Source organism: Acomys russatus, chromosome 14 (assembly GCF_903995435.1).
Source record: "Acomys russatus chromosome 14, mAcoRus1.1, whole genome shotgun sequence".
NCBI lineage: Eukaryota > Metazoa > Chordata > Mammalia > Rodentia > Muridae > Acomys > Acomys russatus.
Window position 1 is genome coordinate 48928432 of NC_067150.1, and position 119803 is coordinate 49048234.

The following is a 119803-nucleotide window of genomic DNA, read 5'->3' on the forward strand; positions in this document are numbered from 1 at the left end:
CACGGATCCATCTCTCCAGCCCCCAACTTTATTATCTTGTAAGTTGACAAGAGCAGTTCCACTTCTATTCATTCTTTATTTTTATTTATTTATTATTTTTTGAGAGATGGAGTCTCACATAACCTAGGCTGGTCTTGAACTTTGAGTCCTTCTGTCTTTCCCTCCTAACTGCTGGGGTTATAGATGAGTACCACCACAGCAAGATTATGCTGACACTGGGAATAAAACCCAGGGCCCCCGAGCATGCTGAGTAAGCACTTACAAATGAGCCACACACACCCACAACCCTCCACTTTGATTTGGACAACTCTAACAAAATTTCTTAAACAAGGTCTAATGACACTCATCTGTCATTAGCTGCCTGGGCCACAGAATGGGTTCAAAGCCAGCCTGAGTAATGAAACCTTTATTTAAAATAAAATAAAAAAAATCCTAGGCTGGATGTGGTGGCACACACCTTTAATCCCAGCACTTGGGGCGGGGGCAGGCAGATCACTGTGAGTTCAACGCCAGCCTGGTGTACAAAGAGAGTCCAGAACAGCCAAGATAACACAGAGAAACCCTGTCTCAAAAAAAAAAAAAAAAAAAAACAAAACCAAACCAAATATCCTTGAGTTATTGTCCTTTGTGTAAGTTTAAATGAAGGAGGAACTCCTAGTAGTAGAATTGTTGGGTTAAAGTGAATGAACTTTGAAAATGTTCATGCATGAGACCCTAGATTTGATCTTACCAATCTTTTATTGATCTTACCAATAAAATGACCTATTTGACACATACTGTCATAAGCTCTCAAGAGGTTGAGGCAGGAGTGTTATGAGTTCCATGAAAACCTGGGCTACCCTGCCTCAACAACCACCCCCAATTATTTTTTAAAAATATATAGTTTATTTGCTTTTTTAAAAAAGATTTATTTATTATGTGTAGAGATTTCGTTATAGATGGTTGTGAGCCAACATGTGGTTGCTGGGAATTGAACTCATGACCTTTGGAAGAGCAGTCAGTGCTCTTACCCTCTGAGCCATCTCTCCAGCCCCTTACTTATTTTTTTTTTTTTTTTTAAAGCTAGCTGTGTAGTGTATTCCTGTAATTCTAGCACTGGGGAGGCTGAGACAGGAGGATTACTATGAGTTGGAGGCCAGCCTGTTCTGTATAGTCTAGGATTGCCAGGGCTACATAGAAAGACATAGAAAGAGGCAGAGACAGAGAGGGAAGAGGGGGAGGTGACCTTCTCCTGGAATCCTAGCATTTGGAAGACGGAGGCAGGGAGATCAGGAGTTCAAAGTCAGCCTCTTCTACATAATAAGTTCCTGGCTAGCCTGAACCACATGACTACAAAACAAGCAAAAATATAACTAAGCCTTGGAGATGGCTTAGTTGGTAGAGATGCTGGCTGCAGAGCCTGAAGACCTGAGTTCTACTCCTGGGATCAGTGCGGTAGGCGAAAACTGGCGAGTTGTTCTCTGACTTCCACAAGGATGCTATGCCACACCCTCTTGCCCATCATACACACGTGATCATAATAAAGTTTTTTAAAAATCTGGCTGGTAGAAACACTGCCTAGCTTGGGTGAGGCCACAGGCTTAATCCCCAGGAGAGAGAGAGAGGGGAAAAAAAAAGAGGTTCCTAGTTCCTGGGGCCACGTGACAGGTTCTAGCACGGCTCAGTGGGAAGAGGCCACGCACGTCCCACGCTGGTATAGCTCGGGGTGTGTGTGCCTAAGGCTTGAGTTGTACTGGGTCTGCTCTCTGTGGGCATGTGGGCAAGCGCGGCCAGGTGTGTGTCTGTTCGTGAGTGCACCAGGTGTGCATTCAAGTGGGTCAGCATGCCAGACAGGTGTGTCTATGTTTGAGGCTGGGCTTGTGTTTGTAGGTGTGCTTGCTTCCTCAGGCCCCAGGAGCCACTAGTTGGTGAGATCTCAGTGGAGGGTGACCATGGGAGGCAACTAGCCCAGACCTGGGAAGCCTTGGGAAGCATTTTTTGCTGTTTCTGTACCCTGGCAATGGTCACACTTGAAGCTGGGGAGACTTGGAACTGATGACACCAAATCCATGCATCGAGGAGTAGAGTTTCTGCCTGGATTTTTTTTGGGGGGCAGGGGGGTGGAGGGTGGGGTGACAGTGAGAAAATGTATACATGGGCAAGAGCTAGTAAGACTTCCGAATCTGCCTACATACTCTGAGGTTCATATGGCCCAGGTCAGGAGGACCCAGGGCAGGGCTAGTTTCAGCCAGTCCCTAGCCCCTGCCATGTTGTGTCTTTTAGGTGTAGAAATGGAATGGCAGTGACCTTGATCAGTGTGGCCTGCCTGGAGGCCCGATGCGGAGAGGCAGGGTGGGGGAGAGCTGTCCTCCCTCTGTGTTGCTGTCTATAAGGGCCCCCAGTCTCACAGGAGACATGCTTGGAGAGTTGGGAATGAAGGTAAAAGGGCTAGTGCTAATCCATGTGTGAAATGGCGAGCTAGGTGTCGGAAACATTTGAGTGTCCTCACTTCCTATACTCTCTGGAGACATTTTGGGGCAGGAACTTTGGCTTTTTTATGCTTGATCCTTCCCTCATCTCTTCTGGCTCAGCTTCTGGGCCCCAAAGGTCTCCAGACTCGTGGTCAGTGCTCAGCACTCACGGAGGCTGTTCTAGGCCAGGCCACACAAGGGACACAAAGACAGACAAGTGAGAGCAGAGCAGGGCTCTGGGCTCCTCCTGGGAGGCACCCAGCCCAACTGCAGACAGGGCTGACAAGCGGAGACGCTCTTCTCTGAAGAAGACACGGGAAGCCAGTTCAGGTGATGTAGACTACAAATGCCAAGGAGGCGAGGCCTGGAACAGAGAGGGTCCCCCCGAAACTCCCACAGGGTTGGCGACAAGGGGGCGGTGGCCTCTCCCTCTGGGAGATGAGTTTCCTTCCCGAAGCTCCTTCTCACGCGATGGGCCGGAAGGGGTTGTGGGCCTATTGTTCCCTGGCACGCTATATCACCTCCCAAGCTTTGGGGTGGGTAGGAGTGGGAGGAAGTGAGTTGAGCCTGGGCCCTGGCAAGACCCTAGTGAAGAGAGGGTGCACGTCCTGGGGATGCTGGCTCACACGTGTGCCTGAGGTATACACAGCTGCTCGTGGTAAGCTTGTGGGCTTGCCTCTGCTCTGAGAACGCCTTTCCCAGCATTTCTGTTGTGTGTGTACGCTCACCTGAGGCCTGACACTTTATACATACTATCTCACTAACCCTCTTACCAGCCCTGGGAGGTAGACTTTTTTATTCATCACTTGCAAGATGAGCAAATCAAGACTGAGATTACACAACTGGCTAGTGAAGTTGAGCCAACCGCCTTATCACTCCACTTCCGGATCCTGGCTGAGGTGAAACACCTCTCTTAACTGCTGCCCCACCCCCCAGAAGTGCAGACAGAGATGAAGGGAGGGAGAGGCATGAAAAAGCAAATGAATGTCCTTCTAAAGCCATCAGTAGGCAGGTGGGAGAACATAGGTGACCTCAGTCAAGACCAGAGGCTGCCTTCCTCCTCAGAGTGAGGTGAGGCACACCAGCTGTCCCTAATACATAACCCAAGAGCTGTGAGACCAGAAGCATCTTGTGAGCACTGTGTCCTGGTAGACAGATAATCAGAAAACAGGACCTTAGGGAACTAAGTGTGTGGGGGAGTGTCACAGAGTTGGGGGACTCTTTTTTTTTTTTTTTTTTTTGGTTTTTCGAGACAGGGTTTCTCTGTGTAGCCTTGGCCATCCTGGACTCACTTTGTAGACCAGGCTGGCCTCGAACTCACAGCGATCCGCCTGAGTTGGGGGACTCTTAATAAGGTGGAGGGCAGATTGAGGGGCTGACTCTGAACTCCATACACCCTGGTCAAGGAGAAGCAGCATCTATGTTCCCTGGTATAGACGGTGCATTGCTAGCACCCGGTTCTGGACACTTGGCCTCGCCCATATATTCCTTTGCCAACTGGAAAATCTTTGCTGAGAACCACAGTAAGCTTGGTTTTCCCTGTTAGTAGAAGGATCAGAAAGGTGACAGCTGGCAACCTTTGTGCGTCTCTGCTATCTTCTGTGACATTATTTTCTGTGGGCCTGTTGTATCAGCTTCACTTCCCAAGCTAGTCTGGATATTGTGATTAGCACCCCCTCCCCAACCCACCCTCACCTTGCTTAACTACGGAATTGCATGCAATCCCCAGCACTGGGGTCTGGGTAGAGGCAATGTAAAGGAAAGACCTGATTGGTGGGAGATGCCTAAGAGAAAGAGCTCGGGACCTGAGTTGCACAGAAGCTGGGGTCCAATGGAGTCCCACAACCCCGACTGGGAGACCAAGGCAGGAGCCCACCTTAGGGCTTTGTCTACGATCTCATCTCTGCCCAAGCTGTCCATCCCTGATGTGCCCTCCCAGTGTCTCCCCACCTCTTGTGGGGAGAACTGCCTGAAATGATGCATGTCCAGGGCCTGCCCAGGACAGAGCAGAGCAGAACTGGCTCCATCCTGCCTCTTACCTGATGTCAGAAACAGGAGTGGTGAGTGAAGGAGCAAAGTCTCTATGTCCAATTCTTCCTACGTTGGCTCTGGCCAGAGTGGAGCCTGAGGCCAGTGGAGCCTGGTTAAAGATTGGCCAGGTGTGCGTGAGAAGTTCAGGCCAACTCCAGTCCACATGTGCTCAGACTGGGCAGTGACCATTAGATGAAAATCAACAGACCTGTCCTAAAAACTTCCCAGGAAGATGAACCTTGTTGAACTTGGATTGAAGAAGATGTCTGCCTGTTGCCTATTTTTTTTTTTTAATTTTTTATCAATTTATTCTTGTTACATCTCAATGTTTATCCCATCCCTTGTATCCTCCCATTCTTCCCTCCCTCCCATTTTCCCATTATTCCCCTCCCCTATGACTGTTCCTGAGGGGGATTACCTCCCCCTGTATATGCTCATAGGGTATCAAGTCTCTTCTTGGTAACCTGCTGTCCTTCCTCTGAGTGCCACCAGGTCTCCCCCTCCAGGGGACATGGTCAAATGTGAGGCACCAGATTACGTGAGAAAGTCATATCCCACTCTCCACTCAATTGTGGAGAATGTTCTGCCCATTGGCTAGATCTGGGTAAGGTGCCTGTTGCCTCTTAAGGGTTTAGATGTGCCACCGGGGTCCCCCAGTTATATCAGCCAGTGGTCGCCAGAGGAACAGCAGTGCAGGAATGAGTGTATGTTGTGACATATGGTTAGCTTCTACAATAAGGGCCAAGTAGATATTTACCAACAAGAAGCAAAGGTGAAGCTGGGCGGTGGTGGCACACGCCTTTAATCCCAGCCCTCAGGAGGCAGAGGTAGCCAGGTCTCTGTGAGTTCGAGGCCAGCCTCATCTATATAGTGAGTACAAGAACATCCAGAGCTACATAGAGAAACCCTGTTTTGAAAAAACAAAACAGGGCCTGGAGAGATGGCTCAGAGGTTAAGAGCACTGTCTCTTCTTCTGAAGGTCCTGAGTTCAATTCCCAGCAACCACATGGTGGCTTACAACCACCTGTAATGAGATCTGGTGCCTTCTTGTGGTGGGCAGGCACATGTGTGGGCAGAATACTGTATAAATAATAAATAAATCTTTAAAAAACAAAACAAAAACAAAAAAAAGAAGCCAAGGTGAGTCCGTGTGTGGTGGTGGCCTTTAATCCCAGCCCTTGGGAGCTAGAGGCAGGAGGATCTCTGTGAGTTCGAGGCCAGCCTTATGTACATATTGAGACCATGCCTCAAAACAAGCAAACAAACAAATCCTCTAAAACTAAAGACAAACCAAAGAAGTGAAGCTGAGCAGGAAAAGTAGCAGCTTCTTTTACCTGATGTGTCTTTCTCTTCATTCTCAGTCTTTTCTTTTTTAAAAATATATGTATTTTAAGCTTGACTATCTGAACCAAAATGGGAACATTAAATAAACATCACAGCCCTCACTAATAACATTGTGACTTTGCTGTCGAGTGTAGATGTCTGCCCTTCAATCCCCACCCCACCCCACCCCCAAAGACAAAGAAGAAGAAAAAAAGCTTGTGACCATTTTGTATGGCTTGTCTGGAAACTTCTGTAAATCTTATGTTTTAGTAAAATATTTTTTGTTATTCTAAAAAAAAAAAAAAAAAAAAAAAATATATATATATATATATATATATATATATGTATTTTTATTTTGTGGTAGGTGTTTTCCATGTCTGTGCACCGTATGTTTGCCTAGGGCTTGAAGAAGCCAGAGGATCTTTTGGAGCTGGAGTTATAGATAGTTGTTGGATGTGGTTGCTGGGAAGCAAGCCTGGGTCCTCTGGAAGAGCAGTCAGTGTTCTTAACCCCTGAGCCATCTCTCCAGCCCCTCTGGGCTGCTGATAGAGAGTGCTGTCTGCCCACTCTGGGGGTCAATCTTCTCTCCTCAGTTAACCTTTCCTGCAAAGACCCTCACAGGTCCATCCAGAACGTGTTTCTTAGTTGATTCCAGAGCCAATCAAGTTAACAATCCAGATGAACCATCTATATGCCCACTTGTGCAATAGTGGCATGACTGTTAGGACCAATTTCTGACTGATTTTGAAGCCTGCTGTCAATAGTTCATAGCTGGGGAACTCATAGGCCCTAATGGAATACCTATTACTGTGGTTTTGCCGAATGGATGTGCCTTCTTCTTCTTCTTCTTCTTTTTTTTTTTTTTTTTTTTAATTTATTTATTCTGGATACAGTATTCCACTAGATCTCACTATAGATAAGGCACCATGTGGTTGCTGGGAATTGAACTCAGGACCTTTAGAACAACAGCCAGTGCTCTTAATCTCTGAGCCATCTCTCCAGCCCCAGGGTGTGCCTTCTTAATTTTTTGTTTATGTCTACATATTAGTGCTACTCTCAGTTTTGATAAGAGAAGCTTCTTTTACAGCGGGTAACAGTCACTGCAGAGACTCATAACCGGTCACGGTGCTGAGAATGAGTGACTGTTAAACACTCAGCCCCAAAGGGGACATCTGTGACAACCCTTTGAAGGCTTAGGGAAGAAGAGGTGGGAACACAGTGGGAGCTGAGGAAGTGTTGGGTTCTGTGAAGTGCTGTTTTCCAGGCATGACGTGGCTGCTGCACCTGTGAACTCACAGCAGCTGTGATTAACTGAAAGACTGGGCCAGCCAATGGTCAGCCATAAATGGAGGAGGGGATCACAAGGCCCCATTCTTTTCCGGTATTGACAGTTAATGGTTCCTGGAGAAGGCGTAGACATTTTCTTCAGTGGTGTAACCACTGTAAGTTTCCCATGCTCCTGTAAATAACCCCTCACCCATGCTCCTGTAAGAAACCCTAGTTAAACTTATTGGGGTGCACACGCACACACACACACACACACACACAAATACACACACATACACACCACACACACATACACACACATAGACACACATACACACACCACACACACATACACAGCACACACACACATAGACACACCACATATATATATACACACACCACACACAGCATGCACACACACAAACACACACACATACACAGCCATGGAATCAGAAGGAAGACTGGTGGGGAGGAGGAGGGTGAGTCAGTGGGAGTGGAGGGTGACAAGGGACAGTAATGGATACGCATATACTCAAATACATATTTAAAACCTGTTATCATGTATAACTAGTGTATATTATAGAAAGGTTAGCCATCATGCCCAGGGAGCCTTCCACCAGGCTCTGGAGGGAAGTCCATGCCCCTTCACACTGGAGCCATGTCTCTCAACAAGGAGTCCTAGAACAAGGCCACTGCTCCCAGCACTCCAAGGGCTGGCCTCCGTCTTTCTCCTTTACTGTGCTGTGTCTGTGTAGGGGCATTTCCTCGTCAGTGTTCAGCCCTGTCTCCCTTTTCCAGTGTTAGATGCCCAGAACTGCTCTATGGCCTGCTCAGTCTTGACATCCTGGGGCATTGCAGTCTCTCTAGACTGAGGTGGCCTAGGGCAGAGATGAGCCTTTCTGAGCTAGGCATGCCATAGACAGGCAAAGCTCCAGAAAGGGACTCCCTTCCTCCAAAGTTTATCATAGATAGGTTGGGCCTACTGAAGATTATCATTATTTTCTTTCTTTCTTCTTTCCTTCCTTCCTTTCATTCATTCATTCATTTTTAAAGATTTATTTATTATTATGTATACAGTGCTCTGTCTGCATGTACACCTGCAGGCCAGAAAAGGGCATCAGATCACGCTATAGATGGCTGTAAGGCACCATGTGGTTGCTGGGAATTGAACTCAGGACCTCTGGAAGAGCAGTCAGTGCTCTTAACCTCTGAGCCATCTCTCCAGCCCCCCACCCCCCATTTATTTATTTTTGAGATAGGGTTTCTCTGTGTGATTAACTCCATCACTCTCTGCCTTGTTCTTCTGAGACAGGGTTTCTCACTGAGTCAGGAGCTGGCTGTTTGGCTAGGCTGGCCAGTAACCTTCCAGGATCTCCTTGTCTCTGTCCCATAGCTTTGGGGTTACAAGCAAGTATGGCTGTGTCTCCCTGTTTCATGTGAGTGCTTGAAATTCAAACGTAGGTCCTCAAGCTTGTCCAGCAATCGCTTTTACCCACAGAATCATCCCCCCAGGTCCCTATTTCCAGTCAATCCAAATGCATCTGCGGTTGTTATTCTCCCCTGACCATGAGAAATCACACCTTCTGTTTTTTTTTTTGAGGACAGGACAGAGGAGTTACCTATTCGTCACAGGCTGGATTCCTTCCTCTCTGTCCCTTTCAAGTGTTCAGAGACTCAAGTTCTAGAAGAGGAACATGAGGGGAAAGCAGATAAATAAATGCCCACAATCGACTATGAGGAAATAGAATGAGGCCCGTTTTGAGTCCCAGGACTCAAGAAAGCAAGACCTATTAACCTACATGACGACATGAATGAAGTCGGAAAGAACTGTGTTAAATGAAAAAAGCCAGTCACAGACCTTAAGTCATTGGATTTATATGAAAGGGCTGGAGTAGGTAAATCTATTGAGTCAAAAACTGGATTAGCCTGTGGTGGGGCAAGTAAGACTTAGGGGGAACAGTCATAAACCTTAAAGAGTATGGGTTGGGGAGGGCATGATGGACAATATCCTAAAATTGACTGGAGATGAATAATATGGTGAAAGAACCGTACTTCAAAGAAGCTTTTATTTAAAAAGAAAGGAAAAGAAACAAAGGTGCTGGCCCCATGGGTGCCTCCCTCCCTGCCTCGGCCATCTTCACTTGGAAAAGCGTGGCCATGCCTGCATGTGTACTGGGTTCACAGGCTTCATGGTCAGCCCATAGCACGGTGTCAGGTCCACCTTCACGCCTGGTGGCACGCTGAACTCCAGCTGCTGCAGCAGGATGGCTAAGAAGAGGAAGACTTCCCACTTGGCTGGGATCTCCCCAATGCAGCGGCGCTTTCCCAGGCCAAAGAGCATCACCTTCTCACTCAGGGTCTTGTTGATGGCCTCCTCGTTATCAGTAAGAAAGCGCTCCGGGCGGAACTCAAAGGGGTCTTCCCACTGCTTCCTGCAAGAGGAAGAGATGGAGCCTGAGCTGCGTGGGCTCTGGGACGGAAGGGGAATGGAAGCCTTGTGGAGAAGGCACCAAACTTGGTGTTTACTTTCTTTTGTTACTGTTCTTTTTGTGTTTGTCTTGAGCCTGGGTCTCCTGCATCTAAAGTTGGCCTTAAACACCATCTGTAAACCCAGGGTCACCTTGTTTGAACTTCTGACCTTTTTCCATGGTCCAAGATAGTGGTTTTAACTAACATTTGTTTTACTTCCTTTTTTTTTTTTTTTTTTTTTTTGATGTGGTTCTGGGAATTGAACCTCACATATACTGCCAGTGAGCTATAGCTCCAGTTCTGATTTGTAAATTCAAACTTCAAAGATGTAATACTTTCTCGAATGGAAATTGAAAGAAGGGAAATACGTTCCTCTCCTTCCTATTCCCAACAGGCCAGTTGCAAGGGAGATCCCTGGCTTGCTCAGCTTATGCATACTACTCTGGGCTAAAAAGTTGATAATACAGATATGAAGGGTGTTCTCGTCTGCAGTATGTCCTGGTTTGGATGGATCTCCTACCTACACACTAGAGTGGACTTTTCCAAGGAAATCATTAGACCATTCTCACAAGTCATTTGAGGAATCTTTATTATACAGCAGCCTGGAACCTTCGGGAATTGGGAAACTTCCTACTCAATTTTCCCTCCCTCCCTTCCTTCCTTCCTTCCTTCCTTCCTTCCTTCCTTCCCTTCTTTCTTCTTTCTTTCAACAGGTATGGAGCCTAGGCTAGCCTAAAACTTACCAAGAATCCCAGACTGGCCTTGAACTCATTGTAATCCTCCTGCTCCAGCCTCCCAAGTAGGCTGGCTTACTGGCATTTGCCATCCACACCGATATCTAGTAAGTTCTCCGTACACTGGAGTTTGAGAAGCAGGGTCTAAATAGTGTCACTCAGAAAGGGCTACCTAACACTGAGCTGTTCCTTATGTGTGTGTGTTGCCTGGGGGGACAGACAGCCTTCCCGATTGCTGAGCATGCACTTTTCCCCATGAGGAACCTGTACTCACTCATCATGGTTGACCTGCCACTGGTTTATGAAGATACAGCGCTCCTTGGGAATGTGGAAGCCGTTCAGGGAGGTGTCCCTCGTTGTGCTGAGGAAAGAAGAGAGCTCCGTCCAGCTCTGGGCTTGGAAAAGCTGAGACATGGCTTACTCCTCTTTCCTCTCCATCCCAGTGTCTGCCTACCACAGTCTCCACACTTGGTACTGGGAGGTCATGTGAGGGGTAGGCAACCCCGGGCAACTATGTTTCCCTTTTCTGGGATCCAGTTCTTCCACTTCTACACTTGCTTACTAGACTCTCTTTTTGCTCAGAGGTGCACTGGGACAGTCTCTGGAGCTGAGAAACCAGTGGTGGTTGGTGGTTGGGGCTCATGCTGGAGAGTCTGCAGCCTTTGGTACAAGGAACAACTGGGCTAAAGTGTGAGTGGAAGCAAATGCTCGCTCTTACAATCAAGGGACGTGGGCTGGACAGTTTGCAAATCATTGGAGAATGGAGATCTATTTCCTGGAGGAGCCAAAAGGAGCTTCCAGATGGAAGGGCACACACATGTCAGGGTTGACATTGGGCAAGAGTAGAATTTGGGAACCAGATACATGGATAGAAGAAGTCTTTCCAGGCAGAAGGTTCCGCTTAAGCCGAGTTGGCAGGGGGCTCGCTTGGAGGGCCTGGCTGAAGAAGATGCCCATAGGGAGTAAATACGAATGGAAGTGAGTGACCGCTGATGCCACATGGGAATGAGTGGGCTAGACCCAGGGCTGAGGTCAGGAGCTGAAGATGCTTCACAAATGAGGTAGATCCCGAGTTGGGGGCGGAGCTGAGAGGCTGTGTGGAGGAACAGTATGAGAACTTGGGGGCTGGGCAAAGGACAGGGGCATTACCTGTGGGGGATGGTGAAGGGGACAAAGGATGTGTATCGGTAGATCTCCAACATGAAGGCCTCCATATAGGGCAGCTGGGGTCTGTCAGAAAGCCGTGGTTGCCGATCCCTGCCAATCACCGTGTCTGCAAAACACAGGCAGAGCTTATGGGAATTTCTATCTGCTCCATGCATGCGTGTCCCTGTTATACAACTATGGCTCTGTCTATGCTGGACTGTGTTTACTCATGTTTCTGAGATCCCACAATACGGCACCCCTCTAATACCTTATCTGGACAAGTGGAGCGAGCCATATGCCTAGGACTTACACATAGCAGACCAGACACAGAAACATGCATTTGTTGATAAGTGACCCGGAGCCTCGAGGCTTCTCTGACTTTAGGCTTGGGAGCAACACATACCCAGTTCCTTATGGATCTTCCTCTGCACCTTGGGGTGTGTCACAAGTAGCAAAAGGCTCCAGGTGATGGCTGTTGTGACTGTGTCAAATCCTGGGCAGCAGGGCATAGGGTGCAGAAGAAAAGAAAACAGGGAGAAGCCATAAACAGAGCGAGCTTTATTTCTCTCTGCCTGCCACCCCTGTGTATCTTGAGGAAAGGTCCGAGTGCTCAATAGACACTTGGAAGCTGAGTGTGGTGGCTTCTACCTAGAATCCTAACACCACTAGGGAATCTGCAGCAGGAGAATTGCTGTAAGTTTGAGGCCAGCCTGGGATACAGAGGTGACATCTTGCCTCAAACAGAACAAGTCAAAGCCAGCCGAATCCAAAACCAAACCAGTCAAACACACAAAACGCAATAGACACTGGTTTCATAGTCAGCAGCTGGAGTGATGGGAGTGAACTTCCAGGTTGTAGAGTTCTTTTTTTTCTTTTTTTGGTTTTTCGAGACAGGGTTTCTCTGTGTAGCCTTGGCCATCCTGGACTCACTTTGTAGACCAGGCTGGCCTCGAACTCACAGCGATCCGCCTGCCCCTGCCTCCCGAGTGCTGGGATGAAAGGTGTGCGCCACCACGCCCGGCTCTTGTAGAGTTCTTTTCCTTGCCAGGTGGGGAAACCCAAGCCCCAAAAAGAGAGGGCTTGGTTGAGTTTCTCCTAGGAGAAACTTGATGGGTGTAGCGTGTGTGTGTTTGTGTGTCTGTGTGTGTGTGTGTCCCTGTGCCCTACCAGCTCCAAAGATATCATTGACAATGTTGACAATCTTCTCCTGAGGGATGAGGCCACCACGGTCCTTGGAATTCTCACTGTGCTTGAACAGGGCACCTGTGATGTCCTGGATACTGTCCTGGGAAGACACAAATTTAGGGGAACAAGTTAGGGCAATGCCAAGCGTTGCCCATAACTATTTGACATGTCCCCAAGGCCTGGGAGCTGCCTTGAGCTGGGGCTCAGATTTTAAAACTGGTATCAGCCCTAAATAGAGCAAGTGTCCCTGACATTTCTTTCCCAAAGCCTCAGGGGTCGGGTTTCAGAGGAGGAAGAAGTAGGTGTGAACACAGGGAAGAAATGTGACCCAAATCTGGGGCTTAGCCTTTGCTGAGGTTCATTTTCATGCAGAACAATAAAAAGCCTTTAAATTAGTGACACCCCACATTGCAAAGCTGTGCCAGGGCTCCATGCACACACCTGTGCTTTCTGGGGCCCTAGAGGGAAGCTATAAGGAAGAAGAGATGGCATCAGGTCACACAGCTACTGAGTGGCCCGGAACTTTCCTAAGCCTTGGCAGCACATGGCAGTCCAAGTACCTTGGAGTAGGATTTGAGGGGCATTCTCTGGGCCTGTGATGGTGGTTAGGTTTACAGCCATGCCTCCCATCCTCACCTTGTTGAAGTCTTTATAGTGCTCCTGGACTGTTTTCTGCAGAAACAGCACAAAGCTATCATTGAAGTTCTTAAACTTCTTGAGGCCTGGGTTGGGCAGGTAGCGCAGGATGGGGAAGAAGTCCACAGCATTCCCTGAGGTGGCGTTCTCCACAAAGTCACTGCTGTTCTTCACGATGTTCAGCATTTCCTCGCTCTTCTGGGGGAAAGTCTTCCCAAAGCACATGGCTCCGATGACGTTAGCCACCGATTCTACCACCTGGTTGATGGGTTCGAAATGGCCAACTTCTGCCATCAGAGTCTGGAACTTGCTGAGTAGATGGTTAGCCTCCTTGCTCACGTGCTCCTCCAAGTAGCAGGAGGATGCTGATGTCGGGTCTGAGGCTATGGAGAAACTCTTCAGGGCATCCATGGCCAGGCGCCGGCGGGCAGCCCACACCGGTCCAGAGTCTGGGTTGAAAGTCATGCTCTGGCCGTTAGTGATAAGTGTGAAGCTGTAGAGGTCTGGCCGGCCCTTGAAGTCATCCCCCTGCCGCACCAGGGCCTGCCGGATGGTGTCCAGGCCACTCAGCACCACCACAGGTGTGGAGCCAATGCGAATCTGCAGTACATCCCCATACTGTTTGCTCAGCTTTGTCAGCGACAGGTGTGGGTTCTTCCCCAGGGTCAACATGTGCCCAATGAAGGGCCAGCCCCAGGGTCCGGGTGGAGTCTTCAGGCCTTTGGGGACCTGGGTTCTGGAAGCTCTGACCACCCAGAATACTATGCAGAATACGGCTGTGGCCAGGAGCAGCTCCGTGGGTGAGGGGATGTACAATGCCATCTGTACCAGCTGCAGGGGAAATGGGAAGACAGGGTGGTTGAGGATGGCTTCTGGACCTTCCATTTATCCTTTCCTTCACTCATTCAGTAGGCGCTGACAGACATTCTATGCTTGGCTTTCAGCTACACGTCAGAAAAATGAAGACATACCTGTCACATGTCCTGTTCCCTTAGGGATTTGCCCTTACCCCATCACAAAATCCAAGGGCTGGAAAGGAACCTTGCACTCACCACCTTTAGTGTCTGGATTTCCATCCCAGGCTCCCTGTCTACCTCTCTCATTTCCAGTTCTGAGACTGGAGTGGATGCAAGCAACCACTCCAAAACAGTGAAGCTAAAATCACAGAGTGTTTGCTGGGCTTTCTGCCAAAGGGCCCAACACATTGTGGGCTCCCTGTTGGTACCCTCTATGCTCCCAAGGAACAAAAGATGCCCTCTTGCCCAGGCAGCAGAAGGCCAGTGTCCCTGGGATGATATCAGTGACATGTGATATTCCCCCTCTCCCAGTCACTATCAATATCAAGCAGAGGTACCTCCTCCAAAAATGAGTCTTCCTTTACCTCTGGGCTTGGGGGCTAAAGTAGGTGATAGCCAGGTCCAGGGCTACACAATGCCACGTGGGTATTCTCCCCCTAATCTCTTCACTCCAGGCAACTGTTCTTATAAATAGCCTGGTTGTGCTGGGTGTGGTGGCACATGCCTTTAATCCCAGCACTGGGATGCAGAGGCAGGTGGATCACTGTGAGTTCGAGGCTAGCCTGGTCTACAAAGTGAGTCCAGGACAGCTAAGACTACACAGAGAAACTCTGTCTCAAACAAAAAAAAAAAAAAAAAAAAGGAAAAGAATGAAAGAAATAACCTGGGTAAAGCTACTTAATTAAAGATAGAGGGCCAATGAGATGGCTCAGTGGAAAAAAGCACTTTCTGGCAAGCATGACAATCTGAGTTTGATTTCTGGACTCTACATAGCGGAGTGAGAGAATTGACTCCTGAAAATTGTCCTCTGATCACAGACAAGCTGTGGTGTTATGACAGACAGACAGACAGACAGACAGACACACACACACACACACACACACATTCAGGGCTGAAAAGCAAGAAGGAAAACCTCACACCTCCCTCAGTTTCCACAGGATCCCCCCACCCCCAGTTATCCGTCTCTAACAGCGTTTAGGATATAGACGCAGTTCTACCTGACATACCTGAAGGGCAGGGGCTGGAGATTGGTTGAGTTGTGCAAGTCACTCCAGGATTTGTGGGTTCTGATGGAGGAGGGCCTTTTATAATCCCACCTGCTCAAGACTGGCCCAGCTGTCCAGGTCACTTGATATCAAAGCTGGATACTGCACGAAGTTGGAAGGATCAATGCTTGGCTTCAGGCCATGATCCCTCAGCTCCACCTTCTACTCAGGGCTCAGGAACAGCACACAGGGTCAGAAGTGGTTCTGGGTCCCTGAGAATAAATGCCCATGACATTTTAGGGGTTGGGGTCTACTTCTTTGAAAGAATACATTTTCTTTTCAAAGGGCAGAGTTTGGGGTATACAAATTAGGCCGATGGACATCTGTAGCCTCTTTTCCATTGTACCCATGAGAAAGGGACATGCCTAGGCCCTAGTCCGGGCCATCCAGGGGCAGTTCATGCTCGCTGCAAAGGCAGATAGGGAGGTGCATTATACTAGTGACTTTTCTTGATGTAAGAAACTACTTGACAAAAGTAAGATAGGGAAGAAAGGAAGGAGGGAGGGAGGGAGGGGATAAGAAAGGGAAGGAAGGAAAGAAGGGTTATTTTGGCTCACAATTTTGGAGTATGGTCCCTTCTGGCAGGGGAGTTACAACAGCAGGAACGTGAGGCACTGGACATGCTGCATCTGCAGTTGGGAAGCAGAGAGAGAGAGAGAAAGAGGAGTGCTGGTGCTAGGCTCTTGGTTTTGGGTTTTCCCTCCTTAGCCAACCTTTCAGGAAAGGTATGCCCTGGGGGACATCTTCTAGGTCACTGTAAATCCCATCAGGATGGCACTGGATAGATTACCCATTGTAGGTTCTAGCTACCTTAACATGCCCCGTCTGTGTGTGTGTGTGTGTGTGTGTGTGTGTGTGTGTGTGTGTGTGTGTGTGTGTAATTGAACCTACACCCACAAACATACTCTGTGAGGACTCTGCCACTGAACTACATCTCAACTCCTCTCCCAACTTTTATTTCCTTTAGAATTTTTTATTTGAAAGGGAGGCTCTCTTCTCACCCTTCCTCCTGTGGAAGATGGCTGGAATGAAAAGCCAGTAAGGGGGCTAGGCATGGTGGTGCACACCTGTAATCCCAGCACTTGGGAGGCAGAGGCAGGTGGATCACTGTGAGTTCCAGGCCAGCCTGGTCTACAAAGCGAGTCTAGGATAGCCAAGGCTACACAGAGAAACCCTGTCTCACAAAACCAACACAAACAAACAAAAAAGGCCACTGAGAAAAATTCTCTCTCTCTCTCTCTCTCTCTTTTTTTTTTTTTTTTCTGTTTTTTTGAGACAGGATCTCTCTGTGTAGCCTTGACTGCCCTGGACTCATTTTGTGGACCAGCTTGGCCTCGAACTTACAGTGATCTGCCTGCCCCTGCCTCCCTAGTGCTGGGATTAAAGGCATGCGCCACCACGCCCGGCTAGTAAGGAAAATTCATAGCATGGATTACTTGTTATGGCAACTGGCTTGGATTCTCTCAAATCAACATTATTGGAGGGGAAAAAAACCAATAAACCAGATAAGTTCCAGAACCAAGAAATAAAGAATTAAAAGCAAATGCAGGGCTGGGTTTGGTGGCACACACTCTAATCCCAGGAGTTGGGGGGCTAAGGTAGATGGATTTCTATGAGTTCAAGGCAAGCCTGGTCTATATAGTAAGTTCCAGGAGAGCCAGGGTTAAACAGTAAAACCCTTAAAATAATTAAATGTGCCCAGGGCTGTGGTGGCACACACCTTTAATCCCAGCACTTGGGAGGCAGAGGCAGGTGGATCGCTGTGAGTTTGAGGCCAGCCTGCTCTACAAAGTGAGTCCAGGACAGCCAAGTCTACACAGAGAAACCCTGTCTCGAAAAACCAAAAAACAAAAACAAAAAAAATAATAATAAAAATCAAATGTAATATATGAACTTGACTGGATACTATTTTCAATAAAAAGCAAAATCCAAAGCTATAGAAGACTTTTTTGAAGAGATAATTGAGGACTCCTGGACATGGCCTGGTGATTAAATGACATTCTCAAATGAATACTAATTTCCTCAGGTGTGACATACGATCATGGTAACACGATATCTTAGTTACTGTTCTAGTCCTGTGAAGAGACACCATGACCAAAGCAAGTCTTATAAAACATTTTACTGTGGTCTCGCTTACAGTGTTAGAGGATTAGTTCACGACCATAAGGGCAGGAAGCAGACAGAGAGATCAAGCCTGGGCCTGGTGTGGGTTTGAAAACCTCAGAGCCCACCCCCCAGTGACACACCTCCTCCAACAAGGCCACGCCTAATTTTTCTGAGCAGCTCCACTGACTATGGATCAAACATTCAAATGCATGAGCTATGGGAGCCGTTCTCACTCAAACCACACGCGGGCAGACACTCTTGTTCTTAGGAGAATACCGCTGAATGCTATAGGGGTGAAGGCTCACGATTTCTGCCACATCCTTTCGAATGGTTCTGTTAAAAGCAAAGCAAAACAAAACAAAACAAAAAGCCAACAAAACAAAACAAAAATGGCTCAGTGGGTAAAGGTGCTTGCCACCAAGCCTGATGACCTGAGCTGGATCCCCGAACCCCATGTGGTGGGAAGAGTTTGTTCACTGACCTCCATTTGTGTGCCTTGGCACACTCACATCGTGGCAAATGTTTAGGAGTGGGGGTGGGGGTGGGGGAGGGCACGCATGTGTGTGTATACACACACACTAGATAAGCTGGGTAGATTGGGTGGTGCATGCCTTTAATTGCAGCACTCTGGGTCTCTGAGAAAGGCCAACCTAGTTTACAGAGTGAGTTCCAGGACAGCCAGGGCAACACAGAGAAACTCTGTATACACACACACACACACACACACACACACACACACACACACACACACTTTCAGGATCAACTTGTACAAGTGTCTAGTTTGAAGACAGCTGGGAAGGAAGGAACAGTAGTTCCTGAGTCTTCACTGGGTTCAGCTCACTCAATTAAAAGGGTCAACCTAGAAATTAGGTTATGTTTTATCCAAGTTTGTCTTCTCGTTGACGAAAGCCCACAGCTTATTTGATTTAGATGTCCCCTTCCCTCCGTTTTTTTTTTTTTTTTTTTTTTTTTTTTTTAAAGACAGAATCTATGCACCCTTGGCTGCTCTGAGACTGTGTAGACCAGGCTGGCCTTCAACTCAAAGAGATCTCCTGAGTGCTAGGATTAAAGGTGTGTGTCACTATGCCCAGTTACAGATGTGCTTTTAAAGAAAGCAAACAAAGACTATATTTATTTATTTATTTGGGTTTTCAAGACAGGGTTTCTCTGTGTAGCCCTGGATATCCTGGACTCGATGTGTAGGCCAGGCTGGCCTGGAACTCACAGAGATCTGCCTGCCTCTGCCTCTCTGAGTGCTGGGATTACAGGTGTGTGCTACTGTGCCCTGCCTGTTTTAATGTTATTATAGGCATGTGTGTATGTTTTGCCTTTATATATGTTTGTGGATCACATGGGAGCCAGAAGAGGGCATCAAAGTCCCCTGGTACTGGAGTTACAGATGATGATGAGTGGGAGGAGCCAGGGTCCTCTAGAAGAGCAGCCAATGCTCTTAACCACTGTGCCATTTCTCCAGCTCCTAGCTGTCATTAATTTTTACCTAATGTTTTTTATTTGTTTCAGGATCCCCTTTGGGGATACCAGCTGATATTTAGACATTGAAACTCTTGGCTATGTCAGGGTTCTCAGGGAAATCTTGGTTTTGATGACTTTGATAATTCTCAGGAGCCTGGGTCAAGTGTTTGTAGTTCATCTCTCCGTTAGAATTGGCCTGCGTTTTTTTCTTCCAACAAGCCTGAGGCTGGGGGTTGTTGGTGGAAGGATCTCAGAGGTAAAATGACACTAACAAGTCCAACCACTGTGTTTGTAACTTTGATCAGTTTGGCTGAACAGTGACTTCATCCACTTTACGTCATTTTCCCCCTGACTTTCTATTCTGCACCCTTTGGTGCACAGCCTATACCTGAGGAATGGGGAGTAGCTGCATAAACATTTGGGCAGTTATCTATGAGACATAAAAAATTAAACAAAGAAGAGGGCCAAGGGCATGGCTCGGTTGGCTGAAGACTTGCCTACCATGCGTGCATTGGGACCTAGCTTGATCCTTAGCATTTTGTCAACAGATACATGCCTATAAGCCCAGTACTTGGGAGGTGCAGCCAGGAAGATCAGAAATTCAAGATGATCGCTTGATTCTTAGAGAGCTTGAGGCCAGCTTGGACTACACGAGAGTGTGTCTCAAAAACAAAACAATCCAAAAAACAAAACAAAGCAAAACCCTACAATAAAGGGAAGTGCACAAATCATACCTAGCTCAATAGATTTTGTTTGTTTGTTTGTTTTGCTTCTGGTTGAGACAGTCTTACCATATAATGCAGTGTCCATGCACAGCTCCAGGAACATGAACATGACTGGGGTGGCAAGGGAATGAAGACAGACAGACAGACACACACACACACCATATGAGAGCGAGCAAGCACTGGAGAGCTGGGATCAGGCTCTGGGCTCTCAAATAGAGAAAATGTAGTACCTTAGAAGTTCAATGTGTTTATTATATAAAGTTGAATGGAGGAGTGGGGTTATTGCCCATAGCTGAACAAGGAGGTGGGATTATCACACACAGATAAATAAGAAGGCGGGGTTTAAGGTATCCAGCTGGATCAAGGAGACAGCTTTAGCTAAGCTCAGCGGTATCAGTCTCTTTAGGGGAGGGGGTCTTCGTTCTGTAAGCATCCAGAAGGAGAAAGCTGTGGTGGACATTTTCCTGTACATACCATCCACATCTACACACAGAGCAGAAGAAAGGCTTTGCCTCTGAGCCTCACCTCAGGGGAGAAGGCTTTGCCATTTTCTCTGTGGGTTTGAGGCTCTGGGGTCCTTGGCCTGACTGTGCCATGTCAATTAGCACACAGTCCCTCAGGACTTCACTCACTCGGGGCTTTCTTTGCTCTCTACAAGATCATCTAGACTGGCCTAGAATTCAAGAGCCTCCTGCCTGGGCCGATGAGTACTGGAATCATAGGCACGTAGCTCTAATGCTTGACTCCAGCGTGTCTTTACAAATTTGCCAAAGCAGGTCACAAGATGGACCCCAGGGGCCCCTGCATGTGCCCCTCTCAAAGTATGCCTTCTAATTGTATGGTTTAATTTAGTCTGGTTTTTTAAGAAAGCGATTCCTTTATTATTTATTATTTATTTTTTATTTTATTGCTTTCAAGACAGGGTTTCTCTGAGCTCTGGCTGTCCTGGAACTCACTCTGTAGTCCAGTCTGGCCTCAAATTCATGGAGATCCACCTGCCTCTGCCTCCCAAATGCTGGGATTAAAGGCATGCACCACCACTGCCGGGCTATTTATTTTATTTTTGTTATATGCATTTGCTTGCCCAGAAATTGTGTGTGTGTGTGTGTGTGTGTGCCACATCACACTCAGGAGTTCTTGGAGGCTGTATCCTCTGGACCTGGAGCTGCAGATCCCTGTGGGATTCATTCAAGGCCTGGGAACTGAACTTGGGTCTTCGGCAAGAGCAGTAAATAGTCTTTAACTGCTGAGACATCTCTCTAGCCCCAACATCTTTTAAATTTTTATGTATGTTGGTATTTTGACTGCATGTATGTGTAAGAGGGTCAGATCCCCTGGAACAGGAGTTACAGACAGTTGTGAGCTGTCATGTGGGTGCTGGGAATTGAACCCATGTCCTCTGGAAGAACAGTCAGTGCTCTTAACCACTGAGCCATCGCTCCAGCCTAGCCCCAACTTTTACTTGTTAATTTTATTTTGGTTTTGAGACAGAGTCTCACTACATATCTCTGGCTGGCCTGGAAGTTGCCATGTAGTTCAGGCTAGCCTAAGCAAACAGATCTGTCTTCCTCTTTCTCCCAAGTGCTGGAATTGAAGGTTTATGCCATGATGCGTGGCTCCACCTTCATTTTTCAGTTTTATTTTATTGGTTTTGTTGAGACAGGGTCTCTCTACATAGTTCTGGCTGTCCTGGAACTCACTATGTAGACCAGGCCTCAAGCTCACAGAGATACAACTGCCCATATCTCTCAAGTGCTGAGATTAAAGGTGCGAGCCATCATGACCAGCCACCTTTAATCTGGAGACCAGAAAGGATGTCATATGCCCTGGGGCTGGAATTATTGCGGATTCAGAGCCTTCATGTAGGGACTGGGACTTGAACCTGGGTCCTCTGGAAGAATAACCAGTGCTTTTAACTACTGATCAATCTCTCAGCCCTTTAAATTTTATTTTATGTGTACGAATGTTTTGCCTGTATGTATGTTTGTGCACCACATATGTGCCTGGTGTCCATGGAGGCCCGAAGAGGCCATCAGATCCTCTGGTGGTTGTGAGCTGCCATCTTGGTGTTGGGAATCAAACCTGACTCTTCCAGCCAAGGGATAGCTGTTTCTTGTTGTTGTTTCCTGAGAAAGGGTCTCACGATGCAGTCCTGGCTGTCACCGAAGTCATAGAGATCTGGCTGCCTCTGCCTTCTAAGTGCTGAGACTGAAGGGTCTCCACCTGTATTCTTTGGGGGGAGTCTCTCAGTGAACCTGAAGCTCAGTGGTTTGGCTAGCCTGGATGGCAAGTGAGATTCAAGGGTTCCTCTGTCTCCTCACCCTCAGTGCTTGGGTTCCCAGTGTAAGCTACTATTCCCAGCTTTCAAATTTTGTTTTAGAATCTTACTTAGAAGCGTTTTTGTATATATGCTGTGTGAGTATTCGTGTGTATGAGTGTGGGCATGCATTTGCCAGAGGGCAGAGTCCAGCCTCGGGTTTCAGTTGTCAGCCTCCACACCTTTTATGAGACAGGGTCTGTTGTTATTCATCGCAGCGACTCACGGCAGGACTTCTGACCCTGGAGCTTCCAGGGACTTTTTCTGACTCCAGCTCCTGTCTTGCAGTAGGAGCTCAGGAACTAGACACCTGCCGAGTCTAACTTTACGTGGGTTTCTGGGATGTGGACTTAGACCTTCATGCTTGTGTGACAAGCACTTTACCCACTGAGCCATATCCCAGGTCCACACCTGGCTCTTCGCATGGGGTCTTTTCAAGGGATCTGATTCAGCACTGAGCGGCTGCATCCAAGATGATGCTGAGCCCCACATGGCAAGCGACAGGGAACACTTCCACAGCCTTCCTCTGTACATTGAAAACTCCACCCTGCTTTTCTGACCCAACTCCTACTCATTATTTTATACCCTGCTCAGTTATCCCCAACTAGCTGGGACCCTTGGAATTCTTACAGCCCCTTCCATCACCTGCCTTCTTCCAGGATTGTGAGCAACTTGGAGTTTTCTGCGATTTGAGATATTTGAGTGTTCTCCAAAGGCCCGTATGTTCGAGGTTTGGTTCCCAGATCAAAACTATGAGGAAGGGGTGAAAACTTTGAAGTGTGGCCTCGATGGAGGTTTGGGTCACCAAAGGGCTACCTTTGAAGAGGATTGTGAGACCATAGATTTCCTCTCTCTCTTTTTCTTTTTACCTCTTAGCTTTAGGGTGAACAATTTTTCTTTGCCATACTCTTCCCGCCACAGGTGCAAAACAATAGGTCCTTCTGATTATGAACTTAAACCTCTAAAACTGTGAGCCAGTAAATTCTTTCCCTCTTCAAGCTGATAAATTCAAGTATTTGTTTGTAGGAATGGAAAGTTGGCTACCACAGAGGTTGACACAGCCTCAACTTTTTTTCCATACCTATAGCCTCTAGCACTGGGACCAGCACACAGCACACACTCAAGAAAAGGTTTGATAAATTAATTAGTATTCAGCCAAGTGCAGGGGTGCATGCCTGTAATCCCAGCACTCGGGGAGGCAAAGGTAGGTGGATCTCTGTGAGTTGGAGGCCAGCCTGGTCTACAAAGTAAGTCCAGGACAGCCAAGGCTACACAGAGAAACCCTGTCGTGGGGAAAAAAAAAAAAAGTATTCACAAGCAGGGACATGAGCCCAAGCAAGGGCTTGGTGACAGCTTCTTTGTAGGGAATGTCCTGCCTTGGTCTTATAGATGGGTAGGTGAAGGAGAGAAACCTGTTCTTTAGGATCCCAAGTGTGGGATCGAAACAGTCTCATGGGAGAACAGGTGATGTTAATCCACTAGAAGAGCAACCAACTCGTGCAGGAGCTTAATTGCTACCAGATGAAAAAGATCCCATGAACAGACTCTGGGAGGAGATATATAAATGAGCCCAGAACTGGCGGCAGGGCGGATTGGAGACTTGGGATAGACTTGGCTGTTCATCGCTGCCCTTCAAGACGCTCCTAGAGAAAACCGCTTGAGGGAAGGCTTCAGAGCTCTGGCTCCTGCTGAGGCTCTGGGGTCTGGTTACCCCAGGTTCCAGTGGAAGAAATCCCGCGGCTCCCAACCTTGGAACTGATATCCTTAAGGTTTTGTTACTGTGTTCATTAATACTCATTTCCTACTGTTTTGGTTAATCAGGTTATAATTGACATAGGCTCGGTCACTAAATTGTTAATAAAATATTCTGGTTAAGAAAATTGAATCTACAGGTAGGAATTCTCAGTGTTCCCTGAGCATCTATTCAGCCCAGGCTCCTCTACCAGTTAACACAGGCCGTCTCTGCTTTAGCTGCCAGCACTATCAGGGAGATACATTGTAGCCTCATTTCTCACTTGACTCAATGGAGACCTGGAGATGGTAAGTGACCCTGAGCCAGATGCAGGGAAGGGCAACAGTGGGCATGAGCAGAGGAGAGGGCAAAATCAGCGTGTGAGTGAAGAATGGGGTTAGTTCACTCTCCAAAGAGAAGGGTCAGGGTCGGGTTGAGGCTATGGTGAGAGGAAAGACAGTGCTGCGTGGGTCACTTAAAAATATTTTATTCAGTCCCAGCACTTGGGAGGCAGAGGCAGGCAGATCGCTGTGAGTTTGAGTCCAGGACAGCCAAGGCTACACAGATAAACCCTGTTTCAACAAAACAAAAGTAAATAAGGGTTTGGAGAGATGGCTCAGTAGTTAAGAGCACTGACTGCCCTTCCAGAGGTCCTGAGTTCAATTCCCAGCAACCATATGACAGCTCACAACTGTCTGTAATCTATTTCCAAGTGACTTGATACCCTCACACAGGCATGCATACAGGCATGACACCAATGCACATAAAATAAAAACAAATAAGTCATTTTTTAAAAAAAGTAAATAAGCCAGTGTGGTGGCACATGCCTGTAATCCCAGCACTCAAGAGGCAGAGGCAGGTGGATCTCTGAGTTCAAGGCCAACCTGGTCTACAAAGTAAGTCTAGAATACCTAAGGTTACATGGAGAAACCCTGTCTTGAGAAAACAAAACAAAGCAAGTAAATAAAATAATAAAAATCAAACAAAGAAGCTGGGAGTGATAGTGGACATCTGTAATCCCAGCACTTGGAGGACTCAGGCAGGAAGACCTGGAGTTCCAGGCCAGTCCAGGCTATATAGCAAGTTCAAGGTTAGTAGGAAACAAAATACTGTCCAAATTGGGTGGGGGTGGGAGGGAGGAAAGAAAATAGAAAAAACAAGAGAGCAAGCAAACAGCTCAATTGGCCCAGGATGTTAACCATTCTGTGTGCTTTTCCCTGTGTGCACTGTGACCTGACCCTGCAGACTGCCAGCACCTCCCACTCTGCCTTCATTATGTATTCAACCCTTAGAAGGCTCTGGCATGAGATGGGAGGGAAAGAGAAGAGCTAAGCTGGGGTTTTTCCTCCCTCAGATTCCTTTTGTGAAGACATCAGGCTGCTCTCCTCTGAGGATCTGAGTTCTGGAGTAGAGGGAGCTGGGGTGGGGGAGGGAGAAAATGAAATGAGGGTGAGGGAACGGGGAGCGGGGGCAGAGAAGGAATGCCCCCACTCTCTCCCCCCACCGCCCACCCCCATCCCCCAGGAGCTCCTCCCAGGCAACTGCATGGATTTCTCCCAGAACCTCCTTTTAAACATCCTGATAAACTTCAAATTTATCCATCCTGGGAAGACTGGCATTATCCCTGCAACTAGGAACTGAAGGGTTGAGGCAAAGAACCAACAAAACAACAGGAACTTGACTACCACTCCCTGCTTCCTGAGGCATTTATGAGCATCCGGTTATCATGGTGGTGACTTCCGGAAGAACAGAAAGATCCACACAGCAAAGTCTTGGGCAGACTGCTGGTCAGTTCTGCTGTGAGCAGGTGCCCTCTCTCAGACACTCACCAGAGAACAACCCAACAGCATCAAGGGCTTCTGGAAATATGGCTGGCCAACAAGCACTATCCTGTTACCGTGGAGAGCGTTGTAAAGCTGAGAGATGGGGCAACTTCTGAGGATTCTGTCCAGCCTTGGTGGGGTCTTCCTTGAGGTGTGCTGCATGTGGGTTTTGCTGGTGGGAGCGGTTGAGTCAGAACCTCACAATGCCTGGCAGTGGTGGCGCACGCCTTTAATCCCAGCACTCGGGAGGCAGAGGCAGGCGGATCCCTGCGAGTTCGAGGCCAGCCTGGTCTACAGTGCCAGTCCAGGACGGCCAAGGCTACACAGAGAAACTGTCTCGGAAAAACAAAACAACAACAACAACAACAAAAACCAAAAAAACAAAACAAACAAACAAAACCCCCCAAAAAACCAGAACCTCAAAATGTAGCTCTGTACACAGAGACCAAACTGCTTCTGCCTCCTGAGTGCTAGGATTAAAGGCAGGACGTGCTGACATCCATAGTGCTGCTGAGTGAGGCTCGGCTCCCTGGCTGGCCAGCCTGGGTTATGATTCTTGCACAAGTCTCAAAGCACAGCTCACATTATAAAATGGGGAGGGAAAGAAGAAAGGGACAGAGGGAAGGAGAGAAAAACAGCAGTGAAGAAAAAGAAGAAGAAGTGTAGGAGGAGGAGTGGAGTGGAGAAGGCCTCAGTGGTGCTGATTTGATTCAGTGACGAAGGTGCAGGATGGGGAATGGTAGAGTGCTCCCCTACTATTACCAAGGCACTGAGGTCAGGCCCTAGCACTGCAAAAACATCGACAAAACACTCTCACAAAACAACAAAACGTGCGCTGAAAGGGCGGCTCATGGTAAGAGCACTTGCTATGCAAACATGAGGACTTGAGTTCGTACCCCCAGCACCTATATGACGCTGTGTGCCTGTAACCCCAGTGACGGGTGGGGGTGGGGCGGCAGGGACCAGAGGGCCTCCTAACTCTGGGTTCAGTGAGAGACCCTGTTTCAAGGGAGCACAATGAAAAGTAATAGAATAAGACACCCAGTGTGTGCACACATAAGCGACACGTGTGTGTACACACACACACACACACACAACGCGGTGCGCACATAACAAAATCTGCGAACACAAATAGGGATTTTTTGTGTGTGACCTTCACTGGCTTAAGGAAAAATTGATTCTAGGGTTACCACCCTCTCTTCCTCTCTCCTCTCTGTGGTTGGTTTGTTTGCTTGATTTTTGTCATTCCTGCCCCCGTTTCCCTTCCTCCCCCTCCCCCTCCTTTTTTAATATTTATATATCTTGTATGTGTATGAGCCATCTGGCCAGCCCTGTCAATTTGTTTTTGAGATGGGGTTTTCTGTAGACAGAGCTAGCCTGGAACCTTCTCTATGTGGCTGAGCCTGACCTGTTTCCATTTTTAAAGTGCTGGAATTTATAGGCACAGGCCACCACACCCTCCTCCTCCGTGGCTTTCTTTAAGACACAGCCTTGGATAACCAGTATAACAGCCCCTGAAGAGAGAGAACATCTTTTTTTTTTTCTCCTGTTAGTCCCACAGGATTGGCCTAGCCTGGGGTAGGGTGAGCCTCTCCAAAGTTAACAGTTGAGAGTAGGGATCTGCCAGTCCTCCAAGGGCAGTTGGTGTAGAAAGGAAACGAAAGACTGAACTACACAACCCTCACAAGACCATGCAACTCGGGTAGCCCCTGCTCCAACCAGTTTAGAATCTCTTAAGAAGAAAAGAGGGAGCCAGGCGTGGTGGCGCACATCTTTAATCCCAGCACTCGGGAGGCGGAGACAGGTGGATTGTCGTGAGTTCGAGGCCAGCCTGGTCTACAAAGCAAGTCTAGGACAGCCAAGGGTACACAGAGAAACCCTGTCTTGAAAAACAAGAAACAAGCGGGGTGGTGGTGGCACATGCCTTTAATCCAGCACTTGGGAGGCAGAGGCAGGTGGATCACTGTGAGTTCGAGGCCAGCCTGGTCTACAAAGCAAGTCTAGGACAGCCAAGGCTACACAGAGAAACCCTGTCTTGAAAAGTTAAACCCCTTTGGAAATACCTTTGTAGAAACACTCAGAGGCACGTTCCCATGGTGACTCTGCATTCAGTCGAGCTGACAATCAAGACTGTCCTTAGGAGAGTAACATTACTTTAACTGCAGCAGATGAAAGGCAGGGAGTGGAGGGCTGTGCCACCTGAGCCCTGGTCCCTACCAGTTGAATCTTGCTGGCTCTCTGGGCAAAGCTAGGGGAAGATACTCAGGATTCATACCTTGGCTACACTAAAGGACAACTAGTGTAGCCAGTGGGATGAGGACATATTGAAAGACAAGTCCCAGGGCTGGAGAGATGGCTCAGAGGTTAAGAGCACTGACTGCTCTTCCAGAGGTCCTGAGTTCAATTCTCAGCAACCACATGGTAGCTCACAACCATCTATAATGAGATTTGATGCCCTTTTCTGACATGCAGGTGAAACACTGTATACATAACAATAAATCAATAAATCTTTAAAAAAAAGAAAGACAAGTCCCACTTTTCCACATCTGCCATGCTCCTCCCTCCCGCCTTCCACTACCGTGTTTCCCTTATACTGTGTCTCCTGCCCAGGTCAGCAATACCTTTCCTAAATCCCTCGACTTCACTCTAAGCTCCCCAGAGTCCCTGTGTTATCTGCCTCAGGCTCCTTAGGTGTCTCTAACTTCCCTGGGCTCTCTGGGCCCTGTTTAGGCTTTTGGAGGGCAGGGGTGTGTGGCTCCTGTCGTACCTTTGGGGAAAGGGATTTTTGTAGGGTCTTGTTTGTTTCCTGGCTTCCGCTGCCTAGCCTTCAGCCCCAGCTGTTGACTCTGCCGGGTTGCCTGGCAAGCAGTCTGCCTCCCTCCAGTCGAGAGCCCTCTCCCCTCCCAGTGTGCTCCTGGTATCAATCACTCACTCCGGGAAGCCAAAGAGCTTCTCACGCAAAGGCTTATAAACTTTGACCTCGGATTGGGTGTTTAGACCTGTGCCAAGGTCTCCAAACCTTCCGCCTGTCAATTAGTGAAGGATTAGAGGAGTCTTTGATAGTGAGCGTAAGGCCCCTGGGACCCCAGCTGGTGGCCCTGGGGCTTCCCTTAGCAGGAAGAGCCATTACCTGGAAACAAGATACCAGAGTCTTAGGCTCTGATTTCATCTGCCACAGGTCACTGGGCCTTTTCTTTCTGGCAGTCTCTCCAGCTGAGAAAAGAGGAACTGGCTTTATCAAATAATAAAGTTTTTTGAGTTGAGCAGGGCTTGGTGGTGCACACCTGTGATCCCCGTACTGGGGAGGCAGAGGCGGGTGCATCTCTGTGAGTTCGAGGCCAGCCTGGTCTGAAGAGTGAGTCTAGGACAGCCAAGGGTACACAGAGAAACCCTGTCTTGAAAAACAAGAAACAAGCGGGGTGGTGGTGGCACATGCCTTTAATCCAGCACTTGGGAGGCAGAGGCAGGTGGATCGCTGTGAGTTAGAGGCCAGCCTGGTCTACAAAGTGAGTCCAGGACAGCCAAGGCTACACAGAGAAACCCTGTCTTGAAAAACCAAAAAAACAAAACAAAACAAAACACCAAAAAACAAACAAACAAACAAACAAAACCCACCAAAAAAACAAAAATAAAAACAAAAAGCCAAGAAACACAAACAAGAAATGTTTTTGGGGGCTGGAGAGATGGCTCAGAGGTTAAGAGCACTGTCTGCTCCTCCAGAGGTTCTGAGTTCAATTCCCAGCAACCACATGGTGGCTCACAACCATCTGTAATGAGATCTGGTGCCCTCTTCTGGACTGCAGACAGAACACTGTAAACATAATAAATAAATATTTTTTTAAAAAATGTTTTTGGAGTCAAGGTAGAGAACAAGAGCAAAGCAATGGGGCTCCCTGCGTTCCTGACTGTAAGCCCCAGAACTAGGTCAGTCTCTGGAGCTGAGGCATTGATTGGTAGGGACAACGGAAGCAGGAAGAAGAGAGTAGAAGAGAGTGACCATGGAGCAGGCTCCCACTTCCTGGCCAGGATTTATTTCTACACAAGCTCTTTCAATTTTCTGGTTCTTGCTCCAAAGTGGGTACCATGAAGTTTCTTAGGCTGGGTCAGAGATGCAGTGAGTAGGATGATGGCTGTGGAGATGCCAAGCATGCCCACCTCCTCTCCTGTGTGCTCTGCTTGTTCTGTTGCCTAACTTATTTCCCCCTTTCTCTTTCTCCCTCTCCCTTTCCCCCTCCCCCCACCTTTTGTTGCTGCCGGTTCTTGCTATATCTGCTGTGCATCCTGGCTGGTCTAGTTACTATGTAGCCCAGGCTGACCTTGAGCTCATGAAAAACCTCTTACCTCAGCTTCCCAAGTATTAGAATTATAGCTATAGACCACCACACCTAGCACTTGTCGCCTAGGTTTTATCATTACATAGTTGGGCCTCCCTAACGTTGTTGCCACGTACCCCACCTGTAATACAGTTTTGGCAGCCATAGAAATAGCTTGTGCATCCGATTAATTTTCCACACGCAGGTTTTCTGCATTGGGGTGTAGAGGAAGAAGAGGCAGGTGGGACGATGGTCCCAGCCACAGGGTCAGATGTCCTGAGAATGGCTGTGAAGAGGTGCTGGGACCAACCGCAGGTGAAATCTAACTTGCTGTGAGTAGGATCCAGGAAGGGGATATGGGGGGGGGGTGTGTGTGTGTGCGGGGAGCTGTGTTTTACTTAAGACTCAAAACCAGGGCTACTAGAAGCCTAGATGGGCAGACCTGGTAGCTCCTGCAAGAGGATTCTATCTCCAGGTACCAGCATCCATCGCATTGTGGGCACTTGGCAAATATTTGGGCAATGCATGAGAGTGGCATGCGACTAGAGTGGGAAGTAAGGGGGTGGATGAGGCTTTTTTTTTTTTTTTTTTTCCTCCTGGCCTTGGCCACAGAGCAGATGGCAGTGTTATTTCTGGGCTCAGGAGCTCACAGGGGAGGGCAGGTGAAGATGTTAGGGAGAGGTCGAATTGAGTTAGACATGCAAGTTTTAGCTGTTCTCCTTCAACTAATCGTGTTTTGGGAGCACTTTTCGGGGCCAGAGAGCGCCTGAAAAACAGCCAGCTAGGCGGGCCGGGTGGCGCTGCGTGTCCTGCCACTAAAAATGTGTACACACACGCTGTCAAGCCTTTGCGCTCAGGCAGAAGCTGAGCATCGCACGCAAACTCGGCCCTTTGCACCGCAGGCGCGGTCTTGCAAAGCTTACACTACTCTCAAGCCCCACCCCGACGCCCCAGAGAGACTGGCCCTTTAAGAGTCTCACCCATGCCCCCATGCCCCCCTCCCGCTAGCGTGACAGCACTGGGACCCGCGCCCGGGTGTGAGTTGGGTAGCTGGTTGGCTGCGCGGGCCTCCATCCAGGCTCTTCTCACGCAACTCCTGGGCACCTCGCCCCCAGCTAGGTGGGGCGGGGACAGGCAGAGTGACCTCTGGCCCCGAAGGATGGAGCAGGCTCACGCAAGCTAGCCCCAGAAGCCTGAGTGCGTGCCAAGCATCTTCCTTTGTGGCCCCAGACCCCTTCCTGCTGTCTCGCGTGGATCCTCTCTCCGTCCTTTCCTCCACCATCTGCTGCTACCCGCCGCCTGATTTCTCTATGTTGCTTGTTTAGTATGCAAAACAAAATAAAACAAAACAAAAAAACACTAACAAGCCCCGGGAGCCTAGAGGGAGCTGCAAGAGGGGTCCGCTAAGCTAGTAGCTTGCCCAGGGTAACCCTAGAGGTGCTGACTGCAAGGCGGCCATCCATCCCCACCCCTAGACAAAGCAGCGCGAACTTCGGCCGGTACCCAATCTGTGGGAAACAGAGTCAGTCCAATGGCGCCACTGGCCTTCCTGTACGTGACCTCGGGGCTGGGGTCGCTGCGCTTCTTCTCACGCGAGCTTGGACTCCGTAACCCAGGGAAGGAAAGTCACCACCCAGCTGCCCTCCCTCTACCAGCCTTTCCTGGCACCCTTTGGCTTCTAGTTCTCGAAAAAAATCTTACACACCCAATGTTTTGGGGGCACAAAAATAGTGGAGAGAAGCCCTATGGCCAGGGATAGAGCCCCCAATACTTGCTTTTTAGGCTGCCCAGAATTTTTCCTCAAACCTCTCTCTCAGTGGAATTCTATGCTGTCCAAGGAGCACCTTGAAAGTTGGGGTGACCACAGCCTTCACTTTTTTTTTTTTTTTTTTTTTTTTTTTTTTTGTGCCTGCACCTATATCAGGTGTCCACATGGCTTTTTGCCTATCTCATCTCCTTTCTGCTTAGAGCACTCCCTAAGGCTGTCCCTCCCTCTGTCCCACCACTGGGCTCAGGAAAGAGGGCGTGGCCACAGACGCAGAGTCCTATAAAGGTAGTGGTTCCTCCACCCTGACCCTGGAGGTGGTTGTTCCTTGGAGCCTTTCCTGATCTTGGGGGTCCCCAGAGAGCACACTGCTTCAATTCAGCACCTCCTTACAGCCAAAGGTGAGTGCTGGGGGGCTCCTGGCTTGCTCCTTCCCAAGAAAAGGAAAATTTTGGTGAGGAGATACTGGGTAGCTCCTACAAAATAAGAGACTAAGAACACTTTTTTTTTTTTTTTAAGCTAAGTAAATTGTTTAAGGGAGAAACCGAGGCCAGAGGAATAAGAGGATTATAGTAGTTCAGTAGCTAGTATCAGATCTTTAAATAGAAATGAGATACCTTCCCTTTTTCAGGTCAACTCTCACTGCCTCACTGACCACTTGAGGCTTCCTTATTCCTGCCTTTTAGCCCCTTCCTAGGGTCTGCCAACTGGGGAGAAATCTCCTCTCTGATTGGTTAGGGTGGATAGAGGAGGCACACTAAGATTTTCTAGCTGTACTCTGTCTTATTGAAAAACTACCCCTAATAGGCTCTACCCTCGCAAAAGGTAGCATGTCAGAATTGATGGTTTCTGGCCTGGGCAAGAGATGCTTACCTTGGTAGGAGCCTTGCCTCTACCCACTACTCAGGAGTTCCCTAGCCCACTGAGTGCCTCTTCCACCCTTGATGGGGCATGTCAGTTTGACAGACGGCCAGCTGCAGGGAACTAGAAACACCAGTTACATTTCCCTTGGCATTTCCATCTTACAAAGACTAGAGGTCCTTAGGGACACCAGTTATGTTGAAGGAGAAACCATGGCACACATGGGGTGGCATTATCTCCACTTCAAAGAAACTGAATCTCTAGTGTGCTGTGATTCGGCTCCTCCAGAAAGCCTCTCTCATTTCAAATCGGCTGTAGTATTTGAGGGTAGGAATTGTACATGTTCTTGTCTGAATTAGGCAATCTTTTTTTGTTTGCTTGCTTTTGTTTTTCAAGACAGGGTTTCTTGGTGTAGCCCGGGCTGTCCTGGAACTCACTCTGTAGACCAGGCTGCCTTCAAACTCATAGACCCATCTGCCTCTGCCTCCCTCGTACTGGGATTAAAGGTGTGCGCCACCAGCCAAATTGGGCAATGTTGTTTTACCTTCTCTCCTGGTTTTGTAATTGAACCCTCAAAGTTAAAATGACTACTCCAAGACTATCTGGACTGGACTCTCTTGACTGGGCAGAGCCTTAGAACAGTCTGTAAATTTGCATACCTTTTCTAGAACAAGCCTAAACAGAGCGTGTCTTCTTGGTTACGTTCAAATCTGTTCCTTTTTTTTTTTTTTTTTTTTTCTGATTCCAGTCAATGGTTTTCTTATAGCCCTAGCCTGAAGGGAATCTTCCTTTTAATTTTTGCTTTCTCATGACCAGCAAAAGAGGTGGAAGCCCAGACTATTCATTCATGAGAACTGAGCACAACAAAAAGCCTGACCTGGATTACTGTTACTCAGAGCTCTAGCTGGTCTCCCGCTGCTTTTAAAGTGTGGCTCAGTTGAACTCAGGGAGTTAGGGCTGAGAGCAACGTGGCTTGGGGATTAGTTTCCCTGGACCCTCTCCCATTCTTGTCCTCTCCTGGGGTTTTGTGGGATTCTTTAGATCCTGAGATGAACTGTAAAGCACTGAGAATTCAAATTCTTCAGTTTTCAAAGGGAGGCACTTGTGATGGCAGCGTCTATGGAGCTTTCCCTAAGAGTTCTGTGTCTTGGCTCTGTCACTATCGCTGAGTGACTATGGGCAAATCATTGCTTCATTTGGAGGTTGGTTTCCTTGCATGAAATGAGGCCAGAGGAGCAAATGGTCTCTAATTTCTGCATAGGATGGCTTTCCCAAAGGTGGTGGGTAGGACCCAATAAGAACTTTTGGGGTGATATGTGTTAATTGTGCACTTACAGGAATGCATTAGGTGGAAAAATCAAAGCTGTGTTTAGACACAGACATTGTTTAGGATGATGCTACCTGGTGGATGTAAAACTGATTTTTAAGGAGGCTGGAGAGATGGCTCAGAGGTTAAGAGCACCAGCTGTTCTTCCAAAGGTCCAGAGTTCAATTCCCAGCAACCACATGGTGGCTCACAACCACCTATAATGAGACTTGGTGTTTTCTTCCTGGCGTGCAGGTGTACATGTAGGCAGAACACTGTATACATAATAAATAAATAAATATTTAAAAAAAAAACAACCTGATTTTAGGAAATGAAAAGTAAATTATAGCATTGGGACTAGTGGAAACCACGAAGATTGGAGTTGCTGTTTGAAATCACACAGTAGGGGCCAGGCATGGTGGCATACACCTTTAATCTCAGCACTCGGGAGGCAGGTGCATTGGACCTGAGTTCAAGGCCAGCCTGGTCTACGAAGGGAGTTCAGGATAGCCAAGGCTACACAGAGAAACCCTGTCTCAAAAAACAAAAAACAGAAAGAAAGAAAGAAATCACACAGTAGTAGTTATGTAGGTTTCCTAGAAGTGGGCTACTTGGGTTGAAATTATACCCAACATGTCCTAGCTGTGTAACTTTGAGCACTGTTACTTACTCTCTCTGAATCTTACTGGAGCCTTCCTCATAGGCTTATGGCTAAAATTGAATAAAAAACGACTGTGTGTGTATGTGTGTGTGCGTGTGCGTGTAAAGAATATGATCAAAATATAGTGTATGAAAAGCAATGCCAAGCCACATTGAGCTTCCAGGGTACTGAGGCTTCTCCATACGAGGGGCCAGTCTACCTGACCTCGGCCTTTCTATGTGTTGGGGGAAAAAGAACTGTGGAATTTTTGGTACACAGCGGCAGCTTAATAATCTCTGTCCCTCTCTGTGCCCAGTGAAGAGTTCTGGGTGGAAGGCTTCTTCTTTCCTCGACCAGCATGGTGACACTTTATTCGTCCCCTCACCCTCAGTCTGATGGTTTGCCTCTTCTTTCTTCTTGCCTTACCTCTCAGCAGCCACCTACATCATGCCTTCTATGTATGGACTCCCAGCCTTCACATCAGCCACAGAGCTGCTCCTGGCCACCACCATATTCTGCCTCGTATTCTGGGTGGTCAGAGCTTCAAGGACCCGGGTCCCTAAAGGCCTGAAGACTCCACCCGGACCCTGGGGCTGGCCCTTCATTGGGCACATATTGACCCTGGGGAAGAACCCACACCTGTCGCTGACAAAGCTGAGCAAACAGTATGGGGATGTACTGCAGATTCGCATTGGCTCCACACCTGTGGTGGTGCTGAGTGGCCTGGACACCATCCGGCAGGCCCTGGTGCGGCAGGGAGATGACTTCAAGGGCCGGCCAGACCTCTACAGTTTTAATTTCATCAGTAATGGCCAGAGCATGACTTTCAACCCAGACTCTGGACCGGTGTGGGCTGCCCGCCGGCGCCTGGCCCAGAATGCCCTGAAGAGTTTCTCCATAGCCTCAGACCCGACATCAGCATCCTCCTGCTACTTGGAGGAGCACGTGAGCAAGGAGGCTGAATATCTAATCAGCAAGTTCCAGAATCTGATGGCAGAGGTTGGCCACTTTGACCCTTACAGGTATTTGGTAGTGTCAGTGGCCAATGTCATCTGTGCCATGTGCTTTGGCCAACGTTATGACCATGATAACCAAGAGCTGCTGAGCATCATCAATCTGAACAATGAGTTTGGGGAGGTCACTGGCTCTGGATACCCTGCTGACTTCATCCCTGTCCTCCGCTACCTGCCTAACTCCTCCCTGGATGTCTTCAAGGACTTGAATAAGAAGGCCTACAACTTCATGAAGAAGTTGGTCAAGGAGCACTACAGGACATTTGAGAAGGTAGAGAGCTGGGGAGAAGCAGGTGTTGGTGGGAAGCAGGCAGGGTCCAGGGCCAGAACACCACAGGCAAGCTTGAAGCTGGTAGCAGAGCATACTCTGTCCTCAATAGAACTTTTCTTGGCTGGTCCTTCTGTGCATCCATAACACAAGAGCTACCGAAGAGGAGGAGCCCTGGGCCAGTTCTTGCTGGACCAGGAAGAGTTAAAAAATCTAGTGGCACGTGCCTTTAATCCCAGCACTTGGGAGGCAGAGGCAGGTGGATTGCTGTGAGTTCAAGGCCAGGCTGGTCTACAAAGTGAGTCCAGGATAGCCAAGGCTACCCAGAGAAACCCTGTCTCGGAAACAAACAAACGAACAAACCTGTGTCTAGCCTCGCAATAGAAAAAAGTTAAAGAAGGGTCTAATTAACTAACAGTGTCAGTCTCTGTGGCTCCAGGGCCTCTCGTGTTGGGCCATCAGTTCCCTAAGGAAAGAGACTTGGAGAGGTGAAGGAAAACTGGAACGGCAGCCTCAGAAATGTCACCTCTTGAACAAAGGTGTTAATGGCAGTGAGGCCTGGCCAGGTTTGGATGGAGAAGTAGGTCTGGCCTTGGAATATTTCTCACCTTGTGCTCCTTTGTCTCCCAGGGCCACATCCGGGACATCACAGACAGCCTCATTGAGCACTGTCAGGACAAGAAACTGGACGAGAACGCCAATGTCCAGCTGTCGGATGAGAAGATCATTACGATTGTGCTTGACCTTTTTGGAGCTGGTATGTGCACTTCAGGGTATCACTTCTGTGCTCAGGCGCCCCTAGCTGCCACATCCCTAACATCTCCCTCTGTTCCATCCTCTTCAGGGTTTGACACGGTCACAACTGCTATCTCTTGGAGCCTCATGTACCTGGTGACAAACCCTAGGGTACAGAGAAAGATCCAGGAGGAGCTCGGTAGGTGGTGCCTTCTCTCCAAGGACTCTAAGCGGAGAACCCTGATAAATTCTGGGCAACATCTTATTCCTTTTGAACCCCTGTTTTCTGTAGACACAGTGGTTGGCAGGGATCGGCGGCCCCGGCTCTCTGACAGACCTCAGCTGCCCTATTTGGAGGCCTTCATCCTCGAGACCTTCCGACATTCATCCTTCGTCCCCTTCACCATCCCCCACAGGTCAGGCCATAGAGCCACTGATATTTGATACTAGGCCTTAGTTTAGTATACACAGCCCATTAGGATTCATGGGAAGGACTGACGTGGGAGGTGTGTGTGGATTTCCCTGTGGCCCTGGTCCTGACTGAGCTGCCTCTTTCCCCAGCACCACAAGAGATACAAGTCTGTGTGGCTTCTATATTCCCAAGGAGTGTTGTGTCTTTGTGAGCCAGTGGCAGGTTAACCATAACCAGTAAGTTGACAAGGGCGGTAGAAACTCCTGGGTAGGCTGGGCCCATCCTCTCCTGGGCTTCAGACCCTCTTGTCCCTTGGGGATTGGCCTACTTGATGCTTCTAAATCCCTCAACATCTACTTCAGCTGTCTCTCTGTCTGCTTACAGGGAACTGTGGGGTGACCCAAACAAGTTCCGGCCCGAAAGGTTTCTCACCTCCAGTGGCACTCTAGACAAGGTCCTGAGCGAGAAGGTCATGCTGTTTGGTTTGGGCAAGCGGAAGTGCATTGGGGAGACCATTGGCCGTTGGGAGGTCTTTCTCTTCCTCGCCATCTTGCTGCAGCAAATAGAATTCAACGTGTCACCAGGCGAGAAGGTGGATATGACTCCTATCTATGGGCTGACTTTAAAGCATGCCCGCTGTGAACATTTTCAAGTGAGGATGAGGTCTTCTGGGCCTCAGCATTGCTAGGCTTAGACTGCCCTCCATGGTCACCAGACCAGGGGACTGTTTCCAGGGTTTAACTTCAGCCAGAAACACAAAGTCTGGGGAATTGTGCCTGCCTCCTACCTTGGACTTGCTTCTCTATATGCTGAGCGCAGACATTGGGCACTGCAGAGGCCCACAGGAACCTCACAATCTTCCCAAGTTCAGAAACAGCTAGGAGGCCTGAAAGGATTAGGAGGTATGTGGGCCTCAGAAGACCCCCTGAAGGACTTTCTGGATGCTCCAGTGGTTGGCCGGTTTGAGGAATACTTAAAGCAGGTCATGCCAGGATCCATCTGGTTTCTTTGACACCTGGGAGTTGCGGAGAATGGAGGAAGAAGACAACTCAAAATACTGGCACAGAGGTGCTCTTGCCATTGGCTAAGAATAAGCAGCCTGTCTGTGCGGGTTAATGTCCCTGCACATGGGGATCGCCTTTGTTCACCTTACATAGGAGTAAACAGGGTGCCCTGCTCTTGCAAAACTTCTGTCCCTATTCAGGAAGAGCTGGGATTTGTGTCTAGAAAGACCCAAGAACAGAAGGACCGACTCTCTGGGCAGTAGGACCAGGTCTAGAATAAAATGATGACGTTTAAGACAGGGTTTTTCAAGACAGGGTTTCTCTGGGTAGCCTTAGCTGTCCTGGGTTCACTTCTGTAGATCAGGCTGGCCTCGAACTCACAGCAACTGATTTGCCTCTGCCTTCCAAGTGTTGGGATTACAGGCATGAGCCACCACACCTGATTTGAGACATGGTCTTTTGTAATCCAGGCTACCTCCGAACTTGCTATGTAGCAAAGGATGCCTTTGAACTCCTTAATTTTTTCTGCTCTTACCAACCTACCAAGTGCTAGGATATAATTATGGACCACTATTCCAGCTCTTGAAAAACCAAAAAAAAAAAAAAGTTTGTATATAAGACCATTTTATTCTGCCCTGTATTTTGCTTATGCATTTGTATTAGTATTTTTTTTTTTTGTATTAGTCATAGCTTAAGAGCTTTAGATCAATGTGTTTAATGCAACAGAGAAAACTCTAAGTCAATATCCAGAAATATACAGGGAAAACCTACCTGAGCTGAATAAAAATGCTGCCTGCAAGTGCTATGTGTGGAGAGGTTTTAAACCTGCAGTTAAGCCACATTCACACCTTGAGCTTGCCCTTGCCCTGTGTTGTCCTGTGGGGAAGAGAGGAGTGGCAGTGGAGAGGTGAAGTGAGACTGCTCCTAGGCAGGCTGTTGCTGGTGCCTCCCTTTCTAACTCATCCCACACTTTGATAGAGAGCATTCTCTGGAATGCTAAACTTAGGAAAGACTGCGTTCAGGAGCTCCCAGAGCCGGTGGAAGGGTTTGATCCATAAGTATACCATCTAACTCAGGGTAACCAGGCCTTTACCAGCCCCGCATAAAGGAACATGGCCTCTGGAGCTGGGGGCGGGGTGGGGCTAGGTGGGTGGGTGGGGATGCTGGGAGAAGTCCTTAGGTCTTTGGGGGGCATCTGAGCAGAGCCTTCCTTGAAGGATGAAAGTTTTTTTTTTAACTTTTTCTTTGTATAAATTTCATATCATGCACCCCAGTCCTGCCCATCTCCCCATCCCTTTCTATCTGCCCTCACAATCTTCCCCACAAAAGAAAAACAAACAAACAAACAAACAAACAAAAAATATTGTCATGGAAGCTGCTGTGTGTTACACATATATCCTTTTGCCCACACATCTTTCCTTGCAAATGCTCATTGTAATGAGTCATTGGTCTGGTTTCAGGCCTCTGGCTTCTGCTGTACTATCCACACTGGATCCTCACTGGGAGTTTTCTCAGGTGTCCTGTTGTTGCCGTGTATCATGGAGATCCTACAGTTTTGGATCTGCAGGACCGGACCCTTCCTGTGCTCCAGAAGTTCATAAATGGGGTAGCTAGATGTTGGGGTAGGCCAACTTGAAGTCTTGGCTCTCAGCCTGGGTAGAGCTGCCAGCTCTCCCACACCCACCCCTCTAGGGTGAGCTCTCCAGCACTGTCGCAGCCAGCCCACCCAATGCCACAGCTGGCAAGGGGACAGGGGAAGCTTTCCCACTCCTATGTCTGTGGTGCCAGCTCACCCTCACCTTCGCTACCAAAGTCAGCTCTACTGTGCTGCCCAGGCAAGGTACAGGGCTTTCTCTCCCAAGTGCTACAGCCAGTGAGGGGTGGGGCCGGCTCTTCTGCCTGATGGGCCATAGGGCAGACAAATGGTGGGGCCAGCTTTCCTGTGTTCACTCCCTTGGGGCCTTTTCACCTGTGCTCTGCCACCAGGGCCCAGCTCTATGGTGCTGCCTAGGCAATGTGCTGTACCCACTCTTCCAAATGCTGCAGCCAATGAAGGGCAGGGACAGCTTTCCCAGAGAAGCGTTCCCTTGAGTGGCTCACATTTCAGTGTGGAAAGCCTCACCTCCTCAGCAATGTCAGAGTGGCAGTGTCAGGTGGGGGGGTGAAGGCCAGACCCACCCCGCCAGAAGCACCTCTACCATGCTAAGAAGATACGCGTCCTGGGCTGCGACCCTTCCTAGTATCACCCCACTGCGCCTCCTTCTTGAACATCTCATAGTGGACAGTAGTTACCACAGTCATGCTTCCTGGCTGGAGTAGATGGCTTCCATTCACCAAGAGTTTTAGGCCACCATAAGGAGCAAACCAAAGTCAGAGGGAGCAATGGTGCCCAGTTACCATTCTTATGGTTTTTTGTTAAAAATAAAACAAAAACCGTTGGAGCTGGAAATGTAGCTCCGATGATAGTTGTCTAACATGCCCAAAGTTTTGAGTTCCTGTGGCAGCACACACCTGTAATTCTAGCTAGCAGGGGATAAAGACAGGATAGTTAGGGGTTAAAAGCTACTCTTAGCTATAGAAAGTTTGTACCCAATCTGGAATATGAGAGATCCTGTCTTGGAAACAACAACCAAATTTGTGTTATGTACTACAATAAAGAGGAGCCTCTCACCCACCCTCAAATTGTGTGTATACTCCCCCACACACATACAAATACCCACAAAAAGTAAATCTTCATAAAAACCCCTCAATGAATCATACAGGTTAAAATGGTAGGGAAAATATGATTTTAAAGTAAGGAATATGGCGTGGTGGCGCATGCCTTTAATCCCAGCACTCGGGAGGCAGAGGCAGGCGATTGCTGTGAGTTCGAGGCCAGCCTGGTCTAAAAAGCAAGTCCAGGACAGTCAGGGCTGTTAAACAGAGAAATCCTGACTCAAAAAAACTTAAAAAAAAAACAAAAAACAGAAAACAAAAAACAAAAACAAATACAAAACTAAGGGGCTGGAGAGATGACTCAGTGGTTAAGAGAAGTGATTGCTTTTCCAGAGGACCCGAGTTCAATTCCCAGGCACCCACATGGCAGCTCACAACTGTCTCTAACTCTAAGATCTAACACCCTCACACAGACATCCATGCAGACAAAACACCAATGCACATAAAATAATTAAACAAAACAAAAACTAAGGAATATGGACAGCATATGTAAAACAATTTATGAGCCAGGCTGTGGTAGTGCACACGTTTAAACCCAGCACTCGGGAGGCTGAGGCAGGCAGATGCCTGAGTTTGAAGCCAACCTGGTCTACAGAATGAGTTCCATGATAGCCAGCATTATACAGTGAAAACCTGTTTCAAAACAAAACATAACACAACACAAAACAAAAAACCCCAAACAAACAAATAACATACTCACAAACATAATTTAGAATAATTTAAAATTTTTAAATAATTTATGCAATTTTTCTTAGACATTGCCTTGGTGATGGTGACATTACTTTTGCTCTCTTGAGATTATGGTATGGTGAGAATTAAACAAATGAGTAATAATGGTGTTTAAATTCATCGTCCCCTTTATCTTGGGAAGATAGGAGTTTAGCGTATGGAAAAAAGAAGAGACTGTTGTAACACAGAAGCAGAGAAGTTTAACCAATACAATGCATTTCTGTCTACCTGACTATGAAGTTCCTAGATCAGTGTGTTGGTTTTTGGAGTTAAGGTCTCAATCTGTGGTCCAGACTGGCCTCCAACTCTTGATCTTCAAGTCTCAGCCTCCTGAGTTCTGGGATTTGCAGCTGCCATCATGCCTGGCTAAGATCCTAAATCTCAAGAGGCAAGGGCCAACTCACAGAAATGAGCATTCTAACTTTCTAATGGCCAGATTGAGAACCGGGGCTTCTTAGAAAAACAATTGCCCACAAATCTGGGACAGAGGATGTATTAGTAAAAGACAAGCCTGCAACACTTGGTCATGCCAGATGGTAAAGATGCTACAGAGACTCCAGGAATGGATTAAGTCACTCTGGAGAATCTTGAACAGGTTTTAACTCCTGAATATAGGACAGTTTAACTATGGATAATAATTTTTACTTGGGATTGGGGCACATGCTTTTAATCTCAGAACTCAGGCAGGAGGATTGCTTTGAGTTTGAATCTAGCTATGGCTACCATAGTAAGAAAGTGACTCAAAAAATTTTCCCATAAATTAAATTCCTTCAAGTGTGTTTAAAGCCATATGCTCATAAAAATCTCTAATTCTTTTAGATTTATTTTATGTGTATTGAATGATTTGCCTGAATTCATGTATGTGCACCGTAAGCACATCTGGTCCTCTCAGAGGTCAAAAGAAGATGTTAGATTCTTGGAAGTGAATTTATGGATAGTTGTGGAAGAGCAACAAGGAGCTGTAGCTTCTGAGCCATCTCTCCAGCGCCAAAATTGTTTTCTTTTGTTTTTCCTTTCTTTCCTTCTTTCCCTTTTTCTTTGCTTCTTTCTTCTTTCCTTTCTTTGTTCCTCCTTCTTCCTGTCTCTCTCGTTCCCTTTCCTACTCCCTACCCCTCTTTTTTGGTATACTAGCTCTCAGGAAACACTTCCTATAAGAATTCACTACACGGGCTGCAGAGATGGCTCAGAGGTTAAGAGCACCTTCTGTTCTTCCAAAGGTCTTGAGTTCAATTGCCAGCAACCACATGGTGGCTCACAACCATCTACAATGAGATCTGGTGCCCTCTTCTGGCATGTAGGCACACATGTGGGACAAAATACTGTATAATCTTTAAATTTAAAAAAGAATTTCACCACGCTGGGCATTGGTAGCGCACATCTTTAATTCTGAATTTGAAGCCAGGCTAGTTTACAGAGAAAGTTCCAAGGCTATATAGAGAAACTCTGTCTTGAAAAACAAAAAGAAAGGCTGGGCCTTTGGGAGGCAGAGGCAGGTGGATTGCTGTGAGTTCGAGGCCAGCCTGGTCTACAAAGCAAGTGTAGGACAGACATAGAGAAACCCTGTCTCGAAAAACCAAAAAGAAAAGGAAAAAAAAAAAAAAAAAAAAAAAAGAGTGAGAGAGAGAAAAGAAAAACAAACAAAAAGATAGATTTTGCCTCAACAATGCTGTTCTTTTTAATTTTTTTTTTTCGAGACAGGGTTTCTCTGTGTAGCTAGCTGTCCTGGACTCTCTTTGTAGACCAGGCTGGTCTGGAACTCACATTAATCCACCTGCATCTGCCTCCCTGAGGGCTAGAATTAAGGTGTGCGCCAAGGTGCCCAGCTCCTATCTTCCGGCCTCCTACAGGACAGCTCACTGAGCTCTCAACACTGCCTGGCTTTTCTAGCCCAAAGTTCCAGAGTCCTTGCATAATCCTCCCAAAACATGATCAGGTCTGTCACAGTAATACCCCCACTCCTGTTACTAATTTGTCTTAGTTTGGATTTCTATTGCTGCAATGACACACCATGACCAAAAAAACTTGGGGAGGAAAGGGTTTTTTGTTGTTGTTGTTGTTGTTTTTGTTTTGTTTTGTTTTTTTATCTTACACTTCCACATCACTGTTCATCATCAAAGGAAGTAGGGAATGAAATTCAAACAGGGTAGGAACTTGGAGACAGGAGCCAAAATAGAGCGCTGGTTACTGGCTTGCTCCCCAAGCTTGCTCGGGCTACTTTCTTATGGAACCCAGGACCACCAGCCCAGGGATGGCCCCATCTACAATAGCCTGAGCTCTCCCTCATCAGTCATTAATTAAGAGCTTGCTTACAGCCAGATCTTATAAAGGCATTTTCTCAATTGAGAGTCTCTCCTTTCAGATAACTCTAGCTTGTATCAAGTTGAAAAACTAGCCAGTACATTTCCTTCCTTTCTTCCTCTCTCTCTCTCTTTCGTACTCCAGTCAGACTTCACGCTCAGAAATCGTCTCGCTTTACGTGCCAACCTTCCCCCAACTCCCTTCAACACCGACCCTCTCCAATTTCCCGGGGAGCCCCGCCTCGAAGCCCCTCCCTCCAGCCTAATACGCATGTCGACGGAAGTGACGTCACTCCAGGTTGGGGTGGACGCGGGGGCGTTTCCGGCTGCGGTGGGGGCTGCTCTCTGTCTGTGGAGGTGGGCGTGAAGCTCCTCGGTGGTGTTTTGGCGTGTGGGATCGGCTTGGGGTGGTGTGCGGTGCAGGCGGCGGCCGACGGCGGGGAGGTGAGCACGAGGGAGGCCCAGTGTTCGCGGGTGCGCGTTGGCTGGCGCTTCCGGGGTGGGCAGCTCGCTTTGCTGTTTAGGCTGCTGGCTTCCAGGCCTTGTAGACCTTTATATTCGCGGGCAGGAGCTGTGTGTGCGTGTGTGTGTGTGTGTGTGTGTAATGTGTGTGTAGTGGGCCGGAAGTGTAGGTTTGTGTAGGTGTGTGTAGTGGGCCGGAAGTGTGTGTGTGTGTGTGTGTAGTGGGCCGGAACTTGTAGACCTTTATATTCGCTGGCAGGGAGTGTGTGTGTGTGTGTGTGTGTAGGTGTGTAGGTGTGGGGGGGGTGTGCGTGTGCGCGTAGGAGCTACGCACTGGGTTAGGTGTGTTAGCCCAAGGATTTGGGTTGGAGGCGAGAGTCGGGAGGTAGAGAGCTAGGGCGTGCTAGAGGCGCGGGTGTCTCTCAGGCCAGCTTTGGTTGCCAGTGCGACTCGCTCTTTCTCATCCACGGCGCTTTGCCTCCATTTCCTTTTGACCCATGAGGTTAATTAGTCAGGAAGAGTGGCAGTGCCCCGGTGATAACTTGTGACAGACTGGGATGTAGAAATAGAGCTACTCATGTCCTGCCAGTGCACACGGTTAACTGCCCTGGGCGCACTGCTGTAATAGCCGTTCCTGTGATGTGACTGCATTGATTAGTAATTTGCTTGATCTGTGGTTTAAGTGTTGGGGTATGTTGGAGGAATAGTCCTCATCAGCTTCGCTAATTTTCAGTCTCCCAATAGCAGAGGTAAGAGGAGCCTTTCTTTCCACTGTTCCCGAGCTCCTCACCTGGAGCACTCACGAGGAACCCAGTTTTTTTGTTTGTTTGTTTGTTTGTTTTGTTTTGTTTTGTTTTTTGTTTTGGGGCACAAAAATTTCCTGTTGTTGGTTTCTTGGAAATGGTTGCAGAGAAGGACGTTTTTTGGAGACAGGGTCTCACTTTGTAACTCTGGCTGGTTTAGGACTCTCTTTGTAAACCAAATTGGCCTGTAATTCACAGGGATCCTCCTGCCTCTGCCTCCCCAGTGCTGGGATTAAAGGCGTGCGCCACTGCGGGGCTTCGCTGTTTTGACTACCAAGGATTGTTGAGACAGTTCTCAGAGTTACCGAGACAGTCTTCCACTTGGGTCCAGTATTATTCATAGTAATACCGCTGCTCCAGCCTCTGGAGTACTGAGATGCCTGTCTGCTTGGCAATTAGTTTCTAGTAAAGTCAAATACAATTTCGACTCTGATTTTTCTGTGTAATATGAGCGTGAACACGTGTAAAACTGCTAGTTGTTTGTTTGTTTTTTTTTTAAATGGAACTCAACTGGAGTAATTCAACTATTTATATTAGTAAACTGGGTAAATTCATTGAGGTGTGCTTAACTAATACAGTACAGACTTGTTACTTAACTTTTGCCACATGGCAACAGTTGAATTTCACAGATGTACTATTGATGAGAGGAAGCCAGACACGTGCACCTGCATGATTCCTCTTGAAAACAGCATAAACTGACCTTTTATGACGTAAGAACAACAGCACCTTTATGGACAGTTGTAGCTCCATGGGGGATTACTGTGAAAAATTTTGGAGCACCAGCTGTTATGATGCGCACACGTGTATGTAATCACAGTCCTTGGGGCAGAGACAGGGATCTTGAGTTTGAGCCTGTCTGGGCTGCGCGGTGAATCCCTGTCATAGGTGTTTGGTTTTGAAGTGTGGAGTACTACGCTTGTGTAGATTATAACTTGATGGAGAAGTAGAAGATAAAGGGCCTCAAGATTTGCCCTGTGCTAGGGCTGTAACTCAGATGGTGCTAGATCTCCAGCGCATGCGTACGCACGCTCTGCTGGAGCTATAGCAGCACACCCACACACGTAAAAAAAAAAAAAATAGCTCCATCAAGGTGTAGTGATGCTAATCCCAGTGCCTGGGAGGCAGAAGCAGGCAGATCAAAATGTTCACACTTTTAAAATGTGGCTTTCAGAGCCGGGCATGGTGGCGCACGCCTTTAATCCCAGCACTCGGGAGGCAGAGGCAGGCGGATCGCTGTAGGTTCAAGGCCAGCGTGGACTACAAAGTGAGTCCAGGACAGTCAAGGCTACACAGAGAAACCCTGTCTCGAAAAACCAAAAACCAAAACAAACAAAAACAAAAAATGTGGCTTTCAGTTGATAAATGCAGTTTTTAAAATTTTGGTTCTATCTTAATGTGTAACTGTCGATTTTTATTGGAAATTCCTCTGTAAAATACGTTGATATTTTATTGAAAACACATCAAACAGGTTTTTCCTATAAAGAAACTTCCTACTAAGCTGGGGATGGTGGCGAGCGCCTTTAATCCCAGCACTCCGGAAGCAGAGGCAGAGCTAGCCTGGTCTACAAAGAGAGTTCCAAGACAACCACAGCTGTTGCACAGAGAAACCTGTCTGGAAAAAACCAGGTGCATACCAGTAATCCTAGCTCCTGAAAGGCAGAAGCAGAAGGGTTGCAGTAAGTCTGAGTGCAGGCTGGCCCAGAGAGGCCATCCAGGACTACAAAGAGAAACCAGGTCTCAGAAGAAGCAAAGTAAACAAACCAAAAATTTCCTAGCACTGGGAATGCGACTTAGCGGTAGAATGCTTTCTGAGAATGAGTTCACAAAATTCTGAATCTACTCCCCAATACTACCAAAACAAAAAAACAAAACTTCTTCCTGTACAGAGATATTATAAATGAAACAGTGCAACCCACGGGCCTCCTCATTTGATGGCTACTCCAAGGAAATGTGCTTCATTCATTTCAGGTCTAAGGCCTTCGTGTCAAAAAGGAGCTACAGCTTTGCGCAGTGGCAGCATTGTAGCCAATGAGGTTTATCCGAGGCACAATTATTGTAATTGAAAAAAGGAGCTACAGCTGGGGCAGGAGATAGAGCTACAAAAGGGGTGTGTGTGTGTGTGTGTGTGTTTTTGCACTGGCTGTGTGTGTGTGTGTGTGTGTGTGTGTGTGTGTGTGTGTGTGTGTGTGTGTGTGTGTGGTGTGTGTGTGTGTGTGTGTGTGTGTGTGTGTGTGTGTGTGTGTGTGTGTTTTTGCACTGGCTGCCCTGGAACTCTGTATATCAGGCAGGGGTGTGTGTGTGTGTGTGTGTGTGTGTGTGTGTGTGTGTGTGTGTGTTTGCACTGGCTGCCCTGGAACTCTGTATATCAGGCTGGCCTCAAACTCAGAGACCCACTACCTTCCAGGCAATAGGTATCTTTTATATACTATAATTTAAGTCTACACAGAGGAACTCTATCTCAAAAACAAAACAAAAAATTTATTTTATTTTTTATGTTTATGAATGTTTACCTGCATATATTTCCATGCATTATATGTGTGCAGTACCTAAGAAGGGGACTCCTGAGACTAGAATTACTGACAGTTATGAGTCACCATGTATGTGCTGAGAACTGAACCAGGATCCTCTGGAAGAGCAACCAATGTTTTTAACTGCTGAACCATCTCTCCAGCCTTTTTGTTCAGTTATTTATTTATTTATTTATTTTTGGTCTTTTTTTGAGACAGAGTTTCTCTATGTAGCCTTGGCTGTCCTGTACTCACTTTGTAGACCAGGCTGGCCTCAAACTCACAGTGATCCACCTGCCTTTTTCTGCTGAGCGCTGGGATTAAAGGCGTGTGCCACTATGCCCAGCGCTTTTTAATTTTAATTTTAATTTTTTAAAAAGTTTTGATGGTGCTAAAAATTAAACCCAGAACTTTGTGCTTGCTAGGTGAACACTCCTGCATTGCTGAGTCATACCCAGCTTTCTTTAAAACAACTATATGGTATTTGTTTTTTGTTGTTGTTATTGTTTGTTTTTTTGAGACAGGGTTTCTCTCTGTAGCCCTGGCTGCCCTGGAACTCGCTCTGTAGACAAGGCTGGCCTTGAACTCAGATCCTCCTACCTCTGCTTTCCAAGTGCTTAGGTTAAAGGCATGTACAACCACTGCCTGCTGTCTGCATGGCCTTTGCATACATATATCAATATTGCTTATTATTATGCATGCCCCCTACTGAAAAAGCTTTTGTTTTTGGTTCTTGAGACAAATTCTCACTGTGTAGTCCTGGCTGACCTAGAACTTTCTGTGTAGACCAGGCTGGCTTAAACTTAGATCCGCTTGCTCTGCTTTTCCCCCAGTCCCCCAGACACTGGAACTAAAGGCATTTTAACTCCAGCACTAGGAGACAGAGACAGACAGGTTTCTGTGATTTTGAGGTCTACTTAGTGAGTTCCAGACCAGCCAGTTACATGGTGAGGCCCTGCCTCAATAGAGAAAGAAAGAAGAGCTGTGTGCTGTGCTGTTATGCTTCACTTCTTTACCAGGGGTTTGGGTTTTTTTTTTTTTTAAATGCTTTATTAACTCAGTGGCTGAGCATTATCAAACAGTACTAATTATAGGGCCTAACATACTTGATGAGTTTAAATGTTTTTCTTCAAAGTAGGTTGAATGGTCCCTTCTCTTCACAGTGACATCACATCTGAAACATGGCTATGGATTGGCTGGGTAGTATTGTGTCCATCAACTGTGGAGATAGCCTAGGTGTCTATCAGGGAAGAGTGTCAGCAGTGGATCAGATCAGCCAGACCATCTCTCTCACTCGGCCCTTCCACAATGGAGTGAAGTGTCTTGTGCCAGAAGTCACCTTTCGGTAAGTGTCCTGACCATCATTCCTCAGAATCCAGCCTGGTGGTCTGGGTGCTGGAGTTGAGGTCGATTGACATCTTCTTGGGCTTTGTTTTGAGTTGAGGCTTGTCCCTAGGAGGAGAGTTCATAGTCTTACAGGCCTCAGAGTTCGGCTGGCCTAGACTATCTCTTGCCAGCCTTACAGATGACTTAGTTGCCAAATTCAGGAATACTCCCCTTCTTTTGATTTCTTCAGTTTGCCTCTAAGGGTTTTTGTTTTGTTTTGTTTTGTTTTTTCAGGTTCAGAGATTGGTTTATTCTGGGTTCTGTCTTTGTTTGTTTTCTTAATCTTTAGATCATGACTTCTAAACTTTCTCTATTTAAATACCTTTTTTCTCCCCTCTCAGACTCTTGAGATAGGATCTCCGTATACAGCCCAGCAACCTGGAACTCAGAGAGTTCTGCTTGCCTACGCCTCGCCAGCACTGAGATTAAAGTAATGGGCCACCATCTCTGGTTCTTAGATAGTTTAAAGTAACTATTGTATATAGGCAGAGAAAGTAGATATACAAGCCGGGCGTGGTGGCGCACGCTTTTAATCCCAGCACTCGGGAGGCAGAGGCAGGCGGATCGCTGTGAGTTCGAGGCCAGCCTGGTCTATAAAGTGAGTCCGGGACAGTCAAGGCTACACAGAGAAACCCTGTCTCAAAAAAAAAAGAAAGAAAGAAAGAAAGAAGGTAGATATACTAATTTTACCACTTATTAAAAGTGAGGTGTATTTGGATACTAAGTGAGGTGGCTGTGTTTCCTTATTTTTACATAAAGGATTTAAGCTTGAGCCAGACCCCATCGTTATCCCAGAACTTGGGAGGTAGAGGCAGGAGGATCTCTATGAGCTCAAGGACAGCCTGAACTACAGAGCAAGTTCCAAGACAGCCAAGGCTACACAGAGAAACCTTGTCTTAAAAAAGTAAAACTCCCCAAAATTGAAGCTGTGCTGAATAGTTCATACTGTAGTATACAGAGTGTCTTCATGGTGCTTTGATTTCATAATTGTCAGTTCTAGGATTGCTGATTCACATGTAGCATGAAATGGTGGAAGTGTATTTAGGGCCATTTTAGAAATTGTTGAAAGTTCTATCCTAACCCTAAGCCAAAATTCATTTTAACATTCTTTTAAATATTTGTTTATTGTAATATGTATATGTGTGTACTGTGTACATGTAGAAGGTCAGAAAAGACATTTGACCCCCTGGAATTGGAGTGACAGACAGATATGAGCTGCCATGTAGATGCTGGGAATAGAACCCAGGTCGTCTGCAAGAGCCATAGGTGCTATTAACTACTGAGCCATATCTGCAGCCCAAATATATATATATATATATATATATATTATATTTTGGGTGGAGGTGTTTGAGACAGGGTTTCTCTGTGCAGACTTGGTTGTCCTGGAACTCACTCTGTAGACCAGACCCAGATGGCCTCAAAATCACAGAGATCTGGTTGTGTCGTATTCCCCCACCCCGCTCCCACAACTTTTCCATTGAGGATTTAGGAAAGCATGAGTTATACTTGCATAATATATATACTCAAATAGCAGCTTTTAGAGTCAATCTTTAAATACTTTACAATTTGGAGATTAGTTAATTTGCTATTTACACGCTGAGAAGTGACAGCAGGAAAATATTGGAAGTTTTGTTTTCATAGTAAAACTATGTTTCTACAAGAACATAAATCTCTGTATAGAGAGTAGAAACCCTGCAGCTTATAATGTACAGTTGTCTTAAATTTGAGCTGAGGTGTTTGAGGCAGTGATAGTGGGTTGGATGGCACGGCAGCACGTGTGTAGAAGCACATTGGATTAATTACCTTTGATTTTTGAATTCATTTTTGGTCATTACATGTTCAGAAGTCTTTTACTCTTACCAGGGTTTTAAAATTCCCAAGTTCACTTGTGTGACTGTATGGTGCCTCAGCCCACAGTTTAAGCTGGGCTCTAGGTAATCTTATACTATATATATATAGGGACTTTTTTATGTAGTTTAGTAAGAACTCAGATCTTCGTCCTTTGAAACTCATTGCCTGAATTGTAGATACTTTGTCTCCTGGTCCTTCCCAGATAACTATTCTATAAAGATCTTAAACTGAAGACTTATAGCCAAACAACGTTATTTGCAGGTTTTTCCTTTCAGAAATCTAGTCTTATTGTTGATACCTTTCTCCAAAATTAGAGGTGTATGAATTGGGCTGGTGAGACGGTTCAGCAAGTAAAAGTGCTTGCTAACAAGCCTGGTGCCTGAGTTCAGTCCCCGGAACTCAAGTGATAGAAGGAGAAACAGCTCCAGTGTGCTGTCCTTTGACTTCCACGTGCACATGGCGACACCCTGTCCCCTCCATCCTCCACCACCAAAGAATATTTTAAATATTTAAAGTTCATTCATATGAGTATCAGTCTGCATTACATACTGTGTACCACATGTGTGTCTGGTACCTAGGTAGGCCAGAAGAGGGTGTTGGATCACATGGAACTGGAGTTGCAAAGAGTTATGAGTCCTCTAGAGCAGCAGCCAGTCTTCTTTACCTCTGAACCATCATCTCTCCAGCCCAAGGGAAAGTTTTTTGTTTTTTGTTCTTTGTTTTGAGACAGGGTCTCAAAAATGGCTGTTCCGCAACTCACCATGTAGACCAGGCTAGCCTCACAGAGGTCACTTACCATGTGCCACTATGCTTAGACTCCAAGGGAAGAAAAATCATAAAAAGAATATTTAAGAATCTTAATAAACTTTTTTCCCAAGTATGAGCTTGAGAGGACACTTTTATTAGAGTTTAAGGAAAATCCCCATCAGGGGCTGCCCAGTATAGGAAAATGTAAGAGAGAAGGGGAAGAGCTGTGCATTTGAATGGCCGACGTGGAAATCCTCTCCACCTGGCAGCAGATAGCCGAACGCAGGAGAAGGCTTTAGAAGAGTACAGATTGCTTCGACTGTCTTTTAAGACAATGTCTGGGTAGTCCTGGCTGTCTGGTAATGCTATATAAACCAGGCTGGCCTCAAAATTGCCATGGTCCTGCCTCTGTCTCCTAAGTGTAGGGTTCTAGGCAGGAGCCACAGTCCCTGCTGGTTTCTCCCCCGTCCCTGTTGCCATGGAAAGAGCCCGCTGTGCTCATGATGAGGCCCCTGGTTATCACTGTCCTCCTGCTGGCCTTCCACAAGCACTGTGGCCTTATGTGACACCATGGGGACCGTTTGCGGTTCTTCCTGTGGATAGCGTCATTTTCTTCGTCTCTGAACCTTTGGTTGAGATGCCTTTCTCGCTGCTCTTCTCTACGTGATTTGCTTTGACCTTCTCCTGCTACACCCTAGACACAGCTGGATGAGGTGGAGCATGCCTTAATCCCAGCACTCCGGAGACAGAGCAAGTCTACAAAGCAAGTCCAGGACAGCCAAGGCGACACAGAGAAACCCTGTCTCAAAAAACAAACAAATAAAAAAAGTCAATATACTTAAGGATTTTTTTTTCCTGGACTCTCCAGTGCCCTGTGCATATATCTGTCATAGTACTTGCTTCTTGATTATTTACATGTGTCCTTTCCATGCTCAGGCTGAGTTGCTTATAAGTAAGTACTGTGTCTCTGTATACCCTGCTCCTAGCCAGGGCTTACCACATAGTAAGAACGTATATGCCTGTTGAATGAGCAAGTGGGTGAAAGAATTTTTTTAAATTCTGAAAATCTAAGATGGCTACAGAGTTGTTACTAACAGCTGTCTCTAAAGTAGTGTGAGTTAAAAGCTGGCTGAGCACCGCCTTTAAAGGTTCTACTTCCTTTCCTAGCTTTTACTTCTGAGAACTCCCAGTTATGAAGTTTTGCAGAGTAGCTGATTTCTGTTAATCCCATTTTCATCCTCACCACTTTCCTATTGCTAATATGATTTTCAGACTCGGACTTTTGTGTATTTCAGGGCAGGTGATATTACAGAATTAAAAATTCTGGAGATACCAGGTCCTGGAGACAACCAGCAATTTGGAGACCTTCATCAGACAGAATTAGGCCCTTCTGGTGTTGGGTACCAAAATATCAGTCAGAATGGTACAGGCAAGATGGTCAAGAAGCCAGCCTCTTCCAGTAGTGCCCCTCAGAACATCCCTAAGAGGACAGATGTGAAGAGCCAGGATGTTGCCGTTTCTCCTCAGCAGCAGCAGTGCTCAAAGAGTTACGTGGACAGGCACATGGAACCCTTGAGTCAGTCCAAAAGCTTCCGGCGGCGGCACAACTCTTGTAAGTACAGTCAAGTTAACCTAGTGTTTTAGGACTTTAAGCTCTTACCTACTGTTGCTCTTTAAGTGAACCCTTTATTACTCATAGAGAAAGGGGTACCAGCAGTTTCACAGAAACATACTATGCTTTTGGCAGTCTAGAGATAGTCCCTTAAGGACCAAGGAAAAGGAAATGAGCTATTAGAGGTACACCCAAGCTTCTTGCCCACTTTGGTCACTTGTCTTCATTCAGGAAAAGTTGGGGATCTGCACCAGTTCCATGTTTTAAATCTGATAACTGGTGATGGTTGTGATGTCTGAATTGACTACTTGGGCTGTTCCAGGTAATTCTTGAGTAAGACTTTTGTTCTTAGAGAGGAGGGAAGTAGTGTAGGCATCACCGTTACCTTTCATTTTTGACAAACTTTTTGTTGGGGTGCTATGGGTTGAACCCAGAGCTTTGTGCATACCTGGCAAGCATTCTGCCACCAAGCTCCACCCCATCCCAAACTGATTATTTTACTTTTATTTACTTTTTTAAAGGATTTATTTATTTATTATGTATACAATGTTCTGCCCAAATGTGTGCCTGTACACCAGAAGAAGGCACCAGATCTCATTATAGATGGTTGTGAGCCACCATGTGGTTTCTGGGAATTGAACTCAAGACCTTTGGAAGAGCAGCCATTGTTCTTAACCTCTGAGCTATCTCTTCAGTCCCTTACTTTTATTTTTTAAAGCATTTTTATTTATGTTTATATGTGTAGGTATGTGCGTGTGGATGTCAGATCACACACTGTGGGAGTTGGCTCTCTCCTTCCATCATTTGGGTCCTGGGGATTGAACTCAGGTTGTCAGAATTGGTGGCAAGCACCTTACTTCCTGAACAATCTCACCAGCCCCCAGACATTTTCTTGTGTTACCTGTCTCCACTAGAACATTAAGGAGAGTATGTACTGGTATATATTGCTCTCTGTTTTGCCTTGCTAGGAACACGATTGGTGCTGATTATAGAACCATATATGGGTCACTAGAACCTGTAATGCTTTTAAATATGTACTAGAGTAATGTAATTTTGAGATATAACAGATTTGTTCACATCTGTTATGTTCCTTAAATACATATGAATGTTCTTTTAAAAATGACTTCCAGGGAGTCTGGGTAGTCAGCCTGTTGGTTAAGAGCACTTGTTCTTGTAGAGAAGACTGCATTTCAATTCTCAGCATTCAAATCGTGTTTTATAACTTTCTGTAACTCTAGTCCCAGGAGAGTTCGATACCCTTTTCTGATTTCTAGAGGTACCAGGCAAACACGTGGAGCACATACATACATACATGTAGGCAAAACATTCATACATATAAAGTAATAAAATAGACATAATTTTAAAATTTACATCTAGGACTAGAGAGATATCTCAGTAGCTAAGAGCACCTTTTCTGTTTTTACAGAGGGTCTGAGTTCAGTTTTCAGTACCCGAGTCAAGGTGGCTCATAACTGCCTTTAACTCCAGCTCCAAAGAGCCTCATCTGGCTTCTTTAGGTATCTATAGATATGCACATAGATACACAGACACATGCATGTAAATAAAAATGAATATATAAAAATTACTTCTAAATGATAAACTATATTTGGCTTAGTTAGGGTTACTATTATTGCAATGAATCATCATGCCCAAAGCAACTTGGGGAGCAAAGGGTTTATTCAGCGTATACTTCCACATTAGGAAGTCAGGATGGGAGCTCAAGCAGGGCAGGAACCAGGAGCTGATGCGCAGGCCACAAAGGAGTGCTGCTCACTGGCTTGCTCCTCGTGCCTAGCTCAGCCTGCCACCTTGTAGAACCCAGGACCACCAGCCCAGGGATGGCACCACCCACAATGGGCTGATGATTTCCCTCTCCCCATCAATCACTAACTTAAGAAAGTGCCCTATAGGCTTGCCTGCAGTCTGCTCCCATGGAGGTATTTTCCAGTTGAGCTTCCCTTCTCTCAGATGACTCCAGCCTGTGTCAGGTGACCATCCAGCACACTGTTTCACTAACTCACATAAGATCATAAACTAGAGTCATGGCAGACTTTAGAATGAGCTGCTTTCTAGAGTCCACTAGTGGGAGACTTGATACAGAAAGTTCTAGTGCCATTTTCTATCCTTTTAGGTCCTCATATTGGTCCAGTGGCCTTGTAGTAAGGTTTCAGTGTGCTGCTCCAGTTCTAGCTTGTGATGTGACATTTGTGTCAGGGCTAACATTTTAAGTTTTAAAAATGCCTACTTTGGGCTAGAGAAATGGATCAGCAGTTTAGAGCAGTGGCTGCTTTTCCAGAGGACCTGAGTACAATTCTCAGCAAGCACATGGCAGCACACAATAATCTGTAACTCTAGTTCCATGGAATCAACACCCTTACAGAGACATACATGTAAACAAAACACCAAAACACATAAAGTAAAAATAAATAATTTAAAACAAAAAGAACAAACAAAAACAAGAGAAAGAAATGCCTACTTCAAGTAAAAAAAAAAAAAAAAAAAAAAAAACCTATAAAAAAGGCATTTCTAGGAATTTTTTTAAAAGATTGATTTATTATTATGTATACAGTGCTCTGCCTGCATGTACACCTACAGGCCAGAAGAGGGCATCAGATCACATTATAGATGGTTGTGAGCTACTATGTGGTTGCTGGGAATTGAACTCAGGACCTCTGGAAGAGCAGTCAGTGCTCTTATCCTCTGAGCCATCTCTCCAGCCCCTCATTGATTAGTTTTTTGTTTTGTTTTGTTTTGTTTTTCGAAACAAGGTTTCTCTGTGTAGCCTTGGCTGTCCTGGACTCACTTTGTAGACCAGGCTAGCCTCGAACTCACAGAGATCTGCCTTCCTCTGCCTCCCGAGTGCTGGTATTAAAGGTGTGTGCCATCACGCCCGGCATGGATTAATTTTTTTAAGATCTATATATTTTTATTTATGTGAGTGTTTGCCTGCATGAGTTTTTGTGTACCACATGCCACAGAGGTTCAAAGAGGCTTCCACAGGAGGCCTACACGCTGCTGATTGTGCCGCTGCCTGGTCTCTAGTGATCTGAGAAGTTTTAGCACATTTTGTGAGTACTCAACACCAACATTGATGGATGGTGGGAAATAGCCTTTGCCATCACTGCCATTAGTGGTGTGGGGTGGAGATATGCTCTTGTGGAGTTGAGGAAAGCACTTGACCTAACTAAGAAGGCTGGAGAACTGATGGAGGATAAGGTGGAGCCATGGCAGAACAAGATCCCAGACTGGTTCTTGAACAGACAGAAAGATGTGAAGGATGGAAAGTACAGCCAGGTTCTGGCCAATGTTCTAGACAACAAGCTGGAGCAACTGAAGAAGATCAGAGCCCATAGGGGTCTATGCCACTTTTGGGGCCTTTGTGTCTGAGGTCAGCACACCAAGACCACTAGCCACCGGGGCCATACTGTGGGTGTGTCCAAGAAGAAATAAGTCTCTGGGCCTTTGCTGTTAATAAATAGTTTATATACCTGGGGGAAAAAAAGAGGGTGTCAAATCCTTTGGAACTAGAGTTATAGGCAGTTGTGAGCCTCCATATGGGTGTTGGCTTTTTACAGCTGATCCATATCTCCAAATGATCCCTTAGGAATCATTTTTACCTTCTTTCATTTATTATAATTTCTCGTTCCAACAACAGGACACTTGCTCCTACCATCTGTCACCTGTTTATTAATTGGCTCCACTGTTATGTGTAGTGCAAGTTGAGCATCCCTGATCTGAAAATCTAAAATTTAAAATGCCCCAAAAATTGAAACTGGAACACTGACATGATTCCACAATTAGAAAATTTTGTGCCTGTTGACATGTGACCGGTTGCCATAACAATCCAGGTATAATGTGTATAAGGCATCTAGGAATTTTGTGTTCGGTTTTGGGTCCTGTCCCTAGGATAGCTTACGTATATGCAGATATCCTAGAATCCCAAACACTTCTGGTCACAAACATTTCAGATGAAGAATACTCCATCTTTCTGTTTTTTATTTTTGTTACTATTTTTCTGAAACAGGATTTCTCTGTGTAGCCTTGGCTGTCCTGGACTCACTTTGTAGACCAGGCTGGCCTTGAACTCATAGTGATGTACCTGCCTCTGCCTCTCTGCTGGGATTAAAGGCGTGCGCCACCACACCCAGCAAAAGTGCAATCTTTTAAAGCCAGGTGGTCATTTTTCTGTGTTGTAGTTAAAATTGACATAATGGCTGTACTTAATGGCAAAACTGTATATTTGAAAATGTTTAGAGGAGATAAATAAAACACATGCCCAATAGCACAGTGCCTGAGCTTGATCCGCACTACCACCAAGAATAGTTAAGACAGTGTGGGCATGGTGGCACAGATCTACAATCTCAGCATTTTGGAGGCTGAGGCCGGAGGATAACTAGTTGAGAGACAGGCTAGGAGACATAACAAAGCTCTGTCTCCACTAAAGTAAACTGAAGAAGAGTCTAGGGGTACAACTCAGTGATGGAGCACTTGCTTAAAACGTGCAAGGTCTTTAGTTCAATCCTCAGGACTAGCACACACAAAGCAGCAAGAGTAACAAAGTGGTGAGGGGTAAAAAATGCTGAACTCTACATAAAAAGCCATGTGTCCCAAAATGATGTTTTAGTCATCAACTGCTGGCTGTGTGTGCAAGATTTATTGCCTGGTGATGCAGCAGCCTTGTGTGTAGCAGCCTTCCATGCTGCCTAACAGCCAACTGTGGAACGGCACTGCTGTTAGAATATGCCCTCGTCAGCCAAGGGCTCGTGCGTTACAGTTTAAATGTTGACATAGTCAAGTGTGTGCCACGTACATGTAGTCCTCGCTTTCGAGGAGGGTTGTTGCTGGGTTACATAGCAGTTTTTCCAGGGTAAGACTTTGTCTTTTAAAAAATGACGTAAGTCTACTTACATGGACAGGTTTTTTTTTGGGGGGGCGGGGTTTCGAGACCGGGTTTCTCTGTTTAGCCTTGGCCACCCTGGACTCACTTTGTAGACCAGGCTGGCCTCGAACTCACAGCGATCCGCCTGCCTCTGCCTCCCAAGTGCTGGGATTAAAGGCGTGCGCCACCACGCCCGGCTAGGACAGATTTTTTTTTAGGCAAAAACATTGCATTTTTTTCTAGATAACTCAGAAATGATAGTGATTCCCTGACAGGAAACCTCGTAGGGTTACCAGTTTATACAGTATTTTAAATTCATGAAGTGCAGTTTCCTTCTGTTTTTAGTTAAAAGTGGATGTTTTGTATTATTTTCTGCATCTCAGTGGATTATCCTGTTTGGACCTGGGGATGAGCACATCCACGAGAGAGGCAATTGGGTTGCGTGCCTATTTCCTAATAGATAGTTGATTTAGTATTGAGTTAATGCATTGATCATTTGAGAGCTGAACTTTTGTCCTGTTCTTTCTTCCTTTAACTATAAATATTGCTGATGGTGTATTATTTTAACTTTGTATTTTCATACCCCATTCTTTTTTTAAAAGAATTATTAATTTATTTTACCTATATGAGTGCTCTGTTTTCATGCACACCAGTGGAGGCAATCAGATTCCATTACAGATGGTTGTGAGCTGACATGTAGTTCCTGGGATTTGAACTCAGGACCTCTGTAAGAGCAGCCTGTGCTCTTAACCACTGAGCCGTCTCTCCAGCCCTGTTGTCCCATTCTTAATCCATCTCTATGTTCTCATCCATAGTTCTATGGTACTTTATACATTTCTAGGCTGGGGAAATGGCTCTGTGGGTAAGAGCACTTGCTGTGAAAGCATGAGGACCTGAGTTCAAATCTCCAGCACACAAGTAAAATCTGAGCATGGCTGCCTGTGCCTGTGTGGGTCAGAGACAGGAACATCTCTCAGGCTTGCCAGCCTACCTCCAAGATCAGTGAGAGATCCTGTCTCAGGGAATAAGGTAGAGAGTGATAGAACACTTGGCAACCTCTTGTGGACACACATACACCAAAAAACCCTTTTAAGACCTGAATCCACCACATTTTCATTGGTTGTATACTTTATTTCTCCATAGTCGGTATTGATTATATATAATGTGTTGCCAGCTATGCAGTGGGAACTAGTCATGCCACCCAGCATGCTCTCGTGAAGTTTTGACAAACAGATAAAAATGGAATTTAGTCTAAACCACTTCTCATTTCTTAGTGGTTATGATATGAACTGTTAATGGTGTCTCTGCTACTCTTTGCACTTCATCATTTTCATCGTGTTTTCTTTTTTCAGAGACCAAAGTCATATTCCCCACCCCACTCCCACAACTCTTCCATTGAGGATTTAGGAAAACATGAGTTATACTTGCATAATATATATACTCTTCAGAATAATGTTAAAATAGCCTCGCTAATGTGGATTAATTTGTCAGATGTTTATTGACTGCCTAGAAACGGTGCTGTGAACATTTTGCTTGATGGAGTTAGAAGATTATAACTCTTGCTTTTGGATTTTGTATGTAAACCAAGAGCTCTTGTAGCCTAGGCCAGTGGATGACCTTGAGTTTCTGTCCTGCCTCCGCTTCTCAAGTGCTGGGATTATAGATGTGCCCACCATCCCCAGTCTCTGTGCTGCTAGGGATTGAACCCAAGAGTTAGTGCATGCATGGCAAGTACTCTGCCAACTGGATGTCAACCCCATCGCCAAACTAGATAGCTCTGTGTATATACTTTGTGCATGTGTGCATTTCATCCCTTTCCACCTTAGGTTTTGGGGTTGTTGTTTTTTTGTTTTTCTTTTTGGTTTTTTGAGACAGAGTTTCTCTATGGGGCCCTGAACTCACAGAGATCCACCTACCTCTGCCTCCCAAGTGCTGGGATTAAAGGTGAACACCACCACCCCAGTTCCACCTTAGTTTTTAAGACATAATATCTCTCACTGAACCTGAGACTCACTGATTTGGTTAGGCTGGCTGACGAATAAGCTCTCAGGGTCCTCCAGTTACAGAAGTGTCCACTCTTAAACACCCAGCTTTTATATCCATACTAGGGAGCCAGACTCAGCGTCTCATGTTTGCTTAGCACATACCTTAATGATTGCTGTGTTCTCAGCCCCTAGATGACATAATTTGACATCCTCCCCCCAACCAGGGTTTCTCTGTGTAGCCTTGGCTGTCCTGGACTTGCTTTATACAAAATACCAGGCTGGCCTAGAACTTACAGAGATCCACCTGCCTCTGTCTCACTGAGTGCTGGGATTACAGGCATGTGCCACCGAATCCAGCCCTGATTATATGACATTTTGATGACAAAACTAGATTAAAGATCTTCTAACTTGGGCTGGAGAGATGGCTCAGAGGTTAAAAGCACTGTCTGTTCTCCCAAAGGTCCTTTCTTGCTACTTAATGTGATTTAGAAATACTCTGCCTTTCCCTTTGATTCCTGACATTCTCAGGTGACTGGTTCCCATTTGCACTACTCGTGGGCACACTGACTTTGTCCTGTATTTTCCTCCCCAGGGTCATCTAGTAGCAGGCACCCAAACCAGGCTACCCCAAAGAAAAGTGGGTTGAAAAACGGCCAAATGAAGAATAAAGATGACGAGTGCTTTGGAGACGATATCGAGGAGATCCCAGACACAGATTTTGACTTTGAGGGGAACCTGGCCCTCTTTGACAAAGCAGCTGTGTTTGAGGAGATTGACACCTATGAGAGGAGAAGTGGTACCCGTTCTCGTGCTGTCCCAAATGAACGTCCCGCTAGGTACCGCCATGATGAAAACATCCTGGAATCCGAGCCTATTGTCTACCGTAGGATCACAGTACCACACGGTGTGAGCAAGGAATTCTGCACTGGTGAGTTTCATTGAGTTCCACCATGGACTGCTCTTACTGTTGAATTTGCTTAAAACAGAAAAACCAAGTTGTTTGAAAGTCAGCATCTTGCATCAGAAATTAGTGACTAAGTGGTTGGTGCAGGGTTGTCTGTTGGGAACTGTGGCTAACTTAGCACTGAGCTATGATGGAGGGGTAATTTAAATACTTGTCCATTTATGTCCTGTGTCTGGCACTTAAGAGTGTTAATTTGACCTTTTCTTCGTTCTGGTCTCCCTGATAACTGTCTGTATATTTTATCAGAAATATATCTCTGTTTTCTAGCTATTGGCTGATACAAGAAAGAATTGAAGATGGATAAAATCCATGTGCTAAAATTGGAGTTTCAAGAAATTACATTGGTCTGAGTGTGGTGGCACACACCTGTAATCCCAGCATTCAGGGAGGCAGGGGCAGGCAAATCTCTGTGAGTTTGAGGCCTGCCTGGTCTACAAAGGAAGTCCAGGACAGCCAAGGATACACAGGGAAACCCTGTCTTGAAAACCAAAACCAAAAGAGAGAAGAAAGAGGGAGACGAAATTAATTACATTTTTTTTTATCCTACTGCCTTTATCTCCTTGGTTATTGAGGGTTTGGCTGGTTAAGAGTCTCACCTAACAAAATAGTCCCTTTGTAGTTACAAAAGTCACTGTATTATAGTGTAGTGCTTTTGCCTTAGTGGTTTTCTTTTTTTGTTTGTTTGTTTGGTTTTTTTTGTTTTTTGTTTTTTTCGAGACAGGGTTTCTCTGTGTAGCCTTGGCTGTCCTGGACTCGCTTTGTAGACCAGGCTGGCCTTGAACTCACAGCGATCCGCCTGCCTCTGCCTCCCGAGTGTTGGGATTAAAGGCGTGCACCACCACGCCCGGCTCGTGGTTTTCTTTTTTATGTGGTTTAATTTTATGTGTATGGGTGTTTTGCTTGCATGTCAATACATGCCCTTGGAGCCCATAAGAGGGCGTTATATTCCCCTGGACTTGCAGTTATAGTCAGCTTTGAGCAGCCGTGTAGGTGCTGGGAATACAACCCCGGTCTTCTCGAAGAGCAGCCTCTACCTGAGTTAGTTTTAAGGGTTTGTTTTGTTTTAGACAGGGTCTTACTATGTAGCCCTGACTGGCCTGGAACTCCCAAAGATCCACTTGCCTCTGCCTCCCAAGCACTGGGACTGAAGGAGTACGTACCACATTTGGATGGTTTCTTTTTTAATTTTAAAAGATTTATTTTATGTAGATGGATGTTTTATTTGCATGTACATCTATCTGCACACCAGAAGAGTTTATCTGATCACACGAGACCTCAGTTATAGATATCATGTGAGTGCTGGGAACTGAACTCAGGACCTCTGAAAAGCAGCAGTGCTCTTAACTGGGAAGCCATTTTTCCGGTTTCTGACTTTTTTTTAAGTCAGAAACTTTGTTTTAGTCACTCTTTTATTGTTACGAAGAGACACCATGACCAAGGCAACACTTATGAAAGAAAGCATTTAATTGGGGCCTTGTTTATAATTTCAGAGGCTTAATTCATTGTCATTGTGGCAGAGGGCATGGTGGCTGACCTGCGTGGTGCTGGAGAAGTAGCTCAGAGCTACAGCCTGATCCACAAGCAGGAGGGGGTGGGGGTGGGAAGGGAGGAGAGAGAGAACTGAGCACCTGGGCCTGGTCAAAGGCACACCCACTCCATCAAGGCTGCAATTGCTAATCTTTCTAACTCTTTCAAATATAGGAGTCTGTGGGGACCATTCTTATTCAGATCACCACAAACTTGTCTTCACATTTATGGCCTTGAAGCACAGATGAAAGTAGCTGTAGGAGATGTAATCTGCCTCATCAGTGCCCTTCCTTGTCCTCCAAACCACCTAGTAACCAGACTTCTTAGAATACAGTGTACAAATCATTGTAGTTGAGTGATTCTAAGAACCAAAGGGGAAATCACAGTTTTTTTTTCTAAATACAAAGGGAATTGAGCATAATGCTTCCGTCTTGGCTTGAAGAGTATGGAAACTTTACTCGTAGGAAGAAATGTGTAGACAGCTGAATTGCACTTAGGGGGATCGCTGACATGGCTTTTTGATCATATCTTGTGCACCTATGAAGACTAGGCAAACTACCAGGCCAAGACGGATGTCCGTTCAGTTTCTCTCTGCTAGACCTGGTTGGCATGCCTTATTACTGAGCACGCTCCCTTAAGTCATAGTGTGACTGCTGGATCCCTTGGGTTTCTAAACTACTCGTGTAAGGACAGGTTGCCTTGATCAGATTTCAGGCTTTTCTTTTTTTTGTTTTTTTGTTTTGTTTGTTTTGTTTTTTTGGTTGGTTGGTTTAGTTTGGTTTTAGAGACAGGGTTTCTCTGTGTAGCACTGGCTGTCCTAGAACTCACTCTGTAGACCAGGCTGGCTTCCAGCTCTGAGATCCCCTGCCTCTGCCTTCCAGTGCTAGGATTAAAGGTGTACACCACTGACGCCCGGCCTGATTTCAGGCCTTTCAAAGGCTGTTACTCATTAGGCATAGTCCCTGATCTATCAACTGTGGCTTCTGCTGTGCCTCTCTGCAGAGGTGGTTGGATTATGAAGTGTGTGGTTTCCTGGAATTATTTAGACCACAGCGATTCCTAAGCTGGGGAAGATGATGGTCTGCCTTGTAGTTACGTGACTACAAAGGTAAGAGAGTCCACAGTGGGAATGAGGAAAACATTTCAGAGCCCGAAGAACCTGAGAAAACATTTCCTGAAGAGAAATGTCTCATTAGACAGGAATAGAAAGTTCTGTCCTCAACGAAGTTACTTTCCATCAGCAAATATACTACACGCCACACATGCTCTTCTTGAAGCAGGGGACAGCAGCTTGAGCTGTGTGGTGGTAAGTGGCATTCTACTAGTACATGGCGGTCGGGGGGGGGGGGGGGGGGGGGGGGGGGGAGGGGGACAAGAAGCCCAGCAGCCTCTTGCCACCTGGTTTTTCTTGTTTGCCCTGGCAGTGGTTAGTAGGGGGAAAAAAAAATCCCCTTTGTCATGCTAGAAAGAGAGCAACAGTTGTCTCATGGAGCGACTTCTACAGGTGATTTTCATTTCTGTTCCAGCTTCAAAGCACAGTCTTCAAATTTTTACTGAGTACTATTCAAATAGTATTTGGACACTCTTTAGTTCCAAATGTTAGCATCAGAGTAAAGCAATTTGTCCAGGATACTTGGAGAAACAATCTACTTGACAAAACTTTTTTTCTTGTGAATGTAGACAAGTTAAGGGAAGAGTCTAGTATAAGAAGAGAAATCTGATTAGTGGCAAACAGACTGCAGTCTCTAAAAAGTGCTGTCTCTGACGTGGAGCAGTCTAGTCAGTAATTTACAGGAGTGGCCTGGAGAGCTCTCCAGCAAGGCCTTGTTAGGATTCTGCTTCAGTCTGCCTACTTCTGATGTGGCTCTGCCCTGGGCCATATAAAGGATGCCCTCCGTGTGGCGCTCTCTCTCTGCTCTCTTTCTACCTCTCTACTTCCCTCTCCTCACTACCTCTCCTCTCTCTCTGGGGTACCTTCCCCCTTTTCTTCTCCCCCATGCTCATCTAATAAATTCTGTATAACATAACATAATATCTGCCTGGTACCTTATATTCTATCATCCGTCTTAATCTTTAATTTTTATATATAACACTTGTGGCATTCATGTTTTGAATACTAGATGCTTTCTTTTTTGCTAATACCTAGAGTGGAGAAACAAGAGCAGTATGTTCATGACCTGTTTCATGGTAGCTTAGTCTTAGAATTCTCATAGCTTGCTGCTGCTCTCCTGCATATTCATGCTAAATGGTGTCAACAACATATAAGCAGGTGCTTGGTAATTTGACATACTCCCCTTAACAAGATTCTTTGCCAGCCTAGAGAGCAAGTGTGAGCATACCCAAGTGTGTATATCCATGTACACATGCTTATTTCTAGAAAGCTCTTTTTGGTGCTTTGGCATGGCTGCTGTTTCTACCATGACAGGTTGTAAGGCAGTCAACTCAGGCCTGCCCTATAAGATAATAATGTTCGGAAGCTACTCCCGAATGGGTTAGGATATCTCTGGATCCAGACTTACAAGTTGAAAATCTGTGGAAACAAATTGTTTGTATATGTGCATGTGAGTACACAACATACAGTGAAGAGGTCCCCAGAGAGGTGGTAGGTGCCAGGGAGAGTTTGTGCTAAATGTTTATAATATTCTGAAATGCATACTTAGGACCAGTTGGGTCTGGCCAAACTCTGTGCTTGGGCTGGAAAGATTGCTCATCAACGAGGGCTTACTGTGCAAACATGGGAATCTAACCTGAGTTTAGTTATTCTGTACCCACCTAAAAAAAACTCTGTGTAGCAGTACATGCCTGTAATCCCAGTTCTGGGGAGTGAAGACAGGAGGAGGACTGATTCCTAGAGCTTTTTGGCCAGCCAGTGTATTGGGCTCTATTTTAGACCTGGTCTTAAAAAGTAAGATGGTGAAGGCCGGGCGTGGTGGCGCACGCCTTTAATCCCAGCACTCGGGAGGCAGAGGCAGGCAGATCGCTGTGAGTTTGAGGCCAGCCTGGTCTACAAAGTGAGTCCAGAATGGCCAAGGCTACACAGAGAAACCCTGTCTCGAAAAACCAAAAAAAAAAAAAAAAAAAAAAAAAAAATAGTAAGATGGTAGTGGCAGTGGTGAATGCCTTTAATCCTAGCACTTGAGAGGCAAACACATCTCTGAGTTCAAGGCCAGTCTGGTCTACAGAGCAAGTTCCAGGACAACCAAGATTATACAAATAAACCTATCTTGAACTCCCCCCCCCAAAAAAGTAAGATAGTGAATGAGGGTGACACCATATATGACAAGGCATATCTGGCCTTGATAAGCACCCCCAAAAGCACACTGGCACCAGAAGAAACTGCTGCTGTGTGTATTGTTTAACCTGCTCTTACAAATGTACTAGGAGCTGGGCATGGTGGCTCACACTTTTAATCCTAGCACTCAGGAGACAGAGGCAGGCATATCCCTAAATTTGAGTCCAGCCTGGTCTACGGAGCGAGTTCTAGGACAGCCAGGGCTACGTAGAGAAACCTTGTCTTGAAAAAAAAAACCACAAAAGAGATTTCATAGGAAGAGCTGGGAGTCTAGCTTAGCAGTCGGGGGCTTGACTTGCATGCTTAAAGCCCTGGGCTCAGTCTTCAGCATGGGGTATGAGTGGGGAGTAACAGGAGACAGACAGCTGCCCGGTATGCCCAGGGCACAGTCAGAGTGTTGGAAGGCTGCAAGAACTCCCTCTGTAGCTGTTGTGCTCTTGAGGAAACTGCTTCTCTCTTAGAATTGAGTGTCTACTGCAGTGGGCACAGTGCATCTCATGACCTCTTAGACCATGGACCCAGCAACCTTCTAGGTGAATTTTTACCTTAGTCTCCCCATGAGCCTCAAGACTCATCACATTCCCATCACAAGCTAGAACAGGTGCTTTGGAGAACTCATTCCAAGGGACACCCTCCCAGGAGACAACGGGAGTTGAATTCAATGTGTTTTGACTAGAACACGTGACCTGGTCACCCTGTGCTTCTGTACCAAGGTATTTATTCCTTCCCCATAAACAGAAGCAATGAGCCCAGTCTCTGGGTCATGCCTCTGCAAGCAGACTGCCTTGACGGCCAGTTGATTGACTTGGGGAGCTCAGGCTCTAGCAGATCCTCCATTACCAGGGCACAAAAAGCTACTAAACCTGGGAACCTTCAGAGTTTCTAGGCCTGTACAGTAAGGCAGGTGTTGTCAGAGACAGGGATGCCTTAACTACAAGTGTATTGCTCGTTCTGGTCTCTGGAGTTCTGTCTGAGTCCTCTCCGTTTGGAGGCCTTCTCTCTTGAGACTACAGTCCTGCTTGCCTCCAAAGGTATAGTTGACATTGAGTAATGGACACCTTCTGTGTATCTCCTAGTTTGAAATCCATACCTGGCACTGGGCTCAGATGACAGTTTAGGACATTATGTGTTCTCTTTGATTTCTGTATATGTATCTAGTTTTTCCCATTTGAATTCTAAAACACTGGAAATAGAGTCTGATGGTTGTGGCTTTCTTTATACCTGCAAAATCCATGTCATATATAGAAGAGAGCATTTCACAGCACCTTTCTCCATTCTCTGGCTCTTTGTGTTTGGTTGGTTGGGTTTTGGTGTGTGTTTTGTTTGTTTGCTTGTTTGTTTGTTTTTGAGACAGGCTCTCTCTGTGTGGCCTTGGCTGTCCTAGACTTGCTTTGTGGACCAGGCTAGCCTCAAACTCACAGCGATCCGCCTGCCTCTGCCTCCCGAGTGCTGAGATTAAAGGCGTGCACCACCACGCCCGGCCCATCCTCTGCCTCTTATAGTCTCTGTGCCTCTTCTTCCCTGAGCTTTGTGAGTTTGATGCAGGTGTCTCATTTAGGACTCAGCACACAACAGTCACTCACTTATTCTTAGCACTTTGACCAGTTATGAGTCTCTGCATTAACCACTGCCCACTGTAGGGCAGGGAGGTTCTCTGGCCAAGATAGAGAGCAGAACTAATATATGGGAATAAACATAAATATATAGAAGGCAGTTTAACAACATGTCCATTTAGTAAATTATCAGTAGTAGATTCTTGCTAGGGCTTAGGGCCTCTAGAACCCTGGACTTTAAACCGGGTTTACATTACTAGGCATGATTTTCCTCCTGTGGAGCAGGCCTCAGATCCCATCAGAAAGGTTACCTCATAACCTCCATGCAACTATTAAATTAGTGGGTACATCTTGCCTAGCAAGATGGTAATTGTACATTCTGGGTCCAACACTGGGTTTGACTTGATTTAAACATTACACACCCTTCATGGTTGTTGAACATTACATGGTACTACCTTAAGATGTACAACTTTTAATGTTTAGTGTATTAGTTAAAAGGAAAATCTACTGGTCTGAGCTGGGCAGCTGTGGTACCCACCTTAATCCCAAGCCTTGGGAGTCAGAGGCAGATAGATTTCTGTGAGTTTAAGGCCAGTCTGGTCTACAAAGTGTGCTACTGGACAGCCAGGGAAACCCCGTCACAGAAACTAACATTTACTGGTCTGACCAGAACCCACATAATGGTAAGAAAGAACTGACTCCCACAAGTTTTCTTCCGACTTTATATACCATGGCATATGTGCACAAATAAGTAAATAAATAAAATATTTTAAAGTAAAAGTTGAGAAGAAACTCATGCTAGGAGAGGGAAGCCAAAAGTCTAAACTATTTAGGAACTGTTGGAATAGAGCCTAGAAGTAGCCGAAGTATCTGGGCCCTGATAGAAGTGGTAAAGGTAAGGTAAAGGCTGTGAGCCAGATGCAGCCAGGAAAGAAGGCTCTGTGTGCCCGGATAATGCTATGTTCATTTTGTGGTGGCTTTAATATATATGTGTAGGGCCTGCCTATACATTGCTAGTCTGAAGGTATAATTTATAGGTGGTTTTGAATCTTCACTGGTCCAGATGAATCAGCAGAGCCGGGTTCCTTCTTCCTGAGATAGAGGGCACAGAACCTTTCCTACTAAAGAGCCACATTTGTGTGAAGATTGCGTTACATTGAGAGAGACTTTGTTATAAGAGTCTAGGTAGGCAGGAGAAGGGCTAGACCTGAGAAAGCTTGGTGTGGGGCTGCCAAATTGGGGTATGGAGAAGATCAGAACATACATGTCTCTAAGGAGAGAAAGGCCGAAAGTGCTGTAGACTGGAATGGGGAGTACATAAGTGATAGCATGGGAAGAGGCAGACATATGCAATGCTAGGCTGCTGGGCCCCGTGACCCAAGACACAGCCCAGCCCCACGCTGTGGAAATGAGCAATGCAGGGAGGAGTCGCCTTTCCTGGCCCGTGCAATGTGTGCTTGAGTTGTTTTCCTTGATACCTAGAAGTTAATGGGTGCCTTATGAATGCTCTGCTTGTCACGAACTGGATGCAGTTATGTCTCCCTTTCTTTCTTCAGCACAGCTGTAAAATACATACTAATATTTCAGAGAAACCCGGCAACTGATTTGACTGTCTTGATTCTTAAACAATAAAGATCCACCTTCTACCCAAACATACCAGGCTTGGCTTGTGTTCAGACTGCCAGAGTTATTGTTTGCAGTATACACACTATGTTCTTGCTTCCTTTCCTTTGGGACTTATTTTATTCCTCCTGCCTGTTTCTGATAAGCCAGCCCAGCTTCTTGAACTTTATTTGTAAGTGTTTAAAAGGAACATTTTGTGATTCTTGTGTGTTCCTTTTGGAGAAGCAAACAAAGCAGCTCCAGTAAGGCTCTCAGCATGTGACTGCAGGCAGAAGAGTCCAGCCTGTCTTACTCTAGGTTATAGAAATATGCCAGCCCATCAGTGGGTACCGCTTGCCCTCAGCACAGACCAGGGGGAGATGGCAGCAAACCTGGAGTTTCATTCATTTTTTTCAGGGTTGTGAGGAGACAACTAGCTGAAAATGAATCTCCTTATTCACAGAGAGCTTCCTGTCTGTACAGCACAAGAGCTAGGCTTGAAAAGCTTGATTTATAGTGGAGTAGGCCATCCCACTTTAAACCCAACAGTACTGGCTCAGGTAGAGAAGTAAAGGAGTACAGACTGAGTGAACGCTGTCCTCTGCATGATTTTACAGGTAAAGAGGTATTTTTGAGGTAGATAGGTATTTGACCAGTCTCAGACAAGATAGCTTAGGAGAAATTCAGCCAGCCTTTTCACTGCTATCAGGGCCTCCTAGTTAGTTCTGATAATATGTGTCTGTCTATAGTAGGCTGTAAAATAAAAAATGGCTGTTTTAATAAGCTCTTAACATGTAAGGTCAGGCTGCACCTTCAGCCTTGATTTCTGGGACACCAGTGACTTAGTTTTTGAAAAGGGGGGCGACTCTGGTTTTAGTGGCACTGTTTGTCTCCTCTGCCCATAACAGAAATGAGAGTTGGGTAGACAGAAGCACTCAGCTGACATTTATTTTGATGAATATTAGATATTTTTCATTATGTCTTCCTTACATTAAGCTGTATTATTCTGCTCTGAGAAGAGACAGGCCTGAGTACCATAGAATTGGGCTTTCTGCTTGGTTTCTTGGCCTCCTGGTGTCTGATTTGAGTAATCTACACAGCCAGGACTGGATACCTGATAGAAATAAAATACATTTCTTTAGAAATGACCACTGGGGCAGGCAGGTTTTCTAACAGGATGCTGATATGTAGGGTACACCACATAAACTTACCCAAGTGTACTAGGTGCTGGACAGAATTCTTAGAATTTTGTTTAAATACCTTGACAGTGTTTCGATGTATTCCTTCCTGATCGCCAGAAGATTGAGTAATATGCAAATAGGGAGAAAATGACAAATTATTTGAGAAAAGAAGTTGCTAGTTGAATTTTTAAAATTAAAAAAAAATTTTTTTTTTTTGGGTGCATTGATGTTTTGGCTGCATATATGTGTGAGGGTGTCTGATCTTGGAGTTACAGGCAGTTGTGAGCTGCCATGTCAGTGCTGGGGATTGAACCCGGGTCTTTTGAAGAGTACTTTTAATGGCTGAGCCATCTCTCCAGACTTGCTGGCTGAATTTCTTAAGCTAAGAGGAAGAACTAAGTAGAAGAAAGAAGTAAGAGGAAGCGGAGAGCAGATGGGAAGAACTTCGTGCCAAGAAATTGATGAGAATAGCAGTGTTTAGAGAGATCAAAGGGCTAGTTAGTATCTGTTTCAGTTCTTGGGAAAGAAGCGTAGCCTGTTCATGAGGAAACCTCCACAGTCCAGGGGTCTTTTCCCATTTTGGGAAAAGTGCATTGTTTTATTGTGACGGGATGCTATGGCATCTTTGCCCAATAGCCTAAAGCTGAATTGCTAAGGGGGGAGGGCAAGTTTCTCCCTCTTCTGGGCTGCTCTAGAACAAGTTATATAGGTTGTCATTTACTCCTCAAGTATGCCTCAGCCTCAGAGGAGGCCTGAACAGGTTAGGCTTGGTCTTGTTGAGACAGGGTCTCTACCCAGCCCTGGCTGTCCTGGAACTCACTATGTAGGCCAGGCTTTCCTCAGACTCACAGCAATTGGACTCTCTCTGTCTTCAGAATGCTGAGATTCAACGCATACTCCAATATGACTGGCAAAGTTTGATCTTAAAATGTTGGCATTTGGCCTAGAATAAAGCTCATTTGGTAGTTTTTTCCTAACATGCACAAAATTCTGGGTTCAATTCTCAATACTGAATAAACTGGGTGTGGCTGTGCTTACTTGTAATCCCACGGCGAAGAGGTGGAAACAGGAGGATTTGAGTTCAAGGCTATCCTTGACTACATAATCACTTTAAGCCTAGGCTACATGAGAGACCCTGTCTTTTTTTTAGGGTACGGGTGGTTTCAAGACAGGGTTTTTCTGTGTAGCCCTGGCTGTCCTAGAACTCTCTTTGTAGACCAAGCTGGCCTGGAACTCACAGAGATCTGCCTGCCTCTGCCTCCTGAGTGCTGGGATTAAAGACATGTGCCACCATGCCCAGCTGAGAGACCTTGCCTTTAAAAAAAAAAAAAGTTGGCATTTGCAGAATCTGTATAGAATGCCCATATATATATATATATTTTTTTTGAGACAGGGTTTCTCTGTGTAGCCTTGGCCATCCTGGACTCACTTTGTAGACCAGGCTGGCCTCGAACTCACAGCGATCCACCTGCCTCTGCCTCCCGAGTGCTGGGATTAAAGGCGTGCGCCACCACGCCCGGCTTATATATATATTTTTTTTATTTTAAATACCTGATTTCTTATACCAATTTTTCTCACTCCTTACCTTTCTTTTACCACAGACTCTGGCCTGGTGGTCCCAAGTGTTTCCTATGAGCTACATAAAAAGCTCTTGTCTGTGGCTGAGAAGCATGGTCTGACCTTAGAGCGGAGACTTGAGATGACTGGTGTGTGCGCCAGTCAGATGGCACTGACTCTCCTCGGAGGACCTAACAGGTGAGTGGCTCTAGACTGGCAGTGCTGCATGTGGTGGCAATGCCCTGCCTGGTCAGCCCACACACCTCACATGCACATAGGAGCTGCTGCCAGTCAGTCACCATGTCCCATCCGAGCCTCTTTTGCTGCAGGTTTCTTTGTTTGCCGTGTAAGTTCTTATTCTCCTTCTTTGCTGGCAGTTGTGTCTGGTCCTTTGAGATCCCTGCTGCTTGTCAGGCCTGAGTTTGAAGAGTCTTGCAGAGGTCCGGCCTTTGACACTCAGCCTTTCAGTAGCAAGTGCATCAGTCTTTATTGTGAAATTGCTAATATTTAATATAGATTCATATAATTATTACTAAGATGGCAGTTATCCCTTAGCCTTGCTAGTTTAGAAATAAATGGACACAGAAACCAGTTAGATTTCTAATAGGTTTTAATACACCTGGGACTGGCCAGATATTAACCCTCTAAGCTCTCTTGTCTATTTCCCATCCAGAAATCTCATAAAATACTTGCGCATGTTCTACTGGGGCTGTTCTGCTCCATCAGGCCAGTCCTCAGAGTAAACTGCTTTTGGCCATTTGCTCCTGCTTCATGCTAACCCATGACAACCTGCTCCTTCCTCCTCTCTCCCTCTCATGGTCCTTTCTGCAACCCCCAAAGGCCTGTGAGCCTAGGCTCTGCCTACCTCTTGCCTGCTCAGCCCAGGTATAGGCACTTTATTTGCCAATCAGAGACAGTTTGGGAGGCAAAGTTTACACCCATCATTTTGGATACCTGAGGATTCCCGCCTCAGGAACTTGAGGAACAAGCAGTTAACATTTGAATACATAGTAGCTGCTGATCAGCCTTGAGCACTATAGCTGAGAACTTTTAGAGACACCTGGCAGCCTAGTGAACCAGGCGCTTCTGCCTGCCCGAAGGCCACTGTTAGTGACAGAGCTTGGTCTTACCAGTGGGTGTGTCCTAGGCCTTATGCTTGACACTGAGCATACCAGTGATAACAAACCACGCCGCTCATGCCCTCCAGTAATCTGGGGAAGTCTTCAGAAAATACAGTGAGTCTCCATAGTGAAAAGTGCTAGGAACTCTCTGACTGTGTTTTGCTAGAACAGTAGTTCTAAAGCAGTTTTTTTTGTTTGGAGTGTGTGTGTGTGTGTGTGTGTGTGTGTGTTGTTAGTCTTTTTTGTTTGGAATGTGTGTGTGTTGTTGTTGTTGTTGTAGTAGACAGGGTTTCTCTGTGTAGCCTTTGCTGTCCTAAACATGCTTTATAGACCAGGCTGGCTTTGAACTCACAGAGATCCACCTGTCTCTGCCTCCTGAGTGCTGGGATTAAAGGCGTGCGCCACCACTACCCAGCCTTTCCTATTTTTCTTAATCTGAGCTAAGAAGACCCATCTCTGTCCTTTGTAGCAGGTAATAGTATTTAGAGAGCCAGAAACACTGTTTTCTGTCCCTGTTCAGTGTGTTGTGTGTGTGTGTGTGTGTGTGTGTGTGTGTGTGTGTGTGTGGTGTCATTTTTCTTTCAGTTTTTTGAGACACAGTTTCTCTGTGTAGCCGTGTAGCCGCTGTTCTGTACTCACTTTGTAGACCAGGCTGGCCTTGAACTCACATAGATTTGCCTGCCTCTGTCTCCCCAGTGCTGGGATTACAGGTGTGCGCCACCACACTTGGTTTCAAGTGCCATTTTTCACAACAAAATTTTATGTGTTCCTCAGAGCTTCACATTGAAGGGAAATATTACAGCCCCATGATTTCAAAGGAACAAACTATGCCTTAGAGCTTGAAGGAAAAACACTTGGTGTAGTGGAGCTAGATCTCCATGCTGCAGAGGTGCTGTGTGTGCTACCCAATCTGCTTTCATGCTAGTGAGGGCTTGTGATGGGATTAGGAAGGGCCCACTGGGGACTGGGCCCATGAGTCAGGTTCCAGCACTCTGTAGCATATGTCTGAAGTGAGAAGTGTTATGTTTCCTCTAGCTCAGTGGTTCTCAACCTTCCTAATCCTGAAGCCCTTTAATACAGTCCCTCGTGTTGTGGTGACCCCCGCCCATAAATTTTTGTTTTGTTTTTTGAGACAGTGTTTCTCTGTGTAGCCTTGGCTGTCCTGGACTCCTCTTGTAGACCAGGCTGGCCTCGAACTCACAGAGATCCACCTGCCTCTGCCTCTTGAGTGCTAGGATTAAAGGTGTGCACCACCATGCCTGCCTCATAAAATTATTTTCATTGCTACTTCATAACTGTAATTTTGTTATGAATCATAATATAAGCATCTGATATATGACCCCCTATTAAAGGGTTGTTCGACCCCCCCCCCAAGGGGTCATGACCTACAGGTTGAGAACTGCTGCTCTAGAGGCAGGGATAATGGCGTAGTGACTAGTGTGGTGTCTGTGTGGAGGATGGTGCTAAGTTCTACCAAGTAACTTTGAGCAGTGAAGTCTTGGAATTCCTCTTGGTCTTGATGATACTTGTAATCTCCCTCCCTGTGGGTGATGGTGATTGGCGGATACTGTTCCGCTCTAAGTCTTGGAATCCACCTCTTCTCTACCTTGCTGCCTGTGTTGTGGGCCTCCTCCAGGGCTGATCTAAACCTCCATAACATTGGTTCTCGTTTATTTGTTTGTTTGTTTGTTTGTTTGTTTGTTTGTTTATTTATTTTGGTTTTTCAAGGCAGGGTTTCTCTGTGTAGCCTTGGCCATCCTAGACTCACTTTGTAGACCAGGCTGGCCTCGAACTCACAGCGATCCGCCTGCCTCTGCCTCTACCTCCCGATTGCGCCACCACGCCTGGCTCAACATTGGTTCTCATAAAACTTAGGCTTGTCAACTTTGGCTGACAAGTGACTTTTCTCCAAGGTAGGCCCTGCCCTGATAACTAAAATTCTCGTTCATTTGTTCACACAAGTCCCTTCAGAAGTAACTAGGAGTCACTACAGCATTGCTCTCATCAGATTTTTGGTACCTCAGGAACAGACTTGGATTGGCAAATACTCAAGGACAATGGGAGTTGAGAAAAGGAGAAAAATTAGCATGAGTCAGAGGTAAGAGCCTCTATCTGGAGCTCAAAGAAAAGGTAGCTCAGAGTTTGAAAAGTAAAGGGCTTGCATGGGAAGCCCCGTGGGGCTGACCAGCTCTGCCGCTGTCCGGGCCCAGATGCAGCACTTTGGGTCGGTCTACCCCAACCTCTACTGTCTGTGGGCTGCTGGGGGCATGTGGAGGAGCCAGTCCTGCAGACCCAGGTGTCGTTGCCAAGTGGAATTGTCCTGAGTCTGCCAGCTGGCCCCTAGCTTGGAGCCATTGCTTGCCCTGCTCTTAGACAGGAGGTGGGGGCATGGGTGCTGCCTGAGGGATATGAGAGTGAAGGTAGGACCTGGTAAGTTTCTGGGCAGCTAACATGGAGGACAGAGAAGTGTGCAGTAGCCTACAAGTCACACAGAGCCTACCCCTAGGCCTCCTGCCTAGCTACAGGATTACCCTGACTCTGAGCAGCAGCAGGACATTCTAGAATTCAGCATTTATTGTACATTAGAGACAAGAGACCTTGCACCAAACCAATGGCTCATTGCAATAAATATTTGCATGTAAACCTATTTGGGCAAAAACAATAATACTATGTGTGACACACTGCAGTTTTCAGTGCTACTATGACAAACGAACAGGAAATGGAGAGGTAGGAAAGATGGGGGAAGAGAGAGGGGATGAGAGATGGAGAGGGGCTGAGTTAGAGACTCAGCAGCGTGACAGGTATGCGAGAAGGCTGTGTGCTACCACCGAGGGCCATGTGATGTTCATGGCCTGTGCTGCTGCAAAGGGGCATGTTGATCAAGTCTGTGGTCTCTGCTGCCACCAGAGACCACCAGAGGTCCATGTCCGTGCTGTTGCCAGAAACCATGTGGAAGTCCATGATCCATGCTCCCACTGACTGTAAAGGGCAAGGAAGCTACTATTACAGTGGCATTGATGATTGCACACTCATGGTTGAGAAAGAGGGACATGGAAGGCTTCAGTGTCAACTCCTATCCCCACTCCCACCCCACTCCCCAAAAAATAACAGCCTAGACAGGAAACCATCAAAGAGAACTCTTAAACATTGTGACATGAATACTGAAGTGTAGCTCTCCACTATTGAATGCAGGGCAGGGCAGGGCAGGGGCATGGGGTGGGGTGGGTAAGGACTCGGTTTTCTTTAAGGGGCTGGCTACTGGGAGTTTGACCATGCCTCAGTGAGTATATGGGCAACACAAAGTGGATTATTGGATTTGTAGGTTTCTTTTTCCCTTTTTTTTTTTTTTTTTTTGTTTGCAGGGGGGTGAAGTGAGGGTAGGATGGGGAGGTGACAGTGGTGGGGTTGGATGGGAAGGTAAAGTGGTGAGGGTAGGATGGGGAGGTGACAGTGTGAGGTGAGGAGGGGGAGGGTGACCAGGGGTGGGGAGGATAGGATGACAGTGGTGAGGTAGGATGGGGAGGTGACAGTGGTGGGGGTAGGATGGGGAGGTGACAGTGGTGGGGATAGGATGGGAAGGTGACAGTGGTGGGGGCTTCGGAATGGGAAGGTGACAGGGTGGATAGGTGTGGAAGGATGCAGTGGATGGGGTAGATGGGAGGTGACAGTGGTGGGATAGGATGGGAAGGTGACAGTGGTGGGGGTAGGATGGGAGGTGACAGTGGTGGGGATAGATGGCAGGTGACAGTTGGTGGGGTGCTGGTATGGAGGGAGGTGACAGTGGGGGGTTAGATGGGGACTGGTACCTGTGGTGGGGGACAGTGGTGGGGTAGGATGGGGAGGTGACAGTGGTGAGGTTAGGATGGGGAGGTGACAGTGGTGGGGATAGGATGGGAAGGTAGTGACAGTGGTGGGGGTAGGATGGGGAGGTGACAGTGGTGGGGAACAGACCTTGGAGGACTGGGAAGTGAGTGTGGTAGGGATGCATGATGTGAAATTTTAAAATAATCAATAAAAATATTGGGGAAAAACAGGGAGTGAAGGGCTGTTTGGTTAGAAGACATAGTTTGAGCATGTGCAGGCCAGAGCCTTACAACTGCAGGAGAGAATGAGGAGCCTGACTTTGCTGGAGCCAAGCAGCCTTGGGGGGCTGGGGGTCAGAAATGGAGCTGTCCCACCACTGACTTCACATAGAGATGTTCTCTGGCCACAACACAGTTCTGACAGTCAGGGTTGTATGTTACTTTTTGTGGGTGAACTAGTGGGAAGAAGAAGCAGTGAGGCCACACTATAAGCCTGGCAGACTTGGTCACCATTGGAGAACAAGGTACCTATGATAACAGGCACCTCTTTCTGTGATGGGGACTCAAGGGATTGGCCCGGTCTGTCCAGTAATTGCTTCTTCCCTTTTGTGTTCTAGGTTGAACCCTAAGAATGTTCACCAGAGGCCTACAGTAGCCCTGCTGTGTGGGCCCCATGTGAAGGGTGCTCAGGGTATCAGTTGTGGGAGGCACCTAGCCAACCATGATGTGCAAGTCATCCTCTTCCTGCCCAACTTCGTCAAGATGCTGGAGTCTATCACCAATGAACTGTCTCTCTTCAGCAAGACTCAAGGCCAGCAGGTGTCTAGCCTAAGAGGTGAGCATCAGCACCCGAGTGTAACCGAAAGGTTCTTACTTTATGTGTTAGGACTGAGGTTCACACACAAAAAAAACCCGTGCCTCTCAGTGTGGGTCCTGCTCCCTTGGTAGCATGACAGTCTGGTGGTGCCACCTGGTGGTGTCAAGTAGGAAGGCATCAAATGGGTAGTTTTCTGCATTAGCAGAAATATAGTGGTGACCCAAACCTAAAATCTCAGCACTTAGGAGATGGGGACTGGAGGTTTTTGAGTTTGAGGCCAGCTGGGACTACATAGTGAGAATCCGTGTGGGGAAATACATGTGTATGTATGTGTGCACACACGCACACACAATGTTCTGCTTCCATGTGATCTTTAAGGCCCTACCCCTTTTCTGCCACTCAGAGAGTACCAGATAGCCACCACCTCACTTCATAACTGTTTACAGGACAAGTATTGTTCGCAGCTCTAGGAATAAACATGGCAGTGATTTTTTTTTTTTTTTTTTTTTTTTTTAATCTATTTTCCCAGCTAGTTGTGGTAGTGTATGGCTTTTATCACAGTACTTGGGAGACAGGGACAGGCTGATCTCTGTAGTTCAAGGCTATCCTGGTCTACATATGAAGTTCCAGGGCTACATAATGAGACCCTGTCTCAAAGAAACAAAATCATTTTCCCATGATCTGAGTCACACTGTGGTTAGAAGCGATGCACATACAAGTAAGCAACATTAGGTCAGAGAATACTAAATGTTCCAGAGTAAAATGCAGCAGCAGGACAGGGTGTGCTGAGAGAGATAGAGGAGAAGCTTCCTGACTTGGAGGGAACCAGAGGTTTGCGCTTTGACTCCAGGTGGCATGGAGTCAGGTGGTGGCACCAGCAGAGAGATGTTTCTTGTTTGTAGACAGCATCTCACTGTGTATCCATGGGTGGCCTGGACCTCACTCTGTAGACCAGGCTAACCACTAATTCATAAACTCAAACCTGCTTCTGACCGAGGTCAGCTTCTAGACAAGACTCTGAGCTTTAAGTGGGTGGTTGGGGTACAGAACAGTTCTGAGATGCTTATGAGACTTAGGGGTAGCAGATAGCTGAGACAGTAGCTATCTAGAGGAGGTGGTAGAAATGAGTCATTTGTGAGGTTAGAGTCAGCTTACTGGAGAGAAGCAAGAAAAGAAATAGGAATGGCCGCAGTGAGCAGCTCAGGAGACGCAGGCAGAGAGATTCTCAGTTTAAAGACCAGCCTGGGCAACTCAGTAAAACTGAAAAAACAAGGGGCTAGAGAGGTGGCTCTATAGTTTAAAACAATTTCTCCACTTGCTGAGAGCCTGGACTCAATTCCTAGCACCTTCATGGCAGCTTGAAACTATATGTAGCTCTAGTTCAGGGTATCTGATATTGTCTTCTAGCCTCTGCACATGTGTACATTCATATATATATACATAAAATTAAAATAGATCTGAAAGGGGGGAGCTAATTTTGGCCTGAGTAGGTGCCTCTGAAATAAGACTTGGCAGAGAAAGAACACCTCAGATGAGATGTTTGTTGGGTATTCAAGAATTGGGACCAACGCTGCTTAAACAGGAACATGTTGTGACTCTGGAGTAAAAGGAAGGATCCAGCCTGGAGTCTCAGGTGTTTTGAGTGGGTATGGAAGCGTGGAAAACAAAAGGCAGAGGACTGAGTTCTTTGGTTTCTGAAGCCAAGGAATGTGGGTCAGGGAAAGAGGAGGTGCAGTGGCCTGTGTAGCGTAAGCCAGGCGGAGGAAAGCTCTGAATTCGTTCCCAGGAAGACGGAGAATTAGATCAGCACTGTGGAGGCCTGGGGTACCTGGGAAGCACAGTTTTGGTGCAGGAATAGCCATCTGTCTGTAGTGAGATTTAAGTTAAAATGGGGTAAGAAAGCAAAGATGGTCTAAGAGGGAAAGACCTTGCCAGAGGCTGCATGGCAAGTCAAGAGGCTCGCAGACCAGCCCCACAGGCACCTGCGTGCATACAGAGGGTCCCACTCTTAATCTCCCGAGCGACTCGTGGCCCAGAGGGACTTTATGCTCGTGTGTTCAGTACAGAATCTGAGTCTCCAATGGAATCGTGCTGGTAACTGTCGCCTGAGAGCTGGGATGGACGCTGGCAATGCACCGCAGTCTCCAGTGCAAGGCCATGATCCAGCCAGTCCTCCTTACAGCTCTTTAAAAGAGCTCCCCATGGCAGCTGCTTCAGGAAGCTGGGGGATAATGACCCTGCAGTTCACTCTCATTGTTGTTCCTGTCAGGTTAATCCTACCTTTTTGTTTGTTTGTTTTGTTTTTTGTTTTTTGTTTTTTGAGACAGGATTTCTCTGTGTAGGCCTAGCTGTCCTGGACTCACTTTGTAGACCAGGCTAGCCTTGAACTCACAGTAATCCCTTTGCCTCTGCTGGGATTAAAGGCATGTGCTGCCACGTCTGGCCTAATCCTAGCTTTGCAATTTTTTTTTCTTTAAAAAAAAAAAAGACTTCTGCTGTTACATTTTACTTTAAGTTTGCATGGGCAATCCCATGTTATGGCATGTGTGTGGAGGTCTAAAGGCTAACTTGGAGAAGTCAGTTTTTTCCTTCCACTATGTGGTCACCTGGCTTGGCAGCATTGAACCATCTTACTGTCTGTCTGAGAAGCCCTTTTAAGTTCTGGGAGAACAGAAATTGTTTTTCCCTGTTCTAAGGTTGGGCTGAATGGAAGACCTGTTTGCATGAGGAATTCCTAGAGAAGAGCTGGGTGGCTAGAGCAGGATGTACAGGCCAGCCTTTGGTTGGAAAAGTCTAACGCCAGCTGGTGTTTCTGCTGGACCCTGAGAGCATCCCTAAGGCATCATCAGGGTTAGTCAAGATAGAAAGCTCTATCTGCAAGGCAGAAGAGGTAAGGGCTTTGTGCCCTTGAGATGACTGGTCTTTGGCGAGGCATTAGAGTGGTACTGTCTAGAAAACCAGCTGGGCATGGTGGCGCATACCCTTGGGAGTCAGAGGCATGTGGATCTCTGTGAGTTCGAGGCCAGCCTGGTCTACAAAGAATTCAGGACAGCCAAGGTTACAAAGAAACCCTGTCTCGAAAAATCGCACGCACACACGCACGCACACACGCACGCATGCACGCCTTGGTCTGGCCTGCTATTTGCTCTAGGAATTTTCAGATGCATTCTTTCCATCTGCAGATCTCCCTACTAGCCCTGTGGACCTGGTTATCAACTGCCTGGATTGCCCCGAGAACGCCTTCCTGCGGGATCAGCCCTGGTACAAGGCAGCTGTGGCCTGGGCCAACCAGAACCGGGCACCAGTGCTCAGCATAGATCCTCCTGTGCATGAAGTTGAACAGGGCATTGATGCCAAATGGTCCCTGGCACTGGGCCTGCCTCTGCCACTGGGGGAGCATGCAGGCCGAGTCTATTTGTGTGACATTGGCATTCCCCAGCAGGTCTTCCAAGAGGTTGGCATCAACTACCACTCACCCTTCGGCTGCAAGTTTGTCATTCCCCTGCACTCTGCTTAGAGGGGCTCCTGCAGCTGGACCCTGCATTCTCCTGCACTCCTGCCTCCAAACCTGACAACGGACGCCTTAAGGATGTGAAGCTTTGTGGACCTTGTGGAGTATCTTTTGGGTTTGTTTTTTCTGTGAGAGAACAAAACTCACCTGCCACCCTCCCTTAACCAGGGAAGGCTTTCTCACTGGCATGCCTGTCAAGAGCTAGACCAGTGGCTCCAGGCATCTTTCTATCCTACGCTGCCTCCATTCAAGTGGGGCTTTGTTTACAGACATAGGCAGCTCTAAGATTGTTTCAGGTTTACAGCTACTGGGCATGGGCTGGTACCTTGTTGGGTGGGCCAGGCCCATTGGGACCTCCACCTACTCTTATTTCAGAAGGCTTTAGGTCTCTCCCATGCTTCCTCTGGCCCTGCAGCTAGCCAGCCTGCTCTTCTCTAATCATGTAGATCAGGCTGCATGGCAGCTACCCAGGAGACAGACCTGTGTTCTCCTTAGATCCTGAGAGCTGAGTCTCTGTTCTCCTCCGGGGCCACTGCGCTTGTTTGGAAGCTTTGGACCCTCCTGAGATGTTTCAACTTTATGTTGGGACTTTTCCTGGAGTGTATGGGGTGATGACTGTGGTGAGATTTTGGACTGACTGCTGTCACCTTTAGCAGTTTTGTCCCTGTAAAGCTACAGTGCTCACCTCCCAGTTGGGAGCTAGATTCAGGATACAGCTTTTCAGTATTGGGGAGACCCTAAGGGAGCTTGGTGCTGAGCCAGAGGAGGCTCCCTGGTGCTTCTGTCCTAGGCCATCACTTCCTACCTCCTTACCCATAATGTTTCCTTGTCTGCCCCATCTGCTGTCTCTGGAAATGGTCCTCTACACCTATCCCAGGACAGGTTTATGTCCCCCCTCCTGCCATGGCTTCACTCCAGTCCTGATGTCTGGGTTTTAATCCTTTATAGTTGCCTTCCCCAGGTGTGTAGACTTGGGACTGGTGGCCTGTCTAAAAACAAGCCCAGTTCTGGATGACCTTACTGGTGGGGCTTAGCCACGGGAGCATCACACTGCTCAGATCCTAGCATTATCCTTGGGATCTTCCTGGGCGTGGGTCCTACAGATTAGTAGAATAGGACCATGCCTGGAGCCTTAGCAGGGACCTTTGCAAAGGACTTGTACTTTGAAGCTCTTCCACACAGGCTTTCTGTTGTGCCTATCTCTGGTTGAGGGGTACAAGGTGGACAGGCAGATGGGGCTCACTAAGATGTTTGGGTACAAGGGTAAACCCTGGGACCATGGCTTTCAGGCTACTTTCTTGTCTTGTAGGAGCGAGGCCAGGAACAGATGTTGATAGCCTTTCCTTTCTTTCCATCTTTTCTCTAAAGTTATCTCCAGCTGCAGGAAAGAGACCAGTTCTTTGAAAGGACTTTGTTGCTTTCAAGCTAGGTCTCTTTTCTAAAGGCAAGGTTCAACTGGGACAGCAGGCAGCTACTACAGGTTACTAGACACTGAGGTAGACCACTGGTCCTGAAGATGGCTAACATTAGGAAGTTCTGGTGACCCTGGAGGTGACTGACTTTGAAGAAGCCTCACCCCTCCCTGCCCTTGGCTGGACTTCCCCAGCGTTACTGGAAGTGTATTACTCCTACCTGCAGCTCTTTTTGGAAGTTCCTGCCCAGTGCCTGGTTTCAGTCAGTCAAGTGGTCACATATGTCACTAATGCATGCAGCTCTTGGGGAACCCAAAGCCAGCACCACAATAAAGTGACAGTTCTTTGCTATCTGAACTGCTTCCCTAATCCCTAGGAGCCTGCCTGTTGGGTATGTGCATAGTGACACAATGGCCAAGGCAAAACCAGAGTCTGCTTGGTTAACTACAGTGTGCTATAAAAAAAAGTCCAAGAGCCTTCTAGGTCTGGCACCTCTTCTGCCTCATCCCTATCCTGGGGCTAAAGCTCTACATAACCCTAGAGCAGTGGTTCTCAGCCTTTCCAAATGCTGTGACCTGAAGATTGTTTTCATTGCTACGTCACAACAGTTTACTGCTACTATGCATTGTATTGCAGATACCTGCTTTCTGATGATCTTAGGTGACCACCCCTGTGAAAAGTGATTCGACCCCGAAGGGGTCATGTCCCAGATTGAGAACCACTGCCCTAGAGTGATGTTTCAGCTTCTGGCTTACGTCTGGCCCAATTCCACACTTAGCTTTCCACAAGCTGAGCTGCTGAGAAAGACTTTATTAAACAAGTCAGTCAGAGAAGGGAGAAGGCAAGAAGCCTGGAGATGGACACACTGGTACCAGGGGAGTACAAACAGTAAGAAACACTTTATTATAACTTTACAACATATAAATAGCTTGGGTCCAATCTGTGCTTTCTGGCAGCTGGGCACCACATCCCCCATCCCTTGCAGGTTCCTGCCTTCCTTCACATTGCACTGTTCATTGGTGGCTCTGGCTAAGGCCAGTAGGAGAGGCTGGAGAAAGGGGCCAGCAGCCCAGTCCAGCTCTCCAACTCTTGCTGTGCTGGCCTGCACTTGTCATCTGCTGGGGTTACGGCTGCTGTGGAAGGACCGCTCCTCAGGGGTCAGGCCAGCAAAGAAGGGGTGCAGCAAGGCTTCTGCCAATGTGATGCGCTGAGCAGGGTCGAACTCTAACATCCTCCTCATCAGGTCAAACAGCTGCACATGCTCCAGGGAGTCCTGGAGCATGTAACTCTGCTCAAGGACACAAGGTGCCTCAGTTTGATGGCAGGGTTGTGGGAAGCCACTGCAGTCCCCTTGCCTCTGGGTGCCTTGCTGGGATGGGTTGAGGAGGAGGACTACTTCTGCCCTCCAGGACAGAAGAGCCGCTCCTTTCCTTTCATGCTCAGAATTTAGGCTACCGGGTGGGATCTTGAAGGGTTGGTGCCTCTACCCCACATGCAAAGTTCTGATGGGTGGGTAGAAATCACCTCTGCAAAAAGTACTTGTCCAGGTACCAAATTACAGTTGACAGGCCTCCTTTCTGGCCACACCTAGGTCTTCCCTCCCCCTTGCCTCAGTTCTGCCTAGTTCTTCCCAAAATTCAGAGAGGGGGACAGGAAGCAGCAGCAGTCTGACAGCTGGCTCTTCTGGGTATTTCCCCATTACATTCTCATTCACCCTGTGAACAGGGACAGGGCTATGGGCCCAGTAAGGGCAGATTCAGAAAGCCTCACTGCCAGTACCCAGTAGTCTTGGGTGCTGCCTCACACAGAACTGGGATGATCAGGCAGCTGCTGGCTGCCCATCCTGTCTCTGCTGCTTGTTTGCCCAATGCCTGGGGTCTCCTTGGCATGAGCTGAGCTGGGGGAGCCAGAAACTGACCTTCAGAGGTTTGCAGTTCTCCTTCACATAGCGCCCATCAGAGCTGTTCTCATCCCAAACCAGGCCCCCTTTGTAGAAATATTTCTGCTTCCTAGAAAGTTAATAGGGAGGAGAAAGGGAGTCAAGGAGTATAAGCCCTTAGGGTCTGGGCTTCAGTGGGAAGTTGGAAAAGATGGCTCCTGACAGTCTTCAGGTAGCAACAGGGCCAGAGAAGAGGTATGGGCCAGACCAGCAAGTGGGGGCAATAGTTTTTACCAGGCCCAGGTTCAAGGGCCATATAGTAAAAGGCCTTTTAAGAGCTGGCAGAACCACAGAGTACTTAGCAAAGGCTATATACCCTGCTGACCCAGAGCCTTGGAGACTTCTTACCTGGTGCGGTGGATCATGTGTGATGGGATGGGCCCCAGGATCTTCTCCATCATAACCAAGTGTTCTCTGTTTTCATGGGTCTGCAGAAGACCAGGGACAGAGCAAGTAGGAATTAGGCCCAATCTCTTCCTACTTTGAGATTATAAAGGGTGAGGAAAGACAGGCCAAGAGCTCTGTTGTTCCAGGAGAGGAAACCCAAGCTGGTGGCAGGCCATAGGCCTAGAACCAGGACCAGGCTCGTGCTCTTCAGCCTGACAGATGGACCTGGTTGGCTAACTGCACATCAAGTTGGTTCTTCATGCCATAGGATGACAATGATAGACCCTTGTCCAGACAGAATTTGTACCCAGTCTTGTCCTTGGTGAAATCCTCCCTATGTGCTTTAGACTCCCCATCTGACTCCTTCCCTTGACCAACTATAGCCCTTAAGAATCTAGATTCACATTGTAGGGACAGGGATGGAAGAACTCAACTCCTCAACCACACCGAGCTTCCTGCCCATGTGCCCTGCAACCCAGCAACTCAGTGCTTTACCTGGAAGAGTGTAAAGCCCCGGTAGTACTCGAAGAGAATGCAGCCAATACTCCAGACATCACATGGCTGTGCCCAGCCCAGCTCTGTAAGCATAGACAGTAAGAGATGAGGCCCAGCACCCCAAATTCCCAGGAAGCTGCCACTCTGGCTGGCAGAACTCTTGCCCAAGCCCCACTAACAAGGCTGTTTCTAAGACCAAGACTACCTCAGCATCTTGAGAATGTCCAATCATGGGTGGCAGACTGACAGGTACTGCTTACCACCACCGGCCTCACTGAGACAGGGTCTTGTATAGTTAGTCCAAGGCTGGCCTTGATGATCTTTTCTGCCTCTACCTTCTAAGGACTTAATTACAGGTATGCACCACTACATCCAGCTATGCATTTTGATAACCACCCAATGTAAACAATATTGGAGGCTATGAAGCCGCTACTCACCAAGGATCACCTCAGGTGGGCGATAGTGACGGGTGGCCACAATGGTGGTATGATGTTCATGGTCAAATGTGGCACTGCCGAAGTCTGCCACTCGGATGCTGGTGTTCTTCACTGACTTTTCCTCGCAGCTCTGAAGGGAAGGCATGCCAGCTAGGTCAGTCTGCCCAGGTGGGTGGCCTACCTTGGAGCAGGGCCACACTCTTGTCTACCCAGTCAGTGCTCTACCTTGTGCTCATTGTAGAGGGTTTCAAACTCCGAATTCACAAACAAGATGTTCTCTGGCTTCAAGTCTGTGTGGGTCAGCTGGTTCTCATGTAGAACTAGGGAAAGGAGAAGCACATGTTTAGGTCCTAGATTGCCCACCAGTTCTAGGCCCTAGTAGCCCTTCCCAGCTTTCTTTTTTTAAATAATTTTATCTTATGTGCATTGGTGTGAGGGCATCAGATCCCTTGGAATTAAGAGTTACAGACAGTTGTGAGCTGCCACATGGGTGCTGGGAATTGAACCTTGCTCCTCTGAAAGAGCAGACTGTGTTCTTAACCACTGAGCCATCTCTCCAGCCCCCAGCTTTCTTTTTAAGAGCTCCGTGAAGCTGCCTCATAAACCTTCAGAAGGCACCAAAGGGATGCTTTCATCAAAAAACTGTTTTACCACTCTCTTCAGAGACAGAGCCTCGCATCTCCGGAAGCTTCAGCGTTGGTAAATCCTTTACCCCCAGGCCTTGCTGCACTAAAGCTGACTGTTGGATCACATACCTATAAAGCAATCTCTGAGCAAGGAAACCTCCTGCCTCCAATGTGTTTCACTGGCACATTGTACCACTCAATCTTTTTCAACTTCAAGGTTCCCATTTGGCCTATAGTATCCTCACAACTCCAAGGCCCCACCTGAGCCAGAACACTCTCCAGCACGTTCCTTCTCTACTGGAGGAGTCAACACATTCTGGACCTTTACAGAGCTGTGCCCCTTTTCTAGTCACCTACTCAGGCCCTGCACATCTTAGTTCTGTGCCTTTCACTTGTCACTTTCCAAGTTCCCTTTCTACTTAAGTCCATCAGAGCTGTTCAAGATTGGTGGACAGATGAGTGGCAGAGGTCTCTGGGTAGCAGAACCTGAGAAATCTGCCAGGTTCACCTTTTTCCTCTTTTCCATAAAGGTGAAGGCAGGGTCAGTAGCTAGGGCCACTGCTAGAGTACTTTGCTGTTTTCTTCCTAAGCACCTAGAGAAGAGCCTGACCCATGAAGTCCCTCCAGGGGTCTCAACTTTTCCCATCCTTGTACTGAGATTCCTTATCGGAAGACAAAAGGACCTCTCAGGCGCTATAAGCCTATGAAACCTTGCAGGATGATCAACAGTGTACTAGAGGACAGCAAGACCACCTGGTGACTTTGTTTTGAGGGTAACGTACCCCATGCTCCAGTGGACACTTACATCTAAGGGCATGGCAGAGCTGATAGGCCATGTGCCGGACATGTGGTAGGGGGTAAGGCTGGAAGTTGTTCTCCTTCAGGAACTCAAAGGTGTTCTTGCCCAGGAGCTCAAAGGCGATGCACATATGGCCATGGAAGTTGAACCAGTCAGACATCAGGACGCACAAGCTAGAGGAAAAGGATAGATGGGGGTTCAAGCTCTGCCTCACCTGACCTCATGTAAGGTCACTGTTTTGCACACCAAGCAACTATCACACAGATGGGCTCTGAACAAGAACTGTGCTCCTGCTGTGTGGAGGGGCTACATTTTGATTCCAGCTCATACATGGCTGGGATGGTGAGCAACCCTGCCACATAGACACTGAGGGGCCGATAGAATTGCACCACACAACACAGGACTCCAGGAACTGCTGAGCTTCTTGAGGACCTGGGCCGGCACAACCCCCTCTGCTGAATGTAGCACAGTTAAGTGCTTGTAGAGAAGCTGACTGGTGTCTATCTGCCAAAGAAAAGGTCTCTTCTTTAGGTATCCAAACAGTGTCACAAACCTGTGAGGTCCTTAACTCATAAATGCACGGCCGGGACTACTTCAGAACACAAAGCCAGGTAGGTTAGAGCCTTAGTACAAGGGCTCAAACTGAGGACCGTGAGAAAGTAGTACCAAATGTGTGAAGGACAGAAGTCCCAGGGGGTCCAGGCAGATGGACTAGAGGATGCTACGCCATTGAGTGACGCCCTCCCACTCCTTGCAGATACTCACAACTTATTCTCTTTGTCTTTTTCCTTGATTTTCTTGAGAACATTAATTTCTAGACGGGCAGCCTCCCGGTATTTGCCCACATTACGGATGATCTTCAGAGCCACCTGTGACTTCCCTCTGTAGACCAGGAAAGAAGCAAAGGCTCTCCTCAGCCAAGTGCCTAGCTCTCTCCCCTTCCCTGGAATCCTCCCAGCAACTCAAAACAAACCCCACTATATAAACCACAGGTCTTGAAACAGTGTTCATACTTGAGATCCAGTCTGTTGAAAGCACCACCACACCTCTGCTTACCATACACTCCCCTGGCATCTGTATGAATGGTCTTGGCTTCCATGCTGTCATGTGCCTTAGGATCTCAAGACCTTCCAGCTCCCCAGGGAGAATTCAGGCAGGAGTTGAGGCCCATCCTGACTAACCCTAGTCCCTGGAAGCTTATTTGACAACCTACTCTGTACCCAGAGCTCAACCACACACTTTCTTGACCTGGAGAGTAATGCAGCTTTTTTTTTTTTTTTTTTGGTTTTTCAAGACATGGTCTTTTTCTGTGTAGACCAGGCTGGCCTTGAACTCACAGCGATCCGCCTGCCTCTGCCTCCTGAGGGCTGGGATTAAAGGCGTGCGCCACCACTGCCTGGCTGAGTAATGAGGCTTAACAAGCAGTTAGGGTGCCAGCAGTGGAATCTTTGCTGGAGGCTTGGGTCATTCATTCCCTATACTATACCCTAACCCAGGTCCCTTTCCCCAACTAGCTAACTGCCTCAGCCTTTGCCACCAGCTACAGAGGGCCAAGAACACATCCTCAGTGTCCCATGAGCGTTCCCACAGTTTTTGCTCTGCCCTTCAGACACTACTCCCACTCTAGTAGGCCATCTGCAGGACGTGAGCAAACATGTAAACATGGCAGGCTAGGTTGCCAAGACTTGGAAAGGTAGTATTGAGGTGCCAGTAGAGACCTGAAATGAAGTGGTCCTGGCTCACCAGGATGTATCCTCTGGTACACCTCAAGGGTTGGCCTTGATGCTGTGAACAAGTTCATAGGCCCACCCATGGGCAAAGGCAACTTCTTCGGAATGCCCTCATCTCCTCCCTCCCTCCTACCCCACCCCTAATTTTTCCTAAGCAATCTCGTCTTTAAGACAGGTGTAACTCATTCCAAAAGTAGGGCTGCCAGCAAAGCTTATGTCTACCTCCACTGACTCCTTTTGAATTCTTTAAAGGTTCCCAAGACCTTATGACTTCAAAGGCTCATTTCACACCCTTAGCTACTCAAAGAGGGACCACCCACACACTGTAGCTTTCTTCCTGTGGCAGAATTCTTGGATCTGTCCTGTCTACATCTGGTCACCGGACAGTATATATGTGCCCTGATATTCATTCTAGGGTCATGATGGAAGAAGGGGTATTTGGCTGGAAAATGGGAGCAGGAGGAAGTTTCTCGGTCACACTAGCACTTCATCTCATGGCTGCCTTTGGCTCTGAGAAGCTCACTAACAGCAGGCCCAGCTCTATCATCAATAGCTGAGGTGTAACTTGGGCACACCAGAAAATGTCCATTTTTCATCTCTGAAGCAGTGACTGGCATGGCTCAAATGAGGACACCAGCACTCTGTAGCTAATGCACTAGAGCAATTAAAAGTTATTAAGGCAGGAATACAAGTGGCCTCCCCGAGGATTGCCTCTCTTAACACATAGCTACAAAAGGAAGCAAGGACTCTAATCTGGCAGGTGATAAGGGAGTGTTGGAAAGAGTGATTGGGCCCCAGCAGAATGGCATATACAGGCACTGCCTTCCCCAGTCTGGAGACACTCAGCATAGGCTACTCTGGGGTAGGACATCTACATCTACCACAAGGGGGTTAGGCAGTAGCTGCTGGGTAAGAAAGGGCAGAGTCTCATTTCCCTCAGCTGGGATCTCTTAGGCAGACGGAGGAGGGGCAAAGACAGTATCAGGCCAGGCCAGAAGCAGTTTCAATCTTCTAGCCAAGAGGAGAGGCCACTTCTTCAGACTTCTGAAACAAGGTCCCTCCCCACAACAGTCTTATCTTTTGTTTGTTTTCTTTTGTTTCTCCCTGTAATGCCTTGGCTGTCCTGGAACTCTCTTTGTAGACCAGGCTGGCCTTAAACTCACAGAAATCTACCTCCTGAGTGCACCACTATTAGTCTTGTCTTTTTTGGGGGGGTGGGGGGTGGGGGGGTGACAGGGTTTCTCTGTGTAGCCTTGGCTGTCCTAGACTTGTTTTGTAGTCCAGGCTGGCCTTGAACTCACAGCGATCTGCCTGCCTCTGCCTCCCGAGTGCTGGGACTAAAGGCGTGCGATACCACGCCTGGCCTGATCGTGTCTTTAACACAGGTGTAACTTATTCTAAAAGAAGCCCTGCTAGGGCTGCTAGGGAAGCTGAATTCCACCCCACTGGCCCTGCATGGACTCCCTTTAAAATCCTTAAAGGTTCCCAGGACCTTTTATCTGTCTTTTTCTCTGCCCAAGTAACCAGAAAAATGAATGAGGCCTGGCCAAAAATCTCCAAAAGCTCATAGGGTGCGGCTCCAGGCCACAGAGAAGCCAGGCCTTTGGCCCTGCCCTAATATCCAATGCAGGGAACTAGGGCAGAGGCACACACTAACCAGAAGTAGTTCTTGGGCAGGGATGTCACATGCCTGTCAAATCCCAAGAATGTTTCCCTTATTTCATGAGATCAGCAAAACCCAACACATACATCCAGCATTGGTACTACCCTCCAAAAAAAGCTACAGTAGCTCTTCCAAGGATGCTCCCATGCAGAGCGGGCTGTGCTGCCCCAGCATGCTTACCTGGCATGGTCCAAGCACTCCACCACCTTGCCAAAGGTGCCTTCACCCAGGTTCCCCACGATTTCATCTGCGAGAGAGAAGAAGCTGGGCATGAGAGTCTGGAGGGCGGGAGGCTGGCAGCTCCTGCAAGTTCACAGCATTCAAATCCTCAAAAACAACAAAGGTTCTTGCTCACTGCTACACTCTTTAAAACAGAAGTTGCTAGTGTCTGTGTCATTCAGGCAATTACTGGTGGCCCCACTAAGGCGCCACGCGCACTAGAGGCCCCTCCACGCAGGAGAGGTCTCATCTAACAAGGGGGGTAGAAAGTAGAGAGGTAAAGTTTTACGAAAGGTGGCTGTACATCGCTCTTGGAGCCAATCGCCGATCCGGCACACCAGGTGGCCCTCCTTGTCATCTTCCACACTCCGGCTGCTGCGCTTACTGCTCTGTTGGCTTCTCTGCATGCACCGCCCCCCGAAACGCCATCCGACCAATCGCATGGTAGGCGGTTCCGATTGACAGATTGAGGTGTCAGTCAAAGGCAGAGGTGGAGACGGTGAGGAGCCGGTGGGTTGGTTGGTTGGATTTTCCAGATCCCAGCATTTCATAAGGCACACAGCATATATAACGATAGGGATATTGCAAGGGACACGTCAAGACACAAACTGACTTCAAAACAGAAAAGCAAAAACAGCTACAGGTATGTAAGAAAACTCGGACATTATCTCTAAGAAGAGTGCCACAAATGCTCAGAAAGATGTCCTGCCTCTAACACAGAGGGGCCAGGCCCCAAGTACAGCCACATCCCTGACTCCCTCCTGTTGAGTCTCCCCCACCCTGACCCGCCCATAACTTTGGCTAGAGCTGAAGACATTCTAGAGTGACCGGCGCAGAAAAGGCCGCTGGCCCAGCCTGGGTCCAACCTTTTGGACTGGTCGGAGGGCTATCCTGGCTTCAGCAGCAACAGTATGCTCAGCCTGTCCTTGCCTGCCGCTGCTCGCCCACACAGCCTTACAACATATTCAACAGCTGCCACATAGAACCAACCTACTACCTGCCCCCGCATGACATCCTTGGCCAGACTTAACCAACTACCAGAAACAGCCTTCTGCCAGCAGCCCTCCTGCCACCAGACTCCAGAAGGAAATGAGCCTGGCTGAGATTCTTCGGGCTAGCCGACCTTCAGGCCCCAAGCCAGCTCCTGACCTGGCCGTAAGACTTGTGCCACTCATAACCAGACCTGTTCCACAACCACAGAGGGCACAAAAAAATAAGCAGAGCACCAGACTTGCACTGCCACCCAGTGGCAGCATGTGGCACTGTGTGAGGCCACAGGCCATGCTGGATTCACCTGCAAGAGCCAACCTTCAACCCACACCACTCAAGTGACAGAGCACTGGGCAGAGAAGATACTTCCACTACTACTCAGAGGCCTCTTGGCCAGCAGGAGGACAACATGGGGAGAACCAATGGGGAGAAGAGAAGACAGCACATAACTTCAGAAACACACAAGTGACTTTCTCTTTCCATGGGACTGGGTAGTGTGGGCTCTTGGTCTGTTCAATACACCACCCTAGAATGCTGGCCAGCCTCTGTTCTTTAAGTGGCCTGCAACAAGGTGAGGCCTGGGGCCCTATCACACAGATAGCTGCCTCTCCTCACCACAAGTACCCCACCTATAAAGAAACAAAGTAGAAGAGAGCCTGGCTAAAGGTCAGATTGGAAGCTCCCAATCTGAGCTGACAGGGCAAAGTGATGTGCTCCTACAGACCAGCAACTTGGAAGGCTGAACATAGAAATTCAAGACCCGTATCAAAAAAAGAAAGGACTAGGAAGCCAGGCCATGGTGCCCAGCGCTGAGGAAGCAGAGGCAAAAGGATCATGAGTTTTAAGCCAGCCTGGAATACATAACAAGACTCTCAAAAACAAAGAGGAGGCGTGGGGACTGGGGTGTGATCCAGTTCAGTAGTAGAGCACTTGCCTAGTATGCATGAGTCCTGGGTTGGACTCCCAGCGTTTAAAAAAGAAAAACAAAACTGACTGGTGAAGTGTCTCTTTTTTATTGGGTAGTGCAGACTCTGGTCCTCTGGGAGCGGAGGGCTATGGAACGAGGCTGCAGAGGTAGTCAAGTTCACACTCATCAACGCACTTAGCTATGTGTTGGGGATGAAGGGGACAAGACCTGATATGAAAAAGACCAGGTCATATAGCCCCAAACCACAAACCAACAATCTTAGTACGATCCCTGAGAAGCGTGTCCCAGTCATGTGTACCATGTAGCCTGCGTCTAGAACAGTGCGTAGACACAGACAGGCTGGAAACCAGCCAACGCCGGAGCCAGAGCCCCTGTAGTTGCCAGTGGCAAGGGGCCAGAAGATAGAGGGCATAACATTCTTGCTTAGTCCTGTACCAGAGGATACATATGTGCGCTCATGTGCATACACACGTGTACACACACACACACGTACACACACACACACACACACACACACACACGAGCCCATGTACACACATGCACACAGGCTGTGCACGCACAATGGTGTATGTGCACAGGGCTGCCAGTACTCACCCAGACCAGCCAGCCTGAGAGAAAACGAGAAAGAGATGAGGCCTTTAGGCCCCTGTTAGCACACTCTGGCCACCACTCACCGAGGAGGCGCTGCTACAAGACCTGGTTCTGCGTTTGTGACAGTGGTGGGCATGCTTGCGGGTACGGTATGGCCCCCTCTCTCGTGACCGTCTCCGATGTCGAGACCGTGAAGATCCATAGCAGTCCTCTCCAAAGGATGGGCTCCGCTCTTCGCACCGATATGTGTCGCTGTCTCGGTGCTCCCGGTATCTCCGCTGGTAGGGTAGGCGATCATGGCTGCCAAGAGGGGTAGAGACATGAGTCAAGAAGGGCCCTGTTCCTGTCAGCAGGCAGAGACCTTTGGCAGGGCCCCTGCAAAGGCTCTCAAGGAAAGCCTGTTAGAGCTGAAGCATCTAGGCTGAGGGGAAATGAACAGTAGAGAAGAAGGTGCCAAGGTACCAAGCTTACTCCCCAGAGCCTTGGGTATGGCAGTGTACCGCCAGTGCCACAAACAGGGAGGGGGGAGAAGAGACAAGTGAGCACAGGGCAAGGCCTCCAACAGTGCCAGAGCTGACCAGCCTGGCACAACTGTAACTTTGGTCTGGGGGGACTCAGATAGGACTTGGGACCAGTCTTTCCAAGGCAAGGCTGATGTTCCTACTTCCCACTGGGGAAGGCTCAGGGGTAGGGTACTGGCCTAGAAAATACAAAGGGAGAAGGATCACTCTGTGACAAAGAAAGGAAGGTGACAAAGAAGGTAGTTTCGCTGAGACTGGAAAATGGAAGTAAGGATAAGTAAGGATCCTAAAGAGGTCAGGGCAAGAATCTCTGGGCAGCTGGGCAGAAGCAGTCATCTAAAGGAACCTGACACCACCTGAGCCTCTGGGCCATTTTGCTCATCTAGCTGAGGAAAGAAGTGTTTCCTTTTAACCTGGATCCCACTCACCTTCTGGACCGTGATCTCCGTGGGGGAGGCTCCCTTCGGGATGGGTATCGTAGCCGACCTTCATGCTCCCGACTGTAAGACCGCCTCCTCTTCCAGCGGTAGCTCAGGTATGGGTCTGGCTCTGGGGAACGGTATCGCTTACAATGATGCATCTAGGCCAGAAGAAAGAGAAAGCCCTGCTCAACACACAGCTCACTGCTTCCAGCCACAGGGCTGCCTGGTGCAGCCAGGTGCTTCTGAAGAAGAGGCCCATTGTTCTGTTTAGAGGCAGCCCCTCCCAGGGCTTTACGAAGTAAAACAGAACTCTGAGGTCACAGTGACAGAACAGCAGACAATGGGTGACTCCCTCCTTTGCCACTGCGAATAAACAAACAGGTGCCTCTCTAGTATGGCCCAGGGCCCTAAACACTTGAAGTGTGTAAGTCAGGATCTGGATACAGAAGTAGATACAGGGGGATGCTGAGCATTTCCACAGAGATGCGGAGGACAGGAGGAAAGGAGAGCTTTTTTGCTCAATTTCTTCCTGCCTATGGGATCCCATAGCCTAAATGTTCTAGAAGCCCAAAGCTAATGAACTGATGGCATAGAGCCAATGTACTAAACTGAAACTTGCTTGGCTACAGCAATGAATTGGACTCAACTCAGAGAAGTTCAAAACTCCCAAGTCAGTGAGGAGCCACAGTAGAAATGAGAACCCTGAGTTGGGTGAGATGGCACATGCCTATAATGCCAGCACTCAGGCAAGCGGAGGCAGAGGGAGCTCTGTCTGGTCTACAAAGTGAGTCCAGGACAGCCAGGGATACACAGAGAAATCCTGTCTCAAAACAACAAGAAACAAAAAGCAAAAAACAAAAACAAAACAACACCCCCCCCCTCCCAAAGTGAGACATAATGTCTCACCAATATTCCCTACCTCTACCAGGTTCCAGCCAAGTGGGCATGGGCCCAGAAGGCCTGGCCTAGCCCTTAGTGACCTATCCACAGTCTCAACCTAGGAAGGTGCCCAATCCTCAGAGAATCTAAGCTTCTTACCTGAGGCACATTTTAGTGGCCCCCAGACCAACTACAGTCCCGTACCAGGTGTTTCACCTTCCACCAAAAGCATCACTGCCCACCTTCTAGCTCCCCTGCTCCAGCACTCTCCCCTATGCCCTACCTCTGGAGGAGCCAAAAAGAGGTGGCTGCAAGTTTACACTGGGATAAAGGACGTGTATTCCTTAGCCATTGAGGACTTTGATGCAACACAGGAGACTCCAAAGCTGGACTAGCAACCAGTTGAGAAAGATGGCACCATGAAGCTGGCACCCTGTTTTCACTCATCCAACTCCTTTACATATTCTCCACCAGATGGCCAGGCAAGAAAACAAGCCTTCAATTGCTCACACCCATCCTCAGGTCTAGCACAGTCCTGGGCTTGCCTGGCCAAGCACTTTTAAACAATCCATCAAGGCTGCTCCATCTCACCAGCACAGTCCAAAAATGAAACAGCTACTTGTGTGTGAGCAGAATGAGAAGGCCAATTCATCTAAACCCCCAGGGGCCCCAAGAACGGCATTGCCATCTATCTTTCCACTAGCAACCCTCCATCTGAAAAGCATGGGCACCCAGAAATCCTTCGCGATACGTACTACATAAAGTCAGTGATTTGTTGTTTTCACAATCATCTCTTTCCCCACCACCATTATCTTATGGCAGATGCTCAAGCTATGGCCTGAAAACAGTATCTCATGTCTCCCTAACTGACTCAAAAGACATCCTACTGGCCAGGGCGCACATCTTCCTACAATGCAAGTGTGGTCCTGCCCATCCCCAGAAGGCAGACAGAGCATCCTAAGCTTCCTATCTGGAGGAAGTGGTGATGTGGTCTAATCCACAGCAGGCCAACATTTTCCTCCTGAGACCTACAAGATTTCTATGACCACTCATGTCTACTTGAGTGGAAAGTCACAGCTTCAGAGTCAAATGCCAACCTGATCCACGGCACTGGCACCTCACTGTTTGTCTTTGGGCGAGTTACTGAACCACTCTAAGCTTCAGACTCCTCTTGCAACAAGGGAACAGTAACCTCTTACAGGATCTGTAAGGATGAAATATGTCTGCCCTATAAAGTCAAAACCCTAGGACAGATAAAGACTAAAGACAGCCTTTCATTAGCACCGGGAAAGTTCCGGGTAACACTCAGGACGACATTGAATGCCTTAATTTATAATTTCTTCCAAGGAGCCGGGGCGTGGTGGCACACGCCTTTAATCCCAACACTCTGGAAGCAGAGGCAGGTGGATTGATATGAGTTTGAGGCCAGCCTGGTTTACAAAGACAGTTCCAGGACAGCCAGAGCGACAGAGAAACCCTGTCTCAAAAACCAAAAACAAAGTAATTCCTTCCAAGGGGCTGGGTAGGAAGTTTTGGCAGAAAATCTTGAACTGAATCCCAGCGCTGCCACTCACTGGCCCCGTGGCCTTATACAAGTCACTCTAGACCTCACTTGCCATGCCTGGAAACTGAAGATAACACCTCCGCGACTGACAAAGATGGCTTAACTATGATAATGACCATCAAGTACCACGTAGAGGTGGTGATGGAGACTATCTCCCTTGCAACGCATCCCAGGCAGGTAAAAAATGGTAAATACCAGGTGTCCCGGCCGCCATCCTCCCAGCCAGGGCTTTTGAGCCTATTTTTCACAAATTCCCTCCGATTCCCTGAAACTTAAGGGCCACAATTATGCTTTGGGAGGCTCTGCTTTACACAATGAAGAAAAAAAAAAAAAAAAAAAACGGCAATGTGACCAATGAAACCAAGCTAAGATGCCAGCTTTTCTCTAAGCAAAGGCCTGCCTGGCTTCTCATTTGCTGTTCCTGGCTAGAGAACCGGGCTGACAAGAAGAGCAGCCAGCCAGGTCAGCGGCTGCCCTCCCGGATTCCTGCCACCCAAGCGACCCATGGTTATTTTTGGCTGGCAGTGCCCCACCACTGCAACCTCAAACCTGCCACCTCGCAAGCTGCGGCTGCCACCGGGCAAAACGGTCCTCCTTTTCAAGGGCACGGAGGAGGGAAGCTGGAAGGCCGCCAACTCCGCCTTGACGGGGGCCAGACTCGGGCAGTTCCCACCCAAGCATCAGGGCACCCGCACCCGGAACTAAAGCACAGAGGCTCCCGACCGGACCGAGGAGCAGCCTGGACATTTGTACTCCCGGCTTGGTCTGACCCATTCTCCGGGATGGAGCGGTTCCATTATAACAAAACACCGAGGGGGCCGGCGGCCCGCACTCGAGTCCCTTCCTTCCACCCGGATCCCAGTGATCTTAGAGCCCCGTTCCCCGTAACCGCCAAGGGAAGACCCGGCGACCAGAGGGACGGGCCAGCCTGAGCCAGAATCAAACTCCAGGCGGCGCGTGGAGGAGGTCTGCGGGCTAAGCCTCGAGCCCGGGGCAGGGAAAGCCTTTCCAGGACAGCCTAGGTCGGACAGGACCCCAGCCTGGAAGCCGGCGCGGAGCCCAAAGTGGATGCTCGCAGCCGACTCCGAGGCCGCTGGGGCTCCGCCTCCAACACCGCGGGAACCAGAAAAGGGGTCTGCAGTGACCGCCCTCCGGGAGAGAAGCGGCGGGTCAGGGGTGAGAGGTCGGGACCGCAGCCTGACGTGGGCCGAAGAGGGAAATAGGTACACGCCGAGACCCGACCGGCAAGCAAGAGCCTTGTACCAGCTTGCCCATCCCCACCGACTCACCCCAGCTGCCCGGCCGCGGGCTCGGGCCCACACTCACCGTCTCCCAGGCTCCGGCTGCGGCTAGGCCCCACTCCCCACTCCGAGCGCCTCTTCCGCTTCCGGCTCCGGCCTCCGCCCGCGGCAGCACCGCCCCCTCGCGTGACGCAGCCGGCGGCGGCCCGGGCTCGACCCGACCCAGAGGCCTGGCCGCTCTAGCCCCCAACTCGCAGGCTCTGGGGGACCTGCCTACCCTGCCAGGGTCGGGGCCGCAGCGGTGGAAGTCTCTTCCGGGAGGTCCCGGGAGCAGCCTCGGCCCGCGGCCCAGCCCTCTCCGTGCTGTGCTGCACGTAGGCCCCCGAGGCCGCATCGGTGCTCGGCCGCGACCGCGGTCTGAGGCCGGCTCCGGGCCGAAAGGAGTAACCCACCGGACTGGTGCCAGGCTGGGTCCGCTCCGCCGCCGCGGCCCGGCTGTGCTCGCCAGCCTCTTCCTACGCGCGGAGAGGACCGGCATTGTTCTCCCGGGGCCCGGGAGGGCGCTAGAGACGAAAGCGGTCGGTGCGCCCGGGCAGATGAAAGCGGGCGCGACTCCGCTTGCGCGCAAGAAGCAAACGACACATTCTGCTCTCGGCTTGTGCGGGTTTTTTGAAAGTCTTGGCGCCACGCCCCAGCTCGCCCGAGCTTGCCGAGCTGTCTCTGGGGAAAGATTCCCGCGAGCCCTTGGCGGAGGGGTCTGACGGAGAGGACGTCCCCTCTCCTTGAACACCTCAGAGCGTCTTGCTGTCAATCAGCACGGTTGCTGGGCTAAAGAAAATCCGCGCCGCACAAAAGCCCCCGCCGTGCCGCGTTCCCACTCTGCCACTCGAGTCACTCGTCGAGCCCTTTTGCCGCGGCCTTCGGGCATGAGGCCACCCGGACTAGACCCCTCCCACTTACTGTCCCACGCTTGGTGATGGCAGGATCATTAAGTCCTATTTTTCCAGAAGGGAAAACAAGTCGCGATGCTTTGGGAAGGTCTCGCTTTGACGGCGTCCCCGCCCCCGCGCGTCGCGCAGCCAAGCGGCCGGGTGCGGCGCCTAATTGCCCCACGCCACGCGAGGCTGGAGCGGCGGGCTGGGGCGGGGCATCCCTTTAGGATCTTGCTGACTCAGCGGGGCAACCAGGGTTTCCCAGGTGACCCCTTCCGAGGCAGGATGCGCGCCTTCATCAGGTGTTGCGGCTCCGGAGACCCCTCCAGTGCTGAAACTGTCTCTAGAGACCTTTGCCTTTCGCTCTGAGGTAGTGGCTCGGCATCTTCATCATCACCCAAGTAAACAACAGTGGCCGAGTTAAAAAGCTGGGTGATTACGTTTGCTAACGCAACCTCAAACTGGCCGCCTTCCAAGCACGCAGGCATTCAAGCAGCCGCTTCGGCTTCTTCTGCCCCTGAGTCCGCCTCATTTATTTCCAGCCTAGAAGCCAAAGATGGAAAAATCCCGGCGTCGGGAGGTGCAGCTCCCACCTGAGGTCTATGCCCACAATGACAGAATTGCATTCATCCATAGGTTTCCGTGCTGTCCTCACCTCCTGCCATTGTTGCCCACCCGCGTTTCCATGACTGCGGGAAACCAGTATTCTCCAGTTTAAGGCTGATATCCCCCAAAAAACTCATGTCTCCTGCCCCACCCTAAGCGTCAAGAATTGGGTAACTTAGGCAGTCTTCCTGATTGCCTTCTAACATGGAAGATTCCACGTGATGTACGCGTAGTCCCCACCCTCAGCCCCTCTCCGGAAAGCACCTCTTGCTGACACGTTGATATAAACAGGAGCTGTCTTCTAGCAGGTTCTCTTCAGACTTGCAGCTTGGGCTTCCTCCTTTAGGGTCTCTTTTTAGAGCTTTGCTCTTGTGTCTCTCTTCATAAAAGAACTCAAACCTACCAGAAAGAAAGAATTTTTCCTGAAGTAAAGTTGAGTTGACTCACTTCTCCTTACAGACACACCTCATCTCTCCATTACTCTGCTGAGAGGCAACTCGGCTCCCCACCCCCAACCCCTGGCCCCCAAGAGGAGGCTCGGGGCTCACTCGTTGTTCCACACTTTTCTCTGCTGGTGCCCTGTGCCCATCGAGCGTTTACTGTGTGACTGCTCTGCAGCATGACTCCAGGCCACCAAGGAGATGTGGAAATGTTCTGGTTCTGCTTTTCCTCAAGCCTCACAGCTCCTCCTATTTCTCCCTACTTTTTAATTATTTATTTATTTGTTTGTTTTATTATTATTATTATTTGTTGTTGTTGTTTCAAGACAAGGTTTCTCTGTGCAGCCTTGCTTGGCTGTCCTGGAGTAACTTTGTAGACCAGGCTAGCCTCGAACTTACAGTGATCTGCCTGCCTTGCCTCCCGAGTGCTGGGATTAAAGGCATGTGCCACCATTGCCCGGCTTTTTTTTTTTTTTTTTTTTAAACCTCCCAGGTTCCTGGGCCCCAGTGCTCTCTCATCTGGCTGCCTTTGGCAGTCTCCTCTGCCATACCCAGCTTTCTCCTGCAAACCTCTTAGAACAAGTTCAGCACAGCTCTGCTTCTCAGAGGACAAAAGGCAGTCTAACTGTAGAAGCCTCACTTCTATTTGGGCCCAGTTAGGGTGGAGTTGTGGGTGCTGTGCCATGGTGTGGGATCAGTCCTCATGGGTCTGTTTTAGAGTGACCTTGGGTAGTACCGATGTAGGAAAAGAACCATGAGGGGCTTTGGGAATGGGCCTGGAGTGGAGGGGGTCGACCTGCAGAGAGTGGGAGGGGGCCTGCTGGAAGGTGGTGCCAACCTAAAATGGACACACTTCTGGGAAATGTAGATGTGCCGGAGCCCTGAAGGGTGGGGTAACAGATGGGCTCAAATGGAGGCATCTTCTAGGCTCTTCCTGGAACAGGAGACCTGGAGTCTAGGAATAGAAAGGCCATAGAGTCCTCCCACAGCCTGTGTGGGGATAAAATCCTAGGAGGACTTAATCCAGCCCTTGTAAGTGAGGAGGCCAGTGGTGAGAAAAAGTTGGTCCCAGCCGAACTGCTAGCCCATGAGTCCCCTCACCAAGATGGTGGGCATGAAGAGCAGGGGCTGAAACCAAAGGAGTACCAGAGCAGAGAGGAGGGCTTCTGGCTCCCCCACGTCATAAGGCAGTAGCTTGCAAATGTCCACCTGAGCCCTGCAGTTTTCAGATTTTGTACTGTGGAGGAAGATCACGGGGCAGTTGCCAGGGTTGGGAAAAGTGGGCCCTTGAGCCAGACAGCACTGGGTACAAATTCCAGTCTTTCTGAGGCGGCCAGCATGACCTGAGACCCCATCATCCTGTTTTCAGCTTCAGTTCCCTTCCCAAACTAGCTCTTGTGAGACCAGACAAGGTCTTGTTGATTGGAGAAGGTTGCCTGCAGTCAGCACACGGAGCTCAGGGCAGCCTAGAGCTGAGAACTAGATGGGTTAAAGTTGACGTCTATGTGAAGCCTGGACCAAATCACTGAGGGACCCTGGACCAGGGTGGGATGGGCTCCAGTTCTCCATCTCTCCATCTTAGGAACCAGGACAGCCCCATATCTAAAAGCTGCAGGGCTTATTGCACAGTGTCTATGGACACACACCCAGTCCTGTCAGCTGTCCCTGGCACTCCTGCCACCTGTGGCCACTGGTCTGTGTCCACCCACTAAACAACTAAGGTAAGTGAGGGACTCAAGTACAACAGCCTCCTGGAATCCAGCTCACAGAATGGCTCCTCTCTTCTCAAGAGTTCCACAGTGGGACAGGAAGCAGTCAAAGGAGCTTTGGGTCAGGCTGGCAGAGAAGAGGTGGCAGTAGATCAAACTGGCCAGCCACCCGTGAGTGGTGCCAGAGGCCCTGTTGTAGCAAGTCCAAGTTCTGCAGAAGTGTGAGCACAAGCCGGGGTGAAGCAGGCCTTGCTGTGAGCCCTCACTCAAAGAGAAAATGAGGCTTCCATCCCCTCCCCGAGCTCCTTCTTGCCTACCTGCAGCCCCAAGGAAGCCTTCTAAACTGACAAGGTCTCCTTACTAGGATGAAAGCTCCAGGGTGCTCAGAGCTCCTGCCCACATCTGGATTCATGTTTTTGTTTGTTTGGTTTGTTTTGTTTTTTAAGATTTATTATGTATAAGTGTTTTTGCATGTACTCCTGTACACCTAAAGAGGGCACCATATCTCATTATAGATAGTTGTGAGCCACCATGTGGTTGCTGGGAATTGAACTCAGGACCTTTGGAAGAGGTGCTCTTAACCTCTGAGCCATCTCTCCAGCCCCTGGATTTATATTCTAAGAGTTGGGGAGTCTGAAGGAGAAAGAGGAATGAAACACCCAGCAGGGAGGCCCTGTTGAACAGCCCTCTCTCATGGTCGTCCATGGAGCTGTGCTTATATTTGGGAGGCATGTGCTGAGGGAGAGTAGGGACGCTCACTGGCTGGAGACAGAGGAAGGGCCAGGCTAGAGTTTCCAGATAAAGTGGTTAATGCCAGAGATAGGGAGGTGACTGTGTAGGCTGAGGCTTCCTGGTAAGGCACCACCATCCCTGTTCTTTGCAAGGGAAGAGCCACTATTTTGTTGTTTGTTTGTTTGTTTTTTGAGCTAGGGTTTCTCTGTGTTATCTTGGCTGTCCTGGACTCGCTTTGTAGACCAGACTGGCCTCAAACTCACAGTGATCCACCTGCCTCTGCCTCCTGGATGCTGAGATTAAAGGTGTGCACCACCGTGTCTGGCTGGGTAGAGCCACTTTGGTTACCAAGATGTCTGAGCATTTAATGACTCAGTGTCTCAGCCCATTGATGTCCCTCATGGGTCCAACCTGGGCTGGGTGACCCCTCAGGATGCAATTGCCAACCCATCTCCCTAGTCTTCCTGCTCTCTAGCATTCCACAACGGAGTCCCCAGTGCTGCTGTCCTGAGCTCTGGGGCCATCTGCAGCTACAAGGGAGAGGCGATGTGTCTCCGAGCAGCTGGTGGAGCGTGCACATCTGGAGCTCTGGAGTAAGAGATAACAGCACCTTTCTCCTCCCCCCTCCCTGAGATATGAGCTACACTCCCTGTTGTACAAGCCATGACTCAAGACTCCTGTGTGTCCATCAGCTTGGCCCCTGGCTAGGATCTGCTTTATCTGATGCTGTGGACTCCATCTGAGCCAGCACGCCCCAGCTGCTCTGCTGCCTTCAGCGTTATTCCCAGCAGGTGGAATGCTACTTTGCTCACTGGGAATAGTAGAGGCACCTGCTGTGGGGACTCCCTGGGGACAACAGGAGTGGGAAGAGGTCAGGCCAGAAAACAACTGAGGGTGGAGACTGAGAGGAGACAGGAGTGGTAGAGGACAGACAGACAGCCCCCTTTTGACTTTCTCCTGCAGACAGTGGTGGGAAAGGCCCAGCAGCATTTGGACCAGATGTGTTGACAGCCCCTTGGCCAAGAGCCTAGAGACCCCTAGAGTAGGGATGACACCAGAGCCCTCCTCCCAGGTGGATTTATGGCAAAGCTCTGCCCCCAGATCTGTTACGGCTTCAACCTTGCCCTATACTTTGTTGTCTGGTTGTTTTTGGTTTTTTTGGGTTTTTTTGTTTGTTTGTTTGTTTTTTGTTTTTCCCCCCGAGACAGAGTTTCTCTGTGTAACCTTGGCCATCCTGGACTCACTTTGTAGACCAGGCTGGCCTCGAACTCACAGTGATCCGCCTGCCTCTGCCTCCCGAGTGCTGGGATTAAAGGCGTGTGCCACCACGCTCGGCTTGTTTTTTTGTTTTTTCAAGACAACAGGGTTTCTCTGTGTAGCCTTGGCTGTCCTGGACTTGCTTTGTAGACCAGGCTGGCCTCGAACTCACAGCGATCCGCCTGCCTCTGCCTCCCGAATGCTGGGATTAAAGGCATGCGCCACCACTGCCCAGCTGGTCTTCCTTCCTGAAGCAGGACCCAAAGCAGTAATACAATAAGCAGACTTTTACCCAGGTAGAGGAACCCCTTCTCAACCTTTCACCATTCAGTTCAGTTGCCCCAGGTCAGATGGGGCAGAAACAGATCAGATTGATTGTAGGGAAGCAATTACACAGGTGCACAATTCAAGTTGTGGGGAGGTCCCCGCCACAACATGTCCCTTGTATGGGAGAAGGCCCCAGGATCCTGCACTGTATATTCATAACAAATAATGAGGCCTGGTCAGCAAATCCAGGAACAGAGCTGTAATGATGATGATAATCTGATGGGCCCAGATGCCTCGGGGACCAGGCAGAATCTCCCTGGGGGAATCTGAGGTCTCTGCCCTGACTCTGGAATGACCTCTGTGCAGAAGCATCATCTGGTGGGTTAGCCAGATGCTTGGAACACCACTAGAGGGTGCAGGAGAAATCTAGGTACACAGTGGGCCCTAGGACATATATGCCTGAGGGCAGAGAGAAGAGGGCCTCGCCCTATTCCTGGGGCTTCTGAGGCTGGACAAGAGCTACTAAGATTAGGTGGGAGCTAGGTGCCGTGGTGCACACCTGTAATCCCAGCACTTAGGAGACAGAGACAGGTGAATCTCTGAGTTCAAGGTCAGCCTGGTCTATAAAAGTGAGTCCAGGACGGCCAAGAAAACACAGAGAAATCCTGTCTCGGGGAGAAAAAAAAAAAAGAATAGGTAGGAAAATGAGTGGCCAGGAGAGACCAACTGAAACAGGTCTCCACACAGTGTGACTTGAGGAGATTGATAGCTGGTCCACTCTCCTGGTTGGTAGTCCAGTGCAGGTCTAGAGTGGAGGATGGTCCACGGAAATGTCTCTACAGCTGGAATGGTGGGAACACACTACCTGGAAGGGTTGGTGTGGTGGTGTGAATAAGAATGGCCCCTAAAGCCGGGCAGCGGTGGCGCATGCCTTTAATCCCAGCACTCGGGAGGCAGAGGCAGGTGAATCGCTGTGAGTTCGAGGCCAGCCTGGTCTACAAAGCGAGTCCAGGACAGCCAAGGCTACACAGAGAAACCCTGTCTCGAAAGAATGGCCCCCAAAGACTCATGTATTTGAACGCTTAGTCACCATAGAATGACATGGTTTGAAAGGATTAGAAGGGTTAAGAGGTGTGGCCTTGTTAGAGGAAATGTGTCACTGTGGGTGGGCTTTGAGGTTTCCAAAGCTCATGGCACACCTAAGCATCCCCCAGCCCCCATCTCTCTCCCCTCTTTCTCCTTACAGATCAGGTTGTAGCTCCAGGCTACTTCTCCAGCACCTTGCCTGCCTGACACTATGCTCTTGCCATGATGACAATGAACTAAATAAGCCTCTGTAACTGTAAGCCAGCCCCAATTAGATGCTTGCTTTCTTAAGAGTTGGTTAAAAAAAAAAAAAAAAAAAAAAAAAGTTAGCTTAGTCATGGTGTCTCTTTCAGCAATAGCACAGTGACTAAGATAGTTAGGTTTCCAAGAAAGAATAGCTAAAGGGCTCAGGGAGGAGGGGACTGCATGAGTAAACCCTTCAGGGCTAGCCTGGACCCCACAACCCCAGCAGAGACTGAGCACATTCTGGGTGTGCTGCATTCTTCCTAGGTAAACAAGAGACTCAGAAGAGCTGGGCCAGAGCCACAAGCCAAGACGGACCTTCTTGGAGCAGCTGCAGCAGCCGCAGGGAGAGCTGACCATGGTAGAGCACCATGCTCAGGCCCTGGAGATAGACTGTACCCAAATGCTTGGGGAGAAGAAGTCAGTGCTGCTGGCCGCTCTCGGGGTGGTCTTTGGCCAGGAAGCCTAGTAGACAGCTGCTTGGAATACCACTAGAGTGTGCAAGCTGGGCTGGGATTGGTTCCCTGTTTTCACAGGGTGAGATGACCTCATTGGCAAGAGCTTAGCCAGCTTCTATCACAGCTCTGTCACTGGTTAGTTAGTATAGTCAGAAATCCAACCCTGAGTCACATGGCCAGGGTCCAGCTCCCCTTCCTGTGTATCTGTGTTCTTTTTTTTTTTTTTTTTGGTTTTTCGAGACAGGGTTTCTCTGTGTAGCCTTGGCCATCCTGGACTCACTTTGTAGACCAGGCTGGCCTCGAACTCACAGCGATCCGCCTGCCTCTGCCTCCCGAGTGCTGGGATTAAAGGCGTGCGCCACCACGCCCGGCCTATAAGCACATCTGTTTCAGGGACTTCTGAGGCTTTTTGAGTTGTTTGCTTCCTGAGTCTTGAAAAAAAAAAACAAAAACCCAACAACAACAAAAAACAAAACAAAGCCGGGCGTGGTGGCACATGCCTTTAATCCCAGCACTTGGGAGGCAGAGGCAGGTGGATCACTGTGAGTTTGAGGCCAGCCAAAGTTACACAGAGAAACTTTGTTTTGAAAAACCAAAAACCCAAAACCAAAACAAAACAAGACAAAAAAAAAAAAAAACAGGGGCCGGGCATGGTGGCACAACCCTGTAATCCCAGCACTCGGGAAACAGAGGCAGGCGGATCCCTGTGAGTTCGACGCCAGCCTGGTCTACAAAGTGACTCCGGGACAGCCAAGGCTACACAGAGAAACCCTGTTTTTTTTTTTTTTTTTTTTTTTTTTTTTTTTTTTTTTTGGCTTTTCAAGACAGGGTTTCTCTGTGTTAGCTTTGGCTGTCCTGGACTCGCTTTGTAGACCAGGCTGGTCTCGAACTCACAGCGATCTGCCTGCCTCTGCCTCCCGAGTGCTGGGATTAAAGGCGTGCACCACCACGCCCGGCTCAGGGCCCCAAATCTCCAATGAGTTCTGCCTTCTAACTCCATTCCTGGCTTCAAGCTCCTTCTACCCAAGCCCTCTCTGGTCTCTACCTCAGGCTGTCTTTTATCCTAGGTCCTTACTGTGTTTAAGGTAGAGATGAAGAATATAAATTCTGGTCTGAAATCTTGGCTCCATATAATCTGTGTGACCTTGGCTGAGTCTCTAGTACCTACTTCTCTGGGCCTCACATATTAAAAATGAGCACAACCACCCTCCTCATCATCACATGTTTACACGTGTAGCTAATTATTAGATGCTTCCTGGGGCCATGAGACTGGCCACACAAGAAGAGAAAGTTCCCTTTAAAGTCAGGATTATCTGGGGTCCTGAGAGCCGCCACATGAGGGTCCGATACTTGCTCCCTCTGTTCAAGTTTGCTAGATGGCCACAGCTGAGGACCGCAGCCTCAGGCTAAAACAGTTTGGCAGGCTGGAATTTCAGTGGTAGACCCCGGTGCAAGGTCACTGCTGTGGGCTCCTAGCTATATGCTCTGCTGGATCCTACAGGCTTTGTCATTCCTGTCATCTGGGTCCCCGCTGAACATCCATGTACTCCCAGGCCATCCCTGCATCTGAATTTACCTTTCCCCTTCTGTACAGATCACATGGGAGTAGGACCTAGTTCAGCCTGGTTTAACCTGGTTCTCATTTCCAAATATGGTCATATTTTGAGGTGCAGGAGACTGCAAAAATCCTTTTTTAGGGGACATAGCTCACACAACACCCCCACCTTGCTTCCTGTTACTTTCTTGTTGGGTGGGTGGGTATGACTCAGGATCTCAAGAAGCAGGTTCATTTGTCTCCTTATATGACTCCAGGAGGATCACAGCTGCAAGATGCCCCAGTATTCAGAGGAGGATGGCCGGTCAGTTGTGGGCTCTGTACGGGGTACCCACGTCCTCCACAGGCTGAGCCATGAGGGCAAGCAAGGCTAGGCTGCAGAGTAGAGCTGTTTGCAGTGGGGTCCTGTCTAACCCTAAGTGGGCTATGTGGCCCAGGGATGAGGATGCAGTTTGCCCCTCCCAGGTCTTCCCTGGCTGGCAACAGATTTGGACACAGGATCTGGGGGAGAAAACAATCTGATGGGTCCTGAGCCTCAGAGGAGCTTCGAGCAGCAGGTGGATGGCCCCACATGAGATCAAGGCCCTCAAGAAACCCTTCCAGAGGACCCCAGAGCTCTTGCAAAACACTGGGAGGTAGAGGTGCTGCCAGTCACTAGCACCCCTCTCTTCATGGGGCCTCAGCTCCTCTTTCTGTATAATGGAGGCCCAAACTCCATGTCCGGGCACTTGTAGTTCCTGGGCACCCCAAGCCAGAGGTATATAGGACTTCGGGGGCTGCAGTAGCTATTCTATCCCATGAGTGGACTCCAGGCATGGGCACATGCATGGTGAGTAGGCGTGTGAGGGCAGGACCAGGATTTGGTTGCTGCTGGTGCCAGAACCTAGTGTCAGCTCTTAAGACTGAGAATTGGGGCTGGAGAGATGGCTCAGTTGGTTAAGAGCACTGTCTGCTCTTCCAAAGGACCTGGGTTCAATTCCCAGCACCTACATGGCAGCTCACAACTGTCTATAACTCCAAGATCTGACACCCTCACACCAAATGCACATAAATTTTAAAAATTAAAAAAAAAAAAAAAAAAAAGACTGAGAATTGGTCGAGTGGTCAGTGTAGCCCGAGCTCACAGCCAAGGACAGGGACGTGCCTCCTGCCTAGGTGACTATGTGTTTCTTAGTCTCATGGTGTAGGCCTCTGTCGACCTATTCTCAGGAGGCCAGGAGATCACCTGAAGACAACTGAGAGCCAGGGGGCAGGCCCAGGCACCATGAAACTGGCCCTGAGCACTGGCGACTGTCACAGCTGTGCTCCTGCAGCTCCAGGGGCCCAGGTAAGCCCTGTTCACTTTTAGGGGATGGGTGGACCTGACACAGGGAGCTAGACTGACAGACATGTGGGAAGGAGTGTAAGCTTTGTCACAGGTGAAAGCAATCTTGGCTGGCTTTACCCTTGGACACACCACGGATACTCCCTGAGATAATCTTGAGATAGACTGTGTGGAGCCATACTGGGCCTGGAATTCAGGAAGAGGACTGAGGAACTCCACCTGGACTATTGTGTTTCTAATCGACCCTCAATGGGAGGTGGAGACCGCCCTTTGCACGTGAGAGACAGGCAGGCAGAGAGGAGAAAGGAGCAGCAGGTTCAGACCAGGCTTGAGTGCACGTGGATGGGGAAGAGGGTCAACGAACAGGCCGGACCAGCGCGCAGACCAGAGACACCAAGGGACCCGTCCCGTGGAACGGATACTGGAAGGTTCACTCTTTTTTCCCTTTAACCTTTTTCCCCTCTTGTGTAAGCTAGTTGGGTTGTATAATAAAGTTTAATTGTTAAGAAACAGAAACAACAGAGAAGCAAGGACTCTCTAGGGGAACAAGCTCTATGACCATGGTGTGGTAGGTAGGCTTCTCTGGTAAACCCTCTCCTTGTCCCCTGTCTGCTACGGGGTCTAGAATGCCTACATTGACACAACTGTTAAGGTCCCTGACTCTTGGTGGATGAGGCTATGTGCATGACCCTCTCCTGGTGGGTCTTATGGCTAGGAGAGCTAGGAACAGACTGACTGATTGGGGGAGGGGTGCCAAGACTCTCACAGGGCTTCACGTGCCTACTGCCATAAGAATGCCACCAGAGCCGGGCGTGGTGGCGCACGCCTTTAATCCCAGCACTCGGGAGGCCGAGGCAGGCGGATCGCTGTGAGTTCGAAGCCAGCCTGGTCTACAAAGTGAGTCCAGGATGGCCAAGGCTACACAGAGAAACCCTGTCTCGAAAAACAAAACAAAAGAATGCCACCAGTGACCCTGTGTGTCCTGGTGGGGAAGCCCTTCAGTACTGGCTTTCGAAACTCAGTAAGTTACTATTTACAGATGCCTCATACAGCTGCAAATCCCCCTTACAGGAAGGAAGACCAATAGGAGACCCACCAGCAGCTAAGCCCTGGGTCCCCTAACCTATTTCAGAAAACTGTTTGCTCTCAGCTGAGCATCCTCAACAGCCACAGGCAAGGCCAGTTTGCAATTTGTATCTCTCTCGGCCTATCTGGCTGTACTGGGAAGATTTACGTCAACATGGCACAATGTATAGTCATCAGAAAGGAATCCCTAAGATTGGGCTGCAGGCAAGTGTGTAGGATGGCTTCTTAAATCGTAACTGATGGGACAGTGGGATGCCCATTGTGGGCGGTGCCAACCCTATGACTGTACCAGGATCGTGGGAATGGCTACCACAGACCTGAACAAGTTTTGGGAGAACTGTGGAAGGACTCTGGAATGTTTGAGCTAGGAAAGTCATTGAGTGCTCAGCGGGATGTTCTTTAGGAGCTTGGAAGATAGGTATGTTGAACATTAGCAGGGCCTGGTGGCGCACGCCTGTAATCCCAGCACCCAGGAGGCAGAGGCAGGCAGATGGCTTTGAGTTCCAGGCCAGCCTGGTCTACAAAGAGAGTCCAGGCCAGCCTGGGATACATGGAGAAACCCTGTCTCAAAAGGGGGCGGGGGCTGGAGAGATGGCTTAGAGGTTAAGAGCACTGGCTGTTCTTCCAAAGTTCAATTCCCAGTAACCACATGATGGCTCACAACCATTCTATAATGAGATCTGGTGCCCTCTTCTGGTGGGCAGGTGTACATGCAGGCAGAATACTGCATATGTAATACATCTTTTTTTTTTTTTTAAAGAAAAAATACTTTTAAAAAGATAGAAAAAAGAATGCTACTGGGCGTAGTGGTGTACACCATTAATCCCAGCACTCGGGAGGCAGAGGCAGGTGGATTGCTATGAGTTTGAGGCCAACCTCGTCTACAAAGTGAGTCCAGGACAGCCAAGGCTACAACCCGAGACCCTGTCTCAAACAAAACAAAACAAAAAGAATGCTGAGCATTACAGACGACGAGGCCTGGCTTGTGAGGTTTCTGAGGGAAGCAAAGACTCCACTCGGCCATTGTGTGACGAGTCTGTGGTGTCCTGTCAGCTGGGGCTGAGACTGATTAGCAAGAGAGCAGCATCACTGAAATGAAACCATTGCTTTACTGAGACAATTGATGCAGGTCAACTGGAGTAGAGAAATTAGCTGGGACTGATGAGAAGCCTTCTGGGAAGTGCTTCCTGAGAGCCAGCACTCGGAAGCTGCACTCCCAGGTTGCCAAGGCTGCACCTCGTGATGGAAGAGTCACCAGGAGAGGCCACTGGTGAGGGTGAAGCCTCAGTAGCAGTTGAAGGCCCAGGACTGCAGGGATCATGCAGAGAAGTCGAGGCTTGGCACCATGAAGAGAGCCCAGGAGAGAGGCTATGTGTGAAAGTGCAGCCCAGTTGCAGCAGACTTGAGCTTTCTGGAGATGCCAGGACCATACCATGGGGTGACCACCAAGGACAGCAGCAGCAGGGAGTGGAGCCGACAGAAGCCTAGAGGACGAGCCATGTGTGCTGTAGAGGGTGGAGCCAGAGAAGTGCCCCCAAGCCCTTTGGAAAGTCCATAAGATCAAGAGTGGCTTGCCGGGCGGGGTGGCGCACGCCTTTAATCCCAGCACTTGGGAGGCAGAGGCAGGCGGATCGCTGTGAGTTCGAGGCCAGCCTGGTCTACAAAGTGAGTCCAGGATGGCCAAGGCTACACAGAGAAACCTTGTCTCGAAAAACAAAAAAAGAGTGGCTCCCAGACATTAGACACAGAGTCATTTACACAGTTGGAGCTTAGTTTTGCTTTGCTCTGATTGACTGTGCTCCGGTTCTCCCCTCTCAAAGTAAGAAAATATTTATTTTTTATTTTATAGGAGCCCACAGTTGAGAGACTGAATTTTTAATTAATTAATTTATTTAATGTATATGAATGTTGTGTCTCCATGTACCCCTGCAGGCCAGAAGAGGGCACCAGATCACATTATAGATGGTTGTGAGCCACCATGTGGTTGCTGGGAATTGAACTCAGGACCTCTGGAAGCACAGACAATGCTCTTTAACCACTGAGCCATCTCTCCAGCCCCTGAGAGACTAAGGGTTTTTGTTTGTTTGTTTGTTTGTGTGGTTGGTTGGTTTTCAAGACAGGGTTTCTCTGTGTAGCCTTGGCTGTCCTAGACTTGTTTTGTAGAGCAGGATGGCCTCAAACTCACAGTGATCTGCCTGCCTCTGCCCACATGTACTCCTGCATGCCAGAAGAGGGCACCAGCCCTCATTATAGATGCTTGTGAGCTACTGTGTGGTTGCTAAGAATTGAACTCGTGATCTTTGGAAAAATAGACAGTGCTCTTAACCTCTGAGCCATCTCTCCAGCTCCGAGACTGATTTTTGTGTTTTGTTTATTGAGACAGCGTTTCTCTGTGTAAAAGGCCTGGCTATAAACCAGGCCAGCCTCAAACTCATATGGATCTGGCTGCCTCTGCCTCCCAAGTGCTGGGATTAAAGGTGTGCACAACTGCCCGGTGAGACTGACCTTTTTAGTGATTTATTTATTTTTATTTTATATGTACTGGTGTTTTGCCTGTATGTATGGCATATGTGGGGGTGTCAGATCCCCTGGAACTGGAGTTATAAACAGTTGTAAGCTGCCACATGGGTGCTGGGAACTGAACCCAGGCCTTCTGGAAGAACAGCCAGTGCTCATAACCTCTGGGCTATCTCTCCAGACCTAAGAGAGACTGAATTTTGAAAGCAATCTTAGATTTTTTTTTTTCTTGTTTTCATTTTTGCTTTTGGAGACAGGGTTTCTGTGTAGCCTTGGCTGTCCTGGACTCACTTTGTAGAGCAGGCTGGTCTCAAACTCAGAGATCCACCTGCCTCTGCCTCCCTGAGTGCTGGGATTACAGGTGTGCACCACATGCCTGGCTGTGATTTTGGATTTTTCAAAAGAGACTTTGGATCTTTAAATAGACTGAATTTTAAAATGTTTGAATTTGTGAAGACTTAAAAAAAAAAAAAGAAAGAAAAAAAATACACATTGGTGTTTTGCCTGCATGTATGTCTGTGTGAGGGTGCCAGATCTTGGAGTTACAGACAGTTGTAAGCTGCCATGTGAGTACTGCAAACTGAACCCGGGTCCTCTGGAAGAGCAGTCAGTGCTCTCAACTGCCGAGCCAGCTCTCCAGCCCAATTTGTTTGTTTGTTTTGTTTTTGTGACAGGGTTTTTCGGTGTGACCTTGGCTGTCCTGGACTCTCTTCTTCTTCTTCTTCTTCTTCTTCTCTTCGTCTGTCTTACTTTATTATCTTCTTCTTCTTCTCCTTCTTTTCCTTCCTTCTTCTTCTTCTTCTTCATCCTCCTCCTCCTCCTCCTCCCTCCTCCTCCTCCTCCTTCTCCTCCTCCTCCTCCTTCTTCTTCTTCTTTTTTCTTCTCCTCTTCTTCCTCCTTCTTCTTCTTCGAGACAGGGTTTCTCTGTGTAGCCTTAGCTGTCCTGGACTTGCTTTGTAGACCAGGCTGGCCTCGAACTCATAGCGATCCACCTGCCTCTGCCTCCTGAGTGCTGGGATTAAAGGAGTGTGCCACCATGCTTGGCCTGTAAGGTATTTTCTTAATTGACAGGAGAGGACCCAGCCTACTGTGGGTGGTGCCATCCCTGGGCTGGTGGTCCTGGGTTCTATAAGAAAGCAAGCTGAGCAAGCCATCAAGAGTAAGCCAATGAGCACTGGCATCTACATGAGCTCCTGCCTCCAGGTTCCTGCCCTGTTTGAGTTCCTGCCCTGACTTTCTTTGATGATGAACAGTGATATGGAAGCCTAAGTCAAATAAACCCTTTCCTCTCCAATTAGCTTTGATCATGGTGTTTCATCACAGCAGTAGAAACTCTAAGGCACTGGCCATTCCTTTCCTGAACACCCTTCCCTATGCTGCCATGTGACCTCCCCCTCCAGGTTCCCCACTTTCATTTACTAACCAGCAGCCACGTAGGGCCGGCCATGGCACCTGCTTGCTCCCTTGCTGGGGTTTCTGAAACTCTAACCCAGCATTTAGATTTGCCCAGGGTCTCCTCTCTACAGTTTACCTGGATCTGCGGACCCCTTCCTGAATCACGGGATGTGCAGTGAAAGTGAATAATTGGGAATCTGTCAACTGCCCCATTTCATTACATGGAGAGAGCTGGATTTTGGTGAGAACAGATTGTTTCTCAGGAAGTGGATTTGATGGAGAGATTTCAGTCCAATCAAAGGGGTCTCACACATTGAGACAATACCAAGTTGACCTTTGGTGGGGTGACGAGTAGTAGCAGGAGATGGGTAGCATCCGTATACAAAACATTCCAGGTTCCGGGCCCTCTGGAGATCAATGTGGGGCCAACTGTCTTTCGGCTTCTCCATATACCCGAAGGGCCTAGAATAAACCCTTCTCCTCTGTGCTACTCTGGTCTATGCTGCATCCAACTAATTCCCTCCCTGTCAACTCCCCTGACTCCCACCCCACTCTCTCGATTTCTTTTTTTTTTTTTTTGTTTTTTCAAGACAGGGTTTCTCTGTGTAGCCTTGGCCATCCTGGACTCACTTTGTAGACCAGGCTGGCTTTGAACTCACAGCGATCCGCCTGCCTCTGCCTCCCGAGTGCTGGGATTAAAGGCGTGCGCCACCACGCCCGGCTGTGTCTCGATTTCTTATATCTCCAGCTCTGTCTGTCTCAATGGCTCCAGTGTGGGGAAGGCCACTAGCTTGTTAAAACTGCCCAGCCCTCGCCATCTTGGCCCTTTGGTCTTTTGTGGTGGGTAACTTGTTCTGTAGACTGGGCTGGTCACAAATTCCTGGGCTTCAATGATCCTCCTGTCCCAGTACCCTCTACTGCTGACGCTACAGACACATGCTACTGCCTGGCTCACCTTGTCCTCCATGTATCTTAGCTGATGTCTGGGTTTGTGCTTCAGTGTCCCCAGGACCAACAACCACACCACACCCCTTTCTATTCCAGGTTTTTTTTTTTTTTTTTTAATTTCATGTTTGGTGTGAGGGTGTCAGATCCTTTGGAACTGGAATTACCAACAGTTTTTTGAGTTGCCATGTGGGTGCTGGGAATTGAACCCAGGACCTTTGGAAGAGCAGATAGTGCTCTTAACTACTGAGCCATCTCTCCAGCCCCTTGTTTTTTGTTTTTCGAGACAGGGTTTCTCTGTGTAGCCTTGGCTGTCCAGGACTCACTTTGAGGACCAGGCTGCCCTCCAACTCATAGGGATCCACCTGCCTCTGCCTCCTGAGTGCTGGGATTAAAGGCATGTGCCACCATGCCTAGTTAATTAAAATTTTATTTTATGTGCATTGGTGTTTTGCCTGCATGTCACTTTTTAAAAGTTAATTTATTCAGATTACATCTCAACTGTTGTCCCCTCACTTGTATCTTCCCATTCCTCTCTCTCGCCCTCCCTCTTTCACCTTACTCCCCTCCTTTAGGTCTGTGACAGAAGGGGCCCTCTTCTCCCACCATATGGTCACAGCCTATCAAGACTCATCCTGGTGGCCTGCTTATCCTTTCTCTGAGTGCCACCAGGCCTCCCCACCGAGGGGAAGTGGTCAGATATGGGGCACCAAAGTTCATGTCGGAGTCAGTCCCCACTCTGCACACAGCTGTGGAGAACGCGCTGCCCATTGGCTGGATCCATGTCATTCTTTCCCAATCCCCCCTCTCCCGGCGTGATTCCAAACCTCTGCCAAGCCCCTCGGCCTCCAGCTCCTCCTCCCTTCTAAAGGTGAGTGCCATTCCTTCCCAGTGCCATGGGCCTCCTCTGGAGGAGGGATACAGTTGCACTGGATCTCTGACTGGGTCTCATTATGTAGCTTTGGCTTGCCTGGAACTTGCTATGTAGACCAGGCTGGAATCTATTTCACAGATATATGTGGCTTTCTGAGTACTAGGATTGAAAGTGGCACCATACATGTGCCACCATGTCTGGCTTTATACTTATTTTCTGTGTATGAGTATTTTGCTTGCATATATGCATGTGTGCCATGTGTGTGCCTGGTGCTCTTGGGGGCCAGAAGGGCTCTGGATACCCTAAACTGGAATTACAGATGGTGGGAGTTACTATGCAGGGGTTAGGAATCAAACCCGGGGTCCTCAGAAAGAACAGAAAGTGTTCCTGATAGGTAAACTGTCTCTCCTGACCTTCTGTTGTCTTTTGATTTTATGGTTTGATGAACTCTTTTGGTATGTCACAATTGGTGGTGAGTTAAGTTTGAAATTTTCTTTTCTTTCTTTTTTTGGTTTTTCGAGACAGGGCTTCTCTGTGTAGCCTTGGCTGTCCTGGACTCACTCTGTAGACCAGGCGGGCCTCGAACTCACAGCGATCCGCCTGCCTCTGCCTCCCGAGTGCTGGGATTAAAGTTTCTATTTCATCTTGTTTTCTCTGGTGTTCTGAAACAGAAGGAGCTGCCGTGGCCCTTAGGACTCTACACCTTAAACAGAAGGAGCTGCTGTGGCCCTTAGGACTCTACACCCTAAATGAAAAAAAGCTTCTCCTGGCTCTCCACGCACCTATCTCCATCTTTGCACCTATCTCCATTTTGTGGTGGTCTGAGAAAATGGGCCCCACAGGCTTATTATATATGTGCATGCCTACTCCTCAGTTGGTGAGCTATTTGGGAAGGGTTGGGAGGTGTATTCTTAAGGGTAGGTGTGGCCTTATTGGAGGAGGCATACCACTGGGGCGGTCTCTGTGGTTTCAAAAGCCCACAGCAGGGGCTGGAGAGAGGGCTCAGAGGTTAAGAGCACTGACCGCTCTTCCAGAGGTCCTGAGTTCAATTCTCAGCAACCACATGGTGGCTCACAACCATCTATACTGTGATCTGATGCCCCCTTTTGGCCTGCAGGTGTACATGCAGGCAGGACACTGTATAAATAATACATTAACAAATCTTTCTCTTCCTGCTGCCTGTGGATCAGGATGCAAGGCTCTCAGCTGCGTTCCACATCAGTCTGCTTCCCACCATAACTAACCCTCTGCAGCTGTAGCAAGCCCATTCGCTTCCTCTTATAAGTTGTCTTGGTTATGGTGTCTCTTCACAGCAACAGAACTGTAAACAAAACGGTCTCCAACACCCCTCACCCAGTGTCACTCTGCCTCTCAGCTCCCAGCCAGAGGCTGGCTCATTTTTCATGTGCCACAGAAAGCTCTAGGCATGACACACACATGACCGGTGACCAATAGTTAGTGCTAAAGTGCTGGCCTTTTTTTTTTTTTTTCCTTCAATAGGCTCTCATGTAGCCCAGGTAGGCCTGGAGCTCCCTAGGCAGCTGTGATGGTTGAGCTTGGTGCCAAATTGACTCCATCAGAACGAAAGCCCAAGCAGCTGGGCACAACCTATGAAGGACTTTTCTTGCCGGATTGTTTGAGGTGGGAGAGTCACCCTGAATCAGGGCCACACTTTCTGGTAGATAGATAGAAGGACAGGAAGAAGGAAGCTTTTGCTTTTTGCTGGCTTGCCATCACTCTCACTGGCAAGTTCATGGGTCCTGTTCCTGAGCCACCCTGTCCCTGGTGCTAGAACCTATTTGGCGGCGGGGGGGGGGGGGGGTGCCAACATAGACTGAAAACTGGCAGCTCTTTTATGACTTCCCTGGGCCTGGTTGTGCAGACTGAACTACTAAATCCTTGGCCACTGCTGGACTACTCCAGTGGTCCTCAACCTTCCCAATGCTGGGACCCTTTTAATACAGTTCACGTTGTGGTGACCCCCAACCATAAAATTATTTTATGGTTGCTACTTCATAACTGTAACTTTGCTAGTTATGAATCATAAATATCCGATATGAAGGACATCTGATATGTGGTCCCTGTGAAAGGGTTGTTTGATCCCCCAAAAGGGGTTGCAACCCACAGGTTGAGAACTATATATACATATATACGTACACACATGTATTCTATCAGTTTGGTATCTTTAGAGAACCTAATTGTATTAGTCAGGGTTCTCTGGACAGTCACAGAACTTACGGAATGGATCTCTTTCTCTGTATATAAAGGGGATTTATTGGGATGACTTACAGACTGCAGTCCAGCTAATCCAACGATGGCCAGCTGTGAATGGAAAGGCCAAGAGTCTAGTAGTTGCTCAGTCCCACAAGGCTGTGTCTCAGCTGCTCCTCTGTAGATGCTGGAATCCGGAAGAAGCAGGCTCCAGCGCCAGGAGGGAATGGATGTGCTAGCAAGGTGAGGGCAAGCCGGCAAGGAACACCACCTTCCTTCTTCCAAGTCCTGACACAGGCTCCCAGCAGAAGGTGTGGCCCAGACTAAAGGTGTAGCTTCCTGCCTCAAGATCCAGATCAGGCCAGGTGTGGTGGCACACACCTTTAATCCCAGCACTCTGGAGTCAGAGGCAGGAGGATCGCCGTAAATTTGAGGCCAGCCTGGTCTACATAGCGAGTCCTGGACAGTCAAGGCTAACTTGAGAAACCCTGTCTCAAACAAAACAAAAAATACCAAAAAACAAAACCAAACAACAAAAAGCCAAACCAACCAAACAAAAATGATCCAGATCAGGTGTGTTTCCCCCCCTTCAAAGGTCTGGACTAGAAGCGATTTCACCCAACTCAAGGCAAGCAGAACCTCTCACAGGTGTGCCCTCCATTTCTGGATTGTAATTTATTCCAGATACAGTCCAGCTGACAGCCAAGAAGAGCCATCATCACACTAATACAGTAGCAAAGGGTGACTTTGATCCATCTTTTTTTTTTTTTGATCTATCCTTTTTTAAAAAAAGATTTATTTATTATTATACAGTGTTCTGCCTGCATGAACACCTGCAGGCCAGAAGAGGACATCAGATCACATTATAGATGGTGTGAGCCACCATGTAGTTACTGGGAACTGAACTCGTGATCTTTGGAAGAACAGACAGTGCTCTTAACCTCCCAGCCCTCGTGTAGTCCTTTTTGTTACTGTTGCTGTTCTCAGATAACCTCACCATTATAGCCCTAGCAAGTCTACAACTCACTATCTCTGGACCAGGCAGGCCTCTGCTTTTATTTATTTATTTTGGTTTTACAAGACAGGGTTTCTCTGTGTAACAGCTCTGGCTGTCCTGGAACTCGCTCTGTAGTCTAGGCTGGCCTCGAACTCATGGAGATCCACCTGTCTCTGCCTCCCAAATACTGGGATTAAAGGAGTGAGCCACCACCGCCCAGCTAGGCCTCTGTTTCCTGAGTACTAGGATTAAAAGTGTGCCACTCTGGCCAGACTGATTCATCTTTTTTTTTTTTTTTAAAGTTACAAAATTGGTGGGCTGGAGAGATGGCTCAGTGGTTGAGAGAGCCGCTTGCTCTTCCAGAGGTCCTGAGTTCAATTCCCAGCAGCCACACGGTGGCTCACAACCATCTATAATGTAATCTGATACCCTCTTCTGCAGATAAAGCATTCATATGCAATAAATAAATCTTTTTTAAAAATTGGTTGGGTAGTGGTGCAGTATGCCTTTAATCCCAGTACTCGGGGAGGCAGAGGCAGGTGGATCTCTGAGTTTGAGGCCAGCCTGGTCTAGAGAGCCACACAGCAAGGGTTACACAGAGAAACCCTGCCTGGGGGGAAATGTTCTTATACGATGTGTTTGTGTATGCGTCACAGCACATGTATGAAGGCTAGAGAACAACTCTGGGTGTCAGCTTGTGGGACCTGCTGTGCCATCTTGCTTCTACCTGCCAGGCGCTGGCAGTACAGGTGTGTTCCACTACATCAGGCTCCCTTAATCCTCTTCAGTCACTTTATTTTGCGTGGAGGTCAGAGGACAAGTTGTAGGAGTCAGTTTTCCCCCCCGGAGACCAAGCTGGGCAGCAAGCAGCTCTATCTGCTGAGCCATCTTGCTGGTACTTTTCCTTTTGGGAGGACAGGACCTGGCTATGTATTTCACGAGGCTTGAAACCCTTTGCAGCATAGTACAAGGGTGTAGCACACTAGCTAGAGAGAAGTGCAAGTCTGTTCCTGAAGTCCCAGCACCTCTGAGTGGTGTGAAGGGGCATCTGCAGACAGGCGAGCTGTTTGTCATCCTAGGTGGAGACGGCATTATCTGCCCAGGCAGGCCTTGCGTTGCACATCCCTCCCACTGTGCTCTAAGTGAGCAGCCTGAAGGGAAGACCTATACTCAGCCTGGTGTCTGGTTCTAGGTCATCTTCTAAGTCCACGCCCTGTTAGAACCCATTCTCTAAGACACAAAGGGTGACACAAGCCCGAGGCCCTTCCAGGGCACACACATCTTCTCTTCAGAATCAGACCCAGACCCGGTGAGAACTCAGCAAGGGTCTGTAACTCACAGAGGTGGCCCTGCTTGTCAGCTACTAGCACAGCGCTGCTCTCAGTTTTGGTGAGTGGTTGTGTTAGGAGACTCTGACACTACAGCTGAGAAATGGAGGTCTAGCCCTTTGCTGAAGCAGACAGTGAAGCGGAGAAGGTTCAGGAGGAGCTGGGGACCCGAGGCACAGTCCATGGAGTCCCTTTTCACTCTTAAGGACGTTGTCAAGTTCAAGTCAGTGAAAGAACCCCACACCTGCTCATGTGAAGAGGTAGAGCTTTATTGAAATATAAACATTCGCGAACATGTAAGA

At 48.1% G+C, this 119803-nt stretch overlaps 4 protein-coding genes and 2 pseudogenes across 7 annotated transcripts; 4 read left to right on the forward strand and 2 right to left on the reverse strand.

Annotated features, from left to right (window-relative positions):
- Positions 1-9118: 9118 nt before the first annotated feature.
- On the reverse strand, positions 9119-14140 carry LOC127198535 (cytochrome P450 1A2). Its single transcript, XM_051156533.1, has 6 exons — positions 13241-14140; positions 12587-12704; positions 11823-11912; positions 11423-11546; positions 10548-10634; positions 9119-9502 (listed from the first exon to the last, which is right to left on the reverse strand). The coding sequence occupies exons 1-6, from the start codon at positions 14123-14125 to the stop codon at positions 9208-9210; spliced, it is 1599 nt and encodes a 532-aa protein (XP_051012490.1). The 5' UTR covers positions 14126-14140; the 3' UTR covers positions 9119-9207.
- Positions 14141-34775: 20635 nt separating this feature from the next.
- LOC127198538 (cytochrome P450 1A1) lies at positions 34776-37960 on the forward strand. The gene is made up of 6 exons (XM_051156537.1): positions 34776-35647; positions 36275-36401; positions 36489-36578; positions 36672-36795; positions 36941-37027; positions 37176-37960. The coding sequence occupies exons 1-6, from the start codon at positions 34811-34813 to the stop codon at positions 37477-37479; spliced, it is 1569 nt and encodes a 522-aa protein (XP_051012494.1). The 5' UTR covers positions 34776-34810; the 3' UTR covers positions 37480-37960.
- Positions 37961-43819: 5859 nt separating this feature from the next.
- On the forward strand, positions 43820-80833 carry Edc3 (enhancer of mRNA decapping 3). Of its 2 annotated transcripts, none has more exons than XM_051156539.1 (7): positions 43820-43893; positions 48472-48653; positions 52588-52904; positions 60361-60696; positions 71489-71642; positions 76986-77203; positions 80368-80833. In XM_051156539.1, exons 2-7 carry the CDS (start codon positions 48490-48492, stop codon positions 80700-80702), a joined length of 1524 nt encoding a protein of 507 aa, XP_051012496.1. In that variant the 5' UTR covers positions 43820-43893; positions 48472-48489; the 3' UTR covers positions 80703-80833. The 2 variants fall into 2 exon arrangements, with proteins under 2 accessions (XP_051012496.1, XP_051012495.1); XM_051156538.1 differs by having other exon boundaries at positions 43846-43980.
- LOC127198831 (uncharacterized) lies at positions 46801-46869 on the forward strand (annotated as a pseudogene).
- On the forward strand, positions 54836-56354 carry LOC127198699 (40S ribosomal protein S18-like; annotated as a pseudogene).
- Positions 80834-82854: 2021 nt separating the features above from the next.
- On the reverse strand, positions 82855-98350 carry Clk3 (CDC like kinase 3). 3 transcript variants are annotated; one of them, XM_051156534.1, is made up of 13 exons: positions 97625-98350; positions 93862-94013; positions 92996-93212; positions 90708-90804; positions 90365-90431; positions 87557-87673; positions 86798-86964; positions 85592-85686; positions 85367-85496; positions 84930-85012; positions 84396-84475; positions 84027-84117; positions 82855-83396 (listed from the first exon to the last, which is right to left on the reverse strand). In XM_051156534.1, exons 1-13 carry the CDS (start codon positions 98075-98077, stop codon positions 83220-83222), a joined length of 1926 nt encoding a protein of 641 aa, XP_051012491.1. In that variant the 5' UTR covers positions 98078-98350; the 3' UTR covers positions 82855-83219. The 3 variants fall into 3 exon arrangements, with proteins under 3 accessions (XP_051012491.1, XP_051012492.1, XP_051012493.1); XM_051156535.1 differs by lacking the exon at positions 97625-98350 and adding an exon at positions 97588-97608 and having other exon boundaries at positions 82875-83396; XM_051156536.1 differs by lacking the exon at positions 97625-98350 and adding an exon at positions 94503-94522 and having other exon boundaries at positions 82875-83396.
- Between the last annotated feature and the right edge of the window lie 21453 nt (positions 98351-119803).

What these genes read in the sequence shown, in the direction of transcription:
- LOC127198535 (XM_051156533.1), bottom strand. Translation starts at nt 14,125, where the DNA reads ATGGAAGGTCCAGAAGCCATCCTCAACCACCCTGTCTTCCCATTTCCC. An exon ending in ACTATAAAGACTTCAACAAG is followed by an intron (nt 12,705 to 13,240) that starts GTGAGGATGGGA and finishes GTGTCTTCCCAG; the next exon opens with GACAGTATCCAGGACATCAC. An exon ending in CCCTTCACCATCCCCCACAG is followed by an intron (nt 10,635 to 11,422) that starts GTAATGCCCCTG and finishes TTCTTTCCTCAG; the next exon opens with CACAACGAGGGACACCTCCC.
- LOC127198538 (XM_051156537.1), top strand. Translation starts at nt 34,811, where the DNA reads ATGCCTTCTATGTATGGACTCCCAGCCTTCACATCAGCCACAGAGCTG. An exon ending in GCTTGACCTTTTTGGAGCTG is followed by an intron (nt 36,402 to 36,488) that starts GTATGTGCACTT and finishes CATCCTCTTCAG; the next exon opens with GGTTTGACACGGTCACAACT. An exon ending in CCCTTCACCATCCCCCACAG is followed by an intron (nt 36,796 to 36,940) that starts GTCAGGCCATAG and finishes CTCTTTCCCCAG; the next exon opens with CACCACAAGAGATACAAGTC.
- Edc3 (XM_051156539.1), top strand. Translation starts at nt 48,490, where the DNA reads ATGGCTATGGATTGGCTGGGTAGTATTGTGTCCATCAACTGTGGAGAT. An exon ending in CCGGCGGCGGCACAACTCTT is followed by an intron (nt 52,905 to 60,360) that starts GTAAGTACAGTC and finishes TTTCCTCCCCAG; the next exon opens with GGTCATCTAGTAGCAGGCAC. An exon ending in GCAGGTGTCTAGCCTAAGAG is followed by an intron (nt 77,204 to 80,367) that starts GTGAGCATCAGC and finishes TTCCATCTGCAG; the next exon opens with ATCTCCCTACTAGCCCTGTG.
- Clk3 (XM_051156534.1), bottom strand. Translation starts at nt 98,077, where the DNA reads ATGCCGGTCCTCTCCGCGCGTAGGAAGAGGCTGGCGAGCACAGCCGGG. An exon ending in AAAGACAAAGAGAATAAGTT is followed by an intron (nt 86,965 to 87,556) that starts GTGAGTATCTGC and finishes CTTTTCCTCTAG; the next exon opens with CTTGTGCGTCCTGATGTCTG. An exon ending in GGGGCTTTACACTCTTCCAG is followed by an intron (nt 84,476 to 84,929) that starts GTAAAGCACTGA and finishes GGTCTTCTGCAG; the next exon opens with ACCCATGAAAACAGAGAACA.